This window comes from Phoenix dactylifera, chromosome 14 (assembly GCF_051530095.1).
Source record: "Phoenix dactylifera cultivar Ajwa chromosome 14, Ajwa_hap1_PhDact_Kaust_v1.1, whole genome shotgun sequence".
NCBI classification, from domain to species: Eukaryota; Viridiplantae; Streptophyta; class Magnoliopsida; order Arecales; family Arecaceae; genus Phoenix; species Phoenix dactylifera.
In genome coordinates this window covers 18,369,173-18,513,351 of record NC_143203.1, presented here as the reverse complement: position 1 = coordinate 18,513,351, position 144,179 = coordinate 18,369,173, and the positions used below count along the sequence as shown (strand labels likewise).

The 144,179-nt window shown below is 38.7% G+C and overlaps 5 protein-coding genes and 1 non-coding gene across 26 annotated transcripts; 3 read left to right on the top strand and 3 right to left on the bottom strand.

The window, feature by feature from the left end:
* The first annotated feature begins 28,565 nt into the window (after positions 1-28,565).
* LOC103719698 (sucrose-phosphatase 2-like) lies at positions 28,566-33,631 on the top strand. The gene is made up of 9 exons (XM_008809064.6): positions 28,566-28,923; positions 29,438-29,521; positions 29,610-29,909; positions 30,024-30,125; positions 30,288-30,482; positions 30,587-30,877; positions 31,230-31,416; positions 33,141-33,187; positions 33,304-33,631. Exons 2-9 carry the CDS (start codon positions 29,462-29,464, stop codon positions 33,394-33,396), a joined length of 1,275 nt encoding a protein of 424 aa, XP_008807286.2. The 5' UTR covers positions 28,566-28,923; positions 29,438-29,461; the 3' UTR covers positions 33,397-33,631.
* Positions 33,632-34,608: 977 nt separating this feature from the next.
* LOC103719697 (non-structural protein) lies at positions 34,609-54,181 on the top strand. Of its 7 annotated transcripts, XR_015972981.2 has the most exons (9): positions 34,763-35,036; positions 52,114-52,171; positions 52,244-52,315; positions 52,415-52,552; positions 52,633-52,681; positions 52,764-52,858; positions 52,966-53,090; positions 53,345-53,467; positions 53,800-54,181. XR_015972981.2 is itself a non-coding variant. In XM_088710403.2 (8 exons), exons 1-8 carry the CDS (start codon positions 34,891-34,893, stop codon positions 53,855-53,857), a joined length of 741 nt encoding a protein of 246 aa, XP_088566529.2. In that variant the 5' UTR covers positions 34,763-34,890; the 3' UTR covers positions 53,858-54,181. The 7 variants fall into 7 exon arrangements, 3 of the variants coding, with proteins under 3 accessions (XP_089783263.1, XP_088566529.2, XP_008807285.4); XR_016398291.1 differs by lacking the exon at positions 52,114-52,171 and having other exon boundaries at positions 34,609-35,036; XR_015972980.2 differs by having other exon boundaries at positions 34,645-35,036; positions 52,244-52,552.
* A 2,376-nt stretch (positions 54,182-56,557) lies between these two features.
* Positions 56,558-56,631, bottom strand: TRNAN-GUU (transfer RNA asparagine (anticodon GUU)). Its single transcript has one exon. It is a non-coding gene; the product is annotated as a tRNA-Asn (tRNA).
* Positions 56,632-57,460: 829 nt separating this feature from the next.
* LOC103719696 (nodulin homeobox-like) lies at positions 57,461-87,952 on the top strand. Of its 10 annotated transcripts, XM_008809057.6 has the most exons (19): positions 57,461-57,807; positions 65,377-65,502; positions 65,578-65,733; positions 76,485-76,568; positions 76,655-76,724; positions 76,828-76,883; positions 81,525-81,749; positions 82,144-82,275; positions 82,373-82,468; positions 82,564-82,725; positions 82,810-83,125; positions 83,227-83,349; positions 83,454-83,523; positions 85,489-85,549; positions 85,716-85,775; positions 85,863-86,049; positions 86,121-86,323; positions 86,411-86,445; positions 87,084-87,952. In XM_008809057.6, the coding sequence occupies exons 1-19, from the start codon at positions 57,766-57,768 to the stop codon at positions 87,661-87,663; spliced, it is 2,784 nt and encodes a 927-aa protein (XP_008807279.4). In that variant the 5' UTR covers positions 57,461-57,765; the 3' UTR covers positions 87,664-87,952. The 10 variants fall into 10 exon arrangements, with proteins under 10 accessions (XP_008807279.4, XP_026665268.4, XP_008807280.4 ...); XM_026809467.4 differs by lacking the exon at positions 76,828-76,883 and having other exon boundaries at positions 76,655-76,780; positions 86,124-86,323; XM_008809058.6 differs by lacking the exon at positions 76,828-76,883 and having other exon boundaries at positions 76,655-76,780.
* Positions 87,953-89,049: 1,097 nt separating this feature from the next.
* Positions 89,050-107,854, bottom strand: LOC103719695 (uncharacterized). 5 transcript variants are annotated; one of them, XR_016398277.1, is made up of 14 exons: positions 107,703-107,854; positions 107,527-107,626; positions 107,285-107,393; positions 104,728-104,816; positions 100,763-100,819; positions 100,523-100,631; positions 100,338-100,439; positions 100,196-100,260; positions 97,132-97,235; positions 96,968-97,032; positions 95,694-95,748; positions 94,834-94,961; positions 90,108-91,748; positions 89,050-90,029 (listed from the first exon to the last, which is right to left on the bottom strand). XR_016398277.1 is itself a non-coding variant. In XM_088710787.2 (13 exons), the coding sequence occupies exons 1-13, from the start codon at positions 107,619-107,621 to the stop codon at positions 91,578-91,580; spliced, it is 1,062 nt and encodes a 353-aa protein (XP_088566913.1). In that variant the 5' UTR covers positions 107,622-107,645; the 3' UTR covers positions 91,402-91,577. The 5 variants fall into 5 exon arrangements, 3 of the variants coding, with proteins under 3 accessions (XP_088566913.1, XP_088566914.1, XP_089783225.1); XR_016398276.1 differs by lacking the exon at positions 107,703-107,854 and having other exon boundaries at positions 107,527-107,645; XM_088710787.2 differs by lacking the exons at positions 89,050-90,029; positions 107,703-107,854 and having other exon boundaries at positions 91,402-91,637; positions 91,725-91,748; positions 107,527-107,645.
* A 2,627-nt stretch (positions 107,855-110,481) lies between these two features.
* LOC103719694 (putative ATP-dependent DNA helicase CHR12) lies at positions 110,482-136,989 on the bottom strand. 2 transcript variants are annotated; one of them, XM_008809054.5, is made up of 12 exons: positions 136,499-136,988; positions 131,586-131,739; positions 126,250-126,314; positions 122,403-122,597; positions 122,148-122,297; positions 121,398-121,796; positions 118,450-118,709; positions 118,120-118,338; positions 115,806-116,013; positions 115,568-115,721; positions 111,678-112,277; positions 110,482-111,555 (listed from the first exon to the last, which is right to left on the bottom strand). In XM_008809054.5, the coding sequence occupies exons 1-12, from the start codon at positions 136,724-136,726 to the stop codon at positions 110,864-110,866; spliced, it is 3,324 nt and encodes a 1,107-aa protein (XP_008807276.4). In that variant the 5' UTR covers positions 136,727-136,988; the 3' UTR covers positions 110,482-110,863. The 2 variants fall into 2 exon arrangements, with proteins under 2 accessions (XP_008807276.4, XP_026665267.4); XM_026809466.4 differs by having other exon boundaries at positions 122,148-122,597; positions 136,499-136,989.
* Positions 136,990-144,179: the final 7,190 nt, after the last annotated feature.

Sequence of the window (144,179 nt, the reverse complement as noted above, 5' to 3'; positions counted from 1 at the left end):
ACTTATGAGCCCAAAAACATGTGATTTTTGAACCATTCAGAAAATTTTAACATATGTACCTTAAAAAAAAAAGAAACATGTCCTATAGTTCTAATTCTAGTCATTAAGACATTGTTGTCTCTAGATTTGTTTCAGAGTGAGAATAGGCTGTTTTATTTATTGGAGTCATGAAGCAACAATTTAAATTTTTCATCAGAATTTTGCAAGAAAAATACTATAATTTTTTTTTTTTTATGGATTCAATATTATTTTATAGATTCCATATAGTCTTTTCTTTAGTGGGTCAAAATTGCTTCTGACCCTTCCATGTTGGCTCACTAGCCCATGCTATGTCAGCTTGGGTTGCATAAGTTTTGGGCGAAATATGCGCAAAATGGTGATAAAAGATAGTTAGCATAATGGAAAACTTGCATTGATTTTGTATAAGTTTGTCAACATATTATCTTTATGCTCATTGCAATGCCTTAACAACTTGTAGTATTAGTTGTTTATTCTTTATATTCATGATTGACCAATTCTACAAATTAGTCATCATGTTAGGTATCTTTCTGAATTTTATCTTTCATAATTCTATGTAGATCTAATTCACAAGTTTTCATATATACCTAGTCTACTCTAAATTTAGGACCTTGGTAAGTTCAACCCTTCCCATGAAGGGGGCAAAAAAATAAAAATAAAATAAAATAATAAAAAATAAATAAAAAAGTAGCAAGTGGCCTAAGCTTATGTACAAGGTTTGAGTGAACCCTGCACAAACTTGTAAAAGACATGATTCCTAAAAAAACATAAAAGATAAAATAATTACAAAATTAACTAATAATAAGAAAGTAGAGTAAATATGTTGTACTCATTTATTATATCACAATAAATGACCACAAACTTAGCATGTTGATGGACTTAATTAAAACTTATGCAGCTTTATGCAATACTAATGACACTCTGAAATCAACTTACCAAAAAATTGTGTATAATTTACTAAAAACTTGTTTATAGTGTGAATTCACAAAAAGAACATTAAAAGTTTCTGTAGCTAAAGTTGTGCATGGAGCATTTAAAACTTATATAAGCTCATTATTATACAGGAAACCAAAATTGTTCGAGTGATATGGGTAATTTGTCTCAATATCAAAATAACTGTGTGGAATATAAAACATTGAATCTGTAAAATGAAAAAACAAAATAGTTTTTTTTTTCACAAAATTCGCCCTTTTCATATATACTAGATGTTAAATTATATGTGCATTGGTCCTTAAACTAATTCAAGTAACAAAACAAGGATATAGGCCCTGCCTAGTACTCCTTTTTTCCCTTCTTGTAAGTAATGGATTGAATGTAAGTAATGGATTGAAATGCCATGAATATGTTACAACTTATAGGAATCGGCGCGTTAGGAATAGAAAATTACAAGAGCAATGAGATAATGTGGGAAATTTGAGTCTCATCACAAGAACTCCATAGCAGAAGTGCAAAAATTAGTGACCTTGTGAGGACTCGTGCGAACGTATATTTAGTCCCACATTCGTTATTCAATGGGTAGATCTTGGATCTTATATAGAACCAAAAAATTCAAATAATACCTTCCAGCTAGCCATTTTGGGTAAGGTTCTGAATTGTTATAAATAGTATCAAAGCGGACCAAACCTATAGCCTATATAGACTAGGGGACACTGCAGCACAATCTCATTGAGGCAGACTACGGGCCGATCGTGGTGCTTATAATTAGACTTGAATGGATTTGAACCCTTAGCCAGACGAGGACGTCGGGATTTAAACGGGAGGAGAATGTGAGAACTCGTGCGGGCGTATGTTTAGTCACATCTGTTATTCGATAGGTAGATCTTGGATACTTATAAAGGATCAAAGAGCCCAAATAATACCTTTCGACTAGCTATTTTGGATGAGTCCTGGGTTGTTAGAAATGGTATTAGAGCGAATTTGATCTATAGCCTATGTGGACTATGGGACACTGTAGCATAGGCTCATTGAGGCTGACTACGGACTGATCGTAGTATTTGTGAGGACTGATCGTGGTGCTAGTGATTATAGATTTGAATAGATTTGAACTCTTAGCCTGATGAGGATACTAGAGCTTAAACAGAAGGAGTATGTGAGAACTCGTGTGGGCATTTTAATTCCATATTCGTTATTTGCTGGGTAGATCTTAGATACTTATACAGGATCAAAGAAATCAAATAATATCTTTTGACTAGTCATTTTAGATGAGGGCCTCAGTTGTTACAAACCTAGTCAATGAGTTAGTTACCTTCTCGAATATATGGAATATTTGTACCTATTGAAAATGTCATCTGATTCATTAGCCTGGAGTAGAAAAGAATTATATCTGCTAGCATATCTCACATCAACCATGCAATAGCTATATTGGAGTCACCTTCTATATAAACTCTTCTCCCCATCTTCACATCTTTTTCTTCCTCTTTTTCTTATCCTCCTCTCCTCTTCCTCATGAAACTACATCCCTTCCTAGGCTATCATCATTCTATATTGGACCTTCTACCCATGTATGTTGGCCTAGAGTTGGACATTACATTCATTGCATTATGAGCCCTCTACTGCCATCTTCCTTAATTTTTCTTATCTTTTTCTTCATCAGGACACTATCCCCTTCCTTTCATGATATTCCCATCACCTCCAGAGTTTTGGCAACTCCAATTTTTTCCCATGAAGGAGAATAAAAGAAAGAAGACACTAGCTATCGTGGTCTTAGCTCATGCACGTGGAAAGCAACCCTGTCCCATCTAACCATCGCCGAATACCTTTTCTCGAAATCCAAAATATTAAAAAGCAATCATCTCATTGTTTGGAATGTGTTGATTTCATGCACAACGAAGAGCTTATACAACAACTCAAATCTTAATTAGTGTTGTATTTTTGAATAACATTTGCGCAGATTCCTTAAAGTGCGATTTTAGAAGTATATTTGGTATCATGATAAGTTTGCATAGATTTTAAGTAAGCTTGTAAATTTATTAAAGTCTGATTTTTGGATTGTCTACTTAAAAAGGTTACGTAAAGTGACTAACACCATTTAACTAGCATAAAAAAAAAAAAAGCCTACTTGGATTGCAAAGGAAACTTGCAGTCAAATGAAAATGATGGCTTTTTTTTCGTAAAATGTATTTATCTTGTCTATCCTTTTCATTTGTTTCACTAAAACAAATGAAAATGAAACAACCAAAAACTACAATACACTTGTTATCTAATATAAAATAAAAAAATATAACTTTGAAATCACAACTGTTGCTGGAAATTGGACCCGGGGGCCGCCACGGAGCCGAGGAAGGAGGAGCTCCGCTGCTACAGGGGGCGGACGGCGGTGCGCCGGCCGGCCGCGTCCTCCACTGGCGGGGCGCCGGTCCTGCAGGAAAAACCGGTGGCCGGGCTCTCCGGCGCCGGCCCTCCGATGCTTAAGTCAGAGGGGGAATATCTGGAGAGAGCAGGGGGGAGAGAGAGAGTATGTGTGGAGAAGACCGTGAACATGTGGATAAGGTGAAGAGATTTTATGTCATCAATTGTGTCTGTGCTATTTACTTCATGTGTTCTTCCTCCTCTTGGGTCGATCCCCCCTGCTCTCTTTTCGTCATAATTGGGCACGATTTGGCCTATCAATGGCGTAGTGGAAGATAAGGCCGGATCAGACCGGGGTCAGGGAACTGTCACGGTCGATCGGACCTGTTGGAGTGGTTGAACCGCCGGCCGTAGTGGGCCTAGGGTTCATGGATGGTAAGTGCATTAATTGCTGAATGAACCGGCGGTCAGGGAGAGCCATGCGCTCTGATGGTTCAGTGATCCGGAGATCGTCTTGAGCCGTGTTCATTAAATGCCTGAGTGCATCGGAGACTTGGGTAGGTCTCGTGCATTAATGACAGGTCGTGCCGAATGCCTGCGCAGATCTTATGCTTTGATGGCTTGAAGATAGCGGCAGGCTGAATACTTTTGAAGGCGTCGGCTCGGCAGGGGTGCCGAGCCGAGCTGGTTGCCCGATAGGGCGCCCTGTGGCGGGGTTGCTTTTGGGTACTCCTGGTCGGTGCCCTTTGAACGAGCATCCTCTAGCCGAGCGCCTTTACTTGGCGCTGTCTCTAGAAAGCGCCTTCTATTCGAGCGCTTTTCTGGTCGGTGTCCTCTGGTCGGCTCTTTTTAGCCGAGCAGCTTTACTTTGGTGATTCTAATCGGGCGCCTCTCCCTGGCGCTCTTTCTGGTTGGCGCTCCTTAGTCGGACGCTCTCGGTCGGCACTTTCTAGCCGAACGTCCGTCGGGTCGGCGCCCTTCGGCCGAGCGCCTCCCTGGTCGGCGCTCTTCGGCCGAGCACCTTCGTAGCAGTATGATTTGGGGTTTTTCCCCCAACACTACCCCCCGACTTCCGAGCTCCAGTTGGCTACCAGCTGGAGCGCGGGAAGTAGCCTTGTTAGGTCATTTCGGTTTCCAAAAAAAACCTTTAATTTACTGCGCATTTTGAATTATCGGAAGCTTCGAGGTGCCTTTAATAGGCGGCGTCTCTTGTTTCCCGAAAAAGCCTCATTATTGGGACACTTTTTGCGAAGCGTCCTCGCGTCGTGGGCTTATGATGGGGCCGCACGATCTTCAATTGCGGACGCCTTTCCGCACGATCCGATGGGGCGCTTCGTCGTTCGAAGCGCTAGCCTTAATTGAATGCGTCGTTCTGTCTTTTGAACCGACACGCGTCACCATCCTAAACAGGATACAGCGTCTTTCGCTGATCCAGGCCGTTGGGGAGGTCTATATAAACCCTCCCCTGGCCTTCTGTCCTCTTTCTATTGCTTTCTGCTTCCAGCTTTCTATTCTCCCAGCTTTCCTCAGACCGAAGTCTCTTTTTTCGGCATCTTCCCCAGGTTGTCCTTTTTTCTTCTTTTTTAATCCCTTTCTTCTTCTACGATGGGTTCTCTCCCCAGTGAAGTTGTATCCACCATGAGTACCCTGGAGGTCGAGGTGGCCGAAGAGTGGTTTTTTCCTCTTCACGGGTTCCGTTTGGAACCCGCCAGGCGAAGGGATCGGGTAACCGATCCTCCGATAGGCCGGATCGGAGTGCACTCGGAGTCACTCTGGGCCGGCCTCCGATTTTCTCTACACGGCTTCGTGAATGAGTTGCTGATGGTATGCCGGTTGGTTCCGGCGCAACTCACTCCGAACGCCTGGAGGACAGTGATGGGTTTCCTGTCACTGTGTTTACTGCAGGGGATTCTGGCCTCTGTCAACGTCTTCCGGCGACTTTTCATTTTTAAGTCGAATCCGGGAGACGGAGAGTGGCTTTACATCGCCCTTCGGGCGGGTCGGCCACTCTTTCATGGTGCCCCCTCGTCCATTCATGGCTGGAAGGAGAAATTCTTCTTCCTGGGCTCTGAACGATCCTGGGGGTTTGACCCCAGGTGGAGGCCGGCCCAGCTTAAGTCTATCAACAGGCCCCCCCAGCTTTCTCAACGTGAGCAGGGGATCCTTGACGCTATCCGCGACCTCGGGGACGGGATCTTGCTGAACGGCCTCATTAGCGAGGACGCTCTGGTGAACGTGGGCCTAAGCTCGGCACGTCCTCAGGGTAAGGATAGTTATAAAGTTTTTTATTTCCTTATTGTTCTAATGTTCAAATTTTGCTCGCCTTTGCAGACATCGCAAAGATGGTGACCAAGAGCGAGGTCCTCTACGCCCGCTACCAGAAGAGGGCAGCCGAGCTCTCGGGCGAGCCCGCTGAGCCGAGGAAGAAGCAAAAGGTCTCGGCGACCTTGACTCCCTCGGCAGCAGTGGTGGCCGAGGCGGGTCCTTCCCGCCCTGCGCATCCCGAGGCGGGCCCTTCTCATCCCGCTCACTCCGAGGCGGGTCCTTCTCAGCCTGCGCGCCCCGAAGCTGATCGGAGGGAGGGCGCGGATTCCGGGGGCTCAGGCTCTAGGGCAGCCTTGGTGCCCTCATGCCCGGCGCCCTTGGCGCAGAGTCCTGGTCGGCGGGACGCTTCAGTCGCCGACCAGGGGAGGAGTCCCGCGGGTGCCGTGCTTGCACGCCCCGCGATAGTTGTGCGGCGGTCAGATCGACCGCTCGCCCGACCCCAACCCCTTAGCTCCCAGCCGGGGAGCAGTCAAGGAGCCTCGGGGTCGGCTCCACCTAGGCCAGATGACGCTGGCCTCCCGGGCCCATTGAGCTCGGAAGAACGGGTGCCCTTTGCACCCAACTGGTCGGTGTTCGAGGGCGATTCAGCCCTCGAAAACCCTCAAGTGGCGCGCGAAGTATTTCAGCTCGCGCTGCTCCCGGCCGACCGGGCCATGATGCGGTCCATGAGCTACAATGCTTTCATGGACGCTACCCGCTGCAACGCCGTCCGGGTAAGTAAAATTTCCTGCTTATGTATTCTGTATAGATCCTTCATTAGCGTCTTATATTTCTCTGTTCGTCTCTTTCACAGTATTTGCACGAGACGGAGATGCTGATGCACCTGATCCAAGAATACCGAGAGAAGGCCAGGAGGTGCCAGCGCAGCTTTGAGGCGGCCCAGGGGAGGTACTTAGCCGCCGAGGCGAAGTACCAAGCCGCTGAGGCCGAACATCAGGTGCTCCAGGCAAAGGCTGGAGCATCCGAGGAGAGGGTTCGGGCTCTTACCGCAGAGCTCGACGAAGAAAAGGGCGCGCATGCATTGGCGAGATCCGAGCTGCGCGCCGCGGAGGCTCGGCTGGCCAAGGCCGAGGAAGCGCTGGCCGCCCGCGAGCAGGAGGTGGAGAGCGCCCACGGCCGCCACCTAGAGCTTGAGCGGGAGCTCAGGGACCTTGAGCGGAAGGCCTCCTATCACGAGGCTCGGGAGCTCGAGGCTCGGGAGAACGCCCAAAACGCGGTGAGGCTCTTCCGCGAGTCGGAAGAGTTTCGCGACCTCCTAGAAGAGGAGGGCGTGAACGGGCTAATTCAAGGCTTCCGGGATTTCTGCAACCAACTGCGGCGGCTCCTTCCGGATTTTGACGTGAACTTGCTCCAACCAGGAGCAGGGGTTGAGAGGCCGGAGGTGGAGGCGGAGGCAGAAGCTCCGGAGGCGGAGGCAGAAACTCCGGCGGCCGAGGCGGCCGAAGCCGTCCCCGAAGCTGCTCCTACTGCTGCCGAGGCTACCGAAGCCCCGACTATCGAGCCTACCGCTCCTGATGCGGCCGAAGCCGAAGTAGTTGAGCTCGAGTCCTGATGTAATTTTTGCTTTATTTTGTTGAAGTTGGGACGGCTCCCTATACTTATAAGGGCCAAGCCCGAATTATTGTACTTAGCCCACAGGCTCTTTTTTGAAATGAGTATCTTTTCTGGAAATTCGTCTATCGTAGTCCCAAATTTCTCTGCTCGGACCCATTTTAGGTTCCGAGGATATGGGCTCTAGGGCCTCAACTTTACCCGCCACAGGGTCTAAGTTTAGGTTTGGCTTGCCGAGCTTCGTGGCTCGGTTCTTCAACCAGTGGTATAGCCGCGCTTGTGTTTATACCAAGAATTTGAGCTCGGGAAATCTTTCCGAGCTCAGTCCAGGACCCGACCGAGCCCTAAGGCGGTCGCCAGGACTTCGGCGAAGTTAACGAACTTCGATCCTCGTGTTGCCGGGACGGACCTGATTCGTCTCCAACGAATGGGTCGAATGCTCGTCAGTTTGTGACGAGGATTCACCAGACTTAGTGAAATAATATGCTGGTGTCGTGATCATTCTATCGCCGAGGTGATTGAAAACGCTCTTCTGCTCGGAGCCCGTTTTTTAAGGACGTCGGCAGAGTTCCGAGGATAATAGATAATGTGGAAACATTAATGTAGAAACATAGATGGGTACCTTGTACCGTGTGCGTCCATGCGCCGAGGCGACTGAAGACGCTCCTCTGCTCGGAGTCCGTTCTTCGAGGACGTCGGCAGAGAAATTCAAGAATAAAATAATGTAAAGATATTAAATAAATGGGTACCTGGTACCGTGTGCGTCCATGCGCCGAGGCGACTGAAGACGCTCCTCTGCTCGGGGCCCATTCTTGTACCGTGTGCGTCCATGCGCCAAGGCGACTGAAGACGCTCCTCTGCTCGGAGTCCGTTCTTCGAGGACGTCGGCAGAGAAATTCAAGAATAAAATAATGTAAAGATATTAAATAAATGGGTACCTGGTACCGTGTGCGTCCATGCGCCGAGGCGACTGAAGACGCTCCTCTGCTCGGGGCCCATTCTTGTACCGTGTGCGTCCATGCGCCGAGGTGACTGAAGACGCTCCTCTGCTCGGAGTCCGTTCTTCGAGGACGTCGGCAGAGAAATATCCAGCAACAAACGAGCCGAGGTCGTGTGTTGAAGTCGGTGGAGAACGAGCCGAGCTCGTTTGGTCAATGAAGACCACGTCCCAACGTGTTGGGGCATCCCGGTAACCGGGGCTTCCCGACGTCTCGGGGCATCCTGACCGTGGTCAGGGTAGGTGAACGAGCCGAGCTCGTCTGGTCAGAGAGGACCGCGACTCATAGTCGGGGAGCACGAGCCGAGCTCGACGGTGGAAGCCGATGGAGAACGAGCCGAGCTCGTCTGGTCACCTAAGACCGCACCCCGACGTCTCGGGCCATCCCGGTAACCGGGGCATCCCGACGTCTCGGGGCATCCTGACCAGGGTCATCATGGCCGTGGTCAGGGTAGGCGAACGAGCCGAGCTCGTCTGGTCAGAGAGGACCGCAACTCATAGTCGGGGAGCACGAGCCGAGCTCGACGGTGGAAGCCGATGGAGAACGAGCCGAGCTCGTCTGGTCAGAGAGGACCGCAACTCATCTCGACGTCTCGAGCATCCCTTTAGCCGGGGCATCCCGACGTCTCGGGGCATCCCGGTAACCGGGGCATCCCGACGTCTCGGGGCATCCTGACCAGGGTCATCATGGCCGTGGTCAGGGTAGGCGAACGAGCCGAGCTCGTCTGGTCAGAGAGGACCGCAACTCATAGTCGGGGAGCACGAGCCGAGCTCGACGGTGGAAGCCGATGGAGAACGAGCCGAGCTCGTCTGGTCACTTAAGACCGCACCCCGACGTCTCGGGCCATCCCGACGGATCGGGGCATCCCGTTGTGGCAGGGCATCCCGACCGTGGTCAGGGTAGGAAGGCGAGCCGAGCTCGTTGGTCAATGAAGAGCGCACCACGAACTCACGTACATCTTCAGGGAGTCCATGCAGGTACTCTGTCATCCCGAAGCATCGGGGCATCCCAACCGTGGTCGGGGGAGGAGAAACCTGGTACCAAGAGATAATTAGGAAAATAGGTGAGCTCAAAATAGGTTCGTAAACCATAAGTTTATTAAAAGATGAAATCCATAGAATGAAATTCAATAATTGAATAATGAAGAACCCCTTGGGATTTTATTGATGGTAGATGCGGAGATTTTCAGAGCTCCAGCTCCGCGGAATGAGGGTCCCGTCCAGGGACTCTAGCTGATATGTCCCGGGTCGGCGGATACGCGTGACTCGGTATGGTCCTTCCCAATTAGGGGCCAGCTTCCTTTGCTCAGTCGGTCGGGAGGCTTCAGCTCTTCTGAGGACAAGGTCTCCTGGTCTGAAGGATTTGACTTTGACCCTGGCGTTGTAGTACTGGGCTGTCTTTTGCTGGTACCTCGCCATACGAACTCGGGCGGCCTCCCTTGTTTCCTCGATCAAGTCGAGGTTGCTTCTGAGCTGCAAAGAGTTGGAGCTGGCGTCGTGGTGCTCGACTCTTGGAGAGGGAAGCCCGATTTCCAATGGGATGACGGCCTCCGTCCCATATGTCAGGTTGAAGGGAGTCTCGCCGGTTGGGATGCGGAACGTAGTCCGGTAAGCCCACAGGACATTGTATAGGTCTTCGACCCATTGTCCTTTGGATTTGTCGAGCCTGGCTTTGAGGCCCTTCAAAATAGTACGATTTGTTACCTCGGTTTCTCCGTTCATCTGAGGATGTACGACCGAGGTGAAGCGATGGTCAATGCCAAGCTCGGAGCAGAATTCTCTGAAGTGAGTGTTGTCGAACTGGCGGCCGTTGTCAGAGATGAGGATGCGGGGAAGCCCGAATCTGCAGATAATGGACTTCCAGACAAAATTCCGCATCTTCTGCTCGGTGATCCGGATGAGGGGCTCGGCTTCCACCCACTTGGTGAAGTAGTCGATGGAGACGACCAGGAACTTTCTTTGCCCGGTGGCCAGTGGGAACGGCCCCAGAATGTCAATCCCCCACTGGGCAAAAGGCCAAGGAGAGCTGATAGAAGTCAAAGGAGCCGAGGGCCGGCGCTGAACATTGGCGTTCCTTTGGCACCGGTCACATCTTTGGACGAAGTCCATAGCATCCTTCTGGAGTGTCGGCCAATAATATCCTTGTCGCAGAATTTTGTGGGCCAATGCTCGTCCTCCCAGATGATTTCCACAAACTCCTTCGTGGACCTCGCGCAGGGCATAATCAGCTTCCGTCGGGCGGAGGCATCTGAGGAGGGGAGAGGTGAAGGATTTCCGATAGAGCTTTCCCTCGTACAATATGTACCGGGTGGCGAGGCGCTTGACCCGGCGGGCCGCTCGTTCATCAGCGGGGAGGACTTCATCTTGTAGATAGCTGATGAGTTCGTCCATCCAGCTTGGCTCGAACTCGGTGCAGAGGGTCTGCTCGGGCTCGTCTGTACTGGGCTTTTGGAGATACTCCAATACTGCCTCCTTGGGAAGCTCACTCATGCGAGAGGATGCCAGCTTTGATAGCTGGTCGGCCCTGAGATTCTCCGCCCTGGCAACATGTTGGATGTGAAAAGAGTCGAGGGTCGAGGTGAGATCCCGCACCTTTTGGAGATACTTCTGCATGATCGGGTCTCTGGCTTCGAAGTCTCCCATAATTTGGTTGACGACGAGCTGAGAATCACTGAAGGCCTTCAAGTCCTTTACTCCTAGCTCCTTGGCTAGCTTGAGCCCGGCGACAAGTGCTTCATACTCCGCCATATTATTGGAAGCAGGGAATTCAAGGCGCAAGGCTTGCTCGGCGACCACCCCCTCTGGGCTGGTGAGAATGAGCCCTGCTCCGCTACCCCCCGAGTTTGAAGAGCCATCGACATGCAGAGTCCATGTCAAACTCGGGGTCTGCTCCACTGGTGGCTCAAGTTCAGGCTCGACCTCATCCGGTATAGTGCATTCGACTATAAAGTCTGCGAGCGCTTGTGCTTTGATCGCCGGTCTGGGTCGGTACTCGATGTCGAATTCCCCGAGTTCGATAGCCCACTTTGTGATTCGGCCCGCACGGTCTGATCTCTGCAGGATTTGCTTGACCGGCTGGTCGGTCAATACAGCCACTGTGTGGGCTTGGAAGTAGGGCCGGAGCCTCCGAGCCGAGATGACCAGAGCATAGGCGGTCTTCTCCAGCTTGGAGTATCGGGTCTCGGCGTCCCTCAAGACCCGGCTGGCATAATATACTGGCTTCTGGAGCTTGCCCTCCTCTCGGACCAGGACCGAGCTTACTGCAATAGGGGAGACGGCTAGGTACAAACAGAGGATCTCACCCTGTTGAGGCTTTGTGAGCAGGGGAGGGGAAGCCAGTAGATGCTTGAGCTCTTCAAAAGATTGTTGGCACTCGTCCGACCACACAAAGTTCTTCGGCTTCTTGAGGGCTGCAAAAAATGGAAGGCAGCGCTCGGCCGAGCGGGAGATGAATCTCCCGAGGGCTGCCACTCGGCCCGTGAGCCGCTGTACCTCCTTGACCGTCCTGGGAGGCGTCATCTCTTGGAGGGCCCGGATCTTCTCTGGATTGGCCTCAATTCCTCGCTGTGTAATGATGAAGCCGAGGAACTTGCCAGAGGTGACTCCGAATGCACATTTAGCTGGATTGAGCTTCATCCGGTACTTTCGGAGTGTGGAGAATGCTTCATTGAGGTCAGCTATGTGGTCTTGCGCTACCTTGCTTTTCACTAGCATGTCATCCACGTAGACCTCCATGTTTCGGCCTATTTGGTCTTTGAAGATCCGGCTGACCAGCCTGTTGCCCAGATAGACAACCCAAGAGGGGGGGGTGAATTGGGTTTTTAAATTAACTTAGCTAATTAAAACTTTGTGGATGATTAACTAAATACTATAGCCCGTTATTTAATTAAAGCTAAGTGCTGTGAGTAATGTGTGGGGAAGAAGATGAGAGACAATGCACTACAAACACAAAGTTTTATAGTGGTTCGGAGCTAACCCTTGCTCCTACGTCCACTCCCCAAGTCTCACTTGGGAATTTCACTATAACCCCTTTGGATTACAGCCGGTTGTTTTGCAAGCTCACAACCGAACTTGTTGTTTTACGAGCTCACAACGAACTCGGTCGGTTTTCCCAGGCTCACCGACTAGAACCAACCCCGATTGTTTTCCCGGGCTCACAATCAAACCCTTACACTCGTTGGTTTTAAACCGGCTCACCAACCAACCTTAATCCCCTTGATTCAATCCCCCGATTGAATCAAGTAAATACACGAGATAGAAGAAAACAGAAGATAGCTTCTCAAAAAGCAGATTTAAAACAATATAATCGTAAAGGAGTTAGAAGCCCTCAAACGCTTTTAAGATGGTGAAGAGGTGTGGCTTCTGGAACTCCGGTCTCCTCTTGAAAGAGTGATCGACTTGAAAGCAGGAGGAGGAAGCTTTGAATGCTGGGAAGATGTTGGTGGAGCAGTAAATGCAGATCTTCCCTTTTTCTCGTTGAAGAGTACTTAGAGAGCTTGAAGACTTGAATGCTAGGAGTGGAATGTGTGTTCTCTACATTGCTACAGTCTTCTGTGGCTATTTAAGCCAACCCCCACGGAAACTAGCCGTTACTCTGCTTTTTCTGGCCGTTCTGCACACTCTGCGCAGCCTGACAATGTGACCGTTGGTGGGTTGGAGTCGACTCGCGCGATCAGGAGTCGACTCGGCTGTAGCAGGAGTCGACTCGAGCTTTTCCGGAGTCGACTCGGCAACTGTTCCCAGTTTGAATTAAAGTAGCCGTCTTGACTGGGAGTCGACTCGTCTTGACCCGGAGTCGACTCGCCAACTTCTGGCGCTGACCTGGCAATTTTGGAGTCGGCTCATCCTCTGTAGTCCGTGGATCCAAATTTGAATTTTGTCCACTCGAGTCGACTCGACTGTCCTGGGAGTCGACTCGAATCTCAGAGCCCGAACTCCCGATTCTCTGTCTTTTGGCTCATCCAGTCTTGGAGTCGACTCGAACTTCCTTGGAGTCGACTCGGCTCTCAGTTTCCGAAAGTTGGTCTTCTGCCTTTTGACGTGAAGCTTGTCTTGGAGTCGACTCGAGCTGTCTGGGAGTCGACTCGAATCTCAGAGGCAGTAACATGGTCTTCTGTCTGTCGATGGTCGCACAGTCTCGGAGTCGACTCGCGTACTGCGGGAGTCGACTCGAATCTCAGAGTCCATAAAACGCTCTCTGACTTTTTCTTTGTGTACCGCTGGGAGTCGACTCGCGTTCCACTGGAGTCGACTCGAATCTCAGAGTCCATAAAACGCTCTCTGACTTTTTCTGTGTGTACCGCTGGGAGTCGACTCGCGTTCCACTGGAGTCGACTCGAATCTCAGAGTCCATAAAACGCTCTCTGACTTTTTCTGTGTGTACCGCTGGGAGTCGACTCGCATTCCACTGGAGTCGACTCGGCTCTTAGACCTGAAAAACTGCTCTTCTGTCCTTCTGTCTGTTTTCAGTCAGAGTCGACTCGTACTGATCAGGAGTCGACTCGAGCTCGTGCCAGTGACCTTGATACGCTTGGAGTCGACTCGTGATACTCGGGAGTCGACTCGAGTCTCAGACATTGGTTCATGCAGACTTCTTAACTTATCCAAAATACTATGAACCAAGTCTAGAAACACTTGGACAGGATTTTCACTGAAACACTCAATTGAATTCATTAGTAATCACAAGATATACTCAATTGCTTTGAGCTCATCAAAATCAAATGGGGTTTTAATCAATCACTCCACAATCTCCCCCTTTTTGATGATGACAAAACTTTGAGTATATGTAAAATGAATTGCTCATAAAACAATGAAGTAAAATCCATAAATGAATTCAAATATCTGATAATTTAATTTATCCAAGTTTGAAGGGAGTGAAACATTAAATTTCGGAGTTAAAGCTCCCCCTTTCATTTGGAATTATATAAGCCTTCATATTCTGCAATCAATTGTTTGGCTTATATGACATTAATGTTTTAGCTTGATTAAAATTCAGATTCTCCCCCTCAACATATGCATTCAACTATATTTTGATTTTCTGAATTTCCTCTTCATGCTTTGAAGTTTTTTTTTGAACTGAATTTTATCTTTAGAGGGAAAATCTGTCAATTTGTTCTTGAGTAGGATTCAGCTAATCTCCGAATATCCCTTGAATAGATTCTGGAGATTACTCCATTAGGAGCCCCAAAAGAGAGATAATGAGCCTCGAGGTACCGAATCCACTTAGAACAAATTTATGTGTGTTTTTAAGAGTTTATCATTTTATTTATTTCCATTGATTTCTTTTACATATTTTTTAATATTTCTCCCCTTTTACATATTTTATACTTACACATTTCTCCCCCTTTTTGTCATCATACCAAAAAGGAGGTAATCACACACAATCAATGGCACAAATGGCACAGTCAATCATCAAATGGCACAGAAATGAAGATAAGATGTCTACTCATTGTATTGATATGAAGGTGAATACATTTGAGCATACAATAGGTAAAGCAAGAACAATACAAAAGAAGACAAAACACAACTCAAAATCATCTATGACCTCCTCGAGGATGTGGCTCCCCCTCTCGAGGATACATCTCCTCCTCTGGAGGATGTAGCTCCCCCTCTCGAGGATACATCTCCTCCTCTGGAGGATGTAGCTCCTCCTCTCGAGGATGTGACTCCTCCTCTCAATCGGCTCTGCTCCATGAGGAGGGCGACTGCCTCTGTAACATGGCCCAGCTGCGTGATAATAGACGTGGTGGCTCTGCTATGTGTAGTGGAGAGCTCAGTCACCGACGTCTGAAGCCCAGTCACCGAGGTCTGAAGTGCATCCAGCTTGTCGATGAGCACATTCGACAAGCGCTCGGCCCCCTCGGTGGTGGTGTGCATGTCACGGCGGATGTCATCCCGCATCCTCCTCGTGGTGCTTGTGACCTCGCTCATGCTGTGGAACTGGGCCTGCACCAGGGCCCTAATGTTGTAGATCTCCTGCCGCACCTCAGTCGTCATGTCTGTCACGGCTGTCAAAGATGGGACCAATGCTGAGGATGGAATGGGTGCAGGAGTGGGAGCTGGCACGGAACCTCGGAGCTCCCGGAGCAGCTCGTCCCTCAAATCTTGGACGATCTCCTGCCGCAGCTCCCGGAGCTGCTCTGGATCAATACGGACCTCCATAGATGGTGGAGCTGAGGAGGAAGGTCCGGCAGAGGTGGTAGGAGCAGGAGGAGTGGATGGAAGGTCTGGATGGTCTGGGGACTCTGGGTAGTCAGAATCTGGCTCTGGACTGGGTGATGGTCTGGTGGTCTAAGCGGTGAGAGTGGACTTCCTAACCTAGATCCCTTCTCTCTTCCGAAATCCCATCCTGTGCATGGTCCCCGTACCCAAGCGATCAGTCCATCGCAAGGCACGAGAGGGTTCCTTCTCAGCAATGGAAATTTCGTACTGCCTAAAGAGAAGAGTGAATATCATTCCGTATGGGAGGGAGAGCCTAGGTCTATCCAGGGGCTCACACATATACCTATAAATGAGCTTGGGGAAGTTGACCGGGGTGTCCTGAAGAATGTAAGACATAATAGCTAGGTCCCTCTCATTCACAAAATCAAATCTCCCTGTCTTAGGGAAGATGGACCTGGACAAAATGCTCAAAAGGATTCTCACTTCAATAGGAAGTGAGCTAGCAGATACCTCATCTAGGGGAGACTGAGGTGGATGCCCTAAGACGATCGTAAGGGCCTCAAATCTATCCTCAGGATGTGCAGGAGCCACCCCTACTAATGGAAGGTGGAGGATATAGGCAATGAGGTCCTCTGTGACACGCAATGGGACACCTAATACCGTGCCCTCAATACCTCCATCTCTCCGATGGACGGTACTGTAGAACTCTTGAACTAGGCCAGGATAGGTGGGAAGGTCCAAGGTGAGGAAGTACTCTAGACCCTGGGCTCTAAGCCTATCGCCTATGGTGAATCCTTCCCGGGAGAGATAGTCGAAAGTGACATACCTCCCGGAGGTGACGGCCTTCCCGGCCAACGGCCTAACATGAACCACCCTAGGCGGGGAACGATCCGGAGGAGGTTGCCTCGCGGGATCGTGCCGCGCCTTGGAGCGCCGCTCGGGACCGGCCACGGGACGGGACCTCTTTCTAACAACTCCCTTGCGAGGCATCTTGACCTAAACGAGATGAAAACCTAGAGAACGAAGAAGGATCGATAGAGGAAGCTCGGGACTGACCTGAAAAGACCTAGGAACGGACGGAAACTCAATGTCCGGCGAAGAATCGACGGGAAAAGGGCTTGGAGACGATCGAGGATGACCTAGGAGTCGGCTCTAGGGCTTTGTGAACAGTGGCGGCTTGAGAAAAAGTGTTTGCGAAACGACAAACCTAGGGTTAAAAAGTCGGATCCCGACTGCGAGTCGACTCCCCTGAGTCGCGAGTCGACTCGACCTCGAGTCGACTCCAGAAAATGCGCGAGTCGACTCTCCTTATGCGCCTGTAGACTTCGAGTCGACTCCCGACAATGTGCGAGTCGACTCCCCCTCAGCTGCCAACTTTGCGAGTCGACTCCCCCAAATGCGCGAGTCGACTCCCCCTTAGGAGCCGGCTCTGAAACTTACTCGAGTCGTCTCTAACCTTGGCACGCACTTAAAAATCATGCTATAACCGTGCCAAATGAGGGAAAATCACCTAGTTGGGATCTGATTTGATGATCATTGAATAGAAACTCTATTTTAACCTCATTTTAACCATCAAAATCAATTAATCTAGTGGAAACTCCCACTAGGATGGGTCAATCACTCCTAATCCCCTCCTAAGTACACTGAACCTCTCTTCACTTAGGGGTTTTGTGAAAATATCTGCTAATTGATCATCAGTACAAACAAATTGGAGAGTCACATCACCATTCAATACATGATCTCTTATGAAGTGATGTCTTATCTCAATGTGTTTAGTTCTTGAGTGTTGAATTGGATTTTTAGTTAGGTTTATGGCACTCGTATTATCACAATTAATGGAGATTTTATCTTGTTTAATGCCATAATCTTCTAATTGTTGTTTAATCCACAAGATTTGAGCACAACAACTCCCGGCTGCAACATATTCAGCTTCTGCAGTGGATAATGCAACCGAGTTTTGTTTCTTGCTAAACCATGAGATTAGGTTTTCTCCTAGAAATTGACAAGACCCGCTGGTACTTTTTCTATCAAGCTTACATCCAGCGAAGTCTGAATCTGTGTACCCTATTAAGTTTAGGCTAGATTCTTTAGAGTACCACAGCCCTATGTTCTTAGTTCCTATTAAGTATTTAAAGATTCTCTTAACTGCAGCTAGGTGTGATTCTTTAGGATTAGCCTGATATCTAGCACACATGCACACACTAAACATAATATCAGGCCTACTTGCAGTAAGATACAGTAAAGAACCTATCATACCTCTATAAAGTTTTTGATCTACAGATTTACCTGATTCATCTTGGTCTAACTTACACGATGAGCTCATGGGGGTGCTGATTGACTTGTTTCCCTCCATATCGAACTTCTTGAGCATCTCCTTGATATATTTGGCTTGATTGATGAAGATGCCTCCTTCAGATTGTTTGATTTGAAGCCCGAGGAAGTAGTTCAGCTCTCCCATCATGCTCATCTCAAACTCACTCTGCATCAAATCAGCAAATTCCTCGCAGAGGCGATTGTTAGTAGCACCGAAAATGATATCATCAACATAAATCTGTACTAATAACATATCCTTATTTTTCTTTTTCAGAAATAATGTTGTATCTACATTTCCCCTAGAGAATCCATGTTCTAATAGAAATTTACTAAATCTCTCATACCATGCTCTAGGTGCTTGTTTTAGACCATAAAGTGCTTTGTTCAGTTTATACACATGATTGGGGTATTGATGATTTTCAAAACCAGGAGGTTGTTCCACATATACCTCCTCATTAATAAACCCATTTAGAAAAGCACTTTTTACATCCATTTGATATAGCTTGAAGTCCTTAGAGCATGCATATGCTAATAATAGTCTAATAGCCTCAAGTCTAGCTACGGGAGCAAAGGTTTCATCAAAGTCTATACCTTCTTCTTGATTATAACCCTTTGCTACTAGTCTAGCCTTATTCCTTATAACAATTCCATTTTCATCTAGCTTATTTTTATATATCCATTTTGTACCTATAATTGGATATTCAGAAGGTCTCTCTACTAGATCCCATACTTTATTTCTAGTAAATTGGTTTAGTTCTTCTTGCATTGCATTTATCCAATTTACATCATTTTCGGCTTCTTCTATATGTTTGGGCTCAAAGTGTGAAACAAAAGCTAGATGGTTATTCAAATTTCTAAGGGATGCTCTAGTCCTAACGGGTTGGGATGGATCATCTAGAATTAGTTCCTTAGGATGCCCATGAGCATACCTCCAAGCTTTAGTTAGCCCATGATCCACTATAGGCTTTTGGTTTGATGATTCTCCTTCAATCAACTTTTGATTATCATCTTGTAATCCCATCTCATCTATCTTTTCTTCAAGTATTTCAATATCATCATCAAAATTAACCTTCTTACTAGATGAGATGTCACTAGAGTCATCAAAAACAACATGTATAGATTCTTCTATAACTAGGGTTCTTTTATTAAAGATTCTATAGGCTTTACTAGTTGTAGAATAACCTAGGAATATTCCTTCATCAGATTTTGGATCAAATTTTCCTAGATTATCTTTCCCATTATTATGTACAAAACACCTACATCCGAAAACATGAAAATAGTTAACCTTTGGTTTTCTGTTTTTCCACAGTTCATATGGTGTTTTCTTTATGATGGGTCTTAATAGAACTCTATTTAATACATGGCAAGAGGTATTAATGGCTTCTCCCCAAAAGTACTTAGGGAGGTTACTTTCACATAACATCGTTCTAGCCATTTCCTCTAGGGTTCTATTTTTTCTTTCCACAATTCCATTTTGTTGTGGTGTCCTAGGTGCTGAGAAATTATGGGTTTTCCCCTTTTTACTACAAAATTCATCAAATAATTGATTTTCGAATTCGGTACCATGGTCACTTCTAATAGCTATAACTGAGGACTCTCTAGCATTTGTTACTTCCTTATGGAACTTCTTAAACATAGAAAATGCTTGATCCTTATGCGCTAGAAACATGACCCATGTGTACCTAGAGTAATCATCTACTATAACTAGACCATATTTATTTCCACCTAGGCTTGTTGTTCTAGTTGGACCAAATAGGTCCATGTGTAGTAATTCTAGAGGCCTAGAAGTAGAGACACATTTTATGGATTAAAAGAGTTTCTAGATTGTTTGCCAAATTGACATGCTTCACATATTTTGTTCTTTTCAAATTTTAATTTTGGCAAACCTATCACGGAGTCTCTTTTAACTAGTTTAGTTATTGTGTCCATGCTTGCATGACCTAACTTACGGTGCCATAACCAACTAGCATCATTTTCTTTAGTTTCATTAACAACTAAACATTGGTTATGTTTTGTAAGGTCTTCTAGATCTACCACATATACATTTCCACGTCTCATCCCTTTAAAAACTAAACTATTATCATTAGTATTTGTTATAATGCACAGTGATGGTTTAAACATAACATCATATCCTTTGTCACATAATTGACTAATGCTTAACAAGTTATGCTTAAGACCATCAACATATCTAACATTATCTATAAAAGTAGAAGGGGTGATTTGAACTTTACCAATACCAATGATGTGACCTTGGTTGTTGTCTCCAAACGTCACAGCACCTCCCTTCTTAGCTTCAAGGGTGAAAAATTGATCTTTATCACCCGTCATGTGCCTTGAGCAGCCACTATCCAAATACTAGCAATTTTTGTTGACCTTGGCTGCAAGACACTCCTACACAAGCAAATCATGTCATCTTAGGTACCCAAGTTTTCTTGGGTCCTTCATGGTTAGTCAAGTTTGTTCCTTTTGGAACCCATACCCTTTTAATTTTTCTTTTAGTTTTACTTTTCTTAAAATTACATACATTTGCTTTATGGCCTACTGTACCACAACAAAAGCAGGTTATTTTCTTAGTTTTTGTTTCCCCAGCTTTAACAAAGAAGTTACTAAGAAGTTTTTGCTTATTCCTTGGTTTATATCCTAAACCGGCTTTATTAAACACTGCACGTTGACTATTTAGTATCATGTTTAATTTTTCAGAACTATAGGTAAATCTTTCAACTAAGGGTTTGTATTTGTTAAGTTCTTTAGTTAGTGTCTGATTTTCGGCTTTTAGATCATTAAGTTCTTTAGTAAGATCCTTATCTAAGGTTTGTTTATATTTTTTAAGTTCTGAAAATTCCTTAGTTAGTTTTTCATTTTCTTTAGTTAAGGTGTTGGTCTTTTGAGTTAAAAGTTGGTTGCTTGTTTTAAGTTCTATATTTTCTTTGGTGATTAAATCCTTATCCTTAACTAATTTATCGTATTTATGTAGGTATGATTGATTAGTTATTTTCAGTTCTTTATTCTTAAGATTTATAGCCTTATATTCTACCATTAATTCATTAAATGCATCATAAAGTTCATCAAATGAAAAATCATAGTGCGTATCGGAAGTTACCTCATTTTCGTTGGCCATGAAACAAAAATTGGCCTTCTCTTCTTGTTCTTCATCCGATGATGAAGATGATGCGTCGGAGTCCGATAGGGTGGTGACAAGGGCTTTCTTCTTCTTCTTGTACTTGCTGCTCTTCTTTAGTAAGGGACACTCAGCTCGGATGTGTCCCGGCTTTTTGCACTCATAGCAGCCGGTCCCCTCACTTTCCCTTTCCTTACCTTTGTCCTTGCGGTAGGAATTTGAGGGGCCTCTCCTTTGATGATAGGACTTCTTGTGGTTGATGAATTTCTTGAACTTGCGCACAAGAAGAGCCTCACCACCATCTTCCTCATCTTCTTCTTCTTCACTGCTGCTGCTGCAAGACAAGTCCTTGTTAGAAGAAGTAGATTTTAAAGCTATTACCTTTTTCTTATGGGAGGACTCTTCCTCGTTGTGTTGTTTCATGGTAAGCTCATGCGTCATAAGGGATCCAAGGAGCTCTTCAAGTGGAAGCTTGTTCAAGTCTTTAGCTTCTTGGATTGCCGTCACTTTAGCTTCCCACGACCTTGGTAGACACCGAAGGATTTTCCTGACAAGTTCACTGTTAGTATAGTTCTTGCCAAGGCTTTTTAGGCCATTGACAATATCAGTAAACCTAGTGAACATGCATGTAATTGTTTCGTTAGAGTCCATTTTAAATAGTTCATATTTATGAACCAAAATATTTATTTTGGACTCTTTCACTTGATTCGTGCCCTCATGGGTCACTTCAAGTCTGTCCCAAATCTCTTTTGCGGACTTGCAAGTAGAGACCCTATTGAATTCATTACGGTCTAAGGCACAATAGAAGACATTCATTGCTTTAGAGTTTAATTGTGCCTTCCTCATGTCATGTTCATCCCAGTCCATTTCAAGTTTAGGTACCTTAACACCATCTACGTATATGGATGGGATGTATGGCCCATTTACTACAATGGACCACATCTCATAGTCTTGGGCTTGGATGAATATTCTCATCCTAGCCTTTCAGTATGAGTAGTCAGATCCATTGAAGAAAGGGGGTCTTTGGGTGGACTGACCCTCAATGTGAGAAGATCCAAATGGGGTTGTCATTTTGATCTTTTAACTCTTGAGTGGAAGAGTTTTTGGCTCTGATACCACTTGTTGCCCAGATAGACAACCCAAGAGGGGGGGGTGAATTGGGTTTTTAAATTAACTTAGCTAATTAAAACTTTGTGGATGATTAACTAAATACTATAGCCCGTTATTTAATTAAAGCTAAGTGCTGTGAGTAATGTGTGGGGAAGAAGATGAGAGACAATGCACTACAAACACAAAGTTTTATAGTGGTTCGGAGCTAACCCTTGCTCCTACGTCCACTCCCCAAGTCTCACTTGGGAATTTCACTATAACCCCCTTGGATTACAGCCGGTTGTTTTGCAAGCTCACAACCGAACTTGTTGTTTTACGAGCTCACAACGAACTCGGTCGGTTTTCCCAGGCTCACCGACTAGAACCAACCCCGATTGTTTTTCCGGGCTCACAATCAAACCCTTACACTCGTTGGTTTTAAACCGGCTCACCAACCAACCTTAATCCCCTTGATTCAATCCCCCGATTGAATCAAGTAAATACACGAGATAGAAGAAAACAGAAGATAGCTTCTCAAAAAGCAGATTTAAAACAATATAATCGTAAAGGAGTTAGAAGCCCTCAAACGCTTTTAAGATGGTGAAGAGGTGTGGCTTCTGGAACTCCGGTCTCCTCTTGAAAGAGTGATCGACTTGAAAGCAGGAGGAGGAAGCTTTGAATGCTGGGAAGATGTTGGTGGAGCAGTAAATGCAGATCTTCCCTTTTTCTCGTTGAAGAGCACTTAGAGAGCTTGAAGACTTGAATGCTAGGAGTGGAATGTGTGTTCTCTACATTGCTACAGTCTTCTGTGGCTATTTAAGCCAACCCCCACGGAAACTAGCCGTTACTCTGCTTTTTCTGGCCGTTCTGCACACTCTGCGCAGCCTGACAATGTGACCGTTGGTGGGTTGGAGTCGACTCGCGCGATCAGGAGTCGACTCGGCTGTAGCAGGAGTCGACTCGAGCTTTTCCGGAGTCGACTCGGCAACTGTTCCCAGTTTGAATTAAAGTAGCCGTCTTGACTGGGAGTCGACTCGTCTTGACCCGGAGTCGACTCGCCAACTTCTGGCGCTGACCTGGCAATTTTGGAGTCGGCTCATCCTCTGTAGTCCGTGGATCCAAATTTGAATTTTGTCCACTCGAGTCGACTCGACTGTCCTGGGAGTCGACTCGAATCTCAGAGCCCGAACTCCCGATTCTCTGTCTTTTGGCTCATCCAGTCTTGGAGTCGACTCGAACTTCCTTGGAGTCGACTCGGCTCTCAGTTTCCGAAAGTTGGTCTTCTGCCTTTTGACGTGAAGCTTGTCTTGGAGTCGACTCGAGCTGTCTGGGAGTCGACTCGAATCTCAGAGGCAGTAACATGGTCTTCTGTCTGTCGATGGTCGCACAGTCTCGGAGTCGACTCGCGTACTGCGGGAGTCGACTCGAATCTCAGAGTCCATAAAACGCTCTCTGACTTTTTCTTTGTGTACCGCTGGGAGTCGACTCGCGTTCCACTGGAGTCGACTCGAATCTCAGAGTCCATAAAACGCTCTCTGACTTTTTCTGTGTGTACCGCTGGGAGTCGACTCGCGTTCCACTGGAGTCGACTCGAATCTCAGAGTCCATAAAACGCTCTCTGACTTTTTCTGTGTGTACCGCTGGGAGTCGACTCGCATTCCACTGGAGTCGACTCGGCTCTTAGACCTGAAAAACTGCTCTTCTGTCCTTCTGTCTGTTTTCAGTCGGAGTCGACTCGTACTGATCAGGAGTCGACTCGAGCTCGTGCCAGTGACCTTGATACGCTTGGAGTCGACTCGTGATACTCGGGAGTCGACTCGAGTCTCAGACATTGGTTCATGCAGACTTCTTAACTTATCCAAAATACTATGAACCAAGTCTAGAAACACTTGGACAGGATTTTCACTGAAACACTCAATTGAATTCATTAGTAATCACAAGATATACTCAATTTCTTTGAGCTCATCAAAATCAAATGGGGTTTTAATCAATCACTCCACACAGCCATTGATAAGTTGCCCCGGCATTTTTTAAGCCGAATGGCATCACCTTGTAGCAGTAGGTTCCCCCGTCGGTGATGAAGGCTGTCTTCTCCTCATCTTCTGGCGCCATGCGGATCTAGTTGTATCCGGAGAAGGCGTTCATGAAGGCCAACAGCTCATGACCTGAGGTGGAGTCCACAAGCTGGTCGATGCTGGGAAGTGGGAAACTGTCCTTCGGGCAGGCTTTATTCAGGTCGGTGTAGTCCACGCACATACGCCACTTTCCGCTGGCTTTCTTGACGAGGACCACATTGTCGAGCCACTCCGGGTAGGCTATCTCCCGGATGAAGTCGGCTTCAAGGAGTTTGCTGACCTCCTCGGCTGCTGCTTGCTGTCGTTCAGGGGCTGCGCCTCGCTTCTTCTGCCGCACGGGCTTGCTGGTCGGCTTTACTTGGAGCCGGTGGACCATGATCTCAGGATCTATCCCCGGCATGTCTGCAGGTGACCATGCGAAAACATCCATGTTGTCCCGCAGGAAGTTGACGAGGCGACCCCTCTCGTGCTCGTCGAGGCCAAAGCCAATCAGGCTCTACCCGCTCTTTCCGTGGGTCGTTCCGTGCCTCCATAACCTCAGTCGAGGGTCGGTCAGCTGCTGGGGCTGGTATCTCGGCTGGTCGCCTTGCCTCATGGGTCGCCAGGTAGCATCGCCTCGCCACCATTTGGTCCCCTCTAACTTCGCCGACTCCCTGACTGGTGGGGAATCGCATGAGCAGATGGTGGGTGGAGACTACTGCTCGGAGGGCGTTGAGTCCTGGCCTTCCAAGGATGGCATTGTAAACCGAGGGCAAGCGTATCACAAGGAAGCTCATACCCACGGTGCTCTCTCGAGGGGCGAGCCCGGCTGTGACCAGAAGGTCAATCTCGCCCTCTACTGGGACTGAATCCCCAGTAAATCCAACTAACGGAGCGTTCATCCTCCGTAGCTGTTCTTTGGTCATCCCCATCTTACAATACGCACCAAAGTACAAAACATTTGCCGAGCTTCCGTTATCAACTAAGATGCGTTTTACATCAAATTTGTTTATGATCATGGAGATGACCACGGCATCATCATGGGGAGTTTCAACTCCCTCGAGGTCGTCATCTGAGAAGGAGATGGCTTCAGAGGTGCGCAGGCGCTTCGAGGTTTCTCCTTCTGAAGCTTCTCCAGCCGAGGGCCTGCCTCGGATGGTGTTGATGACGCCGGCGATAGGCCTGTTGGCATTCGATCCTTCAGGCTGCGCCGCTCCTTCGGCCGGCTTCTTCCCTTCACGCCGGCCTTGTACAAACCGATCGAGCACCCCTCGGCGGATGAGTGCCTCGATCTCATTCCGGAGCTGGTGGCACTCCTCGGTATCATGGCCGTGGTCCCGATGGAAACGACAATACTTCCGGGGATCACGCCGGATTCTGGTGTCTGGCTTCGGAGGTGAGAGCCGAATGTGATCCCGGCTCTCGATCTCCATGAGGATTTCGGCCCGAGGAGCATTGAGAGGAGTGTAACTTTCGTACCTCCTTTCGGGCGCGCCGGCCTGTAGTGGGTACCTCGGGCGGATTGGCGACCTTTGCTGTGGCGGTCCCCTCAACCGGGGTGGACTCTTCGGGTGGGGTGAATTCTTAGCTCGTCGCGGAGACGGGCTTCTAGGCAGGCCGCGCTCCTCGCGGTGTCTCTTTTTGGGGTTCTGCTCGGCTCCGCCCCGCCTAGCTGCCACGGCCTCTTCCGCCTTGGCGTACTTCCGCGCCCGGGCGAACATTTCGGTGAGGTCCATGGGGAAACTCTTCTCGATCGAGAAGAGGAATCTGTAGGACCGGGCTCCAGTCTTCAGTGCTGACATGGCGATGGACTGGTCAAGCTCCCGGACCTCCCACGTTGCGGCGGTAAACCGGTCCAAATACTCCTTGAAAGACTCCCCCTCCTTCTGCTTGAGGTCCAGGAGGGAGTCGGATGTCCGCCGCTGGGGCTGGCTGGCGGCAAAATTGCCAGCAAACTGTCTGCCGAGCTGCTCAAAGGAAGAGACAGTACTCGGCTTCAGCCCGGTGAACCAAAGCCGGGCCGGTCCTCGGAGTGTCGCCGGAAAGGCCTTGCACATCATGGCCTCCGAGGCTCCTTGCAGGGCCATTAGGACCCGGTAACTTTCCAGGTGGTCCAGAGGATCAGTCTTGCCGTTGTAAGGCTCCACCTGGGGCATCTTGAACCGTAGCGGGACCGGTTCATCTTCAATCTCCTGGGAGAAGGGTGACTTCGTATTGAACTCGAAGTCGCCGGTATGCCCCGACTTCCTCCCGTGGAGTGCCTGAATTTGGCGCTCCAACTTCTCGACTTTCCGGTCGAGTTCATGGTTCTGGAGGACCGCCGCCGCGGTTTGCTCGGGTGCTGGTTGTCTTGGAACCGACTCAGCTTCTGAAGGTTGGGGCCAGCCTTCGTAACCTCTGGCCAGGTGCTCTCTCCAGAGGGAGGCCTGGACTCGAGAGTCCTGACCTCGAATGGAAAGCCCGCTTGTAGGAGGCTCCGGTTGGACTGGAGCCGGAGGAGGCGGTGCTGCTGGAATGCCCCTGGGTTGCAAGCTTTGGACGGCGGTAGCCAACGCCTGCACTTGCTGCACCAGGGCATCAAATTGTTCCGGTCGAACTTGAGGTGCTGGCTCGACCGGAGGTGGTGAGTTCCGAACGGAACATTCTGGACTTGGTGGAGGACGTCGAGAGGCGTTAGAAGCCCCTTTGCTTCTTAGCTTCATGGCAGCGAACTCGGGCCCTTCCTCTAGCGCCAACTGTTGCTGGAAATTGGACCCGGGGGCCGCCACGGAGCCGGGGAAGGAGGAGCTCCGCTGCTACAGGGGGCGGACGGCGGTGCGCCGGCCGGCCGCGTCCTCCACTGGCGGGGCGCCGGTCCTGCAGGAAAAACCGGTGGCCGGGCTCTCCAGCGCCGGCCCTCCGATGCTTAAGTCAGAGGGGAAATATCTGGAGAGAGCAGGGGGGAGAGAGAGAGTATGTGTGGAGAAGACCGTGAACATGTGGATAAGGTGAAGAGATTTTATGTCATCAATTGTGTCTGTGCTATTTACTTCATGTGTTCTTCCTCCTCTTGGGTCGATCCCCCCCTGCTCTCTTTTCGTCATAATTGGGCACGATTTGCCCTATCAATGGCGTAGTGGAAGATAAGGCCGGATCAGACCGGGGTCAGGGAACTGTCACGGTCGATCGGACCTGTTGGAGTGGTTGAACCGCCGGCCGTAGTGGGCCTAGGGTTCATGGATGGTAAGTGCATTAATTGCTGAATGAACCGGCGGTCAGGGAGAGCCATGCGCTCTGATGGTTCAGTGATCCGGAGATCGTCTTGAGCCGTGTTCATTAAATGCCTGAGTGCATCGGAGACTTGGGTAGGTCTCGTGCATTAATGACAGGTCGTGCCGAATGCCTGCGGAGATCTTATGCTTTGATGGCTTGAAGATAGCGGCAGGCTGAATACTTTTGAAGGCGTCGGCTCGGCAGGGGTGCCGAGCCGAGCTGGTTGCCCGATAGGGCGCCCTGTGGCGGGGTTGCTTTTGGGTACTCCTGGTCGGTGCCCTTTGAACGAGCATCCTCTAGCCGAGCGCCTTTACTTGGCGCTGTCTCTAGAAAGCGCCTTCTATTCGAGCGCTTTTCTGGTCGGTGTCCTCTGGTCGGCTCTTTTTAGCCGAGCAGCTTTACTTTGGTGATTCTAATCGGGCGCCTCTCCCTGGCGCTCTTTCTGGTTGGCGCTCCTTAGTCGGACGCTCTCGGTCGGCACTTTCTAGCCGAGCGTCCGTCGGGTCGGCGCCCTTCGGCCGAGCGCCTCCCTGGTCGGCGCTCTTCGGCCGAGCACCTTCGTAGCAGTATGACTTGGGGTTTTTCCCCCAACAACAACCATTCATGCTACTTCTTTTACATGATTGGCATGCACTCAATTGTTGGAATTTGTAATGATGGCTGTCTAACAGGCCAATTGTTCCTCATGGACACTGTAAGCTAATGTAACACACTTTCAGAGTAATGCTAGTTAAAAAACATAAATAAATTCATCACCAAAAAAAATAAATAAATTATCTCAAAAATTAAAACATCAACATAGCTTACTCATAGCATACTAAACTTGCATTTGCCAGGAATGGCCTCTATTTTTCCCTTGCTCATCCGGTCAAGAAAAAAATAATAATCAAAAAGTAGAATTTTTATCTCTCCTTCATCCACTATAATGGAGAAAGAAATTGCAAATGCTATCAAAGTCTTAAATTCTATGGAGCAGACCTATTCTATTTTTTCATAGAATTGGATGCGTTGTCATCCAAATAGAACTCGATGCGTTGTCATTCCATTGTGCTCCGGGACAGAAGATATCTTAAGATGTGTCTACCAAGATATTGGGATAATAATAGAATAACTCTATTCACGACGAGATGATATCTAGTTTGGATGCTTTGAAAGGTGCCTTGTCGAGACTTGAATCTTTGATTAGAAGTATTTGGGGGCTGTTGGGGGCATATATTCAACGCCAACGTGGAAGCCTACATTCTATTATTATGCCACGAAGATGCCACATCATCGTATGGTTTTTTATTTGCGCCATGTCACTTTTTAGGTTTTTTTTTTTTTTTAGCCAGCTCGAGCATGCCATATTGTACGAGTATGAATACATCCAATAAAATTTGAAAATAAAATATCATAAAATGTCTTAGGCAATTTTGTCCGCTGAGAAAGATTTCGTCGCTCCTCTTCGTACCCGAGATATCTCGAATCCCGTCCCACTCGGGCTTCTATATCCAACCTATCACCGTTGCTTGGTCACCTTCAAAAATCATAAAGCTGTTTGTTCTCGACCGTCCCATGTGGTAATCTTTACGAAGGAACCGCCCCCATCGAATTTTGGATCGAGAATATAGCTTCATTTCCTCTCCGTCGCCATCTCCTCATCTATCGGCATCGGGAGGCGGAAACTCACCTGCAAAGCCCGACCTTTAGCTCCCAGCGATCAAAATTCCGAGCCCTAATCTCCTGGAGCCGCAGCGAATCGATCAATCCACCCGTTGGTAATCTCTCCACTCCATCTTATCTCCCATCGGCCTTCACTTTGGCTTCTACTTTTGCTATTAATTTGCTCGTTTTCCCCCGTTTCCTCAAAAATTAAAGGCTGTTTTCTCAGTTTCTTTTTTGGCTAAATGAACTTAATAAACCGATAATATATTATTTTTTTGATCGAAAGATTGGGGGGAGTTGCTTAGTTTGAAGCTAATTCCATTTATGTTCTATTGTTGTTTTTTTTTTCCCGGATATCTGTATGATTTCTCAATTTCTAGAGTGCTTTGCCCTTGCTGATACTCAAAAAAGAAAAAAAAATAATAATTTTAAAAGCAAATCGATGTGCCCCATTGATAATCAGGTTTTCAGAAAATTTGATAGGTTGTTGCTGATACTTGAAAACCCAAATTTCATGATGAAAAATCCAAATCTTCGTGTCGACACTCGAGAAACAAATTATGAGGGAAAAAAAGGACATTATTGCACTCTCTTGACACTAAACAATCTAATTGCTGTTCTCTGCAGGGTTTTGTGTAGTCTTCCAAGAAAATGAATAGGCTCAATGGTCCTGCCCGTCTCATGATTGTTTCGGATCTTGATCATACGATGGTGAGGTCTAGATTCAGCCTCATCCATTGCATGGATTCAATTGTAACGATGTCCCTTTGATGTTACCGAAGTTCTTTTCTCTTTGCAGGTTGATCATCATGATCCTGAGAATCTCTCCCTGCTAAGGTTCAATGCATTGTGGGAGTCCCTTTACCGCCACGATTCTCTGCTGGTTTTCTCGACCGGCCGATCACCTACTCTTTACAAGCAGCTAAGGAAAGAGAAGCCCATGCTGACACCAGACATAACAATCATGTCGGTTGGTACGGAGATAACATATGGTGAATCAATGGTGCCCGATGATGGCTGGCAGAATGTTTTGAATCAGAAATGGGATCGGAACATTGTTATTGAGGAAACATCAAAGTTTCCGCAGCTGTCATTTCAGGTAAAATCATGTAACTTTTAGTCTTTTTATGTTGTTCTTTTGCATTATATTGTCGATGAGCTTCTGATCATATTAGAATTTGGAGGTTGATTTATTTGAAAAATGCATGTGCAGTCAGAAACAGAGCAGCGACCCCACAAGGTTAGCTTTTATGTTGACAAGGGGCATGCTCAAGAAGTGATAAAGTCTCTTTCACAACGTCTGGAGAAACGTGGGGTAATACTACTTGAGACTGGAGGATGGCAATCTCATTTTATAGCATAAACATTTTCCTCGGACCAAAGATTTTTTTTTTTCCTTTGAAATGCTGCAAAATTCCTCTAACTTGACACCTACCTTTTCTTTTGCTTTTTATTTTTCATTTTTATTGTCAATCAGTTGGATGTGAAAATAATTTACAGTGGTGGAATGGATCTTGACATATTACCTCAAGGTGCTGGCAAAGGACAGGCTCTTGCTTATTTGCTTAAAAAGTTCAAGTCAGATGGCAAACCTCCTGTTAATACTCTTGTTTGTGGTGACTCTGGCAATGATGCTGAATTGTTCAGTATTCCAGATGTTTATGGTGTCATGGTGGGTCGTTTGAAAGAAATTTGCTAGATTCTTCAATAGTGTAGAGTTTGCTGCATGAACGGATGTTATATCAATTTTACAATATTTACCCTCTTAAATTTTAGGTCAAAAATGCCCAAGAGGAATTGTTGCAATGGTACGTGGAAAATGCCAAAAACAACCCTAAGATAATTCACGCAACTGAAAGATGTGCGGCTGGTATTATCCAAGCTGTTGGCCACTTTAAGCTAGGTCCCAATACATCCCCGAGAGATGTTACAGACTTGTCGTGTTGCAAGCCAGACAATGTCAGCCCTGCTTGTGAAGTAGTCAAGTTTTACTTGTTGTATGAAAGGTGGTGTCGGGCAGAAGTTGAAAAGTCGGAAGAGCATATCCAAAATTTGAAGACTGTTTGTGTAAGTATGATAATTATCAAATTTTCTCTCCTTTCTTCTTTTCTCACTGTACTTGTAGTGTATGCCTTTCAAGGATTGTCATTTTGTGTTTTCATAAGAAGAATCTTCTCAGATACATCTTTTGATCACCTACTGACCATTTGAGGATTTGCCATTTTGACTCTTTGATAGCTTTATAAAGTTATAAGTTCATTTTTACAACATCCAATGGTTATGGCTGTCATTTCTGGCCGTTAAAACAAAATGCAATTATAGGTTTCTCCAGTGCTTTAAAGTTGTGATCTTTCTGGGTATCCCATCTGCCTATCGGATAACTTGTATAAACTAACCACTGCCTATATGGGTTTGACAGCATCCAACGGCAATGGTTATTCATCCCTCTGGAGTTGAGCATTCTCTTCAACAATTCATCAATGCATTTGGACCATGCTATGGTGATAAACAAGGAAAACAGTTCCGAGTGTGGGTTGATAAAGTTTTCACTTCACAGATCAGTTCAGATGCTTGGCTGGTGAAGTTTGATAAGTGGGAGTTGGCTGGTGAGTTTTAGAAATTTAACCATCATTAATTAATTTTGTGTTACTTGATCTTTATTTTTGACAGATGACTTTTATGTAATTCTCATTTTCCATTTGAAACTATGAAGCTATATGTTTCAATTTTGTGCATAAACTATTCTTAAGCCTTTACTAAATATTTAGCATCATGAGTAGGGGTAGATGGAATTGTTGAACCTATTTGGGAAAAGGTACTTATGTTTTGCAAGTACACACAACCGTATGCTTTCCCTTAAGATCGGCCTTTCACTGCTGAGTTGTATATTTGTGCTTTAGAAGAGGCTTATTCAATTTTTAATTCCTATTGGGAGATAGTCACCTTTTTCTGTCACATATGATAGGAATAAAACAAAATAATGCATAATGTATGTAGTAAGCAAAGGAGATATCATATTATAAAAGATAAAACTAGAAATAATAGTCAGGTTTGCTCATGGAAATTTTTCTAGTATAAAATCAAATTCCCTGAGACTGGCTCAATATAATTGATGGATCACTCTAAACCAAAGCCCATCCAATATATGCAAGACAAAATTAAAGAAATAAAAGTAATAAATAATATAAAATTTAACTACAACTAAGATACGTATTTGTTAGAGACATTTATAGGAGTAGGGAAGGCAGTGAGGGACTTGTAGTAGGTGGATGGAGACCATGTCTTGGTGTTGAAGGAAGGGAATTGTGGTGAGTTTGCACAGAATTTGGCACCTGCTGTGTCTTGGTGTTGAAGGAAGGGAATTGTGGTGAGTTTGCACAGAATTTGGCGCCTGCTGTACTTTAGTGTTGATGGAAGAGAAAAAGTCCATGTGGAGTGATCCAACAACTTCTATGATAGTTGTGCCATGGATTTTTTTAGGACACATGGGATGATGTGTATTTTTTGGCTTTATGAGTTGAGTGCTGATAACAATCCAATGACTTGGCAAACAATTATCATTTGAATGAGCGTGAACAGGCAGACATTTTTTTGGTAAGGAGGAGATCAATGACAATATTGGAAAAATGTTTCATGGAAATGATCTAAAGAGTCCTAGTATCAAGTCACCAGCTTGATAATATGACTTAATCAGCTACAAGTATTTATGCTGTTTCTCTTTTCATTCTTCGGGCACTCTAGTAATCCTCATGTACCTATCGTATATATGCATGCATGTATGTGTTTGTATGTGTGTGTGTGTGTACATGTCGCTGTATGCAAGCATGTCAGCATGCATGCGCATGTGCATTAATACATGCTTTGGCATGCTCCATACAAACATAAATGATTGCGGCCTACATAGTTGAATAAATGATTGGTCATCATTTGAAATCGACCGCTGAAAGATACTGCAACCATACAAACATAATGCAAGGAACTATTAAACAAGCACATTTACTGGATTGCGGCCTACAGAGTTGAATTTGAAAGAAATAGTAGGAGCTTTAGAAAAATTGCATGAGATCAGTTAAAAGCTAAAGGGAAAAATTTTAGGTGTTATATGACTCACCAACACAAACATACTGTATTGCACAGTTTTGCAATTAGAACCCAAATTGGTAGTAGCCATTGCCAATCTAAGCCGACTTTTAACACTGGTGCCTTTTTATGGCTGTGCTAAAAGGGTTATTGGAGAATACTGCTGTTCCATCTGTTCTATTTTCTCCTTTTTTCCCCCTTTTTTTTTTCATGTAACCATGCCTCATCAGTACTGGTCCTCTTGTCGCAGATGAAGGGCCGCAATGTTGTTTGACTAGTGTTCTTCTGAAATCAAAGGTAAGTGAATTGCAAGAATGACTTTTTACTTTATATACTGTGTTTTATAATGTGTCTTTTCACTTTGACATATTGTGCTTCTATATCTGAGATGTCTGATTTGCATTATTTGTCAGCCTGAAAACCCAGGTGGCTTTGTCTGGCTGCATGTCCATCAGACATGGCTTGAAGGATATGAGGCGAAGGATCAACATGCCTGGGTGTTGTAGGTTATGCATTTTTCCCACTAACTGCGGGAGAATTTTATCTGATTAACATATAATAATTATGGACTAGAATAATGCTCTATTTTGGAGTCATTTTTTCCAGTTATGCTGTGTTGGAGCTGTTCAGAGAACTTTCTAATATTTCTTCAATTTGTGGATGTAAAGTTGCTCTTGGAATCTTATATTTTCTGAGGAATTCTGTGAGAATGGTATTAACAATACCATCTCGATTGTTTTACATCACTGTTTGAGAAGGCTTATTTTAAGAACACATTATTGTGTGCCGTTTTTAGTTAGCAATCTAAAATGTTCAAATATCAGAAATTTGATGGGGATTCTGAATCCTAGAAGGACCAAACTTTTCATTGCTTACTGTGATGGTGCTTTGTATCTTTTAACTGCACAATGGACCTAAAGCTACGCACCTGCTAAAATCTCATTTAAATCTAAATTGGTTCTGCTTGTTGGCCTAAATCCCAGCCTGTTTTTTGCCATAGGATTCAAGCTAGGGTGCTGTTGGGTTAATATGGCGCATGCTTAAATGAACTTTCTAATCTATAAATCTAATAGAAAATTCAGCTATAATAGAAAATTCAGCTCAATTTCTGTTAGGTTCTTTGGACAAACCTTAATTTTCCCCCGCCTTTGTCTTCCTTCGGGACGATCCTACTGAATCAATTTTTCACTTCTACATAGAATTGAGAGTTGAGCAAAGAAAAAGCATTGATTGTTTGATGGCTGCTTGCACTCTTTTGAGAGTTCACCAAGTAAGTATCCTTTCTAACTTGAGCAATGTAGGCCGTAACCAAAAATAGGAGAGAAACTAGGAGACAATTTGGATAGCAATTTTATCAAAAAGCGGTTTTTTATGGCTTTGTTTGGACAATCCAACGGGATTTGAGCTAAATTTGTTGTTGAATTAGTCGATTGCAGAGTCCATTTAAGCATGGTCTGTATCAACCCAACTCTTCTCCCTTCTCCTTTTCGCCCAAGTTGGAATCCTATAAGAAGATAAAAAGATCTCCATAGGTCCTATAACATAAGCGCTAACTATGAAGAAATTATTAGATAGGCCCAGTCCTATGGATCGAGCCAATAGTCACTCGGCACATCAATCCTTCATTGTATCTAAACCCTTCAAAATAGGGGTGGGAAGTCCATGTAAGTCTGGTCCATGTCAACCCTTCCTTCATGGGTTTTGTTTTTCTCGTAGACCAACACACCCATAAGTTAGAATTTAGTTTGGGACTTGGGTGGATCTTTAGAGGATGGCCGGCTAGACGAAGATGATCGGGCCAAACAAGCCCTAAATGTTCATTTTCCTTCTAATTTTAGGATAGAACTTCATGTGGACTCGGGCGTCGTTCACAGTACAAGGCTCACGTCGTGTCCTGAGAATCACGTGCGTTTCACGTGTCCATCCTCGGACGCGGAATTTCGTCCGCCGCGGATATTCAAATTTGAGACGACGTCCCTGCCACGGTTCCGAGGGGCGAAATGGAATCGAGCGGGGAAGGTGGCGGAGTCGGGTTAAGGTTTACAGAGATCGAGACAGCTGCCGATGGCTTGGGAAGATCGGAAATCTTTCACATCGTCAAGGAGATCCTCGGTTTCGTCCTCTACATGCACCAACAGATCCCTTCGTAAGCCCTTCAGAACCCTAACCCCACACCCCCCCCACCCCCCCCCCCCCCCCCCCCCCCCCCCCCCTCTCTCTCTCTCTCAATCGAGGCCCCTTTTCGTCTGATTTTGGCTCATTCTTTGTTGGATTGCTGGATCGTGGGTTTTGGAAGTCTTAATCGTTTTGACTGACGTTAGGGAAAAAAGAAATAAAAAAGAGAGTTTTTGTCGATCAATTGATGCCGAAAGCATGTTCGGTGAAAACGTTTCCATACATTCCGCTTAGTCAAAATTGTGCATTGTACGCCATTGCTGGTATGAATGTTGAGACCAGCATGCCTTATCTCTTATCATTGATTGTTTTGGATAGACGAGAATTTCGCTTTATGTGTTTATGTGGGATCTTGGAATCTGTTCTCTGACTTCTCCACTACTTGAGATGTATCTTTCTTTGAGCGTTTTCTGCAGTTTACAGGAAAGTCCTGGATTCTTTATCTTATTGAGATATTCGGTGGTTCATTGCACCTGAAAAGAAAAAAAAAGTTTTAAAGCAAGAAGAAGGAACTTTCAAAGGCCTTCTGAAGATTAAATCCTCAGGAACAATGCAAGAAGCAATCTAAGACACTAAATTAGAGCGATATCTCCACATGCTAATGGATGTCCTCATCAACATAATGAAGGAAATTTTATATCTAAACCCCTACATAAACTATTGTTAAAGGAGAACTTGAGGAATAAGTAAATACACATTCTCTAAATTTAGTAGTAGTCCCCTTCTTGCATACTGTGCTGAGATGGGAATCAGATACATTATGATCACGTAAAACTCGATATGGCTTAGGTTTGTTCCCATCTATAAATCAAATTAGTAACTAAGCTGTTAAGATGCAAAATTCTTAATGTTACCCTTGTTGATGATGTCTTTAAACGTTGTAAAACCTAGTGGACTAGGCCTGGTTCGCTTGACCGGCCCAGTTATTATTGGCCCAAGGCTTCACGTGCGACGCACATGAGGGAGGATCGGGAGGAATACTCCGGCTGGGAGTCTTCTTCCTCCCCGATCGCAATGGTGATCGGAATCCCATTGTAATCCAAAGACCGGCCGAAAAAGGCTGGAGTTGCCTATTTAAAGACCTCCTTCGAGTTCACCTGAGATCCAGTCGGCAATTCCAAGCTCCTCTTCCGGATCTTCTTTCCTAATTTGTCACCGAAAGGAGCCGCTGGACTACCTTGCCAGATCGAGGTAAGTATTCCTCGTCTTCTTCTCTCCCTCTCTTGATATTTTAGCAGTGATTTGCCGTAGATTTGGACTGGTGAATTGCCGGAACTTCAATCCGAAACAAGGTGCTCTGTTTCGGCCCTTTTTTCTTCCAGGTTTCGCTGCCGTCGGGTTTGGCCGGGTTTTGGCGCTTGTTGAGACCCCTGAGATTATGCAACTGTTGGCCTAGGTGATCGACTGTGATCTTGGCCGAGATTCATGTGGATTGATCTTCCTCTCTTCTTTTTCTTTTTCTTTACATCGGCCGGCCACTGTTGTCAGTGTGATGATTGCAGCTGACAGCTATCGTGGCCACCATCGCCCGAGGCTAAGCCACCATGGGTTGCCACCCTCTTTGACCGAAAAGGAAAGGGAGAGACAAACTCTCCCCTCTTTTGGAAAAAAAGAAGATGGTCTTTCTCTTCTTTCTCTCTCCTCCTCTTTCTTTCTCTTTTCTCTCTCTTTCTTTAGTTTCTTTCTCTTTCTACTAGACTTTCTTTCTGTACTCTTTCTCTAGAGATGATAGATCCAGTAAGATACTTTTCTTCGTGATTTTGGATCAACCCTGGTGAAGAGTCTTGATCCATAATCGACGGGCAACACGCAAACCCCCATCTTGACATTTTCTAGACACTATTAGATTTGCTCACTTTCGATCTCTATTGAACATCTGTACCCTAGTTTGAATATGATTAGATGAGTTTTGTCTTGATTAGACCAGCCGGAGTGTTGGGCACTTCCGCTTGGTCTGCCCTATGAGAGTATTGAAATTAAGATTTTTATTTTTGGAATGATTATGATAAATTTTGTTAAAAATATAATTTTTAAATACCAGAATTTTAGAAAAAAATTTGAAATTGATTGGACTGATACTTTGGATTCGCTCGCAAAATAAGTAATATTTTACTTTTTCTAAATTTATCAGCAATTATTAACTTATTGTATTCATGATTTTTGAGTGGTATTATTTATGATGCATGAATTTGATGAATAGTATATTATTACGGAATATGTTATTTTGGAATATTATAACGATATATGATCATAGTATGGATATGATTGATTAATTTTGACACTACATGATTTTAGAACTGAAATATAAAATCTAGAACTATTTGAATTTCGATCAGGCTATGTTGAGGACCCCGCCAATGAGGGCTAATACGTTGGCACATGTATTGTCCTGAGGTTGTCTCTAAGATGATGAGTGACATGCTGCAAGCAGATACACGATCCTAAAGAACTTTGCCGCAAGATGATGTGCTCCAAGATGATGCGCAACTCGCCGCAAGAAAATTAGCCAGTGTTACGACCCTGCCACAGAGAAGATGTGGTCATAGCTTAGGATTGATAAGATGAATTGAATATTTGAAATAATTTGAGTCTATGAACAAAAATTTAATATTTTAAGAAAGATTTGAGTTGTATATTTGTACTGTATATATGCTTATTTTTTATAAATTATTATTCAATTGTTTGATTTGTCTAGCTAAAGTGATCATTGCTTACTGAGTTATCTAGCTCATCATATGATTTCTTATTATTTTATAGATTCAGAGAACTAGCCTGATCGGGGTTTTCAATATGGGAGAGCGATTAGCAGAATTTTGGCACAGATTATCTTAGATTAAAGTTCATTTAAATTGATATATTACCTTAGAATCAAGGTTCGCTGTACCGATACCGAACTCCGTACCGGTGCCGCATTAGTATAGGCGTACTGAGTGTTGGTACGGTACGGTACGCAATACGCCAAGCGTACCGACATTGGCGTGCCGATACCGGTACCCATCGGTACGGGTACGGTACGCCCGGTACCGACCGGTACAGCATACCATGCTTAGAATAATATTAGAATTGTGTGATATTTAAATGTTGAGTTAGTTATTGAAATAAAAGTTTGCATATTTTCATTTAAGGTTGTTCTGCTGTACGTTCGTGATATCATATTGAGATGTCCTGCATGCTTGTAGGGAAGGTTCCCTATGAGTATGTGACGGTTGACACAACCCTCAGTTCGTGAATTCGGATTGGGGCGTGACAAACGTGCTTCCATATTAGTTCATTGCAGTATCATAACCACTTTGTCCACCACCAGTTTTATCGGAGTCTCAACCTATATAACTACCAGGCACTGTTGATACTCTATTTCGTCTTATCCTCCAGGAGTTTCTTGAGGCTTTCCTTATTCATGTTATATGTATTTTACTTCTTGTAAAGTTTCTAGTAAGGAAAGCCACAATTGTATTGCTCCATCATTCTTAAAAAACATGTGGCTTGGTTGGTCTTCTTTGCCGAAGCACCATGGAGGCACTCTTCTGACTATACTTAAATTCTGATGATTAAATTACTTTGACTGATGCCTTAGCTGGTCACACTGGGCATCATCATATTGCATGTCTTGCATAGTGTGCTTGATTATATGTGAGAGTATCAAATTTGTATATATATCTGAGGATGATTTGGTAGGAACAGGTGCTTGCATTAGTGTTGGACGGTTAGAACTTAGGAAAAAGGAGAGGAAGACCTAAACTATAACACATGGATGTTATGAGACTTGTTATACCAGGGCCCTTAACATTAGAGGAGTTAAATGCAAAGAAGGATTCATATAACAAAACCCAAAAAATTAGGACAGAGCTTCTTGTTGCAGATTGATGGTTGTTATATGGTGCTTATTGGTTCAACTGATATAATGTGTGTAGTAGTTTGCTTCTGGAACATATATTTCAGACTAAAGATAAATATGCAATATGGCATTTCTAATTTCAGATTGAAGAAGGGAGTAATTTGAACAAAGTCATTTAAATTTAGCATATCTAATTACTTACATATCTAGCCTTTGATAACTCAAATGGGATAGGGTTTCTTTTTTATAGTTACTGATATACTAAAGTTTATGTAGTCAAAAATAGTTATGGTAAGCACCAATATGGCATATGCAATAATGGGGAACCAAAAAATTTTCCTTGCTGGTTTCCCAAACCTATATAAGCAAGTAAGCCATAAATGCCTGATCTTCTCAACTAAGATTTATGCGAGAGGTTGGTTCTTGAATGCTTGCTGAGTTTTTGGAGAATTCTGTACCCTATATTTTTGTAACTTGATTATAAGGCGAGGACTATTTTCAAAATCAAGAAGTTTGATGTAGTTTCTTGAGCAGGGATACTTGGGAGTATGTTAGAAACTTGGAAATTGGAAATATAATATACATACTAAGGCTTCGATGTAAAGCATCTGAGTAAAGATTCATGTATTAAGTTTTTTTTTTTAGTCCCCCTCTTACTCTTTTTTTTTTTTTTTTAAAAAAACATCCTTCCATAACTTGGGTGTGATTTGTTTAAGTTTTCCTGCTTCATTTTGAAGAACATGTTCATCTCAATTTTAGGCTGCTTTTGAAGGCTTTCAGGATTCGATCTTTTTTCTTGATTTAAAACTTTTGATTATATTGGATATTTTATATGAGTCAAGGGTTATAGAGGGAAGCTCTTGGCACAAGGATAAGGGTGCTCCATCATGATCTGGGTGACACAAGTTGAAACATGGAAACAACTTCTCTGTGCATGGGGGTAAGGCTGCATATATCAAACTCTCTGTTGCCCAGTAGATACAACCCAAGAGGGGGGGGTGAATTGGGTCTTTTAAAACTTTTATGCTACTTCTAAAACTTTATGATTAACTATGCTAAGTTGTATAGATGCACAGTGAAAGTTAAACTTAGCAAGGGTTTGATGTATAGACTTCGACTTGATTAAATATGCTTGCAACTAAAGGATGTGCGGATAAGAATTAAGCAAGCAATTTATCTAAGTAAGTAAGTGTGTTAGTTAGACAATAACTAGAGGCATTACAAACACAAAGGACATATAGTGGTTCGGTGCACCCCAGCACCTACATCCACTCCCCAAGACCTCTTAGGAATTTCACTATAATCCTACCGATTACAGCCGGTTGTTTTACAAGCTCACAACCCAACTTGTTGTTTTACGAGCGCACAACGAACTCGGTCGGTTTTTCCAGGCTCACCGACTAGAACCAACCCCGATTGTTTTTCCGGGCTCACAATCAAACCCTTACACGTTGGTTTTACCCTCGGCTCACCAACAAACCTAAACCCCCGTTGGTTTTCCCTTTGGCTCACCAACAAACCTTAATCCCGTTGGTTTTCCCTTTGGCTCACCAACAAACCTTACACCGTTGGTTTTCCCTTTGGCTCACCAACAAACCTTTAACCCCTTGATTCAATCCCTTGATTGAATCAAGTTACAAGATATTAAAACAAAGAATAAAAACAAATCAAAGCTTCTTAAACAAGCAGATATGACAATATAAACAAATAGAGTAAAGAGAAGCCCTCAAACGAGTTTTGAAGATGGAGGAGCTCGGCTTCTTCTTTACTTGATCCTCCTCTGATTTGGCATGAAGTAGAGGATCCCCGAGGCAGCACACGGATGGAGAGGAAGCTTTCGGATTCACTTGGATGCTCTTCTTCTCTCTATTTCGTTTTGGATGGCCCTTTTGTGCTTGTGGGAGATTTCCTTTGTAATCTCTTTGAGATCTCTTTCCTAGATGATCTCTCCCACTTCCATGATTTCTCCCCTAGCTCTCTTCTTGTTTTTATAGCTTTAGATGGCGTGGAAACAAGAATATAGCCGTTAGAGACAAAAATAGAGCCGTTGGACACAGTCTGCACTTACTGACAATATTACCGTTGGGATCGGAGTCGACTCGCGCGATCAGGAGTCGACTCGCCTGTTGCAGGAGTCGGCTCGTGCTTTACTGGAGACGACTCGGCCACTGTTCCAAATTTGAATTAAAGTGCATGCCTTGACTGGGAGTCGACTCGGCTTAACCTGGAGTCGACTCGCCAACTTCTGGAGCTGACCTGACAATTTCGGAGTCGGCTCATCCACTGAAGTCCGTGGATCCAATTTTGAATTTTGTCCTCTCGAGTCGACTCGACTGTCCTGGGAGTCGACTCGAATCTCAGAGCCCGAACTCCCGATCCTCTGTCTTTTGGCTCGTCCAGTCTTGGAGTCGACTCGAACTTCCTTGGAGTCGACTCGGCTCTCAGTTTGCAAAACACAGCCTTCTGCCATCTTGGTGTAGCGCTGCCTTGGAGTCGACTCGAGCTGTCTGGGAGTCGACTCGAATCTCAGAGGCAGTAACTTGGTTTTCTGTCTGTTGATGGTCGCGGAGTCTCGGAGTCGACTCGTGCAATGCGGGAGTCGACTCGAATCTCAGAGTCCCAAAAATGCTCTCTGACTTTTTTCTTGTGTTCCGCTGAGAGTCGACTCTTGCTTTCTTTGGAGTCGACCTACCAACCATCGGAGTCGACTCGCGTTCCACTGGAGTCGACTCGAATCTCAGACCCGAAAACTGCTCTCTGACTTTTCTGCCTGTGACTCCTAGGAGTCGACTCATACTTCCCCGGAGTCGACTCGGTAAACATTGGAGTCGACTCGAATTCCTCAGGAGTCGACTCGAAGACTATTCTTTTGAATTTTTTTCTTTGATTTTACTCCTCCAATTTGAATCCTTTGAACTTTAAGCTTGGGCCAATAAATTGTAGCTTTCTTCCAACTTGAGAGCTTTGGAGGCCTTCTTGTGTTCTCCCAACTTGCTATGTTCCTTGCAAAATAAATATCTTTCTCCTTGCAACATAAACATTAGTATCTATACTTCAAGGTTTTGTGATCATCAAAATCAATCTATGAATCAATCTTTGGGTCATCAATCTCCCCCTTTTTGATGATGACAAAACTTGGAGTATATGCAATATAAAAGATATTGATTTCTAGAAGTAATACATAGCTAAGTTGCATGAAGTAGAAAACATATATATGTAAAAACATACTTCATGATAATGCTTTAGATTTAATCAGCTTAACACAATTAACATATTTAAATTTTAAGCTGATTTGTATTCAATTCAAAGTAATAAAGCATTATGAGTATATATAGCATATACTTAGATATTTCTCCCCCTTTTTGACAACATCAAAAAGATAGTGAAACATTAAGCACAAAGATCAGAGCAGAACACATCGAGTGTGAATTCAAGAGGTTTTCTAATTTGATACCACAGATAGTTTTCTAATCAAGTGTAGGTGGAATCTTCCTTAGGTTAATTCAAGAAGTACTACAAATGATATTCAAGGAAAAACATGAGTGGAAATCTAACCTCTCTTCACTGAGTATGAAAGCTTGTTCGTTTAAGACCTTTTGCCCAATCTATTAAGTATTTTATCAACCATGAGAGCAATTTAATTAATTTTCTTAATGACTTCAAAGTTCTTTTATGATAATAGGAGCATTGGGGCACAAATATCAAAATATACATTCATGCAATTTTTGATACATCTTAGAGCTCTTTTAAAGACTTTCTTTTATTTCTTTAGAAAATAAGCACAATTTGATACATAAAATAATTAATTTGCACAAAATTGAAGTTCCAAAAAGCAAGCCAATTAGAGCTCATTAGTGAAGTTCCAAAAATAGATTTTCTAAGAGATACTCAAGAAAATTTAACACATTATTCTCCCCCTTTTTCATTAAATTAGAGGCTCTTAAGATTTGCAATTTGGTTCAAGAGTGATGCATGAGATATACTAACCAAATAACACGCCTCAAGGTGTATCATACAGATTTTCAGATTTAAATTTCAGATGATACATATTGGAGAGTATTAGAATCACTTTTCATTTAGTGTTCTTTCTCTCTCCTTTAGTTATAGATTTATGCGATTAAGTTCCATAAGACCTTTCCTTCTGAAATTTTCTTTCTCCCCCTCAATTGATCATTCCATTTAAGAGTTTAGAATCCTAAGATAATGTTCAATAAGATTGTCAATCTCAAAAATATATTTCAGCTTATTTTCATAAGACTCAAGGTTTGAGATAAGACAACCTTTATAGAACTCATCTCAAGGAAATTAAAGCATGTCTTGCAATATAAGGAGGTTCATCAAAATCAATCCATAAAATTCAAAGTATGCATCAAAATAAAGTGTCTTTGGGATAGGATACTGAATATCTAAAGCTCCCCCTCAAAAGATGCATTCTTCTTTAATCATTTTAAATTGTTGAATTTCAGATTTTAGTGATAAACGTGAATAACACTGAAATTCTGTAATATCGAGAATGTAGAGTAATCTAGTATTATTCCAAAATTTGTAGTAATTACTCTTTCTAATCCTTTACGAACAAGTTATGCTTTCTCTTAATCTTAGAGAAAATGTATAGAAATATTAATCAGAAAATGATTCATTTGAAGCTCAATTTCTTTCAAAAGCATTTACATTTTCTTTCTTTTAGAGTCATTTGAGTGAACTGAAATATTTCTAGTTTTAAGATCATTCACTCTATTGATGGAAGTCTTTAATAATGTAGGAGAGAAAAACATATAGATGATCATTGAAGTATATCTATTTATAGAACTCAATTTCTTAATTATAGTTTTTCTGCAATGGATACATGAAGCACAATAAATCTTTTTAATATCAAAATAAGATCATATATTTAGAAATTTTTGTTTGCAATCAAGATCTTCGAAAGACACATCATTTGGACCAATATTAGTACACTTTGAAGATAAGAAATGATATGTTTCGGATGCGTATCGGAGCAATCAACCAAAGGCATCAGAATTAATTCTGTTTTTCTTACATTAAGATTTTATTTAGAAATCATATTGAGTCTAAGCTTGTATACAAAATCAGATTCTGAATTACATAGGATTTTCAATTGAGGCTTTCAAAATCATAATTTGAGATATGTATCTTCCACATTATAGCTCATCTTAAATCATTAAGATTGAAAACGCATATTTCAATAACATTAGAGCACTTTCAGAATCTTTGTATTTAATTTTGAGTTTTGATACAAAATGGAGGATATTTTAACAAGTATTAGGATATTATGTATCAAAGTTAGGCAAGTAGAAAGATAGATCAAGATTAATTCATTCTGCCTAAATAGAGATATCTTTCTCTTCTCCTTTTTACAAATTTATTTAACTTTCAGATTTTAAAGATGATTGTGAACGACAAATCTGAAATTTCTTTTCAATAATACCAAAAATTTATGCAGTATTTCAAACATTCAATTAAATTATCTAAGCATGGAGCATTACAAAATATTGAGAACCCATAATTCAAAACATCATACCATATGCACACTATATTAAGTGTTAAGTCATACATTAAAATAATAAGAACAAGCATGTCAAGGATCAAAATCAATTCTTTTCAAATAAACTCCTCCTATTTAAATATTATCTTGCATTGATTTCATCCTTAAATTATGTTTTCAAGTGATAAAAAAGACTTGATTCTTCTTATATACTTTCATTTACTTTGTCTTTCATTTTTACTTTCTTATGCTCTATACTCTATTTGCTCCCTATCCGGTGGAGTTGGGAAGGGGCACGAGGTACTACCACTAGCCTCCCTCTTGTGCCGTCCCTAATATGCCCTACACCGAATAGTTGGGTCAAATAGTGCCGGGTACTACCACTAGCCTCCCCATTGGCACCATCCCTATGATGAGCAATATAGAAAGGTTAAAATGTTTACTTCAAACTCTCCCTGTTTGAGTGTAATTAATTATAGATTTTATCCCTTCCAAATGTGCCGAATATATTATGCTTGTTTTGCTTTTCCTTAAGATTGAAGTACCTGCCTTTGCTCAGATTTTTCATCTCTTGAACAATGTCCATTTTCTTTTCTTTATCTCTCTCTTTTTGCTATTCTCAAGTAATCTACATGAAAGAGCAGAATAAAGAAATAATGAAATGTATCGTATAGAGGTATATCATGCAAACACTATTTTCATTATGCCCAAGAATTCGTAGCTTCTCACAAGTCATTCTAAATCAGAGTTTTAATCATATACTTGTGTATTTCATGGTCATGATACAGCCATAGAAATATTTTAGATTGAGCAAACCATGAAACAATTTCTAAAAGTATAAGTCAGTCAATACACATATAGACATGATATCAAAAATTAATAATTAAAGAATTTAATCATGCCATAATAGGATTTAAGTTATTGACTTTGCTCAATTAATTTGTGAGAAAGGTATCTAAAATTACCTATTCATTATATGTTCTTCAAGCCAAACTAGATTTCTTATGTGGGAACTTTTGGCTGAAGAAGATCCTCTCTCTTGTTTGCATGTGAATGTTTAGTGTATCTTACATGAAGATATCCTTCAAGTTGAAATTTCTCATTTTTCTTTCTTGAAGGAAGGTCATTAGTTTCTTTAAGATACAAAGCATTCATCCAACATATATATATTTTTTAATTAGGTGACTCAATATAAGATATGACAATAGTTGCATGTTGAGTCACTTTACTCAAGAGATTGCCTAAATATTAGCAAGCACATATCACTTGAACTAAAGAGATAGAAAGATAGTTCAAGCATGTGAGGCAATAGATAGATTTATCAAGATCAAATCAATTTAGTTTAGATTCTATTTGCTTAAGATAATTATCAGTAAGATATGTTAACTAAGTTTTAATCAATTTATCTTAACCGTTTGTTTCTATCAAAATTCAGATTATGATTTATTGGTTATTAATAAAATATGATTCATTAAAATTAGATTGAAGTCTTGCACACGGTCACATAATGAGCGTACAATCTGGTCTACTAGCTGTATGATAAAATAATTATTCTATCATGCTTCAATACAGCTTTAACACAATAGATCTACTTTTCTCATCTTTTTCGAATTCTACAAGATGGGGTCATAGATATACCTTCTTCATGCCAATCTTCTATAAGAGTTTTCTTGTGGACTAACGTTGGTCAATGAAGATCCCCTTTCCTGTTTGTCTTAATTTGGAGTTTGAGAGAAGATGTTAATTCATTCATCATATTTCAAACTCACCTTGCAATATAACTATTCATATAAATTTTCATTGGTAGAACAAAAATGATGCCATCAATGTGTGCTATGAGCAAGCAAGATATCATAGATTCTTCTTTTTGATGCATAGATTTATCACTATTACTTTCTATCAACAAGGTTACCTAAGCTTTTATATATCTAGCTTTTGATGCTTGTTTTAAATCACATATTGCTTTATTATATATGTAATGTGTAATTTTTAAATATGGTGGTTATTTAACATAGATCTACTTTTTAATGAAATAACCACATAGGAGTGAATTCTACACATTCATTTGACAGAATATAAAGCTCATGAGTCAAGCAAATGATAGTGGTGATCTTTACTTTTAATCATGCAAGAATCAAGATCTATTTCATCTTTTCTTGATTCAGTCTTTTAGTAGTTATCAATTTTTCTTCATTAAGTGCATTTCTGAAAAACTCAATTTTGTTATAATTATTAACAAGTTTTCAGATTGTTATATGTAAAAGATTAACCATATATAATTTGATCTTAGTATCTTGACAGTAAATCATTAGTCTCACAGAGAATAAGACGACTTGATATTTTTGCAACTAAAATCTTTTCATTGAATATTCTATATGCATTGCTTGATGAATGATATCCAAGGATAGACATATCTCTATCAGATTTGGCATTATTTTTCATAAGAACATATCAAGCATAATATGTACGACTGAAAAATATGAAAGATATGCAATGGTTCATTTTCCATTTTTCAGAAGATCAAAAGGAGTTTTCATCTAAAATAGATCTAATAGAAATCATATGTATGACAAGCAGTGATGATAGCTTTTTAATAGATGACTATCATACATAATTGTCTTTTTCATTTCTTCAAGAATTCTATTACCCCTATTTTACTTAATATGTCCTTGGTGCTGAAATAGTTAATTTCTGCATAAACTTTATCAGGATTTTGGTTTTCAACACTGTGCCATGACACTCTTTATCTTCACAGTTAGGAAACCTTTATCATTTGAAACACTTTTACAAGATTCAGCAAATACAGAAAATATTTTCAAGTTTATTTTCCAAAAACAAATCCAATGTAAGCTTTTGAAAACTTAGAGATGGAAACAACATCTTTAGATTTAGAAATGATTTTTGGTTGTTTCCTTAGTTAGCATGCATAGCAAAATTTTGACCTTTAAGAAGATAATTTAAGTAAGCCAATGGCAAGGTCTTTTGAGATTAAGTATATACTAGCATGAGTTGATTTTGTATGCTAAAGATGGTTTCTTTAATCTTGGTATTCATAGTGCATATATTTAAAAACATACCAAGTACACATTATCATATCTATGATCAATAAACAATAATGCCATGGATAAAAACTCTCAATCAAGCATATAGAGAATTCATAGAATTATTCTTAATAAATTAATCATTTTGCAACTTATCCAATAGTGAGTAAAGTATACTATGAAGTGATTTGATCATATTTCCAAAAGTATTTTCTATATCACAAAATTGATCACTACTAGCAATTCATATCAAATACTAAGCAAAAATAATGATGAGATGCAAGGATTACTGATTTTTGTTAATAACTTTTCATAAGTATATTTTAAGTTTCTTTTGTTCCATGGGTATCTTGGTACACCTATGTGTACATCCTCATTTTCTCATTTTGGGTACCCAAGCTTGCTTGAGTCCTTGAGAGTTAGGACATATGGTTCCTTTTGGAACCCATATCTGTTTAATAGTAATAACTTTACCATTTGATTTAATTATACTAGAACGATAGGTAAAGTTGTTATTTCCATCCTTTTCATTTTTGAAATAACTTATCTTATTTAATGGTTTGCTTGATGAATTGATAACCTTTTTCTCTAGAGATTTATTGTTAAGTAAAGGAATCAAGCCAAGTTTTGATTTATCACAAGCAACATATTGGCTTTCAAGCATCATTTTTAATCGTTCTGAACTTACGGTGAATTTGTTAATAAAAGATTTTAATTGATTAATTTCTTTACTTAAGTTGTGATTTTCTTTAATTAAGCTATGATTTTTCTGAATCAATTCTTCTGAAAATGACCTTAAACTTTTATTTTCAGAATTTAGTTTGTCTTGTATTTCAGTAATAGAATTTCTTTCTTTTGAAATTTCCAAATTTAGCTTTTTAAGATTTTTATTTTTCCTAGCTAATTTTCTACATTCACTATACAAATCATGAAAAGCATTTAAAAGTTCTTCATAAGAATATTTTTCATGAAAGTCATTTGGTGTAAGATTAGATTCAGATTCTACTTTATCTTCTTGTACCATAAGACATAAGTTAGTTACCTCTTGTAGTTCATTGTTGCTCCTAACTTTCAATTCCTTGTCTGACTTTCTCTTGGTCAAGGCTTTCTTGCGCTTTACCTCTTTCTTCCTTTCTTCTTGCTTCCTCTTCTTCTTTGTCTTTAGGAAGCTGATTTGCCTCGGAGTCGACTCAGACCTTATTGGAGTCGACTCGACTAACTTGGGAGTCGACTCTGAGCTACTTGGAGTCGACTCGACTGAGGGAGATTCATCACCCTTTTCTGCAGTCTCATTGTTAGTATATAATTGAAGCATATGAGAGCTAATCTGAGATTTATCATAAATATTTTCTAAAGTATCCCAGATCTCCTTTGCAGATAAGCATGCAGAAATTTCATTAAACTTTGTTTCTTGAATAGCACAATATAATATGTTCATAGCATTAGCATTTAATTGTGCTAAGTCCTTCTCATTAATATGAGAGAGTGTGTGAAGGTCATTTATTATGATTTTCCATAGATAATAGTTTTGTGATTGAATGAAAATGCGCATGCGTATTTTCCAATGTGGGTAGTTTATACCATTAAACAGTGGAGGTGTATCAATTGATTGTCCTTCTCCTAGAAAACTATCTATTTGAGTTGTCATGATCTTTGGCTCTAGTCGGTTAAGACTACAAATAATATTTGAGCACCTGCTATGATACCACTTGTTGCCCAGTAGATACAACCCAAGAGGGGGGGTGAATTGGGTCTTTTAAAACTTTTATGCTACTTCTAAAACTTTATGATTAACTATGCTAAGTTGTATAGATGCACAGTGAAAGTTAAACTTAGCAAGGGTTTGATGTATAGACTTCGACTTGATTAAATATGCTTGCAACTAAAGGATGTGCGGATAAGAATTAAGCAAGCAATTTATCTAAGTAAGTAAGTGTGTTAGTTAGACAATAACTAGAGGCATTACAAACACAAAGGACATATAGTGGTTCGGTGCACCCCAGCACCTACATCCACTCCCCAAGACCTCTTGGGAATTTCACTATAATCCTACCGATTACAGCCGGTTGTTTTACAAGCTCACAACCCAACTTGTTGTTTTACGAGCGCACAACGAACTCGGTCGGTTTTCCCAGGCTCACCGACTAGAACCAACCCCGATTGTTTTTCCGGGCTCACAATCAAACCCTTACACGTTGGTTTTACCCTCGGCTCACCAACAAACCTAAACCCCCGTTGGTTTTCCCTTTGGCTCACCAACAAACCTTAATCCCGTTGGTTTTCCCTTTGGCTCACCAACAAACCTTACACCGTTGGTTTTCCCTTTGGCTCACCAACAAGCCTTTAACCCCTTGATTCAATCCCTTGATTGAATCAAGTTACAAGATATTAAAACAAAGAATAAAAACAAATCAAAGCTTCTTAAACAAGCAGATATGACAATATAAACAAATAGAGTAAAGAGAAGCCCTCAAACGAGTTTTGAAGATGGAGGAGCTCGGCTTTTTCTTTACTTGATCCTCCTCTGATTTGGCATGAAGTAGAGGATCCCCGAGGCAGCACACGGATGGAGAGGAAGCTTTCGGATTCACTTGGATGCTCTTCTTCTCTCTATTTCGTTTTGGATGGCCCTTTTGTGCTTGTGGGAGATTTCCTTTGTAATCTCTTTGAGATCTCTTTCCTAGATGATCTCTCCCACTTCCATGATTTCTCTCCTAGCTCTCTTCTTGTTTTTATAGCTTTAGATGGCGTGGAAACAAGAATATAGCCGTTAGAGACAAAAATAGAGCCGTTGGACACAGTCTGCACTTCCTGACAATATTACCGTTGGGATCGGAGTCGACTCGCGCGATCAGGAGTCGACTCGCCTGTTGCAGGAGTCGGCTCGTGCTTTACTGGAGATGACTCGGCCACTGTTCCAAATTTGAATTAAAGTGCATGCCTTGACTGGGAGTCGACTCGGCTTAACCTGGAGTCGACTCGCCAACTTCTGGAGCTGACCTGACAATTTCGGAGTCGGCTCATCCACTGAAGTCTGTGGATCCAATTTTGAATTTTGTCCTCTCGAGTCGACTCGACTGTCCTGGGAGTCGACTCGAATCTCAGAGCCCGAACTCCCGATCCTCTGTCTTTTGGCTCGTCCAGTCTTGGAGTCGACTCGAACTTCCTTGGAGTCGACTCGGCTCTCAGTTTGTGAAACACAGCCTTCTGCCATCTTGGTGTAGCGCTGCCTTGGAGTCGACTCGAGCTGTCTGGGAGTCGACTCGAATCTCAGAGGCAGTAACTTGGTTTTCTGTCTGTTGATGGTCGCGGAGTCTCGGAGTCGACTCGTGCAATGCGGGAGTCGACTCGAATCTCAGAGTCCCAAAAATGCTCTCTGACTTTTTCCTTGTGTTCCGCTGAGAGTCGACTCTTGCTTTCTTTGGAGTCGACCTACCAACCATCGGAGTCGACTCGCGTTCCACTGGAGTCGACTCGAATCTCAGACCCGAAAACTGCTCTCTGACTTTTCTGCCTGTGACTCCTAGGAGTCGACTCATACTTCCCCGGAGTCGACTCGGTAAACATTGGAGTCGACTCGAATTCCTCAGGAGTCGACTCGAAGACTATTCTTTTGAATTTTTTTCTTTGATTTTACTCCTCCAATTTGAATCCTTTGAACTTTAAGCTTGGGCCAATAAATTGTAGCTTTCTTCCAACTTGAGAGCTTTGGAGGCCTTCTTGTGTTCTCCCAACTTGCTATGTTCCTTGCAAAATAAATATCTTTCTCCTTGCAACATAAACATTAGTATCTATACTTCAAGGTTTTGTGATCATCAAAATCAATCTATGAATCAATCTTTGGGTCATCACTCTCTCCAGACCCTGTAGTGGCGGTAGCCTTGTGCATTGGGACACCCTTCATTTTTTATATGAGACAAGGGTTGAAGTGCTGGTTTGTACCAGTCCTCACTAGCTGTATCATTGAAAACTGGTATTTGGTATGCCCCTGGGTACCATTTCATATCGACATATGATAGTTGGTGTAGCCTTTTATTTTGCTGGCATCTAGTACCTTGTTGGTAACCCAACAGATACAGGTACCAGTACCATACCAGTACTCGAGCACTTGATATGAGGCGTATGTTCGTTAGACGAAAAATGATCAAAATTGGAAACATAGAGGATGATAAGCCGAGAGGAAATTCTGTAGGAGTAGAACCTCTAATTATATGATATCAGAGAACTTTTGGATTAGCACCACATAACCAAACATATAAATCTGTAAAAGCATAATTTGTTATTTCAAATTTAAAAAGCACGTAACTTTATGAATTGTTATGATCTTTAATTATGTCCAAACACGCTTATCGTTTCTAACATATAAAAGTTGTTATTTAAATAAAACTTTGCAATTTTTGAAAGAATAGTAAAAGTTTTATTAATCTGCAAGCTTTGGATATCATCAGCAAATCAGCAACCAGAGTATAAAAGTTCCTTGATAGCCTCATTTATGCTCTCCAAGATGGTTAAAGAGCTTTTTAATGTTAACAAGCATGAAATTCTGCATCTATTTGAATATGCGTTTGTCATAATTATTCTTGTTGCCTTTCACAGATTTGCAAATGCAATAGTTAAATTTGAATATGAGTTGAAATATTTTATAATGTTCCTGCTGTCAACTTTCCAGGATTTTGCAGCACCTTGAAAATGAATATGATACTCTAAAGGAAGATCATAAAAGCTTGGTATGTTAACCATCTCTCAGTATTAAAATGTTTGGGATGTAATATTCGGATCATGATAGCGTCTGGTTTCAGGAGGAGACAGTTTTAGCACCTACAGAATCCAAGGCATCTTTTCAGAGGAAGCATAACTTGAGAAAAAGAGAGGTGAAACAGGGAATCAAGAGGCTGGAAAAATTGATGAATTCCATTTCTAGTTTACTTTGTGCTCTTCAAGAGGCACTTGATGAAATGCCTAACATCCAGGGAGTTACCATGGTTCTTGGAGCAAGTCCTCTACGACCTCAACATGTTTACCAGATGTTATTTTTCCATGGGCAATTTGATTCTGGAAGTGCAAAGGACAGCACCAAAAGTAAAGTTGCTGACGCTCTTGCAAGGAAGGTTGATTTCTCTTACTGCGATGTTCTCTGTTCCATCATGGAAAATGGTTTCCCCTTATGTTAACTTTGAACTATGAACAGGCTATTCGGGCCCTAATAACAAGTGGTGCAGGAAGTTCTTCCTATGCAGGTTTTTTTTGGTGACATGTCATTTTTATTTCAATGCAAAATATTAATCAAACTCTGTTTTGAAAAGTTTTTATTATTTGTAGGCCCATCTAAATTGTTCTTGCTGGTCAAAAGTTCGAGTACCTTCAACTTACCCCTGTATTTCCTGCCCAAGCGTGATTTTCGATACAGCAAGAAGGTATTATTGTTTACCAGACAATTTCTTGTGTTCTAGCATTTCTATACTCACGTTCTCTCATAGTTGTGCATCCATAGAAGTTTCCTCATTCTGTAGCAACATTACAGATTGCACCTTTCAACTTGAATATAAAGTGTAAGATTCCAGATCGAGTCATCAATGATTCACAACATACTTCAAAGGTTGCTAGTTCCACTTGCCTCTCAGATTCCACTCTGAATGATGCCATCTGGTATTTATCTCACTTGTGACTTTCAATTATTGTTGCATGATCTAAATGTGTTCTGTGTAGTTTGAGAATTCTTTTCCTTCCAGCAACTTGGCCCAAAACAGAGGGGATGCGCCTTTTTGTACTTTGGAAGCATTGCGACATCTTTTATTTATGATAATAGATCGAATTTACATAATCTTAGGATACCAAAGACAAAAGAAATTTGATGTCTTTTGGGTATAACTTTCTCATCAGATGTGGGTGCATCTTTGCAGTTTTAAACTCAGGTTGAAGTTTAGGCTCTCAAATCACAGGAAACAAGGATGCTATAACTTCTTATGGTAGAAACCAACTAACCTGTCTTTGCCGGCAATCCTATCTGGATCCATCTATTGCAGGTTAGGATGAGATGATTTTTGAATGGAGGCAAAATCTAATTTCAAAAAGTTAGAATCTAGGCATAATACAAGTTGGATGATAAGTTCTATCTTACAGTTGTCATGTTGTCTAGTTAGACTAGTTTATCATTACCTTGTTGCTCTAAAGAATAAATATAAATAATTTCAACCATTGATGTTTGGATGTTGAACAAGAACTTACTTCATTAGTCAGGTGTATATATATATATATACATATTTTGTTCAACAGTCCACCGACAGGGCTTACATCACCTGCTCCATTCAAATATTATTTAAGCATAAATATTAACTTGTTTTGATTCTTATCCTAGGTTCCAGTGCAGACATATAATTAAGGGTTTGGCTTGTAAGACCCCAATAGAATGCTGAGAAGCTGGAATCGGCATGTCATATCAGATTGCTGGCGTGTTGCTTCTGTTCCTTTCCAGTTTTCCTCTTAACTAGTTCTGGATGAGCTGAAGGAAACAACTACAAAACGCTTGCTTGATTGAATTCTCCAAATAGAGGTTTGTGCTTCTGTACATGTTCTTCTGGGGTAAAAAGGATTTGATGCAGCATATTGTAGTGATCGAGAATTTCATTCTCTGGTGTATCGTCGCCTTACATATGTAGGATTGAGGCATTAAAGCATTGTCATAAATCCCTGGGACTTTGTAATTACTTGTTTTGAAGTAGGGACAGCATACCACATAAGCTTCTTATCATGTTAGTTGCTATATAGCTTGATTCATCTCTTATCCTTATTAGTACAAGCACCATCGAAAGGAGTTCAGATCCTCTCCGAAGAGGAGAGCATGCGATCAGGTTAAGAAAGGAAAAATAAAACTAATTAGCTGTACCAGCGAATATTTATGAGGTGAATTTATGAATTAGGGGTGTGCAAATCAGGTGGAAGGTTATTCAAGGCATAGGTAAGTTGCAGGTCTTGCTCCTTTTCTATAAGTTGCTGTCAAGTATTTGATTCCATTTTGTAACTAATCAGTAGTTACCATGGATTTCATTGAAGTTTTCTCCTCTCCATACGTTACTCGTATTGAATGTGATGATGTGTTTTACTTCTCAAGCTGTAAAGGAAGGAATGCCAGCTTCTGCTTGGGCTTTTCTTCTGACATTAGTTTGCGGTCTGGTGTCAATGCTCCATAGATTCTCTGCTTGTCTTCTAAAGAGTGCTCCAAGGCTCACATTGTCTTATTTAATGCTCTATTTAGGTGAGATCACATTAATCTATATCGAACTAGATTGAGGTAAAAAGCCATCCATTGTGCATCTTCTCATGTCCTGATAAGCATGCCTGAGGTCAGGTGGTCCAAGACTTAGAAGTACGAGAACAATTTTGGTCTCAAATGATGCACCGTACCTATCAGCACAGTAAGTATGCAAGGAAGCACTTGAAGCCATAAGATGAATGATTCCAATGTAGTTTCTAGCTTCAGCTAATTGATGATATTTTCAATGAACCTATCAGCTGGAAGATTGACCATGTTCTATAGCATTCTAGTTCTCTCTCTCAAACCCAATCTTCATAATCTCAACTCCATTCTTAGGTCATTTCCATCTATTGTTATCCAGACTGCGACCATATGCTTTGGGATTGAAATCCCACCCAAGGACGGACCTAAATTTGGGTCCAAGCTGCATCCTAATCAGGTGAAATCCAAACTCATATCCTCCACCTCTTTTTTCGATGCTGCCCTGCTATCTCCTCTGATGTGAATTGTCTCAGTTCTGTGTGTTTTAGTGTCTTTGCATTTGTACTGATGCTGGTTTCTCTTTTTTTTTTTTTTTGGTAAAAATGCTGGTTTCTCATTGGAGTCGTATGTTATCAATGATACTATGTTATTCAATCTGCATTAATGTTTTTGCTTTGATAAGGTTAGCTAAATTATACTAGTCATTTTAGAAGGGGCAGTCTTCCTGTCCTTGCTTTGACTAGTCTTCCTCGTCTAACTTTACTAGGCAACTATTTTAGCTAACCAGAGAGAGTGGGGCATTAAAAGGGAGAAAATAGTGGACAGAAGACTGCCTCCATAGAGAGGGGAAAGAGAGAGAGGTGGGGGGAAGGAGAAGGGATTCGGTGGCCAGCTGAAGCCAACTGATCTCTAAAGAGGGTGAGCTGCCATGAAAGCCTTCTCGAGAGGATCCTAGGATGTTGGTTCCTTTCAAAGTGAAATTTTCGATCTTTTTCTCTATTTCACCATCGTATTTGTATTAGGCATGTAATAGTTGGTATCGAAAGTGAAGGTTTGCGTGTCATGGATAACTAATTTTATGAAAGAAAGAGTTTGATCACTTTATTATAGGTCGTATGTTTATTAAAGCTCATGATAATGGTAATAATACAATAAGTTATTTTTATTATTTGAGTTTCAAATTTTAATGCAAATATGTAAAATATTTAAAATCAATATTCTTTCCCACCACCATCTTCTCCAAAATATGTATTTTAGAGAGACAAGGAGTTTTTTTTTTTCTTTTTCTAGAAAATTTTTCTTCTTGGGATTACATGATTAGTGGAGAATATAGGCTAACCAATAATACGATGCAATATAATTTAGGAAGATAATAATATTTAGTATTTAACATACATTTCAAAAGAACTAAAACAAAAATATAATATCTGTTTTATTTATTATTTAAAGTTATTTTTATTTTAAGCAACTATTTTGTTTTAATTTTTGTAAGGAGAATGGACTTAATTTTTGTGATGTGATAAGTGCAGAACAGCTAAACTCATAATTAAGACCAAGTACAATACATGAAGATAACAATATTTGATATTTAAAATACAACAAAATTAGGCAAAACGAAATATAGTTTTTGTTTTTATGTCATAGTATAAGTAAGGACATCAAAAAGATAAGGACATTTATTGTTAAATATAATAAAATAACTTAAAATATATTTTTATTTGATACTATCTCCAAATTTTTAAGAAAAATGTTGATTATTTTGTTTGTTTTTATTTTTTGATTATTTTATTTTTCAAGTTTTTAAATTGTTTATTTTGTTTCAGATAAGAGTATTGTATTTTAAAAGATAGTTTAAAAACAAAGTAGAAGAAACATAAATCGCTAGAGGAAGGGCTTGAACCTTCGACCTTGTGGTTAACAGCCACACGCTCTAACCAACTGAGCTACTCCAGCAGCTGATTTTGATGCTTTCCTACTTATAATTGTGAGTTCAGTATCTCTCTATTCTTGTCCTTGGTTGAGTATCTCCATATACCAACTGGTGAAAGAATTGGATTTATACAATTCTAGGTTCGCAAAGAGGGCAATTGACCTCTGGTGTTTAAATTAGAGTAGAATGAGGAAGGAGGTGGTAAAACGGAATTAGGTTGGAGTCTTTTAATTCTTCCCCAAAACAAATCCGCTTAGAGGAATAAGGGTAGTTTCATCTTTTGAGCTGTTCCTTAAAATGATGTTACAGCCAGATAGATAGCCAGTCTATGTTGATACAGAAATTTTTTTGTTAAGGAACTAATAGGAAATTTTAAAGTTTTGGGGCCAAATATTTCTCAAAATAAATTCGGTAGGATCTACTTAATTTTCCTAACCATTAGTATTGATGATTTAACAGGGAAGATTTAGGTCAGATCCAATGACTTGTGCCTTTCAACATCATTTTCTGTTGCAGGTGAGAAAAAAAGTTTTCTTATGTAAAATTTATTGTCGGATGATACACTGCCTTAACAGTACGTATCTGGTAACAAATTCTTACTTTAACTATGTTTGCGCCATGAGCGAATCCTCTACAAGCCTTGCTAAAGGAAAATTCTACAACAAAACTTGGGGCAAACATCGTATTAGAGACAGGTGCAAAACCTTTATAACTCAATTTTAATCTATTTCTATCTTGTTTGCTGAAATGAATCAAAAGAGGAGGTTAATTTGTTATTAAAAAAAAAAGAAAATCATCAAAAAAATCACGTATTGACTATTAAAATTTTTGTAAAGGATTCAAGTCAAGCTCGTAATCACTTGTCCTTAGAGACGCAGGAAACTGTTCGATTGCATCCCTCCCACCCCCAAGCCAATGTGGTTTTTGTCCGTAGCCCGCCCACCGACCCCAATACCCCCTTTTCTCTCCCCTATTCGACCCAAAAGCTCATCTCGCCGTGACGTCTCCGCCGTCCGTTCCGGAATACGCGGCGAGCGACACCGCCTATCTCATCCTCGTCGGTCCTTCTCGCGGAGGCTCGAGGCTCCTCGGTAGCAATCCGGCTCTCGGGGTCGGTGGGCCTTTCGGAATCCCTCCTGTCGATTTAGTTTCCTGAGATGAGGCATGGCAAGGAGGAATCCTCGTCGAGCAAGGATCAGGTTCGTTCCGGGTCGTGACTCTATTCTTCATTCAATCTGGTCATGAATCCTCCATTTTTTTTTCTTTTTTTGGTAGAGATTATTGGTATTATGAAAAGAACCGTTTTTTCTTTTTTTTGGCGATGTTAGAAGTTGGAAAATAAAACCAGATTAGACTGTCTTTTAAAAAAAGTTGCCGAAATTGTTTGCAGCACGTTCTGGTTTTGATATTATGAGTTGATAGGTTTAGTTTCCTTTGCATGAAACTTGGTGCGAACTGGAAATCTTCACCATTTGAAACATGAGGAGACAAGCTTTGCACAAGTGCAAGATACTCAGAACTCGAAGAAGTAGATGTACTAAATTCTATTAGGTTCTTCCCTGAGTAGGTAATTTAAATCATCAATTATTGGTGTTTACTAGCCTCGTGACAGCAGTTGCCCATGTAACATTTGAATTTGACGACCTTAATGATGCAAAATGAGCTTCACAGACATGGATTTTTTCCTTATTTTTTTTAAACAAAAATTACGGTTAAAATTGGGGGTACAAGAACCTATTTTGCGGGAACAACGACATACAACAAATTTTTAACATATCTAAAAATTCTTTGTATGCATGAATGGACCCATTCATATGATACAATGAGCCATTGGAAAATGGATCCAGGTTGGTTGGAAATAAGAAAAGCATTCTCCTTTTTGTCTCAGAGGATGGGTTAAAGTCCATCCCAATTTGTGACCCATAAAGCACCTGCTTTTCACAAAGTGGCAATTCAGCACAGGAGCTAGGCTGCATAAACTAGGAAAAATGTACTGGGGTTTGGCACATGATCTACCAGATTAGCATCATTAGTTTTCAGACAACTTGGAACTATTAATTGCATTTTAACTAGGTAAATTAAATTAATCATGTGATTCACATAATTGAATCATCTGAGCCATTCATTTACACATCATTCTCATTCTTCATTAAAGAAATGCAAACAGCTTATGGATGCCCTGATTTGCATTAAGTTGATTTTTAAACCACTTGTTGCTCAGAATGAGACATGTAATGAACCTAATCTAATAGGAACCCCTTTCTTCCTGTATACTGACCAATCATATCACTCACACTTTTCCTTAACTTTGTCCTAACCATGATAAACTGCTAGGATCCATCAATTTGGCCATTTTACCTCTCTACCTTACATAACCTATCCAACTTGAATAAGCTGTTAGGGTTGATCAAATGGGCCCGTCACTTTCCCCTTACATGGCATTCCTAAGTGTTTTTCCCTTTAAAGTAAAATGGATATGTGAATAAGAACTATAATTGGATCTTGCTCCAACTGCATCCTAATTGTCTTCCATTGACTTAGAATAAACCAACTCACCATGCAACATCCCTTGGCTCAATTTCTTCTTCAATTTGCAGATTGTGTTTGAAAAATTTTGGGCGGAACCACCACGTTTCAACATTCATGCATATTCTTGTGAGCCTAAATTACCTCTTTGTGTTCACATTAAGCCAATTGACTAATTTTAATGGAAATAGTCGATTTTTTGTGAAACCAAGACTGTTGTGATGCTTGTCAGTATAGGAGGTTGTCTAGGCATCTTGGCAACCACCTGCATGATAGACATGCCTATGGATGTCTTGCAACTGTTGCTTGGTGCAGCACCTATAAGTACATCAGACATATATGCGAAAATACAAAAACAAATACATAAATGAGAAAATATGCATGCATATGGACATGTAAGTTTACAATGCGATTATTTATGTAAGTTTATATCAATATATGCTGATACACCTGTATAATATTTAGAAAAATATATATTTTTTGAATTTATGTATACATATATGTGCGTGTACATATAAGATATTTTGTAGTAATATCTTTTTATTCATAACGCATTGATGCTAACAAGGCAGTGAGATGATAAGCAAAAGTTTTATTATATTAAAAAACTAAAATAAAAATAAAAACCATGTATAAGTATTAAACAAGTGATAGTGGAAGATCTTTCATTCAGAATGTAGACCCGAACTCCAACCTCCTAGAAAGATGGATGAAACTCAGCATTTTTTGTCACTTGAGCTAATACAACAGTATGTTTTGATTTCTTTGGCGCTCAGTTGGATGATCTTATTAAAATTTCGCAAACTGTGGTAAATCCTGAAGAGGTTCATAAATTTTAGGATCGCCATCTATTTCTCAAGGTATTTTCAGATTGCTATCTTATCACAATATTATGAAAATTTGATGACAAATGTTAGTAGGACACGTGACATGGGTGTCAAGTGTCCAAAAGAAATTAACATGGGAATCTTCTAAATCTCGGACATGGGGACATGTCTATTTCTATTGGTATATGCATATGATAAATAATGAGCTTCATCCATGCTCCTTATGTTCATAAAATTTGATAAAATGATTGCCCTGATCAAGATCCGCATACCGGTACCGGTCGGCATACCGGTGGCGGCCCGGACCGGTATGAAACCGGTGGCGGCCCGGACCGGTATGAAACCGGTGGCGTACCGGTGGCGTACCGGTCCGAACCGGTCCCGTACCGGTCCGAACCGGTCCCGTACCGGTCCGTACCGGTCCCGTACCGGTTCTTCAACAGTAAACTACCGGTACCGGATTCCACGCTGATCCGGTACCGGTCCCAGGCCGGACCGGTACGTACCGGCCCGTACCGGCCGGTACGGACCGGTACGGCAGACCATGGCCCTGATAATATAAATGAAGATGCTGAATCAAATAATGGTATATTTTTGTACCTACCCCCTACATTACTCTCCAAACCTTGTCATTGAGTAACCATGGATACATCCAAGCCGCCGCATATGTTTAACCCATTAATTGGTATCTGTACTTAGAGTCTAAGTTTGTTGTATTTGCTTCTAGCCTATGGATGCCTACTTCATGGATACATTCTAAGTTTTGTTTTGAAAATCAACTGCTATATATAGGAGCCGAGAGGATTTCATTAGTACGTAGGTGGAATCCTAGATGGATTTTAAAGTTCATAACTATGTAAAAGTAACTAGAAAATTTGAAGTAAATTAGAAAAGGAAGAAAGGCACATCGAGGAAGCACTCACATTTAAAAAAGGACTTTTTTTGTTAGTTAACAAGGACCTAGTTTTAGTTGACATAACACATCAACTAGTAAAATTTAGGCTTTTTCAACAACTTAAGCAATAATGCTAATTTTAAATTCAAGGAAAAATGCTTAATGATTCAAATAAATTTAAGGGCGTCAATGAGTCATGCTTAAGCTGGACAATAGTTGGCATGGGCCCTAAATGGACCTAGGGGTACAAAAGAGCCGAACAGCTTGCGAGCTGCCCGAGTTTGACTCGGGTCCAAGCTCGACTCGACTCCACTGTTACCGAGCTCGAGTCGAGCTAGAGTAGCAAAATACTCAGCTCGAAGGCTCGCGAGCCTAGTTTAGTATATATATATTTTAACAATATTGTATTTTATTTATAATATATATTATTAATTTAATATTTAAAAATATAATATTATGTTATATTTTGTTTTAACTATATTTTTTAATTATGACCAAGGTTCGAGTTTGAGCTTAAACTCGAGTTTGAGTACGGCTCGATCGATATCGAGTCGAGCCGAGTCGATCTCTGAATATATTTTTTTTTTGATCAAGTCAAGCTTGAGCTTGGATATTAAGGCTCGATCGATATCGAGTCGAGTTTCGAGCCTGGGTATTAGAGTCGAGTCGATCTCGAGCCCTCGATCTCGAGTCTCTAGCTACTCAACTCGGCTCGGCTCGATTGCGCCCCTAAACTGATCTCATTATTAAGGATCAAGCCTAACTTAGGATCATAAATAATCATTGAAGCTAGGTCTCGCACCCCATGAACTGCCAACTTATGCATGTGCTCCACTTTTTGTGTGAGCACTTCCACTGTTTCATTATTCTGCCATAACTTTTTGGTAGATATATGGTTGCAGAAATCAGTTTAGGAGGTGTATACGTAAGGCCAATTTATATGTTATAATTATTTAAATGCTTAATATTTTTTATTTATAAGCTCATGGCCCAAGGGGCCGAGAAAAAAGTCAGCACCTGGTTTATGGATTATTATACCCTGTCAAAGCCCCTATAGAGGGCAATCTGTCCTTCATAAGTTACTAGGCCGGCTCAACTTATTGACACCCATACGTTAATGCAACAAGTGTCTTTGACCAATGAAGAATAATGCATACAAGTCTTTAAATTTGGAAATGGACAATTAATCTAAAATTAATATCACTTGCAAGTTGTAACTATGGCATTCATCTTGATGCCCAACCTTTTCTGAAAAAGTTCAACACCTAACCTACCGGGCTGCCAAGGCCTAGACAAGCTGCTTGTGCACCTGATATTCAGGTAGCTCTTCTAGCTGGGTTTCCTTAGGAGGATGGCCCTACGCAGGGCAGCTGGAGGACTGTCTAATGGGTTTAGATGATCTCTTTTAAAACAATGATTCCAAGTTTCCAACTCATAAATACAAAGACACCCTTACAAAATTACCATGAAAAAATAATATGCCATCCATAAGCTACTGATACATCACGGAACATGGTAATGAAATCTATCTCCTCAAACATGTACTTCATTACATAAAACTTCATGTGTTCTAGCCTAACTCACTACCAACCCAATTTAGGGGACAAGAAAATATCTTATCATAATATCACCATAGATGGTCCCAGTGTTTTGGAAAGGCCGCAGTGGCTGCCATGGTACTTTAGAGCCTCCACGGCCATGCCATGGCTCTTGGCTGCCGGACATGACATCCACATCCATGGTGCTGGCATGTGCTCCAAACATGTCATGGCAGCTGCCATAAGCCCATGGTGGGCTGGCCTATTTGTTTAGAAAGGATAGGCGATTTTGTTCAAGTCAAGGGTGCTGCTACTTCATAAGACCACTTTGGTCTTTTGATAATTATTCAACTACTTAATATTATTCTATGTTCTTGTTTTTTTCTAAAGCTTTTTGTTGCCTCTTTCTGTTTACTCCTCTTTTGGTTACTGAAGGAGAAGAGAGGCATTGATATCTATTGGAGAAGGCTAGTTCTCTTTTCCCCTTTTTCCTATTTTTTAGTTTTCCTCCCTCTTCTAAGCTTATGTTCCCTCTTTCATCACTCCTCTCTTGGCAGCTAAAGGAAGCCCACTTTCCTGCTACCACTGTGGTTCTGCTCTTTGTTTCTTGGTAGTAGTTATATGTTGCAATGCTCTTTATTCTCTATTCTTGTATAATTATTTTTTTTTTCAACATTACAAGGAAAAAACAACTGATGAAGCAATTAATTTATGGTTATGCACAGTTAAACTCTAATGATTATTGATTTATTGATTATTGACAATTTGACATTGTCATTGAATAGGTTACTTTGACAAAAAACTAATATAATTTAAAGGCCTGCCTTTGGCTTATGTCACCTGCCATGGTGCGCATCATCCGCTGCGTGCCATGAACTTCCTTAACCACTATGTACTTGCTGAGCGGTTTTTGAAAAAACTTGGCTGCTCCTTTGTTCAATTCTGCTCTTATCTTCTGAAATCTACTTCTACTCATAGCAAACATCATGACCAACACTTTGTCCACAGGTTCAAAGCAAAAAACTAAATATTCCCCTAGCTAACTAGATTCTCTTGTCTCTCATCTTTTGTCGCCTAATTCTAACACTCGGAAAAGACTGTACACAACCCCAACTATATCATATCCTACATAACTTTTATAATGCTTTCTCTATCTCCGGATTGCCTTCCTACTTGTTTACACATTTCCCTAATGAAGCACTTGTAATAAGCTTTTAGTCTGCATCTAGCTTGAGAAGTCTCTCACCCAACCCCCCATCAATGCATGTGAAATCTTACTGCTAAATTTCATTTCTTTAAAAAAACATAAAATAATGACAAACTCGTCATTACAAGCACCATCCACAACTGTTCACCCTAGTGTATCACATACCATTGCCTAACTGCACATAGGCCAGAATTAGAACCTTAACCTTTGTGTCTGCATTTAAGATGAAACACATACTATCATTCACAAGCACAATCTTCCAACTCTATTTTAGTTAATCTTAGTTGCTCCTTGACAACCATCATGCCTTGGTAGCTCCATTCTATTAATGAACTATATTAACTTCTGACAATTAGCTAGTAAGTGTTTGTAAATTTGGAGATATATTGTGGAATATCCGAGAGTTGAAGTTTTTATCATGCACGTCAGTTTTGATTTAACAATTCGCCCCAAAAATTCTTTTTAAGTTTTTGGCATCTTGGGCTTTTATAAACATGCACTCTATTTTGGATGCTAAGGATTGTCTTCTGTGTCAGATTCTCGTATGAAGTGTCCAACTATCTACAGTCTGAAAACCCTGAAGAAATATAAGCTACATGGAATTTGACAAACTCCACTATGCCCTTATTATGCTCAATTAGTCTCTTATGACTTAACATTCCAATTCGTGAAAAAAGATTGGTTTTAGAAACTGCAAGTTTTTATGGAATTCAATTATTGCATAGTCCCATAAAGGCGTACCTCCACTTTACAAGCTTAGTTTTAGACCTCTTTATGTCATTTTTTTGTTTTCTTTTGTCCTTTTTGTACAATGTAATTGAGGCAGCAAAAGCAATCAGTTACGAAATTACTTGTTACTCACTCCATCTGCTTGCTAGGAATAAGCAAACCACAAAAGCTGCATTCCACTTGCTTATTTTAGTTCAACTAATTTGTTGATTGAAAATAGGTCAGAAGTGATTTTTGAGAATATATGTTTATAGTTTTGAATGATCATATTGGATCATGTGATGTATAGGGTTTACAAATTTCCAAATGGTTGTTAGATCCGCTATTATGTATATGTCCGAATAGTTTTTATGAGTTCCTAAGAGAGCATGATTCTATACCTTGACATCCACTCTTTGATTTTCTTATTAACAGTATAATCTGCTACTAATTTGCACTGAAGAGCCTAATTTATGTAATGGCAGCTAACACAAAATGTGAAAAATTTAACTTGTTGAAGGTTATCTAACTAATTGGAGGAATCACTGTGAAATCAAATCTGAAATTTGTACTCGAGCTCAAGTTCCTTTCTCATGTAGTTTGCTTTGAACTTTGTTTACCAAATGGGCTGCAAAATGGTCACTCACCTGCAAGATTGTCTTATAACAAAAATAATTTGCAAGATACCCAGCTTATTATTGAAAACCATTGGCCAACCTTTCATGTTTTGGAGCTCATTGCTGCTGGGATATAAGATCTTTTTAGTACCTCAAAATTTATATATATGAGTTCTCTTTCTTCTCCCCTTTTTTCTTTGGCATCAAAGTAATTATATACGAATTCTTGTTATAAACAATGAAATATTTCTGAAACTGTGAAGGCAGGCCACTTATTTTATCATTTGGTAGTGAGTACAGTTTTTGATCATTTCACTTGAAATATAAAGGGAATATATTTATGCTTGTTGCAAAAATGCTATTACTCTGTCTCTGATAGACCTTCGTGATGGTCTAGTTAGCTGCCTGGAACAATTATTAACCTGACAACCCTCACTATTTTCTGGACAGATCTTTGACTTAATCGCAGCTGTTAGAGAGTTAAATGGACTTGCTTCTAGAGAACTCAATAAGTCGTTGAAAGAATCTGAGAATTTCACCATACAATTCAAGACAGTAAAGGGATCTCTGAGGCAGGTAAATTTCTCCTCACTTTATTTCATGAAAATTTTATATTCAAACTTTTCTTCCTGACATTGTTTTTGGTTTCAGATTGATATGGAAAGACTTGCGTCTTCTCTCCCTCTGCACCTAATTGCTGTACTTTTGTCACCTGATAGGGATATGCACATGGGACATGTGCTTCGTGGTGTCAGGCTTTTGCATACATTGTCTGATCTGGCAATTCGCCATGCTAGACTTGAGCAGGTTTTCATCCTTGCATAATCTCATCCTTTCTTAAGAATTCTTACGAAAACAGATCAAACATAAGAAGTACCGTGTATATTTATTGCATGATCTGTTTATAATTTGGTTTCTTTTTGTCCGTTTATTTTGTTTTTTGAGAACAATTGTGCTTGAGAGTAATTAATTGATGTATTGCAGTCTGTTTATGCAGATGATTGTATATGTTTTACTATATGTTTTTCTTAAAGATGGATGTCATGCCTAATATGTTAAGCTCTGGATTATAAAGAACTTACTATATGGTTAAGCATTGCTAACAAATCCTACATGTCGGGAATTTTAGTATAGTACCTAACTGCATCTGTCATTGTAATTATTGGTAACTAATCACATCATAAATCTCTTTGACTGGACTTCCATTTTGATGCTTAGGATCTTCTAGGAGACATTCTCTGTATATTTTTGGGTGGTTTAGCAGTAGCCAGCATGCTATTGGACATATAAACTAGTCCAATTTTTTCCTATAATGAGGGTGGGAGTATTGTTGAAGGATGGTGTCTTCTGCTCTTTTCTTTTCCTTTCTTTTTCAGCGCTAGGAAAAGGCCCATAGGTATTTATAACTAATGGTTCAAAAATTTTACAACACAGTCAGCTCTAGTGAGTCTGTTAAGCTTAAGCCTTAAAGGAAGCGGATCAAAAGGATATTGTACACATTGCCATCTCTTCTCTCTTGCTGCATTTGCCAACCAATTAGCTGGTTCGTGGTTACATCTTCTGATGTGGCAAGCTTTAGAGTCTGCAAGCTGTCCCAGTAGTAGTGTTATATTGAAGAGTAGAGTCTCCAAATGCATTGGTGGTGTCTGCATTCAGTTAATTTGAAAGAGATGATCCTGCAGAAAAAGGCTTTTTGGAATACCATTTAGTAATACTCCTATAAATACAAATGGTTTTAATAGATGGTGAGCATTTGTGGAAAGCATGGGGAACAATATTGGAGTCAACCATCAGATTAGAATCATATAGTAATTGTCTAGATAACTGGTTTCCCATGTTCTTTAGCTGGTTTGCTAATTCTTACATATTAATAAATTAATATGGAGAGACAAACCAGTTTAGCAACTCTCATCAGAAGATGGAGAACCAAACTTAGATAAGTTTGAAACCCAATTATCAGAAATTAATCCAATTAGGTATGAAGAAATTAACCCAACTCTCACCATTAGATATTTTGGATGAAGAAAAGGAACCATTTCAGAACTCTTATTCTGGAAAACACATCTATGAATGGAACATAGATGGAATGAGTGATAAACAAATTTTGGATATAATACATAGAATAATGATGTATTCAACCATATGCCGTCAAAATGGTAATACGGACCATGAAATTGCCAAATTTATTGTAACAGGATTTATAGGGCAAATACAAGGATGGTGGCAAAAATATCTTACTGAGGACCAAAGAAATGAAATCTTAGGTCATATAAAAACAATAAAAATAGAGATAGATCGACCAACTTCCAGAGTTGTTTCAGGAACAGAGCAAGATGCAGTATATACACTGTGTGTGCAATTATAAAACACTTTGTAGGAATAAAATTAAAAGATGGAGAAGGAATAAAAACTCTCCTATTAAATTTAAGGTGTCAAACTTTGACACATTTTAGATGGTGTAAAGATACCTTCTTAACCAGGGTAATGCAAATACCAAACCCTAGTAGTGAAATATGGAAATCTAAATTCATAGATGGATTACCATATTTATTTGTTGAAAAAGTTAGGAAGGTCCTAAGAGATAGAGAAGATGGAATCTCTATCAAATATGATAAACTCACATATGGAGAAATAATAGCCACGTGTCCAAGAAGGATTAAATCTATATAATGATTTAAAATTAAACAAAAGAACTCTTAATGAAGAGTTCTAGTCTGAAGGAAATAAACCTTTTAGACTTTGGTATTTTGAGAAATTTTCTCCATTAGAAATAATGTATTATAAAAATAAATATTATGAAGAATTAGAAGCCTATCAAAAGATAGAATATTTTACTCCTTGGTTTTTAGAATTTTATGCAAAAGAGAAAGACCAAGAAATAGCAGTTATCCAAAGAACATGGAAAACTACTCAAAATGAGGAAATAAATTCACCTTTTCCTCCACAAGAATTGTTTAAGCTTCAGCAAACCGAAGCAATGGCTTACTCTAATCTGAGTAAGATGGAAAATGCTCATATAACAATTAGAGAACTTAATACTCTAATTAGAGCACAAAACTATACAAATGCATATCTATATTGCATAGGAACAAACTTAATTCAATTAGAATTAAAATTATCAGAAATGCAAAAGGACCTAAAAAAAGAAATTCAGACTCTATCAAACATTAGAGAAAAATCTGAGGAAAAGAATAAGGAAGTAATAGCTCCTGTTATTCAGCCTCCACCAGAAGTAAAAAACTTCAAATTAGAAAAACCCAATGAAGAAGAGTTCATAAAAATATTAGAAGAAAAATTAAAAAGAATGCATATCGGAGTAGTCAGTGGAAATTCTAGGACTAACCCTGATAGCGAAGAATCTAAGGAAAGTACCCCAGAAGACATATATAATATAGTCAAAATGCTTGGTGAAATGGTAATACGGACCATAAAATTGCCAAATTTATTGTAACAGGATTTATAGGGCAATTACAAGGATGGTGGCAAAAATATCTTACCGAGGACCAAAGAAATGAAATCTTAGGTCATATAAAAACAATAAAAATAGAGATAGATTGACCAACTTCCAGTGTTGTTTCAAGAACAGATACTGAGCAAGATGCAGTATATACACTGTGTGTGCAATTATAAAACACTTTGTAGGAATAAAATTAAAAGATGGAGAAGGAATAAAAACTCTCCTATTAAATTTAAGGTGTCAAACTTTGACACATTTTAGATGGTGTAAAGATACCTTCTTAACCAGGGTAATGCAAATACCAAACCCTAGTAGTGAAATATGGAAATCTAAATTCATAGATGGATTACCATATTTATTTGTTGAAAAAGTTAGGAAAGTCCTAAGAGATAGAGAAGATGGAATCTTTATCAAATATGATAAACTCACATATGGAGAAATAATAGCCACATGTGTCCAAGAAGGATTAAACCTATGTAATGATTTAAAATTAGAAAAACAATAAAAAAAGTAAAAGTAACAGAAAAACAGCAACTAGGTGAATTCTGTCATCAGTTTGCATATGACATGCATGATAAACCAGAAGGTTTAGCAAAAAAGAAGAGAAGGTACAAAAAATATGTACACAAAACACCTCGTAAAGAGTATAAAAAATATAAACAAAGAAGATATCTTAAAAGAAGACAACAACAAGAAAAATATGCTGTTAAAAAGAAGAAAAAGAAAAGAATAATAAGAGAAGATCCAAAATGTTACAGATGTGTAGGTTTGGGCACTATGCGAATAGATGCTCAATGAGAAGAAAGATCAACGAATTACAAGTTGATTATCAGTTGAAAGAACAACTGATGAAGTTAATGTTGACTTCATCTTCGGAAGAAGAATCTGAATACCCAGATTCATCAGAGGAAGAAATAAATGAAATCATTTCTTCAACTTCATCTGAATCCGAAGCAGATTCAGATCAGTATTAATGTAACACTGTACAAGGTAACAAAGATTACTGGAAATCTTTAGTTAAAATGAAATCATTAAATGTCTTGACGAACAGTCAAGAAGAAATATTAAAAATCTTAGATAATATTACAGATTAACATACTAAAAAACAATTGTTAGAGTTTCTTACTAGAAAAGAACCCAAATAACATTGAGTCACCTAGACTAGTACTACCTAGTCCAGGATATCAATTTAGTGAAGTAATAAATAGGGTTCACAATTCTCAAATAAAAGAGAAACCAACTTCACTAACAGACCTGAAGTATGAAATAAATCAATTAAAGATAGAAATATCTATGTTAAAACAAGAGAATAGAAAATTTAGTGCTAGAATAACCAGCCTAGAAACTAGTCAAAAAGAGTCTAAGGATTTTCCTATAGACCAGAAAGACAAAGAAAAAATCATAATTCAGAAAACAGATGGTCTTCCTGAATACCTAAATATATTAAACCAAGTAACATACCAAAAGTGGTATATAAAAATCACCCTAGTAATAAACAAAACTTTTGTACGAGAAAATGCAATAGCATTGATAGATAGCGGTGCTGATTTAAATTGCATTCAAGAGGGAATGATCCCTACAACATATTTTGAGAAAACAGTGCAGACATTAACTGCAGCTGGAGGTAATAAACTTGCAATCAAGTATAAAATACCTGAAGCATATATATGCAACCAAGATGTTTGCATTAAAACATCTTTTATCTTAGTTAAAAATTTAACACAAAATATCATTTTAGGAACTCCATTCCTTAATGATATAATGCTAAGATAGATAGCTCTGGAATCTATACAGAGAAACAAGGAAAACAATTAGTATTCCTATTTATAACAGATCTGCAAACCAAGCTGATCAATGAGATCAAAGATATCCTTATAAAAAAGAAAAATCAATTAAACTTCTTAAAGAAAGAAGTAAATATCTATGATATTGAGGAAAAAAAAACTAGAAGAACCTCATAATCTAGAAAAAATAAAAAGCTTAGAAAAATAATGTAAAGAAGAAGTTTGTGATGACCTCCCCAATGCTTTTTGGAATAGAAAAAGCATCAGCTTAGCCTACCATACGAAGAGTCGTTTGATGAGAAAAATATTCCCACTAAGGCTAGACCAACACAAATGAATCAAAAGTATCTTAAACTCTGCAAAAATGAAATAGAAACACTCCTGAATAGAGGATTGATAAGAAAATCTTATTCTCCCTGGAGTTGTACTGCTTTTTATGTTAACAAAAATGCAGAAAAAGAAAGAGGAAATCCAAGGTTAGTAATCAACTATAAACCTTTGAATAAAGTATTAAAATGGATAAGATATCCATTACCAAATAAAAAAGATTTGTTAGATAGACTAAATGAAACAACAATCTTTTTAAAATTTGATTTAAAGTCAGGATACTGGCAAATTCAGATTAAAGAATCTGGTAGATATAAGACTGCTTTCACAGTACCATTTGGACATTACGAATGGAATGTAATACTTTTTGGACTTAAAAATGCACCCTCTGAATTTCAGAAAATAATGAATGAAATTTTCAATGACACAGAAAACATAATTGTTGATATAGATGATGTTTTAGTATTTTCTAAAACAATAGATGACCATATAAAACAGCTTAAGCATTTTAAGATGCTAGCACATAAAAATGGATTGGTTATCTCAGCCAAGAAAATGAGTTTGTTTCAAACCAAAATAAGGTTTTTGGGACACTACATATCCCAAGAAAAAATAATCCCAATGGAAAGAAGCATAGAATTTGCATCCAAATTTCCGGATGAAATAACAGATACTAAACAACTTCAAAGTTTTTTTGGAAAGTTTAAATTATGTATCTGACTATTATAAAAATTTAGCAGAAGATACTGCAATATTGTATGAGAGACTGAATAAAATTCCAGCTCCGTGGAGTAATCTACACACCAATCAGGTGAAGAAAATCAAATCAAAGGTAAGGTGTTTGCCTTGTTTAGCATTAGCTAACCCTAATTGGTTTAAAATAGTCGAAATCGATGAATCTGACATTGGATTCGGTGGTATTTTAAAGCAATTAGACCTAAATCTCAATAAAGAGATTTTGGTAAGATACACTTCTAGGAAATGGAATCCCACACAGAGTAAGTACTCAACAATAAAGAAGAAAATGCTTTCAATAGTTAAATGCATTTTAAAGTTTCAGAGTCATTTGTTGAATCAGCGATTTTTGCTGAGGATAGACTGCACAGCAGCAAAACAAATCATCGAAAAAGATATTAAAAATTTAGTATCCAAGCAAATATTTGCAAGATGGCAGGCACAATTGTCTGTATTTGATTTTGATATTGAATATCTTAAATCTGAAGAAAATTCTTTTTCAGACTTTCTAACACGAGAATTTTTGCAGGGATGATTCCTCTCCGAGGAACATATGCTCGAGGGAGAAATTCTTCTCGAGGAATCAAGGGACGCGGTCCCAATGCACTTCCTATGAATACAGCGAATTTGCTGTTTGATACACAAAAGGAAAGGGTACCACAAATAGTGGACCTAGCAACCTACCTCAATCAGCAAAAACAAAAGGAGGTTGAACAGCAAATTGCTGCAAGAGAAAATCTCTCTTCCATATTATCGTCGAAACCGACAATGAAAAAAGTGCTTCAAGAAAATACTATTGACACTTCGTTCTTGCAAAATAGTTGCGAGCAAATTATTATGCACCTGGGTCAAAGTGATATACAGCAAATGGACGACCCATGGTTCATACGTCAAAAATATTTTGACGAAGAAGGATATCCTTTCATGGATGGAAAGAACAAACAGATGATGGAGAAATTATTGCTCCTCACTGATTCTGTAGAAATTAATCATAATTTTCATAATAATAATATGAATAATTATATAAATTATAGTAAATGTATTATTTGCAGGATTATTTAACCGTAGGAGTGGGGACTTGACCCCAACAAGCCAACAATGATAAAAAAATATGGCCATGTAGTCACACCAACATACTGGGACTACGTGAGCGTATTTACTAACATGTTTTATTATGAAAATTCCAAGAGAAAACACTCTTGGTTTTTGCAGGTACATCCTGATGTCTTGGCCAATCCTATTCCAGGCTGGTTCAACCAATGGTGGACGTTCTTCGGCCCCGACATAAAAATACTACCTAAAGAATTAATTAATCTATTTGAAGAATGGGTGGATAACCATCCAACCATCAACAAAATGACAGATGACCAAATCTGTTCTGGCACTTGCCCAATGCTCTACTTTATCGAGAATAGAATTTCATGGATATGGAAATGGACTCTCTCCACTGGATTTGACAGGAACAATATTCTTGTATTGAAAAGAAATCCTCTCTACAAATGGTGGGTTGGTATGCCTAAAGAGAAATTAGATGGTATAATTACTACCATAAAAGACAATCTTACTATTTATAAAGAGAAAAAAGTGTTTGGTTCTCCTCAACAATCAAGCACCAATGATGACAATTTCTTTATGTCAATTAAACATAAATTGAGCAGGAGATATCTGAACATCTTTAAAGAAGAAGTCAAGGCAAAATGCCTAGAAAAAATTAAGAATGAGTTCTTTGAAGCTTTTGAAGATCAATCCATAAAATCAACCTCATCAAGACATTCGTCTTCTGATACTCCTGAAGATGCAAGCAACACTTATGTATGCCCAGCAGGAGAATTACAGGATCCATATGAAGAAGAGGTCCAGAATACTCCAACTCCAATGGAAGAAATGTTGTAGACAGTTCTTGCCACCAAATCTCGAAAAGGTACAGTACAAACTGTCCCTGGTAAAGACAAAGAACCAGCAACATCAGAGTAAAGAATCTTACTGGTACTGACAAGATAATCCACTTGCCAGACGAAAAGACATCCCCATGAAGGAAATGTCACTTCATAGACAGAAGGAATCTACTTTTCAAAAGTGACCCAATCAGCAGAAGGAATCTCCTTTAAGTTACTTTCAGCTTTTATAAAGCAGCTTTAGTCACTTTCAGCTTTTGTAAAGTTACTTTAGTCATTTTCAGCTTTTTGTAAAGTAGCTTTAGCTTTATGTCATGTTATGTCTAAAGTAGCTTTGTGTCAGATCATGCTATGTCTGCCATGATCGACTGATATTTTCGGACTCCACAATAGATTGGAATCCACTTCTTTGTGTTGTGTCTATAAAAGGGAAGCCCCTCACCCTTGTTGAGGGATGCTTTTGAAAACCGAAAAATAAGTAGTTTCCATGGGTGTGGCTTGGATGATGACTTAGGTATATGAACTTATAATGTTATCGATCTTAGATGTTTTCATTTTATAATTTTCCATCAACTATTAGACTCTAAATATTTATCCTATTACAGGACTCTGTCTTACGATCCTATCTATCTTGCCAGACTCTATACTATTTCTGAGCTTTAATCTATAAGTCCCTCACGGATGTAGCCTAAATGCCCTTTCTCGCCCTCCCGACATTAACGGGCAAACACGGCCTTCCTACGGACCATGGCTCAGCCATAGTATATTATCGACATGAGATTAGATTCTCAAGACATTGTAAATATCTGAAGTCTAATAATTGAAAGGAAAATATAAAATAAGAACTTCTAAGGTCTAAACATTATACCTCCATATACTTCCGTCACCAGCAGCTTAGCTAGCCATTCTGGCTATGCTCAGTTCCCTACTACTGTAAGGTTGGCTTACCAAGGCTTTTCCTCGGCGCTTATGCTTTGGCCTAATACCCTTACAGATAGTAGTTGCGTACAAACTGGCCTAGGAGTGGGAGAGAGAGAGGAGAGGATCTTGAGCGGAAAGTATGAACAAGAGAGAATGGGAGAAACAAAGGATTTTATTTCTCGGTTTTCAAAAGCATGCCTCAACAAGGGTGAGGGCCTTTCCTTTTATAGACAGAACACAAAGAAGTGGATTCCAATCTATGTTGGAGTCCGAAAATATTAGTCGATCATGGCAGACATAGCATGATCGGACACAAAGCTACTTTAGACATGACATCACATAAAGCTAAAACTACTTTATAAAAAGCTGAAAGTGACTAAAGTAACTTTACAAAAGCTGAAAGTGACTAAAGCTGCTTTATAAAAGTTGAAAGTGACTTAAAAGAGATTCCTTCTGCTGATTGGGTCACTTTTGAAAAGTAGATTCCTTCTGTCTGTGAAGTGACATTTCCTTCATGGGGATGTCTCTTCTTCTGGCAAGTGGATTATCTTGTCAGTACCAGTAAGATTCTTTACTCTGATGTTGCTGGTTCTTTGTCTTTACCAGGGACAGTTTGTACTGTACCTTTTCGAGATTTGGTGGCAAGAACTGTCTACAACATTTCTTCCATTGGAGTTGGAGTATTCTGGACCTCTTCTTCATATGGATCCTATAATTCTCCTGCTGGGCATACATAAGTGTTGCTTGCATCTTCAGGAGTATCAGAAGACGAATGTCTTGATGAGGTTGATTTTATGGATTGATCTTCAAAAGTTTCAAAGAACTCATTCTTAATTTTTTCTAGGCATTTTGCCTTGACTTCTTCAGAGATGTTCGGATATCTTCTACTCAATTTATGTTTAATTGACATAAAGAAATTGTCATCATTGGTGCTTGATTGTTGAGGAGAACTAAACACTTTTTTCTCCTTGTAAACAGTAAGATTGTCTTTTATGGTAGTAATTATACCATCTATTTTTTCTTTAGGCATACCAATCCACCATTTGTAGAGGGCATTTCTTTTCAATACAGGAATATTGTTCCTGCCAAATCCAGTGGAGAGAGTCCATTTCCATATCCATGGAATTCTGTTCTCGATGGAGTAGAGCATTGGGCAAGTGCCAGAACATATTTGGTCATCTGTCATTTTGTTGATGGTTGGATGGTTATTTACCCATTCTTCAAATAGATTAATTAATTCTTTAGGTAGTATTTTTATGTCGGGGCCGAAGAACGTCCACCATTGGTTGAACCAGCCTGAAATAGGCTTGGCCAAGACATCAGGATGTACCTCTAAAAACCAAGAGTGTTTTCTCTTGGATTTTCATAATAAAACATGTTAGAAAATGCGCTCATATATTCCCAGTATCTTGCTGTGACTACATGGCTATATTTTTTGATCATTGTTGGCTTGTTGTGGTTAAGTCCCCACTCCTGTGGTTGGATGATCCTGCAAATAGTACATTTACTATAATTTATATAATTATTCATGTTATTGTTATGGAAATTATGATTAATTTCTACAGAATCAGTCAGGAGCAATAATTTCTCCATCATCTGTCTGTTTTTTCCATCCATGGAAGGATATCCTTCTTCGTCAAAATATTTTTGACGTATGAACCATGGGTCGTCCATTTGCTGAATATCACTTTGACCCAGGTGCATAATAATTTGCTCGCAACTATTTTGCAAGAATGAAGTGTCAATAGTATTTTCTTGAAGCACTTCTTTCATTGTCGGTTTCGACGATGATGTGGAAGAGAGATTTTCTCTTGCAGCAATTTGCTGTTCAACCTTCTTTTGTTTTTGTTGATTGAGGTAGGTTGCTAGGTCCACCATTTGTGGTACCCTTTCTTTTTATGTATGAAATAGCAAATTCGCTGTATTCATGGGAAGTGCAACATTTTCCATGATTATTCTGTTGCTCCCAATCCTTGAACAAGGGTTTTGCGCTGTTTGATTGTCATATTGTTAAAAATAGGTTTCCTTGGTCCGGCATTATCCACAATCCAAAAATATTCTCTGTTACTACCAGCTGAATAGAAGGTCTACTGATTAGACATTTTTGTTTGATGATTCTGCAAGAGATGGGCCATAGCAGAGCACACTAAGCTTACTATATATATATATATATAATCACCAGAACTGAAGTTGTTATAATTATTGTATGACCTACATGTTTATCTCTAAATATAGGTCAAAATTATGAGCTTTGTGTTTTACTTTTAGCAATTTGGATATTCTGCAGCCATCTAATGGGTTCCTGCTGCTGTGGAGTGGGGCTACTAGATGTTTTGCAATCTAACGCTTATATTGGTGTTTACATTTCCTTTAATTAATTTTATCATGCTTAAATAAAATTCTTGGAAAAATGATCTTTTCTAATATCTGATCTTCCAGATTCTACTTGATGATGTAAAGCTGTCTGAACAAATACTGGATCTGGTATTCTATATCTTAATTGTTCTTGCTCATCGCAAGGAGGTTCAGCTTTCTCCACTTGCCTCCTCACCACTACTGCCAATTGCAGGGGTTTTTTTGTAACTTTTTTCTGTGATTTTTTGAACTAGGACAAACATATCGGAAGTTCCCCTGTTCTGCATTCCGCGCTTGTTGCCTGTAGTCTTCATCTTTTGACAGGTTATTTTTTCATCCAGTGGCGTGAACTTGTGTTTATTCTGAATGCACATCCCAAGGTACGACATCTTCCCACAATTCATGAATTATAGTTTCTTTTTGACAGGTTATTTTTCATCCCAGTGGCATGAACTTGTGCTTATTCTGAATGCACATCCCAAGGTTCAAGATCTTCCCATAACTTGTGGTTCTTACTTTATTATTCATTAGCAATTTCCATACTCTTTGAGTTTGAGTGCTTATAACATATTCTTACGCAGTTCCTCTCATTGTTTCGAGCTTATTTTGCAATCACCAATAGGCTACTTCCTTGATGAGCCACATTACCAGTACCGAAAACTGTATCAGTATATGCTACGGATTCAGTACGGGACGGTCATACGATATGATATGCATCTTGTACCGAGTCAGACTTTCAACACTTCTTTTACTCCTAGTTATGGTACTTCTCGAAACTAGGCAGTATGGGTTGGTTCTGTTAGGTTCGGAGTGGTATGAACTGGTTCGACTTATATATTGAACCAAACCTCAATACCATGCTGGTACCTTACTAATACGATGTGGTTCAGTCGGTATAGCAGACCTTGTAAATCCATAGGCATTCATAATAACAATAACCTTTTAAATGCGCACATTGAATCATATCTCCTCGTTGCTAATATTTTTTTGGATCTATTTCATGAGTTAGGAGATGCATAAGTCGATGTGATCTTTTGTGCATTTACCTTTTTTTTCTCGCTCAATCGTTTTCATCATCTATAAGCTTCTTTCAACAATGGGCTCACGTTCGCCCTATAGGTATTGTAATTGACCTTGTAGTTAGGAATTTGTATGCAACCTGAATTTTTTTCAGGCATGCTGCATATTTCATTTCAGAGCTAAAGCAAAACTTGAGATTAATTGGATTTGGAAACTAGAAACTGTTTGATATTACCTTGTTGTAATAGCATCATGGTCAGGTTCAGGATAACTAGATCCATGTTCTGTGATATGGCAATAAATATGTACTATGATGTTTCAACATGTTGCAGAACTGGTCGAAGATTGCAATTTGATGAGGAAACAAAGTGCATAGACGACCTACTGGAAAGGTTTGATGATCTCATCACTTATTTAAAGGAAAAGGACAACAAAAAATTAAATTTTGACTTTTTCTGATTTTGAGAAAGAAAAGTGGCTTCAATTCATTTTGGGAGTTGGACGAGCGGCCTATTCCTACCTTTTTGGAAAACATACTGATTTTTCAGACAAAGGAGTGCAGTTTTCTGATATGTAAAAGCATATGTTGCAACTTGATGATGGCACATTCTGTGGAGTTGGTAGGCAATTAAGTGCTGATTTTCTTGTCCATGGGGTGTCAATATGTAAAACGTTCATGCCCTGGACAACATAACAGTGGTTTGATGAAGAGGACAGCAACCAAGAGGATTAATGTCCATGGAGAGTGAGGCAGTGGATTTAAAGGGCACTGATAGCGATCTGCATCCTTCCAAAAATTTTGGACAGCAAACAGGTCTTTTGGGGCGAATCCTTTTGTTGCAGATTTTTCATTAAAATAGTAGTTTGCAACTGAAAAGAATGTGGATTTAATGGGGCCAAAGTTCAATGGTGAGATAAACTTGGAATTTCCTTTATTTGGTTTTCCATTTTTCCTAACTATTTCTTCTCTTGTCATTAGTTATCAGAATAACAAATTGTGCAGTCTTCAATTACTAACTTGAAGAAGACTGCACATTTGGTGGAATTATATGAAGGCCTTACAAACTGGGAGGCTCTTCACATGGTTACTCGCAGATCCTATTTACAAGATTCGATCAGCTTTATCAGGGAAATGATGACATGGAGGGGTAACTCGGGAAAAAAAGCTTTTATGAATTATCTAGGAGACTTGGTGGGTTTATGAAGTGGATGACATGTTAGTTAACCAAAATATGAAGTTGGGTTCAAGGCCCCATTCAGGGTGCTAAAGGAACAGGCAAAGCTAGATCGAATATACCAATTCAAGAGATGGCAAGCTTTAGGCTAGGATAATTGAGGAGTTTTTATAGGTTGATCCACATTTCAAGAAGTTAAAGAGATGTGCATGGCCTGCTGGCATTTGTAATGCACCTCTTGAAATTAATTCACTGCATAAGCCTATGGGACAGCTGGAACGTATCAATTGGGAAGATGGCAAATATCGGTCCAGGGGTAGTTAAGGAATTTTGTTAGGCATCTCTATGTATTGGGAACCTCAAGGGATGTGCTAGCATTTGTAAGGCACCTACGAAGTTTCTAATTTGCTGCATACTCCTCTGGGGAAATGACGTGACCATCTAGATGCTGACAATTTTTGGGGCATGTGGCAGATCTCAAGTTTCATATCCGTTCTGAAATATTTAACAAAGCTGATTGCAGCAATAAGGGAAACTGTGGAGAAGAAGTAGAATTTTGAGGATAAGAAGGAAAGTGCAGAATATATTGGTGGCTGCAATATTTTTTAAAAAAATTCTGCTTCTATTCTAAAGCAAGGAGTTGAAGACTACTGTTATTTGTTTAAAATTTGGTCTGATTTTGACCAAAAAATTTAGTGGTGCCAGCTTTAAAGAATTTGATGTCAAGTTAATTATGATAAATATCTCCAAACCAACTGGAGGGAGATTTTTATAAGTGGTTTCATCCAATATAATGGACCACTCATCGTGCAAAGACTGATTTATAATTCTTTTATAAACTTTTTACTATTAAACTGCCAGCCACATTTATCTGATATAAGCAAATACTACTGCAAGATTAATCATTCCCAACAGAGTTTCTTTCTCTCCTTTCTTTTCTATTATTTCTTCACTTACTTTTAGTTAGAATTTTGTTTCAAGTTTGGTTTTATTTGGGTAGAATAGAATTTTCTTTAGTAATTACTGTGGGGATCTTGGTCTAGGTTGGGCTGAAAAGCAGTGTTAACTTCTTAATTAAATATATAACCATATTCATCAGGCTTTTTCCTAACTAATTGGTGTCAGCTTTCCGAATGCCCATTTCCCAATCATTCTTATTAAGTGCTACCTTTATTGGTATTGCAAACTTCTCCAAATCCTTTCTCATAAGTTCCATCCATGTTACCTTGATTCTTCCCATCTTATTAACTCTTCAACAAAGATTCTGAATACCTCTCCTATTCAAGCCTCCTCAGATTTTTATTGTATGCGTCTATACAGTCTTCATCAAATTAAAAGAATACTAAGAAAAGGAAAAGAACAAGTCAATCAAAGTATACTGTACAGATTATGACCTTTGGTAGTATTTTTTTTTCTGATTTCAGGTTGAAGCTATAAGAATATTATAAAAATCAAGAAACAGATTTTTTTTAATTAATGATTCGCATCATGTTAAGAATGCATTACATCATTCTATAGTTTGTGACAATTTAACTCCTATAGTTCCAATTTTCTATGATCTTAACTCAACCTTTGCAAACTGACCACAAATCTTGCAAATATAGGCTCTGAGAAGCTCAATTTAATCCATAAATCTTTCTTCTTTTGCTTTTCCAAAAGTCCCCTTACAAATCCCAAAGAGTCAGTCACATTGTGAAAATTTACCTTTTTCTTGAACTTCTTGGAACTAAGGCTGCTAACAGGCTTGTTTTAGTTCAAGTCAAACCAATTTTTTGTAAAAGCCTGGACCTGTAATAATAAAACTAGAGCTGCAGACTAGCCCATAGTTAGGGTTACTGGGACAGAATACTCAAATACAACCATATACCCATATATTTCCACTTCTTAGAACTTGCAAAATCCAAGCTTAATCTTATGAATATATTCTTGGAGGTTCGATTATCATTTGTAAATAATTTCCTCCTCTTTTTCCATAGATATCAATCTTATTTAAGATGGTAGTGTGTTAATGATTCAGTTGTCATCCCAGGCGATTATTTGAAGTCTCGTAGCACGTACTTTGGAGTTTGGGTATGATTTTTTTATATAATTTGAAGAGCAATCGATCTACAATGGCTCAAAATACTACTTTTTGGAGATTTAAGTTTGTCAGACAGGAAAGTATTTTGATGCTTGGATTGTGAATCATATTAGGTTATGCTCCAATATTGTTTACTTGAAAAAGGGACAAGGTGAGGGTCAATGTCAACTGTTGAAATAAGAATTCGCATATTTCACTATAGTATTTTTATTGAGAAGGCGTACACTTTATTTCAATATTTAGATAACTTATTGTCTTACTGTATATTCATGGGTATTTGATGTCTTGGAGAGAAAAATGTTTTCCTTGGTTCAATAGGTAAAAATATTTTAAAATATTGCTATTAAATGTAATTGAAAAAAGAAAAAAGAAAAGGAAAAATTGCTAAGGGGGAAGGTTGGACTTGTTGAGCTTGTAGTGGTGTAATATTGCAAGCGTAACAAACATGTGCTTTGGCAAGCATTAGGTGTAGTAGTTGACTTTCTAATACCTATAGGATTTGCATTTGACTTCTAAGATGATATGAAGAATGGCGGCTAACATTCTACCTCTACTAAGACTTAATGATTCATCTTATAATGTAATTCCTTGATAAAGAGCATGCTTCTAAAAGACTAACTGGCTTAAGCCATTGCTTATGTTTCAATGATCTTACATTGAGAAGGAATTCTTTTGCAACTCTTAAAATGTATCTTTTTCAGTTTATAAGTTTGCATGCAGGTATACAAATCTATGTTTACAAAATATTTGCCTCTACTGTTATTCAAAGATCTGCTTCAACTCCAATGCATCTCTCTGTGTCATGTATTGCAACAGTGTTGTTTCACTACCATTGCTTTATAATTTCAGGTTGATATATTCATGGATGTAGTTTTTGATGCCATGCAAGAAGACATTAGGATATTATGTAACAAGCTATCTGAATTAAACAATGAAGTCCTATGCGAAAAATTCAGTCTCCGTGCCGCTGAAAGAACTGCCCACTATATTAGCCAACAGTGTGAGGCTTCTTTGCAGTTCCTTTTATCCTTGTGCCAGCAAAAGGTGATCCGGGATCGTGTGCTTAAACACAAGGTGGAATATCTTAACAGAATGCATATTTCTTATAAGAATGCAACTCCATTACTCCACTCATGAGCTGGTATGTATAACATATATCTACTCGGGCTGCATGGCTGTCCATGTTGCAAATGGTGGCACCATCATTTCCACCAATATATTGCTTGTCGCAGAATGCTAGTGGCAAGGGTAGGCCCTACCGCCCTAGAATTCCATGATCACCTGGTGGCACACTGCTAATGAAGTGTGTGCTACATGCACTAGATGAGATCTTACTCATTGGATCAAGTTCAGAGAGTAACATCTGATCCTTTTCATCATATGCAGCCCTTTAAGTGTTGCTTGGACTCTTGTAATATTTATTGACCAATTCCTTAACCAACTACTGAAGTCTCTAAACTTATGACAGGAACTGTGTAAAAATGGGGGCATTCTTTTACTGGCTTGTATGATTCTAAAGTTAAATGTTCCAGATTGTTTTAAGGAGTCTTTTGACATTGTGGCTACTGTGTCTAGGTTGAAGGCAAAAATTCTGTCTATTGTAAGTCCAGAACCACCACATTACTTTAACTCTCTTTAACACCTTGCCATATTTTGGAGTCAGAATTGATGTCAATCATCAATGTTTCTATATGCAGTTGCTGCAGTTATGTGAGGCAGAGAGTATTTCTTACCTTGATGAGGTAGCTGGATCCCAAAAGACCATGCATCTGGCAAATTCTGTTGCATTAGAGGTAGGTTCCCTGGAAGGGAGAGCAGGTGCCATATTTTGTTGTGTTTATTTTTAACTTTGAGCTGTTATTCATCAGTTTATATGTCACTATTGCAGTTCCTTGATTCACTGAAGAATGCATTCAGACAAGAAGCCAAACAACTTGGTGATTCTCATGACAAGAGTAGCCGGATGGGCCTCGTGCTTCTTAATGCATTGCGCCTAGCTGATATATTTTCTGATGATTCAAATTTCCGGTCTTTCTTTATGACCAATACAGTATGCTATCTGAAATTCAATATCTTAGTCCTTAACTGATATATTATATGCTTTATGTCACAAATCCATCTTCTTTTTTACCAGATTCCAGTCCTGGCCGAAATTTTAGCAACTCCCCATGATGAGTTCCTATCAAGTTGGTGCTCTGTCAATATACCAATGATAGAGGAAGATGCTAATCTTGAGTATGACCCATTTACTGCAGCTGGTGTGGCATTGTGTACTCTAAGCGATGGCTGTGAGAGTGCTCAATCAACGCCTGTTTTTCTGACTGAAACTAATTATGCATGCCCAAGCAGTTTCAGTGGCATACCTTCAGTTGTATATGCACAGCAAAGAACATCATATTTGGTTAAAATAATAGCAAATTTGCACGTTTTTGTTCCTAATATATGTGAAGGTGACATCTTTTATCCATTATTTTCATGTATGTCAACTGGAATTTTATTAATTGTGAAAATATCTAGTCCCTCTAATTGAGTTCTATGCTGTAACCAACAGAAGAAGAAAAGGATTTATTCCTCAACAAATTTCACAAGTATATGCTTATGGAGATCCTTCAATTATCCAGATACCCCTCGAGTTCTGGTATACAGAAGGCTACCACAATTTGTAAAAACTTAAGTATATTTCTTCTCCTGATGCTTTGGTTATGTTTGTGGAATTTGAGATTCCTAGGTAAGAGAATAATTTCTGAACCCTTGGAAAACATTGACACGGATGTGCAGGTTCGTTAGCTGAGTATGCGAGATCTTTGACTGCCAACCTATTAAATGATGAGGATGTGCATCTTTTAAGGTGATTGAACGCACTTCCTTTGAGAAGTAATAGTAGTTATCTGCAAGTATCTTCATACTTTAACTCGCTAAAAAACCAGGACTCATATGGAAGGCAACACACAAAAACATTCATAGTTGTGATTAGATTGCAAATTCAGTTTAAAGTTTTCAAATGCATCAGAGTAAATAAGTTGGAACTAGAGTGGCCAAATGTGCTTGCTAATGTCCAGTAGCATGCATGAATATGACAAGTTGTAGATTTATTTATGTTTTGTCAGACTTGTTGGAAGGTCAGTGTCATAGCTTCTTGTATCATACATTATAGCCTATTGATTCATGATTGCACTTTTTCTAGGAATTTGTACATGGACTGTACATTTTGCAAACTATGCTTATTTTGTACTTGTAGCCCTTGATATATTCCGAGTACCTTTTGAGACCACTGGGATGCATGATTTGGTTGGATGGAACAACAAAAGATGACACTTCTTCATTATGAAAACATGAAAAATAATCTGGATTAATGTTTGAATAGTTTTCTACAAGCTTAGTTGTGTGCATTCTTTGTCTAAATGTTGTGTATCAACCTGTACCAATGTGAGTACTTGGCATGGCTTGGTGTGATGCATTAGCTATTTACTGGCCCAGAAATTGGAATGACGGCCAATACTTTGTTCTCATCGCCAAGATAATTTCTACCTTCCAGATAGAAGGTACCACATACGTTATCTTCCTCATCCATCCAACTCTTAAATAAAAGCATGGTGCTATAACGTGAATTTGTTCCTTTATTGCATTTTTATGATACAGTGTATATGAGTCTCCAAGCATATAATTGGCCTTATGTTTATCCTAATACCAGGCCAACTTATGTTATCTGTATCTGCCTCAAGGGCTTTCTTTGTCATCGAGTGACTGGAAAGGGAATGCACTAGCACAATTAAAGAAAGGAGGCGTAATGGTAAAGTAGTCCATGCGCCTCTGCATCGTCTCTCTTCTTTGTGTCATCTCTCTTCTATCTTCTTCTCTTGTATCTTCTATCTTCAGTCTTCTTATTTCAGTTTATCATCAATGCATCTTTGTGTAATTGGCTGCTAGATGGGATCTACATCATAGTGGTTGGCCTTCATTATTCTGATTTGAGTTCTAGAAATCCTTTATAGTGATAAACAATGAAATTCAGATTTACATTTCTAAATCCAGGTTATTGACTACTTGCATTGCTAGCTTTCCCATAGAAAGTTTTCTTTTCTAGTTCCATATTTTGATTCACCAGAAATTTAATTCACAAGGAATCCTATTGTTTTGTAGGGAGCCAAAAAATAGAAATAATTTGGCTTTTATACACCATTTTGATAGTTGCTCTTTGGCTCATTATGTTATTACCATTGTTCCATCTCTTTCCCGCTAAATAAGGGTCAATTATGGAGCCACTTGTACTCGGACAGACGTAGTACTTTAAGACAAACTGTCAACTTGATATCAATGCTCTAAGAACTGCTTTGAAATTCATATCTAAGGAAATTTAGGCAAGTGATAGGCCTGCCATGAAACTTAGGAGGCTAGATAGTTTGTAGGTAAACCAACCTTGTTGCTTGCAGTTAGTTCTCATGCAAATGGGGAGCAACCTGTTAAAATATCAGTAGATCTGGAAAGGGTGTAGACAAGGCGGGGTGGATGATTAAGGTTTTGTATGGTGGAATTTGGTATATTCCTCAGGCACAAAATGTAAGCCAAGAATCAAATTGAAATCTAAATCTCATCGCAGAAACTGTTGTGTGTGTGTGTGTGTGTACATGCATGCGTATATCTATAGATATATGCACAGATAGGAATTCAGATGAACATGTACCTTTTATTAGGAGAAGGATATTTAGTGAAAGTATTCTGGGCTAGTTAGATTTATTGCATTTTCTTCCTATTATATTTTGTTTGTTAAAAATGACTTGTCAGTGTGTTTTCATTGCTTAAATTTTCTTTGCAGTGTATTCTCTGATCAACTGAAAAAATTAGCTGAACCACAAATTGGAAACAATTTGGTTCAGGTAGGTAATAACACCCACCCTCGCCCTTATATATACAAATTTGTAACATAATAACACTCAATTAACCATATTATGAAATTATTTTATTGTTTAGATTAATGTTTTTGTTTCATTTTGTCAGTTCATTTGATTTTTCACATCTGTCCCTATTTGAATGATGGGTTAGGCACTGCTTGTCAAAGATGAAGGTACATCAGACAACAAGGATGGATATGTCATGCAGCAGGTAATCTTTCAAACTTCATTTGCAAAATAATCAGATAAGATCGATATTGTTCCCTAATAATGTAAATTGAAAATCAATTGTTAACAGGATACTCAAAATAACGGGAGGACTGCACCATCTTTACCGAGAAAACTAGATGCAAATGCTCAAGATGAGGCTCCAATCTTCAATACTAATGATGTTGATGCAAAAGGGAGAACTCCAGAAGGTTCACTGCAAGAGCTGGACCAGCTCAAAGTTACAAGTGATCCTACTGAGAACTTTGAAACAAGAGGTATATAGAATTGAATTCCAGCAAAATCAATCTTGACCTGTTATCTGATAATGGGGAGTTTTCTAAATCAGCAGAGCATGCGAAAGAAAGTGGCTTCCAAGAAGATGAGAAAGCAGAGAGTGCTCAGGGTGAAGAAAAGCAACCAAGAAAGAGAAAGCGAAATATTATGAATGAGAGACAGATCTTTTTAATTGAGAAGGCCCTCCTTGAGGAACCTGAAATGCAGAGAAATGCAGCTTCATTGCAGTCATGGGCAGATAAGCTGAGTTGTCAGGTGTTCATTATTGTTTAGGATTTTGTTTCATCTTTTTTTTTTGACACTACCTTTTAGTGTTAGTTCTGAGCTGTTATGTTTTTCCAGGGCTCAGAAATTACATCCTCTCAACTAAAGAACTGGTAAGAGAGCACCCTGCTTATGTTAGTATTTTCTTAAAAGCACACCAGCATTATTGTGGTAATTTAACAAGTCATTTTCCTCCTTGGCTCTGAGCTCTTAGTAGGAATCTCTCTCTCTCTCTCTCTCTCTCTCTCTCTCTCTCATGGATGCTTGGTTTTTACTCTACCTATTCCTCTTGCAACCATTTTCATTGTGCTGCAATGTTTCTTTGTATTTTGTTGTCTAGCAACATCAAGGAGAGCTCTCTGATATCAAGGCCTACTTTTTCTTTTTCTTTTCCTACCAATTACTAATTAATAGTTACATTAAGCAAATTCATGAAGTTTTCTTGCAGTATCATGAAAGAACTTGAATACAGCAATCTTGAGTAAATGATTTTCATGGATCATGATGTCTTCCATAGTCACTTGCATTAAGATCTTTTCCCCCTAAAAAAGAGATAGTTAATGGTTTCTACAAAGTCATCTGTTAGTATAATTCTCTGGCTATTATTTCTTTTTTAATAACTGATGCACGTGCCTTCCATTAAATATTGCCATAAGTTAGCATTTTATCTCAGTTTCTTTTCCCCCTTTTATTTTGTTGTTCTTCAGCAATTCCTCTGATGCATGTGTAACATAATTCATCGGAATTGCAGGCTAAACAATAGGAAAGCGAGGCTTGCTCGTGCTGCCAGGGAAGCCCGAGCTCCATCTGAAGGAGAAAATGTCTATCCTGACAAATCCGGTGGCACGAGCGTATCCCATTTCTATGATTCCCCAGAGAGTGCTGGCGAAGAATTCTATGTTCCACCTACCAGAGGAAGCACTCACCAAGCCATTACCAGATCTGGTAGCATGATGACAAGGGCATCAAGCAATGAGGATAATGAGATGATGATCCCTCCGTCTGATTTTGTTCATGGGATGCAGCTAAACCGCCCCTCTGCAAGATCTGTTTCATTTGAACCAGGCCAGTTTGTTATGCTAGTAGATGTAGAAGGAAAGGAAGTTGGGAAGGGTAAGGTGTTTCAGGTAGAAGGTAGATGGCATGGGAAGAACTTGGATGATAGCAGCTTGTGCATTGTTGAGGTCACAGAGCTCAAAACTGATAAGTGGAAAGAGGTTCAACACCCTTCAGAAGCTGCTGGAAGGACATTTGAGGAGGCTGCTGCAAGGAATGGTGGTGTTATGAGGGTAGCATGGGACGTCATCAGAATCGTCTTGTTGTCTCGATAAACCATCTTTTCAAATGCGAGGCTTCTGACTTCTGATGGTGGAGGAAGCTAGCTGATGCACCGTGATCCTCAGGATTGAGTTGTGTTTACCTAGAGGTCCTGATGTGGTTTGAGAGCAGCAGAAATTTCAGTAGATAGATTTTGAACTTTGTGACACAGCTGTATCAGTATAAAGTCATTGTGAGAAGTAGTTGTCATCGTTGTTTTCTCTCTCTTTTTTCTTTTTTCGAATTGACATTCTAAATTATATGCACTTAAGCTCTCCTTGTTAATGATGGAATTTCAAGTAATCTGCAGTATGGAGAAACTCAGAAAAGCCACTCTTTTTTCACCAGTGAACAAAGAGATGGATAGAAGATTTGGGATTTTGTTAAATTTCTTGTGACATCAAAGTATGCAATACTTTGTGAGTTTCTTTAAAGAAATTCAGGTTGGTGTATACTCTCTAGTTCATAGAATAACTGGAGACTTCGGTTGGTACAAATGGGATCGTACCTGCATGGCAAGTTGGCAACTTATTCACCCGCATGCAAATTTTAAAGTTCCAAAACATAATGAGCCGTTTTTTGTAGTTATTTTGTTTTCCCAAATAACATAGTTTTATTTAAACAAATTTCAAATTTTGAACAAATCTTCCCTCAAAAAAAAAGTTTGTACCATCTAAAAAACAATGTTTGTTTAGTAAAAATATCATTATTTTTCTGTTACTGTTTGTTATTCTTATTATACTACTGTGACAATAGCTATTATAATATTTTAATTTTAACACTTAAAAATTGAAATAGTATATTTTGGGTGAGAGAATAGCTGTTAACCAAGACAAGGGTTAATGATGATGGTCTTGCGAGAGGTCATCAAAGAATAAATTTATAGAGACCGTCCACTAACTCATTTTATAGAGACTTCTCTTACTAAATGCCATGTAAGTGATTGTACGACTCTCGAGGCACAACACAAGCGCGGTGGCGAGGAGCTAACGGAGCCACGATGGGCATAAGTCAAGTCGTCACCCTCCTTTCCTTCTTCTCTTGAAGCCGGCAACCGCCCGACCAACGCCGGAGTGACCTCCGGCCACCGGCGTCAATCGCCTCGGCCTTTTTGATGGTCCGTCCTCCTCTGTACAACAAATTTTAAATATGCCGGCATTGAGGTGTATTTAAACACTATTTTTAAGATAATGGTTGCTCCCACTGGAATGAGTTTGTTACCATAGAGGAGAGAAGGCTTTGAAAATTCTCTCTCCCTTCCTTCGTCTTTTTCTCTCTGCTACCCTCTCCTTCCCTCCTCCCTCTCTCTCCCTACTCCTTTTTTTTTTTTTTTTTTTTGCTTAGATAAGTAATTCATACAATATGTGTACGAATACATCCAATAAAATCAAAAAACAGAATATCACGAAGCTCCCGAGGCAACTTTCCATTCTCAGTCCACAAGGTGCTACCGGCATGGTTAGCCACAAAGATGGCCACCCAGTCTGCAGCCCCGTTGGCTTCTCTAAATACATGCTTAGCCTGGACGACTCCTTCATCTGTCATCATCATCCAGATATCTTTCCCTCCTTCCTTACCAGTTTCTACCATACCGATTTGATCTGCCTCCAGCATAGCTCAGTAAGTTCCAATCAAACGGTTCGAGATGGTATAACCGAACAGTTTGAGACAGTACCATTAACCTTGGTTGAGTCAATGCATTTCCCAAACCAATCCAACAAATATCTTATGCTTCATAAGCAGCTGCAATCAATGCCCATGATTTTATTACACTTTCTTTGGCAAGGGGCAAAGATTTTGCTGGATTGATACAAAACGTAAGTCCGCAGATCATGCTTCTGTCTCATGGCTTCTCACATTGTCTCCCATTTCTATCCTCCATTTTGGACCTACGCTGTTGCTGGAAATTGGACCCGGAGGCGGCCGTCAGCTGAGGAGGGGGAGCTCCGGGAGGGCTTGGCGAACGGCGGTGATCCAGCGATGTGCGGCGTCCTCCGGGGGACCTGCAAAAAGCCGGTGGCCGGGCTGTCCGGCGCCGGCCCTCCGACGCTCAAGTCAGTGAGGGCAAGTGTATGAACGGAGATAGAAGTAGTTAGGATTTTTCTTCCTCCCTCTCAAAATGGAGAAATTCCCCTTTTATAGAGGGGGCTGGGTTACCTGTGATGTGATGGGGCAAACAACCTTTCGTACAATTGGGCATGCGGTAGAAATTAATACTCGATCGTGTGAGTCAATGCTGTTACTGTAGGAGATTAGGCCAAAGCTCTCAAGCCCTTGTGGAGTCATGCCATCATTCGTAGCCAAGCGGGCTTGCCGTAAGAGGCTTGATGTCCGTAGGCAACCGAAGCCATATGCTTTAATTGTTGAGTGAGTTGAGTGCCTGCAGGGGCCATACACATTAATTGTTGATGAGGACAAAGTGTGGTCTTTCGGTCGCGCCGCAGGGGAAGAATGTGACCTCAGCGCGTAAGTCGGGCGTCTTCGGGTTAGTGGAACCGTTCGGCTTCTTCCGGGTCGCTCGGAGGGGGTCTGCTCGGTCGGCCCCCGCTCGGAGGGGGTCTGCTCGGTTGGGCGTAGCGACATTTCCCCCCAACATACGCCAATATGACAAGAAACCACCATCTTCAAAATAACTCAAGCCAGAGAAGGCCAGCTTTTCATACGGAGAATGTAGAGGTCACATACAAGGTCTGATAGGGCATCGATATCAAGTCAGCGAGCACTAAAAATTTCTACGCAAATGTAATCCGCAAAGAATATATTATGCGGACTATACGAGTCCCGCATAGAATTACTATGAAGTTTTACCAGCATAGAACTTAATATGCGACATTAAAGAACAAGCGCATAAATTTTCTATGCAGATGAATGCCCGCATAGATGTTTTATGTGCAAACCCATAAAATTTCTATGCGGATTTGATCCGCACAGAAAATATTTGCGGTCATCTGCGGGTAAACACATAACTTTACCATAAGGATACGACTCGCATAAAAATTAATATGCGGACAGCACAAACATATGCATAGAATATCTGTGCAAATGCACTCCCTCATACAAGTTATATGCGGACACATAGGTGTGATTGCATATAATTTCCATGCTACATACAGTCGCATGAAAATTTACATGCTGACACAACTCAATCATCGGCAGGAACACATAAAATTCTATGCAGATTTAATTTCCATTTTAAGAAAAGGTTCAATATGCGCATAAAACTTTTACTATTTTTTATAAAGATTCAAAATTTTAAAAACTCAGACTTAGTAGTTCCTTATTGGATTTTAAATTTTATGTACATTTGCATTTACCGACATCCAATAATTCCAAGCCCAGTTGGACTTTATGGGTGATGGTAGCTGACCACATGCGCGCTTTTGCTCGACTCGGCTTGGCTCAGCTTGGCCGTATTCCATGCACATACATGCATGCCTAGAGTGTAGGTGCATGATGCATATGCGCACATAGCGAGCATGTTTTGCCATATGCTCCAACCAGATTAAATTTGAAAATTGATTTCATATATATAACGTAAGCATTATAGAGCAAGATTAAACTCATATTTGATTTTTCATTTTACAAATTTCAAAACCATTGGATTTAAATTGATTTAATTTAAATTTTGAATTTTGAATTTTGAATTTTGAATTTTGAATCGGACTGACTCACGATTGACCTACACACCGTAACATAAGCACTAGGGATCTTAATGCATACACAATATGAGCCATTATGAGACACCAGTGCTATTAGGGCATTATAACTTTTATTGAGAGACCCATTGAGATCTTTATAGGTCTCTTTTACCTGGACCGAGCCAATAAAAAGGTTCCAAGTCCTGGGTCTTAAACAATACAATTCTGAAATAGACCAGGCCTTATTATATTAATGAGAGAGAGAGAGAGAGAGAGAGAGAGACCCCTTTTCAATTTCCACTCAATTTCTTCTTCTCTTTCAATTTTCCAAAGCTTTTCTTACTTTTTACCTGGGCAACTTAAGGAGTTTATCTGGTCAGTCTCCACACAATTATGCTCATAATATGTGACTTGGGACTGAATCGAGTTCTTTGTACCTTGAGGATAATCTCGATATGAACCTGCACAAGGAGGTGAAATCCGTTCTTAGGTCAGCATCTTCACATACCTTGTTCCAGGCACGCATTCCTTCCAAATTATTTTTTCAATTTATCTTGTTATTAAAATTTGAAATTATTTATAAAGCTTGTTTTATGTAATTATTAGCAATTTTTAGGATAACTAAAAATTGACAATGCGATAAAAGAGATATAGAAGTCTGCATGCATGGACCTGGTTATCGTATTGACATGACAATATATCTAAACCTTACAATAGAAAAGATACATGTACATGTAGTGGCCTTTTGAATGCATGTAGAAGGTTTTTTTACCTTTTTTTTTTTTCTCGATACAAATGCATGTAGAAGAAGCTGCGGAGAGGTTTCTTATTTGTCATTTTCGCCACCTCTATAACAATGGCATCAGAACAACCAAGTATGACACTATTTTATGAGTTGATAATTGAGTGTATTTTGAACTTTCGATGACAAAGGAGAGATCTAACAAGCAAGCACCAAGATAGAAATTCTACAACCTGTTCAACAGTTGGTGTTGCCATCTTCATCGTCATTGTATTTATCTTCTCTCATTATCCTTGTTGATAGAAAGGCTAAAGGACAGTAGTGTTGCTTCTCTTTTTTTCTTCTTATATATATATATATATATATATATATATATATAGAGAGAGAGAGAGAGAGAGAGAGAGAGAGAGAGAGAGAGAGAGAGATTGATTTTGTATAGCCTCTCATGGGCCAAAGGTTAAAAGGAATAAGGTATAGGAAGCTCCCACAAATATTCAAAAACCCCACAGCTGAGATACCAAGATGTGCATAATTGTGATTCCTTTGATAATTGATTTTGCTTACCAAAATACAAAATAAATAAATAAATAAATAATAAAGAAAGAAATTGGGTTTAGGATGCATGTGAATCATCAACTTCTGTAATTTGAACATAGAACAGGTTTCCTAAGCTATGGCAGGGCTGCAAGAGCTAAAAAGTACCAATGTTTTATTCCTTTGTTGCATTGCTTGATATAAGATCCTCCCACATTGACAGTGTTAGAAAGATTTTTGATTGTTATACCTGACCCATGACCTACATAGATTAGGAGATACAAGTAGATCAATTATAGTGCCTATGATTGAATTTAGAACTTTAGCCTTGTGAGAATATTAGAACTTTCGTGAAACGAGTATGTGAGGATTAGCATGGATTTGCAGGCATGCATTTAGTCCAAAAAATTCAAATAGCACTTTCTGCTAATCTTTTGAGGTGAAGTCCTGAGTCGGTTGACTTGTCAACTCCATACCACCTAAAGTCTTCAGAACTTTTCCTTTCAAGCAGGCCCAAGATCCATAAAAACCCCATTATTGTTCTTTTTTCATTCTCTCTCTCTTTTTTTTTTTTTTTTGCTAGATTTTTCATTCTTTCCCTGATGATGAAAGAACTATGTACCTTACTCCTCAACCATTGAAATGATCATTGATGGACCAGACCAAGGAAGATACAGAAAATGTAATATATGACACCTTTCTAAACCATTTTTTTTCATATTTCATTGAATCAGAATACTAAATTTTGCTCATAAGCTAATTTTACCATGCTTTTTTTTGGTGGTTATTTCTAGGTTAATCTTGGAAGTGGTAGGTCTAAAACCATCGCTTAAATGTAATCACATGACTGGGAACAACCTTATAAGCGGAGGTTGTGTTAGTTCAAAGGGATTTGGAAGCATGTCAACTATGCAGTTCACATGAGGGACAAGCTTTATAGTGCTACCAAGGCAAAATTGCACACAAATTCAAGTAACGTGATTGAGCCCAGTTTGTAGGTTGGTCAAAAGGCCCAGTGGGGCCCACCTATAGTAGCTACATGGTTCCAAATAAGAGTGCAAATTGGTTGGATCAGATTAAGTTGGGTCATATTCATGAGTGACCCAGACCCGACCCGATTTTTTATTCAGGTCTAAATTTTAGACCCAGACCCAACCCAATAGAAAATCGGGTCAGGTCGGATCGAGTCCATGGTTACAATTTTTAACCCAATAAATCATTTAGATCAGAACACTTCTCCGTCAAGTTTACTTGTCGCTTGTAATATTGGCTAAAAGTTATGTTTTTTCAGAATACGGTGGCTAAAAGTCATGTTCAGATGCTCTTTGGATGACTAGAAAATTTAATTGATATGATAAGACTCATCAGCTTAGCATGTCTACAAGTGGGAGTTAGATTTATACTTAGACTCGAGGCTTTCAGACATTTCGAAATCAAGAAATCTCTACAAAAACAGATGCTATTAGAGAATCCCCTCCCAAAAAAAAAGAACCGAGGAGGAAAAAACTACATGAGCAGAGGCCCCTGCCATTCCAACAGTATGGAGATGAATTGACATATGATATGTTTAATTCAATATAAACAGATGAAGAATATGCAGAGGTTATAGCATCCAAGGCATTGCTGTCGCAAAAGCATATAAAAGAGATTGCATACAAAGAATAGAACAACAGTCTTAAACAAGACCTATCTTAATCAATAATATAACATGTAACACAATCTCATATTTCTCTATATTCTTTAACATTGATTCAAAACATTTCTCTTGAGATGGAATTTAGTCATCATACTGCTGAGGTTAGTTTAAGCCCTTCTGTTTTTATCTATTAGATGATGATCAAAGACATCTAGTTTTCAAGGCAAAAACTAAAATTCATCTCAGTACAAAAAAAGTAAAACAAAATCATAGAGCACAAAAAGAATTGTGATGGTTGCCATCTCTTAAATCATTAAAAAGGAAAAAAAAAAAAGACAGTCCATTTCAATTCTCTCTCTACTTGTGGTTTACATGTCAATGACCAACTCACTAGCAAGTTTTCTTACGTGCTGTAGAATTATTTCAATGACAACATACCATTCACTAGACCTACCATGCTATAGATGAATGAAAGGAAAAAGAATGGTGTATAAATCTGAACTAGGCTTTCTCACAATCAAAATCTGCAGTGCTGAAGAATAATTATGAAACTCCTAGAGATGGGAAGGAAAAGGAAAGGAGGAAAAAAACTGCAATCTGATTAAGGGCAAGGATTGGGATATCTTGCATGAACCTTGTTGATCTCAGCAATTATTTCCATTGGGAGACGGATCTTAGAAGCTTGAAGAACTTCCCTTAGCTGCCATTCTTTAGTCGCCCCAAAAACAGCACTTGCAACAAGAGGGTGCTTCAAGACAAATGCTGCCAAAGAGGACACAAATGGGAACCCAAGTGAGAATAAAATTTAAATTAATGCTGGCTATCTGCGAACACAGTTCATACAGCATTTGACTGCTAACAGACACAACTAGGGCACAAATTGAATTATGTACTCTCATATGACCCTTCTTACAGGCTGAAATTAAGATTCTTTGACCACTTTGCATTTTTCTTGTGCATTCTGCAGTCTAATCATATGTTGGGTTCCTGATAAAATTCCAAGTTGAGATGCTCTATTCATTCCAACAAAGCTGGATTATTCATATGATATGAAAACTAGTAGTAGAAATGGGGGAAGGAGAGGGGATCCTTACATCAGAATACACGGGTCATGGATGAGATGGTGGCCTAGTTACGCTACAAATTTAATTGTCTTGAGCAGGATTTTCTTGTCTTGCATTCGATCAAATATAAATTTTGAAGCTCAATTTCTACAGTTCAACTATTGAGCCTTTTCTATAGGTGCATAGGATAATTATTCTCCTTTGATGCAACTGTCTTTTCCAACTGCTTATGATCAAAAAGCTAGGTTATCACGAATTTTTGCAATATTAGTCTCCAAAGTTGTCATGTGAATAAGGGATAAGATTGTTTCAAAACTCTTAAGGAAAGCCATGTCAACAAACAAGAAGAAGGAACATAAAATATAGAGATATTGCATTTAACCATTGACCATCAATCTATCATCCAGCAAGCAATAGTCACTGGTCATACCAATTGCAAGAGATGCAGGAGAAAGACCATACTTCACGCCAATATCCACATATTCCTGCAAATTTACATGGGCAATTCATGAAAACAAGAATTGTGAAAGCATATGCTGAAGATATTACGAAAAGACAGTTTGAAGATAGGCAGGTTTACCAATATGCTACTTTTGTTACAAGTGAAACCTAATTAAGCATAAAAAAAAACCAAATAGGTTAACTTTACTTAGTGTGAGGGAGGGAGATCCGCCCGCACTATGATAACCCAAGTCTGAATACTTTGAATGTATCATTGAAGGCTCGAACCCAAGACCTCTGGTTGCAAAGCAAAAAGGTGTGACCATTGGGATAAGCTTAAATTCCATTGGGATAAGCTTCAATTCACTAAAGAGGTTAACTGATTAGGGTCAAGCCCAGCTATCCTGTTAAGACCAATAGAAACCTTTGTTGCATACATGACTTAACAAATACCTGATATTCAAAGTGACCAGCATGTACAATGATACAGCAATTGTTTTCAGATAAACCATACCAGCATTAAGTCAGGAGCTAGTCTGCTTTAAAGGCAGTCTATTGGACATAGTAGGGATGTGAATCCAGGTTGTACGAATGTACATAAAAGGAAACTTTATGATTCAACAGACATGTGAACCATAAAGAAAAGGGTATAGTGGAATCTTAAAGATTTTGAATACTTTTAACTAACATCAGAACTCGACACTGATATCAAGCCTATACGCATGGAAATTGAAGAATTATAATAATGTATTAGAAAGAACTTTTAATAGTGAATCCATTTCAGTATTGCTTATGTTGATAACTAAGATTATAACTTGAATAATCAGCTCAGTACGTTACTAGTATAGTTCAAATCTTCTAGACCATAAGTCTGCAAGGTTTCTGGCGTTAACTCTTTCTTCCGGTGATTTTTGTCCCCTGTGACCCATCAAATTAATATCATCACCACAGTCTTAACATTGTCTGCGGATAGCGTGATATATACTAATATGTAATAAACTAAGAGATATTTAATCTTGTGTGCTGATGAGGAGACTTCAGAGCAGATAAAGTTGTTCGGGCAATAAAGGAGCTAAAGAAGCAAGGATCAACTACATTAACTATGAAACAGATCCATTAGAAAGACAGAAGAGAAAATCAACATTTTTTAAATCCACCAATAAAGAAGTAAGTTGGTTTCCATTCTTCATACTTTCTTTAACAAGTTATCTTTTAGCGATCTTGAAAAATTCAGAACTCAATCGATGCACATAACATGATTACCTGAACAGCTGATTTTAATATGGGATTGGAAAGGTTATATCTAGATTCACCTTCAGAATATCTTCCTACAAGGAAAAAAGAAGAAAAATCAACCAGAGTGAAAATTAATGAACCAGAAAATTTCCAATATCAGCTATTAAAAATTTACAGATCATGGCTTCAACCTCGGAATAGATTCATTCGTGCATCTGATGGACCCCCACTAGGAGAGAAATACTTCCCAGAAAGTATGCCCATTGCCATTGGGCTGTAAGCCAACAAGCTAATTCTGAAAAGTTTTTATTCAAATGAGATGTTTGGCCAAGTTTGTATGCATAATTAGGTAACATTCAATATCATTAGACAACATGTAATGCCAGTACATAAGCCTAGATAAGTATATGACATGAAAGAAATGCAGGTGTAAAAGAAAGTGAGAGTTGTGTGATATATTCATCGATTCCCATGCTCAATTTGAAGAAGAAGATGATGATTATTAGAGCCGTATCTTATTTCTAAGGAAACAAGCTTTGCCACCTAGGTTTTTGGATTTGTAGATTAATATTATTAAGTACAGCTAAACAACAATATTTTGATACCATGTTACATGTCACCTGCTTGACTCTCTTAACGTTGCTTCTCATATGTTTTGAAATTTAGCATAGTGCTGTGTTTATTCCACATCTTTACATTAGTCAAAATCTTAATATGTTAAAATATATTTTTCATATTTCTTCTGATTAATTTTTTTCATATCACAAAGATCTTCATGTTTATTAAACTAAATGGTGACATATTCATTTATTAATTAAATAAGGAAACAAAATAACCTATTACTGTACATGTTAAAAGATTTCTATCATGCAATTTTTTTACTTTTACAGCCATAGTGTCTCACGAGGAGTCTTCTTGGAATCCTAACCAAGAAGGCTAATATCAGCCAATCACAACCACTATGATCAGAATCTGATCTCTTACATAGCCAACTCCTGCTCTTTGGGCATTGAAATCTCACCAGACACGTAAAGTTGCAACATCCACAAATTTTCTCAACTCACCACCCCCCCCCCCCTCCAACCCCCACCCCACCCCAAAAAAAAGTTCCCTGACTGAATACAGTGATAAATGACTGATAAGAATATAAAGAGCATTTTGGATGGAGATGTTGGATGACAATCCCTCAAAGTCATGATCCCATAGCGTGAAAGGATAACAGGTAATCAGCTTCATTGGTCTACCTGTTGGTATCATGGTTTAGTGAATGACACAAGGCATGTGTTTGAAGAAATTTTCATAAAGCAAAAATATCCAGTTACATCTTTACTTTTACATAGTATAGCAGAACTCCTTGGCCCAAAGAGATGATCGAAGGAGAGTGAGCCGCTGGGCTCGATGACGCGGCAACAGTCAGTTGAGGATTCCATATGATTTGGGAGGTTCTAGATATTTCACAAGATGAGTTGTGTAACACTTTGGCCCCAATATACACATAAGGTTGAGAATAAATTTGATTGCATCTCTCTCCAAGCATGCATAAAACTACAAAAGGTGAAATACGGTAAATAACAATTCATGCTATATGATAGGGAAATTATTGGCACGAATGACGAACCCTAGATGAACAACCAAAATTTTGGTTGCATTGTTGCAAATTGAATGTTGCATCCAGACAAAAAATATAGATTCAATACAAATATTGGACCTAAGGTGACATAAGTTACTGAGTAACTGGATCATGTTTTGGACCAAGTCCTTAACAAAGAAGTGGTTCAGATCAGTCAGGCCACCTAGATTACCTCCAAACTTGCTCCTTACTCGTGTGGAGATCAGATGACCTATTAAGAGATAAAAATATCACATTACATTCTTTTCTCTTCCATCACCTCTACATGTTTAAATATTGCTTTTAATGGCCTCTAAAGTCATAATGATGAAAAAAAATCAAGCCACATTTCTGTTAAGCTCTCCATAACTCCAACCCCGAGCAGCCTCCGCTTTGATCATATTTTTATAATTGTCACTACTTTTCCACGGGCTGACCACATGCATTGCACATGCGACTGCTAGTGCTAAATAATGATTTCAAAAGTAGGTGATTATCCAAGAATGCTTGGACATTTGGAGAGAGCTGCCCCCCCCCCCCCCCCCGAGGTTCGTTGCGGAGAGAGCCCGATGCCAGGCAGCTGACATCCTTCAGGCACATCTAACGAACATACCCTTGACAACTCGAGATACTTGGGGCTCCCCTTCTGCTCGTGGAACGTCTCGCACGGTGTTATTCATCTGGGATCCCTCACCTCCGAGTTTCCTTAAGATAAATTTCGACGGATGTGTACTGGATAGCGGGAGCAGGAGAGCAGCCGGCTTCATCATCAAAGGTCTGGACTCTAGGGTGATTGCAACTGAGGGCTGCCAGATCTTCAACATCTCAGTTTCCGGAGCAGAACTGCGAGCAGCTTGGACTGGCGTGTGCTATGCGTGCCGCGAACTATGAGCCTGTGCTATCATGCTCGAGCGAGATTCGGCTACAGTTATTGATTGGATTCAGCAGGGTGTGGATGAGGTGGACGAGCACCACCCGCTGCTCAGGGATATCCAGGCTATGATCAGTGGTGGGATGGCACCGCAAGCAAAGCACGTGTATCATGAGGTCAACGGGGCAGTAGATTGGGTAGTCTCGTATATGGCTAACCATTTTGGGAAGACTCTATGGCTAGGGGAGAGGGGATTACCTGGTGCACTTCGGGACTTGTTATTTTTTAACTTTTTTGGGTGTATTTGTATCCGATTTGTATGAGACATCCACTTCAACAAAAGAAAAGTAGGTGATTAAAATGGAATATCTAATTATGCAACGTGGCTTCCTCCTCACTATGGAAATGTAATATTTCATTTATGATCTTTAACTTGGCAAAGATAATGGACCCCAAAAAAGATGCTTATAAAAACCATTTGGACAATTAGATTCGCTACACATAAAACAACTTAATGTGATGAATATCATTCTCTACGGTCCAAGTCCATTATAAGCCTAGAAGGCATAAGATCAAACTCAAATCATCTCATGATCATCAAAACGAAATAAGCTAAAATCATTACCCAAATCAAAATGCAAGAAATCTATCTCTTGCATTATGTTAAAATGTAAAGGCAAAGACTACACAAGCTTATAAATTTCAAAGAAAACATAATCTGGATTTCAGCGATAGATAGCTATACAGTACCTAAGTGAACCGAATAACAGATTACCTCTCATGGTGGCAGCATTCAGCTAACGCAGCATCAAAATTTCGGCAAAGTAAGTTGTAAGAGTTCTGGCCAAAAGGTTGGCAATTATTATCCCAAAAATAACAGGAAGTAGTCCATAGCTACAACAAGAATGGGCTCATACCTGCAGGGAAACTAACTTACTGTTGAGCTGAATTTTCCCAGCAAGTTGAAGGAATTTCATCACCCCATATGGTGTTTCATTACTAAGACCAATATATCTGATCTACAAGCGTGATTTCTTGTCAAATAAAACTAGATGTATTCTTAAAATAATCTGGCAACCAATGTCCAACCATGCTTGCACACCTTACCAGCATCAACAGCTTTTCCAAGAGCACCAAGCTGCTCCTCTATACCCACAGATGCATACTGTCGACTTGGATCATATTCAGTTTCTCCAAACATTGGAACATAACTGGAAATACAGTGGAAAGCCTCAGAAACAAGATAACAGAAAGAAGTTCCCTATTGGATAAATTATATTCATCTGAATCAGCAATTACTCTGCAGATTTGCCAAATAGGAAAAGAACTTATTCATGCATACCGGTCAGGCCAATGTATCTGATACAGGTCAATGTAATCTGTGCTCAGTCTCAACAAACTGCATCAAGTCAAAAGAAAAGAAGAACAATAACTTTTGGGTTAAATCTTGTACAGAAATTAATCTCTCAGCATCTGACAGTAGATCTTTCTTCAGATACACTTTTATATCCATATACAAACAATTTCTGTACACAACAGTTATGTTGGGAATAGTAGAAATATACTACTGAAACCTGTGCCATGAAAGATTTATCAATATCTAAACAATCAAACAACAAGCAAGAAACTAATTGATTTCATTCTGATGTAGCAATTACTTATACAATTCCATAGCAAAGACTTGGACTTTTTCTATTATAGCATCCAGTTGCAGTAGACCCGCACTACATTTTTTCATTTCATGTTTGTTCGCAGTGAACTACTTCAGTTTTTTTTGTTAATTTTTTAAACCAAAATCTTGTTATTTTGGGGCTTTGTGCTTCAATTTTTCACTATGGTTCATAACCGTGCTTTAGAGATGACTAAAAGAGCATCAAGGCTCTGTCGCTGCGGTGTCTGGGGAGGGTCAGATGTATGCAGCTTTAATCCCTTGTGCGGAGAGGCTATTTTCATATTTTAAACCCATGACACCCAGGTCACCATGTCTTCGTGCTTGAAAGATAGATACATTCCCAAAAACCAAATTGAGTTCTTCCCTCCTTGCCTAGACTCATCACTGAAATAGGGAACTTTGGAAGGGTTGCTTTTTCTGTCAGCTGAGCTAAAAGTTTGCCATCAATAAAAGACATCTCCTTGCCACCTACCAGCTTTCCAAATTTCAAGCTAAGCCCCTCTTGCCCGTAGTTTCCTTAATCAAGGATTTAGCGTTAATTCGGAGGATATATGTCAAGCAGAGATCCAGCACAAAACAGTATTAAATTTGAATCAATCAAAATTCAGAAAAAAAGGAGCAGTTTTACGTTGATGTATAATAGCCAATAACATGTATTTGGGACAAGGTTTGTTAAATGGCTAGTATTAGCAAACTACTTGAAGATTTGATGGGTGAGGTTGCCCAGTAAATGTTAAAGACTAAAGGTTTAGACATTTAGTGCTGGTTTGGAATAGAAACTGAAATGACCACCTGACTCTAGAGAGGAAAGGAAACAAAAAAAAGGTTGAACTGAATAAACAGAATTTAGTCTTGAGTCGAAATTGATGATTGAGAGATGTTTATTTCAATTTTAGTATCGAAGCTTCATAATACAAAAATGAAGGCAGACAGGCAAGGAACTCCAAATAACATTGTGATAAAGTTTTGACAATGATGCTTCTGCTTTGTTGCCAGTGAATCTCTATTTCATAGGATATATCATCAGAAAGGCAAAAACTGACATACAAATAAAAAATGTAAGATTCCAATTATATCATGTGTAAAATCTTCAGCAAAAATATATACTTCGAACATGTAATAAACAAAATTTTCTTACTAGATGTATGCCCTGGAATATATAACTATACTACCAGCCCTGGTCCAGAAATGTCAATGCTAGCCACTCATATTGGAAAGAATGACTGAAGGCACATAAGACTACAGCGTCAGTCAATTATTAAATGAAAAAACCTTGATTTATTGATGCTTAAGGAAGGATCCTAGAAAAACATTTCATCAATTAGGATTGTAGAAATATTATTACCAAAAGTGGGCATGGAACATGGCCACAAAAAAAATACAAACCCAACAATGTTTATGCAGACTTTACAGATAAGTCATCATGCTGATTTTTACAGGAGACTTTACAATCATGTAGCCAAGAAAAGTTTAACGGGAATAGGAGGCCACTCATAGCCCTTTATGAAAAGGCCCAAGGATTCGCAGGTGAAACTAAATTATCTTGTTCCAAATAATAAGTTAAGCATTGGTGTTAATTTACATGTTGTGCTGATGACCTTAACTAGCACCTAGTATATTTCCATAGCTATGAGGTCAATGTAAACAAACAGAATGCACAACTTCAACATCCAATACAGCATAAAAGGGGAGGTTCAATTTATTCGACCCTTAACTTACATTTCAAAAGCCAGCATATGCAAATTATCAAGTCTAGCTGACGGTAAAGGTATAGGAAGGTGATATAAGTACCACTAATAGCCTAGGACAACCTATCTCTTCTATAATTTTAATGGTGATTCAACAATCAAAATGGCTGAGCAACAGAGTAGAAATGTTTTCACATATGATTAATAATTAATGCCATCACCAAAAGGAAAACCTCCACTAAAGAGCATCGACTCTTGTCTCCCTGTATCACCTTTAAGAGTCCCTCAGACTTATCATATACTTGACAACTGATGCAGTTATAGAGCTCACACGGCAACATGAATACAGATGCCAAAAATAGTAAGATCCTGAAATCTTAAACAAAGTGATGCTAATGTGTATTTCTGTGTATCCTTAGCATTGTGTTTTGGGATGGTATCTTTATTAGGTTCATCTTACAATATGTGCTGCGAAGATAATCACAAATCTTTATTTATCCAAGAGAATCTTCTCTCTTTGTCTAGATTCTTTCCTTATCCAAGAGAATCTTCAATAGTTGCTCTATGGTTGAATAACCCTAAACTACATAACCTCTCAATTAGATTTCTCCTTGCACTGATTGGTATTTCAAATTTGGATAGGTGGTTCGTGCATCATTTGATACTTTGATAAGAAACTGGCAACCAATTCACAGAGGGCCAACTTCAGGTAGAGAAATGGTCCTAAAACTGTTCCCCAAATTTAGACTGCACCTTGTTCATCTTGATAAACCCATACAGAGGGGATAAGGCTTGCAAGTTAAGGTATCTATGATATGTATACGAGTGTAGCTTGAAGGTTAACATAGTAATTAACAAACTGTTTTCTAGTTTAACCAACTTGCCAAAAGGAAGACAAAAACTTGGCCATAAAATCATTAAGTGTTAATTTAAGAGGTTCGGGCATGTCAAACACAGCTAAATCAATTTGCCCAATTGAATGGCATCCTGTTTAACTATCACCTCTCCAAGACAATAATCATATGTCAAATATTGTTGTCAAACATCCACTTTAGACTCTGTAATATGGTTGGAACTATTTGTTGAATCATAGTACTGAGGAATCCTTCAAGTCGAGCAGGCTATAAGCCAACGAAGGTTAAGGCACAACAGGTTGGACCTCATTCAGGTCGTCTGGCTAGGTCCAATCTGCCAGGCTCAAGATTATTCTAGACAATATAGGTCAGTATGTCCCAACCTTGGCTTGTCTAGGGCCATAACCAACCTAAAAAAATAATGAGGTGCACATACGTATAAGCTTTACAAAGTGCATGCATGCATCCATACACCCACAAAAACATGAATTGGTTAGTTATGGGCTCGGTCATTTAAAATAGCATCAGGTATGGCTTGGGCTGGTTTTGAGTTCCATGGCCAACGAGTATCGAACCTAGCCTTGGGTAGCTAGACCAGGCTTGCCCACTGAGATCCCTTATAGGAATGTCAGCTTGCAAGATGATAGTTATTTCAATTCCTCTACTGGTCAAAAAGGTCAGTGAAAGGATCTCTTCAAGGGTGGGAGAAGATTTCTTTTGATGCTCTCAATTTAAAAACAAAAGGTAAAAAAAAAAAAAAAAATTAGTATTGATATAAATCCAAGTATTGGTAGTAGCAAGTTAAACTACACCTTTCCAGCAATCTAGTGACCAATTCTCAAAAACATACATGCACGTATGCATACATTCACGCACCAATCCAACGAATCAAATCACTGTAAAATTGTAACCTACTCTTCCGCTCCCAACCATATGATTTGGCATTTGTAGATAAATAAAAGCAGGTGTCCAATCATAGATATACTTCTTGTGACTACAGAAGGTGCTCAAATATAAAAATGTCAGAAATCATTTAATGATTCCAATATACACTTCTAATAAACAGAGTTGGACCTAATGATAAATCTCGAACCTGTTATTAATGGCCTCTAAAATATTATTAGCATCCAAAGATTTAGGCCCCCCTCTAATCCAAGTCATCTGGCCAGATGGTCCAGTAACCTGTGGGCAGAGCAATATAGTTACTTCAATAAATGTTGCATCTGGCATAAAAAATATGTAAGAAAACTACAGGGATATTTAGAAAGTAATAGCATATATTGTATACATCTTGCATTTTAAATGTATAATTTTCTTAGGTAGCATCGTGAATAATGGACTGAAATGGAAAACAAGCCATAATTAAACCAAACCACAAGACTTTTTGGGGGACATTTATATGAATAGTCAAGAAATATATTCTTTGTATCTGGAGTGGTACATCATCAGAGCAAACTCTACTTCTCTTTCATCTTGTCTAATCCGTTTCATATTCCTGCATTCCTGTATACTATTCCTTCATTTTCTATTAAGATGGATGGGTCCATGTTCATGATGACTCGATACAACAATTGTTTGGGGAAAAGAGATGGCCACATCATGTTAACAGTCAATGCCTTTGAATAAGGCATACATGATGATCTCAAAGTAACAAACTCCGATCGAAATTATACAAAATACATAATCCTAGATACCTGTGATTTTTAAATAGGACAAGTCAATGATATCCACAAACACACAACATAATCCCAGATGGAGGCAATATTCTTGGACTTAGAACTACTTGTCAGGTGATCCTAAAAGAAATATGAACGTAGCATGTAAAAAATGTTTCTACTTACTGAAGGCATGATAAAGCACTAATGCTTAAAGATTACACTATGCAAGAAGTTCAGGAGGGAAATTAATCCATAAAACATAAACACAAAAACAAGCCTTATCTATTTGGGCAAGCTTTATGAATTTTCCCTAATGAGGTTGTCTATGTCCTATGCTGCTCATGGCCAAGCCACTTCAAATGGTGATCACCAATTTGTCCATTTTAGGTTACTCTAAGGTTTCTCTTACACACTCATTTTTAAATCTAGAATTTCTAGCATGTGAAATGGTGATCACCAATTTGTCCATTTTAGGTTACTCTAAGGTTTCTCTTACACACTCATTTTTAAATCTAGAATTTTTAGCATTACAACTTACCTGCCTCGACATCTTCTTTTCTGCACAACCTATTAATTATCTTAAACATAAGCAAGAAACAAAAAAGATAAAGTCTCCAAATACACGTTATAATGCAGATAGCAGCAAAGACGCAAAGCAACATAAATACAAAAAGGAGAGCTAAAAAAAACAGGCACCTCTTCTTTATGAACAAACATCCAATGAGAAGGCACAAATAAAAATCTCTTCGGTGTCAAAAGATAGGATTTAGTTCACAAACTTGGAGAATTATTATTTCTCTATATTGTTGTATAACTTTTCTTACAGTATATTTCTATCTACAGCTTTTTTTAGAAAATATTCTGTGCGTATCAAAAAAAAATTTATCTATTATATGAAACCAACTATAACAGATTACAGTCATCTGCCATCCATCAATCACCCAGACATATACATCAGTATGCCCAAATTCTTGTATGCTATGACGCATCACATGTGTCAGAAAAATGAAACACGCAACAAGCTGCATAGCTTGCAGACCAGTTTGTAACTGGCACAACTTTTAGAGTTATCCAAATGCTAAAAAATTGTGTCCCAATAGTTATTACCAACTGAGAGAGCAGTGGTTATTGGTGTCAAGACTACTATCTTCTGTGGAAAATAAAAGGTCGAAAATAAGTCACATAGCCTGCTCAAAATGTTGATGGCATACATAGATAAGATTAGCTACCAAAAAGTATGCAGAATCATGTCTGTTATCGGATGAGGATCAGCTAAGAACCTATCCGCCAAATCATAAACAATTGACATCTAATATAGCATGGCTAGCACATAAATGTTGATGGATAACTACCAATCTGGACCTATCTCTATTTCTTTACTGATAATTTAAAGAAATACACAATACCATGTACCAGAATTTGGTTCTCTCAAATCCATTATAGTAGAAGGCATACTGGTAAGCTGACCATTTTAGGTATACCTCCAGAAAGAGCAGAAACTTGAACTTTTCCCTCTTAAAACCAATCCTTGTATAGAAAATTTGCAACCAATGGCCCTAGAATAAGGGGAATCGCAAGGTCATATTTGTCCATTTCATCAAATATTTCCTTTTTCCCCTCATTCACACCTAACGACAAACAGTACAGCGTCGATTCAAGTAATAACTACAGAGTACACCAGTTCCGATGCAAAAAAAAAAAAAAAATCTATGTCACTTGCAGAAGAACGGGTCTAAAAATAGGAATCTCTCTCCGTGTGTGTCGGTCTATCTCTCCAAACAAGTTTCCAAATTGGGCCTATAACAGCATTCATTTTCTCTTGTACATCAATTGCATATTTGCATCTTTGTTTCCTTTTCTTAATAATCGCCAAGCAAATAATTTTGAAAAGCCAACAGCAACTAGTATAAGCATCCACATAAATCATCTCCATCTATCCGCTCATAAAACAAAAGGGAAAACACAGTAAGATAAAGGCAAACAAGAAAGGACCTTAGTAGCCACAACGACACGGTCGCGCGGTATCTTCCGCTCTCTCATCCAACGACCAAGGTACTTCTCACTCCACCCCTGAGTAGCTCTTCGCTGAGGCACCGGATACCTTTTCCATAAAAAAAAAAGGATTTTTTTTTACACAGAGAAAAGATCGAAAGCATCCAAGTTAATAAGAATTAAAACAATAAACCAAGAACAGGAAATGTGGGTGAGAGAGTGTGTGAGAGAGAGAGATCAACATCTCAGCGCTGTCGACGAAGTTCACGCCGGCTTCGAAGGCCTGATCAAGAAGTCGAAAGGACTGCGGTAGTGAGTTCTGCTCCCCAAACGTCATGGTTCCTAAATAAACGAAGAATATTTGTTAGAAGCCAAAATCACAGAGGATTTAGAGAGAGAGAGAGAGAGAGAGAGAAACCGAAGCATAGCCTGGAGACGCTGAGATCGGGAGCGAGGTGGAAGAGAGGGATGGACATTCTCTCTCCTCTTCTTCTTGTGCAGCAAAAATCGGACATAGATTTGGTCGGGTCTCGACTCTCGAGTTCCGGCTCTGGCTATAGCGATGGGTGGGGGGTGGGGTTGCGGGCGAGTGAACTCGTCGGGGGTCATTTTTAATTTGACAGGTCCACCGCTGAGTTGGTGGACCAGTCCAATCGGAAAGCAACACGCCTTCTTTTCCTCCACCCTCAAAAATTTTATCCTATGTATTACATCATATGATTTACTAAAGGAAGTCCACGGAAGTGAATGGTTGTGATATGCAAGACAATATTATGCATATCATGTAGGATATTTCATGTTCGATGGTGTTGCTTTCCGATTGGATTGGTCTAGCAACTCAGCAATGGACCTAGTTCATCCAATAATTTTTCAAACGAACTCTATATAAAATCTCTATAAAGGTGCTTGTTCGATGCTCTTTTTGAAGTCCCTCATAATTCGTGCAAGATCAACGTATCATTGTTCTTTGGTAACATGAAATTAATTTATTCTTTTGTAATACTACATGGTTACAGCTTGTAGTAATGTTATAACGATCATTATAGAGCAAGAAATATTAATTAACATTTACGTTGGTCATTCGAATAAATAATTTTTAATAAAAAAATACGCAATACCAAGTGTCATAATTAGATCCTATCAAATGCAAGAGGGACAGCAAATCTATTATAAGAAAAGAGAAAAAAAAAAAGTAAAAAAGAGGACGAAGAGGAAAAGAAGACAGAAAGATTTATTCTTTCTCCATTATCGTTCTCTTGGCAATATAGGAGATACAAGATCTAGCAATCTATTTCATGTTCTCCTCAATAGGCAATAGAAGCTTGATCTAGAATATAGATGGTTGCATATCAATATCCAAAAAGATGAAAGACAAGTTAGCAAGGTGTAAAACCTTATCGCTATCTCTTACAAGGGTTTTGGGCAATGGTCATGATTGCAAGCTGTACCAATGGTCATGGCCGGCATGATATGCCAGTGGTGGTCAATAAGGTGGTCAATCATTGAGGAAGAATAGGGAGAGAGATGAAAAGGGGTAATGGATTTCTCTTATTAGGATTTTAAGGTTTTAATGGCCTTACTAGGAATTGTATTTTAAAGCTAGATATTAACAAAATGTGATAGAAATTTCTTTGGTTTATTATAGTAAGCTAACATTGTGACAAAAACTCTTTTAATATGCCCAATATTATTAAGCTTGAACAAGAATTTCTTGTGCACTCAATGATGAGTTAAGATGAATGTCAAGTTTATTTATAGACAAACATTAACCTAGATAATGAGCTTATTTTGACATCAAATATGATTTCTTTATATCGAATGGTTGATACCTATGTTGGAATTTTCAATGGTCATATAGGTTGGTAAAATAGGTCTAGGCTTTGAAATGTGAGTGAGAGGACTCAAGTCTGAAAGCAAAAGTGATAAATTTCTATTGTGTAAAAATTGGCTGAAATTATTCTGCAAAAAAATCATGTTGACAAGTTTCTAACATATGACACAAGATAAGAAATCAAAAATGAGAGATAGTAAATTAATCAAGTAAACTACAAGCACTTCACTTTAATGACCTAGGGAATTATAGAACCTGCCAAATCCTAAATTTTAGCCAAGTTCATTTTACAGCTTCCAATCAAATAGTATATAAAATAGAGAAAAAAAGATTAAGGTTAACTAATGGTGCAACATGATATCCCATATATAGAAAATTATTGCTGAATTAGAATACAGAAGCATTAGTCACTAACCATAAAATCTAAAACAAAGCGCAAAACAGGTATCCGAGAAGTTAGTAGCATCTCTTGATTACGTTTTTATCAAGGTTGCTTAACAATTAGTAGCATCCTTAAAGAAAAAGTAATCATTGCTATTAAACCACTCCATCTTTTAACTATAATTTTTTCTAGAATAAATCAATGATTGTATAATTGTGTGTTTGAGTCATCATAATGAAAAGTGAATAATAGTAACATTTTTTTGATACTAGAACTACCCATACTTATAGTATAATTTTTAGATTAGTTTGCCTAAATACTGATAAAAAATATCAATATGATAAAAAATAATTTATCGTATAAATAGTTGAAAAGTCAAATAATCATCAGTAGTCATACAATATACGAATGGTCATGATTGTGAGACTATTGTAGGATTAGATCTCCTCAGTTCTACCTCAAATTGGAAAGTCCTCAAATCCATGTTTAATGTCATATATCATCCATATAAACTTCATAAAGACTATTATATATTAGTTGGGTTAGTTTTTAAGTTTAAATATATAATAGCTATTGCTCATATTTAAAAAATCCTTTTTGGGTTATCCACATGAGAAGTATATGGAAAAATACTAGTTTCCATAAGTAAAAGCATGACGGTGATGCAGAAGAAACTTTTTGCACCCATAAAACTTGACAAGGGCAACATTGGCATCTGGTGAATTTTACGCAATGGGCAATATTCAGGCTGCATTGGCACAGGCATAAGGACAGAAAATATCCTGCCATAATCAAGGCTTCAATGTTAATGCTGATAGATTTCTATAATACAAAATTGAGCTATATCATCCGATCCTAAAATGTAAGATGTTCAAACTAAATAGAATCAAATATGCAAAGTTCCTATATATTCACATAAAGAACTTGGTATGTAAAGCTTAAAAGTTTAAGCAGATCGTGAAACACAAAAAAAGAAGAGATAAATTGAATGCAACTTCAAGTCAATCACTTTTATTGCAAATAATTAAGGATAGCTAAAAGGGTGGTTTCAGAACTTTGTGGGTGAGCTTAAATTATAAAATGAAAAATTACAAAGCATTCTTATGGTTCTGAATGATATTTCGCCAGTTTCATGTTTGTGTCCTAAAGTAAATGACTTACATCACAGCAGCCACCGGTTCCCACCATGGAGTAAATCAAATCAATAATCTTTATTTATATAGATGAAACTGGGTGCAGTGCCTCTCTCAGATGGAGGGGGAAAATTGCTATTTAAGCAATAGACCAAGCAATGCACATTCACTTCTAAATGGTTGCCTCATTCAACACCTGGCAAGCAACCAAATTCTGGTTTATGTTAGAAACCCTATGGTCCCTTTACATCTGATGTTGAGTTGGAGAAGCCATGGCTCGAGCGCTTTTTCTTGTGGGTCCTCCAGGTAACAATGTTTTCTTTCCAGCTGCTGGTATCACCTTCACCTTCACCCTCATCTTCATCTTTGTTAGGCAGCACAAATCCAGTCTTGAATTTTTTGGTTGTTCTGCTCAACACATCATCACTGCCATCTTCACTCATCGTAGACCTGCTTATGTTCCTTTGCTCAGACATACTCTGCCCGCCCGCATCATCAGAGGCAGATTCATATGCATCAGAGGGATGTTCCCTCCTCTTTCCTCTTGCAGCAATCTTGGACAAGTCTTCTCCATCCTCCACAGCCTTCATCCACTGGACATCACTAAGTAAATCAGCATAAATAACCTCTTTACGGCGTCTCTTCCCAGTGACCTGATTGCTCTTACTATCTAGGCCTTGGTTCCCTTTAGATTTGTGTTCACTAGTTTTAGGAAAGACCCAATCAGGCACCTCATTTTCCTCCATCAACCTTGACCTGTATCTCTCTCTTTGCCGTCTCTCTTCATCCATCTTCTCAAACAGCCAGAACTCCTCTTCAGTTCGGGCTGCAAGGCGGTTTATCTCTCTCTCGCTTGGCACATCTGTTCCAAGAGAATTTGTGCCTCTCCGCATGATCTCTTGCAACATTTCTCTCCTGTCTTGTGCTGCACGAGAAAACAACAAAATATGATGTCAAACAGCTTCATGAATTGATTTGGTACGATCTATTAAACAACCAGAAATGATATAATAATTAGATGTCCCAGGATCATATACAAATACTAACCAGTGGAGGTAGTATTGAATAATCCTGCCTGGATGACCTTTGCATCGATGCCCATCTTCTGCTTTGCACGTTCCAAGATTTCCTCTTCAATCGATCCAACGCTAACCAACACAAAGACACGAACTTCCTTCTTTTGCCCAATACGATGGGCACGATCCTCTGCCTGTTGGTCCATTTGAGGGTTCCAATCACTGTCAAAGATGATCACAGTATCTGCAGTCTGCAAGTTTAATCCAAGACCACCAGCTCGAGTGCTCAAGAGAAACATGAAGTAGGGAGAGTCAGGTGCATTGAACTGTCTGAGTAATGTCCCTCGTTCTTCAGTCTTGGTTGACCCGTCAAGCCTAAGGTACTTAAAATCATATAGTTGCAAGTAGATCTCTAGAATATCAATTAGACGTGTCATCTGGGAGAAAAGCAGAACTCTGTGACCAGTTCTCTGCAGTTTTGGAAGCAAGCGATCAAGCAATTCAAACTTTCCTGATGCTCTAACAATTTGATCCTTTTGCCACATGTTATATTCTGGTACAAACAGGAATGGATGATTGCAACACTTCCTGAGCTGCATCGACAAATTCTGAAGGCTCTTTGATTTTATGCCTGCATATAATAATGCTTCCGCATCAGCACTAGATAATACTTCTTGTACAAAATAAAAACTTAAATCTTTTGTATAAACAACATATACAAGAATAACTGCAATAGACAGAAAAACATGGGTTTCATATGAAGGAGACGATGAACAACAGCGGAAGAGTATGTCTTGTTTCTATATTTACACATATTTTGTTCTGGATGAACATTGTATTCACTGCCAAAGAGAGGACACAAACAGAACCTTCTGTTATATGAAACTCTGCACTCACAAATACAGGCAACTCTATATCACCTTTTACAAATCACACTCAGGGAATATTACTCGAAAAAGAAATACAGATAGCACTTCAGGCATAAGTCTAACTTAAATTAGTTTATATGTATATGTTGAAATTTATCTTGGAAGATTTATTGCCCATGCTACTCTATATTTAAGTCAGTTTCAATTTATTTCGATATTTTTTTTCCACTTTTTTTCTTCAAATCAAAAAATTCCTATTTTTTTAACTATATTTAGCCGATAATTGTGAAAATAAAATATGCTAAGGGCCTGAAATCTTGACAAAGATGCTATAACTATTAGAGCCCACTCTCTCACCTAACTATTGGTCAATCCATGTTAATCTGTAATCAACACAGATGAGAAATTGAATAACTATAGATGATTTTCCCTACAGTCAAAACACTTTGTTGCTTCAATGCGATAAGGTCACTCATCTGAAAGAAAGAAAGATAGAGAACAAAAAGAATAAAAGCAAAAAAGGAACAACATCAAGGCAATTTGTCATCCATTCCCTGGTGAAAGCATGAGATCATGAGCCCCGTCAAAACATGAGAAGGAAGTTATGCCATATGGTGCCAAAGAGTGATCCAAATTCTCATTAATTTCCGAGCAGTATACAAGCAAAAGGCATCCCTAGATAAAGATGACCTTTACAATGTCCCTATGGAGTCCATAAGAGGTGAAATGAGGAATACTTTAACACCATCTCTTTGTTAATGAAGTGGCCAGATTCCCAAAAGAGCTATCTTTAAAGCGGAGATGTATCAACAACGGAGGGGTCATTAAGATAATAAAGGGTTCGCCAAATTTCAAACAATGATAAAAAGATTCAACTTAGGCACCACACAAGTCCAGAATAAAAGTATGCTTCCTTGTGCCTTACGAGGTCCAAATGATAATACTCTTCCTCAAACCATAACAAGTTATCAAAGAGAGCAACTTTGGTTGTCAACCCTATTATAACTACTCCCCTTGCAAGGAACTATAAAAGATATATTTTGACAGAATAAAAGTATGCTTCCCTGTACCTTACGGGTTACAAATGATAATATTCTTCCTCAACCCAGAACAAGCTATCAAAGAGAGCATCTTTGGTTGTCAACAATATTATGACTACTCCCCTTGCAAGGAACTATAAAAGATATATTTTGACAGAGAGCTAAAATATAGTCAACTAAACCAAAAAATCTATCTTGTCAAAGCCAGTCAGGAGCACGAAGGAAATGGGTGGATTGTGGAGGTTTGATGCAATGTTGACAACCAGTTGCAAAAAACAAGTCAAACTACGAGTAGTACAATGAAGATTTGAGAACTCCAATAAGAAGGGTAGTTTAATTTTACCCAAAAAAGGGGTACTTTAATTCTTGTTGAAGGGTGTAGAAGGTAGGGCTGCAAATGAGCAAGTCAACCTATGACAAGACCTAGTGCCGACCCGATTAGACCCAATCCAATCTGTTTTGAATGACCCATGGGCAGGATTGGGGCTAAAAAATGGAACCTCTGCAAACCGGGGCCAGGTCTAGTTTTGTAATTTCTAAACCGACCCAGCATGACTTGTATATCCTCCAAATCTAACTCAGGCCGACAAAAATATGCTCAACCCAATCGTTATGCTTAAAGTGAATGCTCAAAGACAAATTGCTAGAACAAAATTTCTTGTAAGATAATATTCTACCATCTTATGAATGCTTAAAGTGAAGAATAGATGGAGAGCATAGTCGGTGAAACCGTCCCGAACCGTCCGGTTCGAGGCGTCTCAAGCTGTACCGGCGGCGGACCGGGACGGTTCCGGCAACGAAAACAAGAACCGGCAAAGGAGGGGGAGAAGGAGACAAAAAAAGAGGAAAAGAGAGAGCGAGAGCGGGGGAGGGAGGGAGAGGGAGAGGGAGAGGGAGAGAGAGGAAGAGAGAAAAATGTGGAGGCCAACCGACGGAGGCCGGGGAGCCGCCGCGCGGAGGCGGAGGCTGGGGAGCCCCTGTTTCAAACGAAACAGGGGACCGGAGGCAGAGCCCCTTCTCCACTTCCTTCGTGCGGCGGCCGAAGGCTCTCCGGCGATCTCATCCTCTCTCTTTTTCTCTCTCCCATTCTTCCTTTCACCCGCCTCTTCTACCGTGTCGTTACAGGCCCGACATGGCACGGGGCTGTACTGACTCGTGCCGCTGGACAACCAGTTCGGGGACCAGTACTGGCATAACAGTCCTTGATGGCGATACTCTTTTAGGTCTACCCCTGATGTCACTGGAAGCTTTTCCAAATCCTTTCACACTAATCCCACCCTTATTAGTTTAGGGATCCCCTGCCTCTAGCTAGCCTGAAACAGAAATTTAAGCACCTCTCCATACCAAGGCCTACTAAAATCTTGATGAATATGTGCAAAACATCTCAATTAGTTCTCTACCACTTCCCATATTCGGACGCGATGAACCCAAGACTCTAATAAATTCTTTCCTACCTCTGTCCTTCCTAGTTATTACCAAACAATCTCAACATTTTCATCTATGTTCATCTGTTGCTTAGATGATTGTTTATTTCCTAACATTATGAACCACACATTGTAGGCCTTATCAAAATTTCCCGTCATCAAGAAATTCATCAATTACATTATACTCTAGAAGAACCACTACATTTCATCCACCTAGCCCTAATTCTAATAGATACATCTTCATTTATCACTCGATTCTTTTGTATAAAAGATGAGAAAATTGAACCAGTCACACCATCACATCTCCCATCCAACAATCTTGACTCAGGAGTTATTATCATTTCAATTGAAAGTTTGAAACAGCACATTCCATGCACTCTTTCTACTAATTCTTGATATCCCCTTTAAGGCTTTCCTCCATAAATTCCAATTTGATCTTAATTCAATATTTTGTTGGCTTGAAATGACACATAAACAGTGCAATTTTTTCGAATATTAGCAGATAGCTCATTTATTACCAGTGTAAAGAAACGGACAAAATGATTTCAAGAAAGTAAAACAAAGACAACATTCACCAGTTTAACATACCAGATTCCAGACCAACACGTCCTATGTCAGTGACCTGTTGATAATAAGCTTTCTGCCAAGCAGACAAATCACATTTTAGTATGACTTGTGTTTTCCCTGGAAGATATTTCTCCACCTCATCCTTCTTTCTTCTCAACAAAAATGGTCTGATAACCTGAAAATTAGAGAATATCATCACTAAAAGTGGCATCATTAAATTAAAATATAAACAGATAGCAGTGCAAGTATTAGTAATCACTTGATGCAAACGACGAATAATTAATAGCTCTTCCTCATCTGTAAGAGATACTTCACATCGATCTGCAAAGGGTGCATTAAACCAATCTTCGAAGTTCTGTACCGAATTAAAAATGCTGGGTAGAAGAAAATTAAGCAGTGCCCACAACTCTTGCAGACTATTCTGTATCGGGGTACCAGTCAATAGTAGCCTACGTCGAATACGATAACTGCATCCACAATAAGAAATTTTCATCAGAAAAAAGGAACATTCATAAAATTTAACATTATAATCCAATCATATATTAAAACTGGAAGGAACAGACTGAAAAGGCTACAAATAGATCCATACAACATGAAAGCAACAAGGCTCCTTTCAAAGTAGTAAAGTCGTAGGTACATGTGTAGATTATAGGGATAGGAACCATTCATGAGGATGGTCTGCTGAATTATTCCACATCAGATATATCCTAGGGAAATCTCTCAGATATATAAAAATATTTTAGCATGTTTATCATACATGTATGGTCTAACATTTCAGTTATTAAACAATGACTGACAGTAATAATGGGAATATGGAATTCTAATGTTTAAGCAAGCAATGATCATGTAGTGATAGCTGATAAGCCCAAACAGAGCCAATAACATGGAACATCATCGGTTAACTTAAAAAACAAGACGAACCCGTTTATTTTTTACATTCACTCACATAATAAGTTCTTAAAAGAACAGAGTTCAGAAGTTTATATCAGTCACATTTCCCGTGAGAACAAAATAAGCCAGTGAATGTTCATATAAAGTGAAAATAATTGGAAAATCAAAATAAATAATGTATAGTCAAGAAGAAGAAGAAACAACTTTCAGTCAACGAACAGGCAAATTTAAAGAATGACTTTCAGTAGGAGAATAACACCTAATGGAAGTCAGAATGGTAACTTGCACTTAATATGGAGTACAAACAGTAATTTGTATGGCATATGTACGACAATTCACTTTCATAAAACTAAGAACATAAGACTCATCCAGTATAAATTATGATGACGATATCTTGATTTCACTGTTTGAGTACAAAATTCTTGTTTGCCATTTGCAAAGTTTTTCTAATATTTGTTTACTCGTTTTTTCTCCGTTTTGTATTGGGGTCAAGCTTTTAATAACAGCAATATAACCAGACAATGGACGCCCTCCTAAACTGTCATATATCTTTATAACCGAAATAAAGACCATTATTTGCCAGTTCAATCATTTACTCTGTAAATTTGCAAATAATATAATTACTCTCATAATGGCTGCTATTTGCCATTATAATAGGAAATAATGCATTGTAATGGAAATTTGCTGTTATATGCTCAAAACACTGCCCGTAAAATAATAAGATATTTTTCAGCTGGCATAGAAAACTGAACATTAAAATGTTTTTATTTATACAAATAGCAACAATGCCAAACAATGGTGGTTGTTCCATTCATACATTGGCTGTTAAACTAGGAATGCAAATTGGCTGGACGACGGTCCAACTTTTACACTGTTTGAGCCTGGTCTTTGGGCTTTTCCTATTGAAAATTTTGCATACCCTCAGTCCAGGCCTAGCCCATTTCCATCCCTACTTGTGACTTGTAGACAATGTTATGTGTCAGTTAGATTCCCGCATACAAAATGTAAAAGGAGACCTCCTGAACTTTTATATTGCCATTATCACTATAAAATCTTAGATTGTTGTTATAACATTATAATGTCTGTTATATTTTCATTGTAACATAATAAACTGTTGTTTAGCTTGGCTTCAGCCTAGATGTTTCCAAAGTACTCTTGCAGAAATAGGAGCCCAAACTGATATATCAATACGCAGCTTGTGATAAACTCAAAAAAAGATGCTTTTTGACAAGTAACCTCAACAGGCAATCACTTCTCTAAAATGCCAATTAGCCTGAACAATGCAGATATAGAAATTCAGGCATTTCTTTTTGACCTCAATCACTTCATTAAGCTGTATTATACAAATCCAACCAGCATCTTCCAGGAAACTCAGTGTTTATTGAACAAATTCTAGGAGTATTTTATATTATTGAATCAAAAGCTTGCGTCATCTTTTATTTATATATATAACTAACAGGTGGAAAACATCTGTAGATTTCTAAATTTCTATTTGGTTAATTCCTAGTTATGCTTTTTTATTGTTTAAGTAGCTACGCATTTTAAAATGTCGGTTACAAGATTGAATATATATTATTTACACCACAAAAAAAGATAAATCAGATTAAATAAAAATAATAGTTACAAGATTGAATCAAATATCCAAACCTTAAAAAAATACATAGAATCGAAAAGTAGCATACCCTGAAACAAGTGTCTTGGCAAGAGCACACTCATGGTTTTTCAGACGGTGTCCTTCATCAACAATCATGTAATACCAGTGAATTTTCTTCAAAAAAGCTTTATCTCTCATTATCAGATCATAGTGTGTGATCATCACGTTAAATTTTCCTTCTCCTGAGTACTCCTCCCTCATTGCCTTCCTTTCATCTAGGCGCCCATCATATAGAACCGTCACAATACTAACTCACATAGGAGAAGCAGGATGTTAAAACAAGAAAAAAAAGGTACCAGTGTTAAAACAAGTGGTGCATCAAAATCTTATTTTCCATCTTTGAATATAAAGTATGTACCTCGGTGCCCAAGTTGAAAATTCATTAATCCAATTTGGCAGTACTGCCTTTGGAGCAACAATCAAGTGAGGTCCAGTTACACCCTTGTTTTCCACTAAATATGCAATTAACGCTATGGTCTGAATTGTCTTTCCTAGACCCATTTCATCAGCCAGTATACCATTTAAGTTGTTGTTAAACAAGGAAAGCATCCATTGAAGTCCTTCTAATTGGTAAGGTCTTAGTTCCCCACCCTGAAGCATTGATGGCTGCTCTGTGACCTACAAAATTCAGAAAGTCATTACTTGGATCATCTGTTCGGTATAGGGCAATACATATAAAATGATAGAGATGGTGTATAATTACTAAAGAAAGAAAGGAATAGGAAAAATAATAAACAAATTTTTAAGCTGCATGGAGTCAAATCTAAAGAAGAAACATTTAGACAAGCACTACTCAAACTTATCAAAGAAGCAGTACAAAAAAAAAAGGAAAAAACTAAAGGCAGGAAATGATGGTAGTTATGCTGAAAATAAGAGCTGGATCTGAAACAATATGAATACAATATACAATAACCACCAGAAAGAAAGCATCTTGTTAATATTTCACACTAACAGGAAAAGTAACCCCGGAAAGTTATAGTACTCATGCATGCCCAAAAGTAAAAGAATAACAAATATATATTGGCAATATCATCATTAGTTGCAAGAAAATAAAATTTATAGGTTGTCAAAACAAGGCTCTGCAACTTAACCAAGAAATTCTGATGGAGATCAAAGCCTCCTTTGTTTAGTTCTTCTTCTTTGTAACATAATAAAATATCTCTTAAAAGGTAAGAAAATTTTGAAACAGTCAAAATAATTGTCTGAAAGAAAAAACAAGATTTAGTAATTTGTACCAGGTAGCCATATCTGACAAGGATTAATAAAACTCTTTCTTTGACCTCAAGAAAGGTTGTTTAGGATATTGTCCAGAATTCCTCTAACATCTTAAGCTATTGCATGACTATCCAGATTATTTCCAAAAGTAAAAATAACAGGTCCCTTTTACTTCCTTCCGCTAATATGCACGAGGGGATGAAACTATAATAGTAGCATGCTGCCTTACAATAAATATAATATAGGATAATCTTGATACTTTGTACTATATTTAACTCCGCATTACTCACTACATTTTCCAAATTGTTCTGTGACTTTCTTGCCAAGTAGAAGAAAGTACAGACTCTAGAAAGTCGCTATCTGAATTCTTCTCAGGCATTAATTAATAACAAAGATAATTTCTAAGAAGCCTCTCTGCTGCAAATGATCCATTCTGAAAATTCCAACCATTCAATTTTTCATATGGTACTCCTAAAAGTATATTGTGTACATATTGGAATACCAAATTTCAGTGACACAAGGAATACGTAAATGCTGAGGTTACCATCGACCATGGCCTACTTACTGGTTCTCAACCTCAAATGAATAAACACATGTGTCATGTTTAAACAATCAGAATCCTTGACCCATAAATTTCCAAGTTTGCCCATTATGCAAGAAAAAGTCATAACATTTTGAATCTATTTTATTACCGAAGCATTTCCTTTAGTGTTTTCTCATAATTTAGCTCATATTAGAGTTAGGCATGTGCAATGTACGTGATATGGAGACAAACAAACCCCAAGCAGGGCCTTGCACACCACTCAGGAGTTTGTTTTTAATAATATAGCTCATATATAACTGTATATGACAACCAAATCCATAGCTAAATTCCTAAATTTTCCAAAAGGACAGTTCTCACCCCAGAATTCCCTCATAGAATCAGCATCTAGGTTATCTACAATATAGATTGATCAATATAAACATTCAAAAAAAATGACCATTTCAGAACTCAAACTATCCAACCATTATGAATGATTGCTAAATCATGATAAAATGTAGCGGTACAATCCCGACAAATTTTTACAGATTTTCTTATCAACAAAGAAATTGACATTAATCTACAAATAACCATTTGTATTTATCTTATTTAAAAAAAAACATTATGTTAAGCCCCAACATTTCCTTTCTATAATATCCTGGTTCCAGTCTAGTCCTGGAGGATGTTCATGCCACAATTTATCTGCTTTCTCTAATGAGCAATCATAGGCATATACATAACACCTTGACATGAAGAATCCAACTGGTCAAATATCAGGAAAGACAGAGAAGGGAAAGAAAAAAAGATGGACAGTTTTTGTATAGTGAGAATAAAGAAAGGTAGAAATCGGGAGCGCTAGTGAAAGTTAACAACTTGCAACACTAAAAGATAAGTGAATAGGTATCCTTAAGGTTGTCCAAACACATCTATCAAGGCCAAGAAGCAGCCCATTAAGGTTTAGAGCTCAGACTTGTGTACTGGACTATAAACAACAAGAAAATTGATACATCTAAATAACAGTGAGAAGGAAAACAAAGAAGCCTATCTTGAGTGAGAAAGAACAAATTGAGAGAACCCATAATGTTAAGCTCAAATATAAGGTAGAAAAAATTGCTTCTTATCATTATGCCATGTAGTTAATACCTTGCCAATACAAAACAATGGTTACAATTTCAGACTGGAAATTTAGAAATGTCAATTTGCAATTAACAATATTGGGACAGAAACAGCATCAAAATGATCTTTTTCCAAGAATGTTTAAATTTCACTGACATTGTACTTTGCACCAAAACAACAAAAACAAACGTAATCCATCAATTCTTGGATATACATTTAACTCCCACTGGTGATTTGAAACTTGAGTTTATTTATTAAAAAACAGCACTAATCACTATATAGAGAGTATAGAGAGAGCTTAAGCTTTTGGACATGGGTTTAAATTTATATTAGATCCTACAGAAACCAATTGAAAGTACTCATACTGCTAGAAGTGCCAAAAATAAAGATAGCACTTATTTTCTTTTCTTTTCTTTTTCTTTTCTTTTTTTTTGTGGGGGGGGGGGAGCACTTACCTTTTCCTGAATTGAATGGACAGCAGAATTATACTGTCGTTGTCCTTCAAGCAAATCATTAGCCTTCACATTTGGACCAGAATCTCCATTAACAACTTCTGTATCATCATCTAAAGGCAACTCGCCTGGAGTTTCGCTCTTTGAGATCTGCAAAGGATCATCAGACTCAGAGCTTTTACGAGCTTCAAGCCCATCCAAATGCTCTGCATCCTTTTGCCGCTGAACGGCAGCTCCAAGACCAACAAGAAGGTCATTTGTTTTCCCAAGGAGCATTGTTAAGCGTTCATTCTTGCTCTCTTCTACCATGCGCATATATGCTTCTTGATCATCTGCTTTTAGTGCCTGGAACCTCAATTTTTCTGCACGTGTAGCACGCTGCCTTTGCCTTGCATGCCATGCCTAAATTGCAAAAATCCCAATTAAATCTTTCCACAATTTGACTTACAAAAGAAAATCTTAATAGTCAAAGTGTTTGAAAGCAACGATAGTTTCTTGGGGAACTTAAAATTTCTTTAAAATAAAAGCAAAGATGTTAGGTCATTAGAGGCATAAAACAGATCAAGCTAATATGCCCCCTTTTAAACCAACACACGTCATAATACTGACATACACTCAAAAATTTTGCAGTGATTCATGGCTTTGCCATATCAGACTTGTTAACAGAACAGTAGATGAGTTTCTTAAGTCACAAATAACAGTCTGATGGAACAAAACAATTAAAACGCATCAAAAAAATAAATGCAATCACACCTGAACTCCATCGTTTCTTTGTTTACGTCGTTTCAGAGCAGCTTGTGCTTGCAACTGAAATTCACGAGCAGCATTAAGAATTTCTGCAAAGAATTTCCTCTTCCTGGTCTCTACTCGGTTCTTTTCCTCCTCTTCTAATCTTGACAACCTCTGCCATGAGGAACATTGCAACAAAAAAGTTGTAGTTTTTCTTTCAAATAAAACAGCTGATAGCAGAATTCTAGGATAGTACAAGAGAAAATGGCAACAAATAACCTCTGCATCTCTTTTTTTCCGCTGATGATCGTCAGCTTCCATTGCAAAAGCATCTCCAATACCATACATGTTACAGGGATATCGCAGTCGCATCATTCCCCAGTCAAACAATTGTTTGTCAGGATATGCACATTTCTCATGTAACCAGTACTCTGCACTCACGTCAGATCGCACCTTCCTCTGTAATTCTAATAACTGGAGGGGAAAGAAAAGATAGTCATAAGGAAAACTCCAGTCATTTTCTAAGTGCAAAAGAAGAAAAAAGATTCAGGTACATCAGAGGTAATCAAACTCCTCATCACAAGTTTCAGCAAGAAGGTTTTACTAACAACCTACGTGCTAAAGTCTCAAACAATTACAACATGGGGTATCGAGACCACATTTGTGCCAAGGTTTCAAGTGCCAGGCCTTCCAATACCAGCACTGACCCTAGGTCAGCAGAGCACTCATTGATCTTTTTTTTCTAAATTTTAAACTATAAAAAAAGGCTTGCTTAAATCTTTCCCCTTTTTTTATTTTGAAACTTCCTTCTGATGAGGAATGGTAAGTGATGTGCCATGTAGCACCAGCCACTGATTAGCATTCACATGCCAGTAGCACTTAAATAATTAACTTGGGCCCCATATAAATCAACTACCATACTGTTTCATGTGATAGATAGTGTCACGGCTTCACCAAAACAATGCAAACCTACGTATTAAGATTACATGGTCTCACTACATACTGACCCAGTATGAGACTTTGTACTATCATGCATAAGCCAAATATATGCTACAATTAAAAGCAACATATGTTGGTCGATTAATATTATTTTAGAATCAAACAACTTTTTTTTTAACTTATGCTTCTCCAATGTTTGCTTTTATTAATAATTGTTGATTTTAATGTCAATATTTTGTTTGTAGTTGTAAAAATGTGTTCTTCAATAATGTTCTAGAGAAAAGGCAATTCATATATAACAGAACTAATTCTACAAGTTAATTTTAGAATATTTGAGTATAAAGTGAGATTTTAATTATGTTTGTTAATCACTTCCAAATTTGGGTAAAGCATATCTACATTAGAGTATCCATCAAGGTCAGAGAAACTGTCCTGAATCGGGCGGTTCCGGCCGATTTGAGCCATACCGGTGGCTCACCAATATGGTTCCGGCAACAGAAACGAGACTTGTTGCCGAAGCCGGAGAAGAAGAAGGAAAGAAAGACAGAGCGAGCGAGGGAGGGAGAGGGAGAGGTGGCGGGGGGCGGCGGAGGGCCACGGAGGGCTGGCGGTGGCCGCGGAGGGCGAGGTTGCAGCTGGTTCTCCTGTTTTGAACAAAACAAGGGTCCGGCTGCGGTTAAAAAATTTCATAATGTTTAAGTAAAGCGATTTGCCGACTTCACTTAAAAATTCCGAAATTTTTTAGCCGCAGCCAGACCCCAGTTTCGTTCGAAATAGGAGAACCAACCACGGCCTCGCCCCCTGCAGCCACCGCCGGCCCTCCACTGGCGTCCGCCACTCTCCACCAGCCTCTCTCCCTCTCTCCTCCTTCTCTCTCTCTTTTTCTCTCTCTTACAATACCGATAATCTCTCTCGGTACAGGCCCAGTACGGCCCATACCGAGTCGTCCCGCCGGAGAACCGGTACGGTGCCCGATACCGGTTCCTCCGACCTTGGTATCCATTGATTGGTCTACAAAATTTTGAATGATTTTCTATGTAATGTGTTTCAAGCATGACCCAAGTGTATGGTACACTGTGGATGTAATTTGAGATTTGACCCTAGTGCATATAATTTGCCGACCATTGACCCATACATGCATGATGCAAGATAATCAAAACCTAGCATGCCAATGATCTTTGGCATAAAACGGACTATCCACTTTGGGAGGTATTTATCGACTTAATATCCGTCTTTACTTTATTAGCATATAAATTAAAATGCTAGAATATAAGTATTACTTAATATTACAAAACATAAAAATTAGTATCTCATAGAGGAAAACATATGGAAAACATAACATTTGAAAATTCTTCCCTTAGTCATCTGAACTTTAATCATTTGTGTTTTAGTATTTATCGTGAGGTTATTTCTTTTTCCAGTGAGGTAGATATAACAACACATACCAGAGAATTATATAACGCATGATAGTTATAACCAAAACATCCAGCCCTATTCCAACTCTCTCGGTTCTGCTTCATGAATAAATCTTAAGCAATCATTCATATTATTGATTCCATGCAGTGCTCCAAGCTTTCAAAATCAATTATACATTATATTTTTTTTAATGTGTTTATAAATATCAACATATGTTTTTATCTTTAAAGTTTCATAACATGTTTATACATGTTTACTAAATTATCTTAAATAGTCAATCTGTTTATCTAAGGCCTCATCAAAGAATTATCCATATTGAATGACATTTCAACATCAGAGCTGTATTTTGAAGCTTCAAAACATGTATATTCATCTCTGTAAAGATACCCTAGAAATGTAGAGTGATAGAGAACATTTTAAGGAAAAAGAAGGTTCCCTTAGCACTTATGGTATATCGAATTTATCCATTCATAAAATTTGCAGGCCTCTTGTGCCGTGTTTGATGTATCAAAAACACAAGACATGCATACCATACAAGACAAACAAAGTGATATTTGATACGTAGGTTCATGATGACCAACATCATATGGTACCAATGCAGATAGATCAATAAGATATACAGATGCATGGGTCAATAAAAGTTGTCGGCAAATAGTAACTTTTAAGCCTTACCAAATTAATCCAAGCTCATTTTTTTTGTTTGATTGAGTTTCAAGATGACCTTGAGATTATTTATGCCATTTTTTCATACCAATAGGAAAAAGGTTGAATCAAATTGATTTTTAAGTGGAAAAAACTTTCATTCAAGGATCAAGAAATAAAACAAATAGGCAAGGTTTGCTTTGGCTTTGTATGTTTCTTTAGTAGAATGCAATGATATTTCTTGAATTTCAATTGTTCAAACTAGTCAAATATTATAAATCCTTGGACTTGTAGAAAATCTGGAATATACAGATCAGCATATAAAGATTAAAGAATAGGGAGTCAAAAAAAATCATAAGATCAAAATAAACCGATCCAAAATTGTTGCAAGTTTGACATGTTATAAGAATGCATTAACATACCAATCCCATGGACTAGCCTATCATGTAAAATTTATTTTCGCTATCTTTTGTAATATTTTAGTGACCAACAGGAAATAATAGTTTCTTAAGTGTTTATATTTCAAAAATACAATTATAGCTTTTAATAAACAAGTGTATCAATTCACATACAAATTTTCAGTTTCCTGTTAATCTCATCACTAGATAAATGGATAACATGTTTTATTCAGTTCAAAAGATGCTAGAGTTGTTTTCAAACATGACTTATAAATGTCCAAAGCATGTTGTTTATCACCATAAAGCAGCATTTAGAGGGGTGAAAAAAGAAATCCCTAGCATATATGGTCATCCATCTGTCAGAGCCACAAAAAGCCAAAAGGTTACATGACAAGGCATAGTATATTGGGTTGTCCTGTGCCAAGCTCTGATCAATACAAACGTTACAAGCATTGCAGTGAAAATTGAGATCAGTTAATAACATTAACCTGCATGCAAAACCAAATAACATAATCAAAACAGTTCTTAACAAATTCAGTAGTGAGATTGAAATTTGATCAACAAAGTAACAGCAAAAAATACATATCAAAATAATAAGTGCCTTCTTCCTAGATTTTCAGTACATAAGTGCTCCTGAAAAACCAAAATTTCTGGTTGCTTGATGAATATAAGCTCACTTAACATATACACACAAGCAGCAAGTTTGTTTGATCATTTGATTGTGCAATTACCTTTAAACCATAGAGTTCGAGCAAGCACTTCATTTGCAAGTCTTCACCCTGACTAGACGGCAACCCTGATTCATACACAAGTCATATTAAGAAATGAACTAGTTGGACAGCAACAGTTGCAAGCATGCAATACATATAGTACAAAAGTAAAAGCACAGTTATTTGATAGAAAGAAGATTTAAGGAACTTTGCTTCACTTGTTACATTTTATATTATTTCAGCAAACTTCTTTACCGTACTCACTTCGTACAATTCCATTAATAAGTGGTTGGAACTGTAAACATTTGTGAGTTGGAAAGTCACAGAAATAGATAGCATAAGAAGAACTATAGCATAATTGCAGAGGAAATATGCCTACTCATATGTGAAACTCCAGAAAAGTGAGGATATTTATGGGGATTGAATGATAATTGATGAACAATTTCATATACTCAGTGCAATTGAAACCTTCCAGATGACCCTTGAGAAAAATTCTTTGACATCTGTCAGGGTTTGTCCTGCATACCATAAAAGATGATGCCATTGTTGATGAGCAAACAAGAGGCTCTGCCTCCTCAGATGATCGATTTACATTTCACAATTTGATTCTTGGATCCACTTTGCTACACCCGCCCCTGCACCCACACACTGCTTTCAGAGTTTATCTCCAATCAAATTCTTTCTGAACCCTCCTAATGACCACCCTGCTTTACACCTTTACCCTTTAGTTATTAATTGTTTGTTGTGTTTGCTAAGTTCTAACATTAGGGAAAACAAAGCTTCAACTTGCTAGTAGAAGTTTCATGGTAGATCTTTAGAGTTTAAAGAAAGAGGGTGGGATGTCAACTACATTAATTATAGTCCATTTTGCTTAAGAAATAAGAAATACAGAGATCAAGTGTCTTATTGATTGATGCATGGGAAATAGAGCAAGTAAGATTGGACTTTGTACCAGAAAAGAACTTAGTTGTTGGTTTGAAGAACAGTATGCTGAAAATTGATTTTATGTTTTAAGTTCGTAACTATCTAAAGTTGATAAGGCTCAATATATTCTTTCTTCTTTCTCCTTCTCTTCCATCATAGTATTCATGATCTTCCTCTTGAAATTCAGCTCCTACCGACCAGCAGCAGTCATTACCAAAGCAACAAACAATCATCTTTTATGTATTATCATCAAGAATTAGAAGATATCACTGTTATCGATTCATGATTGCAGCCTACAACCATGATGAAATCATGGTATGCCGTACCGTACAAAACCGGATGGTACCGGGTGTACCATACCGAACCAGTTCGGTGCTGGTACCAATACGGGTAAGTACCGCCACTTGGTATGCCAAAAAAACTCCATACCATACCGTACCAATACTATGCGAGTGTGGCACTGGTACGAGGTCCGGTATCGAGACGGCAAACCTTGAGTTAAATACTTCAACATCATAAGGTTTTATCCCAACATAGCCGGTGTTTAGCTTAATGGGAAGGATGGGTACATGGGGGAGCAAAAACTCTCCATTATCAGTTCAAGCAACATCAACCCACAGTTCCTCAATTCATGGCAAACAGATTTTTTTCTGAAATGATTAACCATCATCCCCTTGTCCACATACATCAAGATAAGCCAATGGCAAATAAAATAAAAAAGAACGGTGAATTTCAAACTTCATGTCAAGGACCTCATGATGTGGTAACATCTCTTCCACACAATTCTCCTCATATAGCTTTTATAAACTCTTTTTAGTTTTCAAAACCCCCATGGTTGAGAGACCTAACAATTTTTGTGGACAAAACAACCCTTTCAATTATAAATCCAGACTTTGATATGGAATAAGAAATTGAGGTTTCAGATTTCTATAGAGAATGGAAACTAAACTTTTTCCTTTTTAATAAGGGCATCACATACATAGAATTTTACCAAAGGGACCACCAATATATTGAGCATCATCTACTAATTTGAAACTTATTTGAATGTCGTACTTCAACACAGAAATTTTCAAAGACGCACCTAATAACCAAGGAATGGCAAGTGCTTTTCTATAGATCACGTATCAATGTGAACTTGATGGGTTGATCCACCTAACCTATTGGTTGGGATGATCAGCTCAGAAGACAGATGCAAAAGATCATCTTGTCCCTGAGTATTGACCTTTGGCTCTCAAACCACTATTTCCTGCCATCCAATGACGCAAGCCTGTGCTATCAAATATGAAAATCATTTGCTACCATTTTAAGAATGCATACCTCTTATTGGAAAGTGGAGAAGTTGTACACTGTGGAATTGCATCATTCACTTCAAGAACAACCCAAATTATTCATATTAAATCACAAGTTCAAGTTAATATGCAGGTGCACATTAAAGACCAGAAATCTCAAGGATGCCCAGGAAGTTGAGGGCAAATTCAAGAAGCCGTAGAATTTGATGAAAGGGAAATAGACTAGCCCAGTTTGGAATAGCACCTGAACCTAGCTTAAATTCAAGAAGTCTAATCAAGCAACAATGATTAAGTAATTATTAGTAGGAAGTATAGATAACAGGTAAAAGGTAGGCTCTAAGATGATTACAGTGGCTCAGACTAAGTATAGAGAATGGGTGAAAGGCACAATCATTGAAGTATTTAGATGGAAATGACTCATCAACAAATCAAACTAGACAAATATAGCTAGATATTCTATCAACAGATTCGAAAGAACTTTCCAGAAGCTTGATAATGAAGATTTATCTTTTGGATGACAAGAAGGATCATTATAATGTGTATGAACATGTCATTGTTCTTTGGATAGTTGGAACTACATGACCGCTGAGGAAACAACTTCCAACAGCTATTCAGATTAAAGATAAAGGGTGCTACAAGATTGTCAAATTGTAATGCACCAAGAAAGAAACAAACAGAGCTCACTCTAAAGAGGCAAACAAATCTAAAACTCATTCTGGACCTGAAGATTTTCACAGCATCAACCTAGCAAAAAGTCTTCAGCTTGTAATGTTTTCTGCATCTGGTACCACTAAATTAATTGGTCCAAAGAGAGGCACTAATAATTCAATCCAAGAAAGGAGGTTGATAGATTTATGAATAAGTGTACTTGGATGCATTGAAAATTCAAATTATGATTTTGAATCATGATTGACATAAATATTTATGAATGAGTGCTCGGTTGCACTGAAAAAATTGATATGATTACTAGAATTATGAATTTGTAACTACCACAAGTGTGTTTTTCCTTCCTAATAGCTTTATTTCACCTTCATATCTTTAACAACCAAAGACCTACTAGAAGTATCTCAAAACTACAAAGTAAAAAAATTATGAATTAGGGAAAACTCGAGATAAATGATTCTGAATTAGAAAAAAAACCTTCAAGGAACAAAGTATGCTAATTTAATGGTCTATGCAGAAAAAGACAATCCATGCACTACAACCACAAAGCCCAAAAAAGACAAAGTATAGGAGTAAGATAATATCCCATTTAGGAAAGATTATGCATTTTATACACAAGCACACATAATAGCTACGTATTAACTATCACACCATTTGTATGTATACATACCATGAAACTCCATACAATTAGTATTTCTAGCATAGCATAACAAAAATTATATCCATCATGGAGTATAAAACACAAAAAGAGTTGATCGAGTACAATTATCCAAAAAGTAACAGATTAATTCTTAAAGACGCGCAAAAGAAACTAATCTATAGTGCAAGTCTAAAGCAAATAAAAGAATACACACGCACACGCACGCACACGCGCATATATATGTATGTATGTATGTTTAGCAGATATAAAAAAAACATTGGAAGTTAAATATGTAATATCAATGTCAAGCAAATAGACCAATAAAGTACCAAAGCATGCAGACATGGCAAACGAAATACTAGGAGGGCAACCATTGTCTAGAAAACATGTTTAAGATGCTAATTAAACTAAGAGGTAATAACACAATGGACTTTAAGAATAGGATTGGAGGAGCGCCTCACAAGACACAACAATAGGAAAATGTTTTAAGTTACTTCCCCGGCCACTTCAAACATAATATCTTGGCCCATATGTTTGAGAAAAAAAAGAAACAATTGCCAAACATGTAGGAATAGTGGTTGGTGAGATGCTATGGCAAGAACAATTTCGAATGGATTAGGCAAAATGGCTAGATAGGAGCACATGTGGGTCTCCTAAAAGTCAATTTGCAGAAAGTGGAATATCAAATCAAATTCAGAAGAAGAGGCTAGTGGATGGAAGTACTAATGTCCGTGCATCAGAACTAGTAGATCTCAATAATCATCAAGTCATTGCTTCATTCAACTTAGTGATAAAGTATGGTTAAGGTAAAAGTCCCTCGTCTCAAGGTTCCTCAAGTGATTGGAAAGGGTGCTAACATCTCTAATAATCCACTCAATGCTGAACAAAATGATGTTAGCTCACAAGTAGAAATCAAAAAGTTCAAACTTATTGCACAAACATCCCAAGAGATAACCTCATTTCCTGCAGGCTATGTGTAAGCAAGAAATCCAATGGCAAAACAGGAAAGTGATAATCTTATTTGTAATTTTATCTGCTAAACAATTCACTAGTAATTGAAATTTATACCAGTCAAAATTCAAGGTAGAAAACACAAATGAAGACCGAAGACATCCAAATTCAAAATCCTAAATGTAGCTAGCGAGGTAGGTGTAGGGTTAAAACATTAAGATGGATCATCTTATCAACATCAAGATGAATGTATGGTGTGAAAAAAGAAACAACATACTCACATAATTAACATACTTCGTCCAATGACAATCATGAATGAAATAGATTAATAGATTGAACATGGAGAGAATGTAAAGAGCAAAGACCAAAGCTGGAAAGGCTAAAGATTGATGAGATGCATAATGGGGCGAAATGAAGATTAAGCATTAAATTTCCAAAAGAAGGGAAAAGAATACAAAAGGCTAAAGGTTGATCCAAGAAATCTCTACAACGGCCAACCAATTGTTAGGAGGATGCAAAAGCTAACGAAGTGAACATGAACCAGAAAAGGAAAAAATGGCATCTACAAGAGCCAAAAACAACAACAATTTATAGCATATAACTCTACAAAATAATAAGTTTTACCACATGGCTATCTGACAAATAATGTAGTTCTATCACTGTGTGATAAACTGATAATAGGTGATAAACTGTTATCCTAGAGCAACAGGAAAGATAGTAAATATAGCACTGCATCATTACTATAAGAGACCAGCTCATGTTGAATCATGAAAAATTAAAATAAACTAAACATTATCCAACAAGACCCAAGCAAACATGCTTAGCATAACCTACTCAACTAAGTGGAGAAGAAAAGGAAACACACATATTCTTAAAGAGGAATATATAACCTTCAAGCTCCATAAGTCGATGCTGAATAAGACCATTATAACGGCTTTCTTTTGTTTTTTCCAATACTGAACAAGACGTGCGACTCGATTGCTGCTTTAGTAATGCATCTTCAAGCTCCTTTACCAAAATATCACTGGTTGAAACCCCATAAATCTGCACGAGAATGATGTATAATTAAAAATTCAAAAAAGGATAAACCACTTCTAATCAAATCTTAGGGTGAATTCGTATACATATGACCAAGACAAGGAGGCCGATCCATAAATACTTGGATGAGACTTGCAATAATAATAACATAGCATTTCAACTTAACACCCTAGTAGCATCAAATATAATATGTATATGTATAATACCTAAGCATTAAATTTTGACAAAGAAGGATGGTGAAACCATCAAGTGCGTTAGGGTTTATCTAAGAGGCTAAGAGCAGAAGCAAATATGGACCATTATGGTTAGAGTTTAACATACAAAATCTGAAACTATATACGGACGACACAAAAAATATTCCAACAAACATAAAACTACTGATGGAAAACTAGTGAAGACTCGGAAAATTCATAATAGATAAGAAAATTATTGAGGCCTCATAGGCATGATGCATAACTGTCTCCCTGTCTATACATGTCAAACCGAAAATTAACTATTGCACCAATATCCTAGTGCATTGTCAAGTGGACCACAACAAACAACCGTATAAAGTTACATGAATAGTTGTAACAAATAGCTACTTTAGAATTCTAAAGTCCAGGAAAAATAAGCAAACCACTAAACGAAGGCACCAATTTACATTGTTTTGCACTATGGTCTATGTAGGGGTGGCAAAAAATGACCGACAAGAAACCCAAGCCGATTGGACCCTCTTTAGTTGGGTTTGGGATAAGGGTTTCTTAGTTAGGGTTAGGTATGGAATTTTCTGACACGAACATTAAATGTGTCAGGTTGGGTTAGGCTTTTACCCTACTTAGGTCATGAGGGTAGAGTTCTATTCAGGTTGGAACAATTTATGTCAGGTTAAGTTATTATCTTGGGCAAGAATTTTTGAGTGGTTTGTCTTTTAATTTAATACTAGTTTTTCAAATCATTTTGAAATGAGTCAATAACTGAAGGATTGGTTTGGTGTGTTAGTGTCCATTAGGGATTGAGTTTTGTAAAATAGACTGGTTCAGGGTCAAATAGGTGACCCAAAATGACCTGTGGGTGGGTATGGGTTGAGGGTACTTGACCTAATGTCAAGTTGGATCAGATATGGGTCAAGGTTTTGTATGTTGTTTTTCCTCCTTGAGCCGATCGGCCCCGACTAGACCCGATGCCCATTAAATCTAAGTCCAAAGGTAGATATAATAAAGGAAACTTAAATGTATGTTGGAGGGTAAAAGATAGTGGGGAACACCAACCAAGGGTCCACCTCAAGAAAATTGCATTTACCATAGACAAAATTGCATATCTGAGGGTATTTATACTTCCTCTTTATTTAATAAGCTTATAAGAATTTGACCAAAAGTAATTCTAATTTTGAGTTGTGCCATCACAAGGAATCACTAATAAATCAAATATCATAATCTTGTCTTAAATTACTCAATTCCTAGATTTCTTGAGATTTATCTCACATCCATCATCCCAAATACAACTATAGTCTTGCAATAATTTCAGATCGTCAAGTTCACTTTTTTTTAATCAAATTCATGGTTTTAATCTCAAAATAAGCACAAATGCAATACCAAATTAATACTTACTAAATGCTGCTCTAATCCTAATAGCAACCTCGCACCCATCACTACAACATTGGATCTCGATATTTTAACCTTAAATGTGGCATAATTATTCAGAATACTTTAAGCGTGCATATAATTAATCTATTAAATGGGGCAAGTTAACCTTCAAAAGAATATTTTAAATGTTCCACGCAGAGCCTTGACCAACATAGACATGACATGTGACACTAAAAATCAAAAGAGAAACAATAGCATACATTAATATCGAATGAAGACTCCATCTTGTATGCAAGAGGCTAAAAGTAAAGTAATAAATACTATCACCAAGATTAAGCAGGCAGCAATAAATACTATTGCAATAACTGTTATTGCAAAGCTGCTAGTAGGACACCTAGGCACTACTCACAAGAATTGAGATAGATTAAAATGAAAAGTTTCCATGATACAACCATATCATACCCGGCCATCATGGTCTTAAAATTCTTTCAGAGTTGAAGTGTCTTGGTTTTGCGACCTCCAAAGATAAAACAACGTAAGAAATAAGGTACCTAGGGTATGTTTCGTTGCTCATAAAACTATGCAAATGAAAGAGAAAAAAGAAAAGTTTTTCCAAAGAAAAGAAAATATCTGGCCGAATTTGGAAAATCCATGTCTATTATTTAAGTTTCCAACCATTCGTACAGTCAGAAAATCATTTTTTCCAAATTTTAGTTTTCCAAAGCCTCGAGCAACCAAACATTTACCTGTCTCAAACCTCTTTCAGCCTATGTCAGACACGACGACTTACTTCATTTGAACACCTGATTTCAGGTGATATCGCTGGATGATAGCTATAAGGATTACTTTCCAAACATATATTCTAAGATCTACCAAATATTACTAAAAATTAATCAAAATTCATGCATCTGACATATTTATATTGTTATTTGATAAAGAAATAATTTAATTTATATTAATCAGAATCATGGAGAAAAAAAGTACAGCTTTGTAGCAAAAAAGATTTCAAATTTCCTAATACATTCTCCATATGGATCATGTTATTTATCAAGCTTCCTAGTTACATATATTTTTTTACCTTAATATATCATTTTAGATATGCAGCCCATTTCGATTCCATGTGTTCATAATGAAGCAAATTGTTAAGATAGCACATACTTAGAGATGAATATCTTAGGATTTATTGGCCAGAATAGCATGCAATGTGCATTTCCTCTGCATACAGCAAAATGTGCATATAATCACATAGAAGCAGGTATATACAACTATATAAATGCAGATAGGTGTAAGTCAGCCAACCTTGAGCAAGCTAGGGCTTAGATAGAGTTCAACTCAATCTCCAAGGTTACCTCGAGCTTGGCTCATGTTTGCAGCAAGGTTTAAGACCCCTGTTCAAGGGTCATGTCTCTCAGAGTTTCAAAAGCTTAAGCAACTTGTTTAGACTTAAAATTTGAGAAAAGTTAAGCCATGTCATGAGTCTAAGTTAATAGCTCAACTTGTTCATGCTTCATTGACAGAGATGGTACCAAGAGGATGGTGATATAAAGAAAGTAAATGAAAACAAAGAAGAAAGAAGAATTTCATATTCAATCCACAACTAAGATGATGCCAAGGACACAAATCAATATTAGGATGGCAATGGAGCATATGCTTTGAGGCACAGCTTATCAGCAAAGCCAGTCCTAGCCAGCTGATAATAGGGGTTTAGGCTTAGCAAATGGGAAGAGGAAAAGAGGGCTAGGGCAGCAACAGATGATAATCAGCATAATTGGGGTTAGGATTGGAAGAGGAGATGAGGAGGATATTGAATTCAAGGGGAGGCAAGCATCAAAAATATGCAATGGATATACAGCAACACGTGAGAATGATAAAGCTTAGAAAGTAACAACATGTGTTGTTCCATACTGCTCATTAATGATTTTAACAAAAGAAGAAATATTGCTCACTGATTAAACTTTGCTTGCAACAAAAACAAGTGTTAATCATGAAATCCTGATTGTTTCCTTTAATGTTTTCCATTAAGACGAATGTCTTGACTAGGGTCGGTCATCGACAAAACCATATAATCTATCTACGTGGCAATCACGTTGGAGCACCATCAAAGCACCTTGGTCTATTTATCCAGTACAGGAGTGCTTTCGGTACAATCATGGGATCTTCACATGTGAAAAATACCATAGAGAGCTCTCATCTAGGCATGGTTTCAAATCGTTCAAGGTCTTTGTGCATCTTATTGGTTGCTTCATTTAAACATCTACACATTGTCAGTCCATGCAAAGGCCAACTCCAAAATCAGACAAGCCTCTGCGTAATTCCGGACCTATGCTCGGCATAAAAGGGAAAATAAAAAAGCGGGCCTAGAGATTTTAAGAGACTTGAGATTAGCTCACCAGGCCCACACTTAATTCCACTTTGGAGGGCGGAACACCAAGAAAGCATTAATTCCACTTCCCACATATGTTCCACCTCTCATGACCATCTTTTCATGTGCATCGCACATACCAAAGAACCAAGTTTTGAAAGGTCACCCGTGCTTGTTCCCACTCAAAATCTATCCCTTCAATATAACAATATAGATCTTTTTCGAGCATCCTTCACAAGACTCTGACAAATAACCACATACGTTCTTTACTAGAATTTAATGAAAACCGCACGACCTCAATTACTGGGAAAGAAAATAGAATAACCCATTTTGGGTGACATACAGAGAAAAGTGAGGTAGCTTGATAAGCCCAGTTCTTCAAATTTCTTACACAAGCACTAGAGGCTGAAGACCAAATTTCTCGCATAAATGGATACACGCACATACAAACACATAAGAAAAAAGTGCAGATCTCTCCAATTCCAATCCTTTCCCAGATTCAAACCTTGCTTAACAAATACAAGACCCGTATTCATCCACATAACTCTCTAGTCAAATCAGCAATACATGAAACCCTAACCGCTTACTCCAGCCAACCTAATTTAAAGAGTAAACTGATCCCATTCCAAAAGCTTTCACACTGCACAATCTCAAAGACATTACCAGAACAAAACAAGAAATTTCCGCCTAAACTCGCACGTACAATGAAATTCTTCAAAACCCTAGTCGATCCTCATCCGAAGAACCACGACTATCATTCTTTCAAAGAAAAGAAAACAAATTCGCAGAAAGATTCATAAAAGAAAGAAAAAGGCCGGGGGGTCGAGGGCGCGTAAATTACCGTATCCTCTTCTGACGGAGGGGCTCCGCCGCCTCCCTCCTCCTCCTCCTCCTCCTCCTCCTCCTCGTTCGCGGCATGGCGGCCGCCGTCGTGGTAGATCGAGGAGACGGCGTCGAAGACGTCAGGGGGGAGGGGGAGATTGCGGGAGAGGAGATTGAGGGCGCCGATGAGGGTCTTCGTCTTCTCGATGTGATCCGAGGAGAAGGGGTTCTCGACGGAGGCCGCCATGACCGAGACAACTCGAGCTCCAAAGAAACCCCCAAGCTTCCAATTCAAAAAATATAAAAAAGAAAGCAACGGTCCCTTTGTTTTAAGAGCTCTCTCGCTCGCTTCTTTCGTTCTTTCTCGCCTGATGCCTTCTCTCTTCCCTGCTGATGCGACTCGCTCCGAAAAAACCTCTCTTTTCTCAAAGCTGATATATAAGTGCGTTGTTCCGATATCCAGAAACTTGGAACGGGTGCGGAGGCCGGGTAACGAGTTCGGGTGGGCTAAGGTATATATGAGCCTATGGGCACGTGAGGCGCGCGTGATGGGGTAATGGATGGCTGAGATCACATGCATGCGAGTAAAGATGGCAACCCAAACTGGGTGCATGGCTTGATAAATTCAGTTCAAAAGAAAGGGAATTATATAGAAGAGTGTGGTTAGATTGTGGTTAAGGGATACTTTCTACGTTGGCCCTCTGCTTGTTTGAGATCCAAAAGCAAGTTCCCTACAAGTTCTGCATATAGGGCTGGAAGTAGGCTTGGGCTGGCCCGAGGCCAATCAAGCTAAGCTAATCTTGAGCCGGACTTTGGATTAGGCCTGAAATTTGGGCTTAAATATAGAGCTTATTTATTTTTTCGAGCCAAGCTTGAGTATGTCAATAGTCCGACCCAAGCCCAAGCCCGAACAAGGCCCGAAATAAAGCTCAAATTCAGGTCCGAATTTAAGCCCAAATCAATTTGTTTTTTTTATATTACTATTAAGAGAGAATAATAAAAAAGTAAAGGATAAATTAAAATGGATTTAGTTGAGAATAATATATCATATATCATTTATTCAGGTTATAGGAGAGAGCCCAATTTTCAGCAAGCTCATTTACTTGTAAGGTAATATTATGAGATATTAAACTTTAATTAGATTCATGCCAGACCTATTTTTGGCCCAAATGGATAATTAGGGCCGGCTCAATCGAATTCGGGTCAAGTCCGAACTTGAGCTTAGGTTGGGCTCAGGCCTGGACTATCCTAAAATTTTTGAGCTTTAGCCCATCTCAGAGCCCCCCCCCCCCCCCCCCCCCCCCAAAAAAAAGGGGGCCGATTTTGGGTAGGCACATGGCCTGGCCCACTTCCAACCTTATCTCCAGACAAACAACCATTTTCTTAGGCAACAGACATAAACCTATCTAAAGAAATAACTCTCGGTCCGATTAGGTCTTAATTGGAAAATGGAGGTTTCACATCGATAATCTGAGTTCTTGGATATAATCTACTATATCTAAACTGCTTCCACACCAAAAATAATGTAATTTTGGAGATCCATAGTCGATGCATCAAGTAGTCAAAAATTGGACAATTTAACTAAAAATAATACATATCTTTTGACTATTTAGTGCATAGGTTAGATAGGGCTCTAAATTACATGATTGTTGTTGCATAAGTAGTTTAGAGATTGTAGATGACATTCGATGGTTCCAATCATCTATAACGGGCCCTCGTCATCCAATCAAAAGCAAATGGATCTAAGTTGAAATCGAGTTAACTAGATTACAGTCCACCGCCAAAAAAAAGTATTTGTTAGCTATACTTATAGCATGTGAAGCACTTATGAATGAAGATCAACTTCAAAAATTACTCAACTAGACTTTATAAGCAATGTGAAACAATAATGGTTGGATATTATGTTCAAAGACCATCTGATCGGACATATTTGCCTAACTTAGTTAATCTTCTTTTGCTTTCTAAACAACAAATTTTGTTTTTTGTTTTATGCACGAAATGACTATTTTGGAACTTGAACTCGTGCCATTACACTTATCAGCTAAAACCTTTTATTAATGCAATAAATAGTGATCACTCATATATTTAAATATTACTTGCAAAAGTTGAAACAAATATCATAATCCAATACAGACAATTTGAAATAAATATATAATATATTTGACAATATTCATTTATCATCCCATAAATTCACTAAAACTTTGTTCTCGATTCTGACCAGCAGTAAAGGCAATTAACATGAGAATACAATAGGTTCTTAAGACACAAGACCAAAATACCAAACTTGTTAAGAGTACCATGTAGCAATTTATCAATCAAACCAAATCAAATCAAATAGACAAGATCTAAGAACATCAACTCAAATGGCCCTAGTCCATTAGTTTTCTAATTCGAGTATCTTTTATGCTCTATAATTTGCATAGAAGCAATTAGATACTCATAAAATATTGATTTGATCCGATATCTCGTAAGCTATTGTCATAATATACAAGTTTAAAATGTAAGATTTTACTTTTTTTTCAAAGAAAATTTGCTTGTAAAATAAGATATCTAAGAAAGATTTTTTTAAAACAAAAATAATCACTGCAGAATTTAATTTTTTCTAATGTTACATCATAGAATTTTTTTTTTGTCAGTAAATTTTATTAATATATAAATCATAAAAGGTCATACTACATTATTGAAGTAGTCATGCTAAATAAATAATTGAAAGCAATGAAAGAGATTATTCTTGCGTAACTAATTTGAAGTTATCCTAATAGCTATTATAAAAATACCAATATTTTGTAACTTTTTAATCCCCCAAAATATTCCTATACCTTGAATAAAATCCTATGTGTTCCCGTCGGATTAGAAAACACACACACACACATGCACATATTGTATTTGAGTTGGACTATACACAAAACATTCAATTCTTGGTAATAAGGTTTATGCTTTAAAATCAATGATGAGGTATCTAAATTGAAGATTTGGACCATTAAACATGATCACCACCATAAGAAATGGGTAGTGATATTACCATAACAATATATACTACTTTTAGAGAAATCAAAATAATTTTATAATTATGAATATTTATTCCCGTAATTTTGAATTTAAAAAAGCAAATCAAGATTCCTCCATTTCTTTAAAAACATGGGATAATTTCTTCTAGCCCTTCAAATCCATCGTCTTCCTCTTGACCTGTCAAACCCATGTTTTTTCTTGAATTTGCCCCAACCTTCAATCATGGTAGTGTCGATTTCTAGGTAATGATCAAGAGGGGTCGCATCAGGGAAAACCTTTACGTCGGTCAAAGTCTTATCTGAAAAGAAAATTTTCGATTTAATCATCCTATTTCAAGCACCAAATGATGAAATTTAGGCTTCATCTTTAGAAGCATCACTCTCTAAAAGGTGGGCCATCGTGTTGTATATCTCAAAAAATTGTTCGATTAAAAAAAAGGATCATCTCAATGGGATGTTGTAGGACCAAGTTTTGACCTTTAAAAGTTGGGTCTGCGACTCGGCTTTCTGATAGGACAGATATCACTCACGGATCCTATTCAACCCTACTTGTAGTATCCAAAGTAGTCCACATCGAGTTTGGAAATCCTTCTGAATTAGATTCAGCCATCTATATCCAAATTACACTTGGCCTTGTGATCAAAACCCTCCAAGAACCAAAATAGAGGGTTTGGGTCAGCTCAATGGACCATATAAGCTGAATTGTGATCCGGTGGCAGTACACATGATGCCAGAACCTATTTGTTAATGAGGTATTTACCGTCAAAAGGCAACTGACGGTATAAGACTTGATAACAGAAGAAAATCAACTGAAATTTATCTTAACTTGATCCAACGACATTGTATTCACTATAAGAAGTAGTCTGATAGTAAGTAGGCCATGGTCATATCTATTTACACGATAGAAAGCCTTCTAGAAGCTTCTCAAAATCTCTTGGTCCAAGACCAACTCCACTTCATCCAATGGTAGGTCGTATACCATGCAAAAATATCTGAGAGCAAAACAGTCACAATCCAAAGAACAAGTAGCCAAGTCTGAGTTATATAAGGTGCCAAGGAAATCTGATGCTAGCTAGGGCACCTTTAGTTCCCTTATGATGATAAACTAACTGCCTTCTAATCCCATTGATGGCAATAAAGTCCAACATCGGATGGAAATTTCTTCTAGAATCACCCTTTTATTAAAAGTAACTTATTTTAGTTGAATTTGTACTTTCTTTTTGAGATTTAGGTTGAATCTAAAGGCACATGGTCATCCCTATCAATGTCAAGGGTCTTAAAGCCAAGAAATACCCTCTATATATTAAAGTTTCTTTTAAGTAGACCCTTGTATCTTTCCTCTATTTTGTGGATGCTGCACACTATGCTTAATTCTAGGGATCGTGATAGATTCTAGGGACAAAAGTAAGGTCAATTACCAGAGTCCTTGTATGCGGCATGCTTTGGAGGAGCTGGGTATATTTCGACAATAACAAAGCCCTCTTGGTAGTGAGGTGAGAAACTACTAAATATCCCTTGAATTAGATGTCTCTTTATCTTACATTAGTTTAGATTTTAAAATCTTGTTTACTTTCTTTAATCCAGGATTTTTTTGATATCTACCTCTCATTTACATAATTATTTAGCTTAGTTTGGTAGTCTTCTGCTTTGTTACTCTCTAAAGCCCGTGCTACGTCTTCTAACCCATATCAACTCAATTGTTATTATAGCTTGTCTTTGTTGACTTTTCTTTTAGACCTTTATTTCTTTTATGATGCATGCATGCTTAGGTTAAGATTTGAGTCCTTGCATGATCTAAGTTGAGTTTCTTTTTTTCTTTTTCTGAAATTCTAGCTATTTTCTAACTCCTAGTTATTTCATGACTATTTTCAAAACTCTTAATTTAGTTTTCATATTAGAGTAGGGTATGCCGCTTGGAGTTGACCTTGGGTCCCTATCGATTGATCTAGTCCACCATTTGAGCTAGGACCTCGAGTGGTCGATTAGGTCTCACCTTCTAGTAGAGTGTATTCCCATCAAGATCAAGTCAGAGGCCATTGCAACCGGTAGATTGATCTTAACAAGACTTTTCTAGCCATTAGAAGAGAGATACTATGCAATTCCTCCTCTAATTTTTACTTTCTACTTGAATGTGCAAGGACTATTAAAACCCTATGTCCCGTCAGAGTGTAAACCTCAGTTATTTAGCGGACAATTAGAACCTATGTCCTATCTAGTATATGCCATCTGTCTTTAGTTTAAGTGGGATTACATTCTAATTGAGGATTCTCTTATTAACTAGATCAAGAAAAGATCCAAGTTTGATTAGAGAAGATATTAGAATAGAGAAATAGCTTGAATACAAGGATCGCGCTAGGTTAGGTTAAGCAAGACCTTTCCTAGACGTATTGGGATAATTTGAGTTGGACTCAAGTAGGAGCTGGCCAACTTGAGCTGATATATCTACCTAATAGATTATCCCTATGGATGATATTTTCTAAGCGAGGGGACCGACCATCTTTATCAAGCCACTACCCACTCCTTTTCCTCTAAGGATGTAGAGTCTTAGAAGGACTCAAGAGATGGAATAGCCAAAATAAGGATGCCACTCCCCCATCCTTATCCCTCTCTTAGTCAAGAGTTTAGGTAGGACTAGAGAAGATGGGGCAGCACTCTCCTCTATATAAGGAAGGGTGTCCCCCTCCTCTTGGGTGTCCCATCCAAAAAAAGAGAGAGGCGTAGGGCTCTTCTTCTCTATTAAGAAGATAGACAGAGAAGGAAAGCTTTTTGGATAATTTTTTTTCCAGCAGCACATTTTTTTGGTTTATTGTTTTTGAAGATTTAGAGCCTTACAAAGCCTTAGAAGATAGGCATGTAGACTAAAGTAACTTCAAATAGTAATTCTTAAAGGGTAATATCCTTTCACAATCTTAGTGTCTTCCAAGAATGTGAAGATTTGTATTATAACTATTACCAAGTGTTTAAAACACATCCATACTGATCATCACGATTCATAAATCAATCAATAGCAAGCCTAGGAAGGTCGCACAATATAAGCCAAGTATTAGTGGGTCCTTAGAAAAGATATCTTGCACAAGGCGACTAATAAGCGGTTCTTGAGGGATATCAATCCTAGATTAAGTACCTCAATAGCCTAGTTATCGATCTATAGATCGAGTACTTGGTCTAATAGTCTAATTTCTTGATCTACAGATTGAAACTTGGTCTATAGACCGAGCTAGTCTCGGTCTATAGGTTGAGTACAAGAGTTGTAGATCGAGTACCAAGTTTTAAATTGAGAATCAGAGGTGCAGGTTGAGTACCAAAGGCGCAATTGATACAAGGATGTTGGTCGACTGCCACGGTACATGCCGAGTAATAGGGTGCAGACTGAGTATCAGAGTGCAAGCTGAGTACCAGAGGTGCAAATCAAGCACCAGAGATGCGGACTGATTACCAAGGCATAGATCAAGTATTAGAGGTGCAGGTCAAGTACCAGATATGTAGATTAAGTATCAAATATCAAAGATACAAACTGAGTATCAAAAGTGTAGATCGAGTACTAGAATATGGGTTGATCCCCAAGGAGACCATTAGGGTATAAAGCGAGGGGATAAGAGCTATGAATCTAGGACGAGATACCTAGAGGAGTGGAACTCAAGAGGAGTAGCCAGCCAGTAATTACCACTACCTAGAATGTGGGAGGAGTGGTAGGACTATTCAAAATATAAAAGTAGTGAGAATCATTAATGATAATTGTCATGCATAACAATAGTGTCTCATGTAGTGCAAACTTGCAAGGACAAATATTGAAACTATTTATGAGACCTATCTTTGCAGCTGATTCAAGATATTTATCAGTATTTGGTTGTAACAATAGTGAAGGATCCTTGTCCAACCAACATAATTAATCAAACTTTTGTCTTTATTTTCTAGTTAAATGTTATATTTATTTTAAATTTCCTGTAGCTTAGTTAGGCATCTAATTTACCACCGTTGCCTTCTGTGAGTGGGCAGTATTCTCATAATAAAAGTCCTTAAAAGTTCAAGATGGTAGAACTCAGAATTTCTCTATCCTTTATCATGAGAACCAGTGGCACGCCGATGTATTCATTTAGCCAATATTTGTTGTTCTCTCATACCCAAAAACGAGGTCAACACCATGGGCATGCATAATTTATTTTAACCTTTATACTTCTTAATGTGTAATATCGTGAATAATGGTCCTACTATTCTTCACTCTGATGATTCTCGAAGCGCCATCAAGTTTATTAGGATTGTTTAGGCTCAATTTTTTATCCTTGTGTGGAAAGAATTGTGAGGCTGTGACAGCAAATATGATCCTTTTAAAGAGCTCATGGAGTACAAATTCCCTGTTTGTTTATTCAACTTTAGGATGAATTGTGTATATTAATGAATTGCTTACAGGTTTATGGCTGATATTAGTGGATTTCTTATAACTTTATGATAAATTATTAGTTATGATTGTATGTTCAGATTGCATTGACACCATGCTTCAATTTAGAGAAAGATTTTCTTCCATGTCACTCAAATACAAGTTCATTCAAGTTTACCCTTGGCAGTTTAAATTTTACAAATACACGATCGCAATTATATTGTGATTATACCAGATTTGTCCTTGGCAATTTAATTTTGAATCTAGAAGCAGAGCTTAGGTGAGAAACATTTGGAATTTTAAGGAATTCGAGCTAG

Bases quoted from the DNA above. Each gene is read 5' to 3' on its own strand.
- LOC103719697 (XM_089927137.1), top strand. From the start codon at position 34,740: ATGTGGACTCGGGCGTCGTTCACAGTACAAGGCTCACGTCGTGTCCTG. The intron at 35,037-52,243 runs GTAAGCCCTTCA...GTCTGGTTTCAG, and splicing joins ATGCACCAACAGATCCCTTC to GAGGAGACAGTTTTAGCACC. The intron at 52,682-52,763 runs GTTTTTTTTGGT...TATTATTTGTAG, and splicing joins AGGAAGTTCTTCCTATGCAG to GCCCATCTAAATTGTTCTTG.
- LOC103719698 (XM_008809064.6), top strand. From the start codon at position 29,462: ATGAATAGGCTCAATGGTCCTGCCCGTCTCATGATTGTTTCGGATCTT. The intron at 30,483-30,586 runs GTGGGTCGTTTG...CTTAAATTTTAG, and splicing joins CAGATGTTTATGGTGTCATG to GTCAAAAATGCCCAAGAGGA. The intron at 31,417-33,140 runs GTGAGTTTTAGA...CTCTTGTCGCAG, and splicing joins TGATAAGTGGGAGTTGGCTG to ATGAAGGGCCGCAATGTTGT.
- LOC103719695 (XM_088710788.2), bottom strand. From the start codon at position 107,799: ATGTCCGATTTTTGCTGCACAAGAAGAAGAGGAGAGAGAATGTCCATC. The intron at 100,261-100,337 runs GTATGAGCCCAT...CCTTTTGGCCAG, and splicing joins GTAAGTTAGTTTCCCTGCAG to AACTCTTACAACTTACTTTG. The intron at 97,236-100,195 runs GTAATCTGTTAT...AAAACTTTTCAG, and splicing joins GAATGCTGCCACCATGAGAG to AATTAGCTTGTTGGCTTACA.
- LOC103719696 (XM_008809057.6), top strand. From the start codon at position 57,766: ATGAGGCATGGCAAGGAGGAATCCTCGTCGAGCAAGGATCAG. The intron at 86,050-86,120 runs GTATATAGAATT...TTTCTAAATCAG, and splicing joins TGAGAACTTTGAAACAAGAG to CAGAGCATGCGAAAGAAAGT. The intron at 86,446-87,083 runs GTAAGAGAGCAC...TCGGAATTGCAG, and splicing joins TCCTCTCAACTAAAGAACTG to GCTAAACAATAGGAAAGCGA.
- LOC103719694 (XM_026809466.4), bottom strand. From the start codon at position 136,726: ATGGCGGCCTCCGTCGAGAACCCCTTCTCCTCGGATCACATCGAGAAG. The intron at 118,710-121,397 runs GTAAGTGCTCCC...TGAATTTTGTAG, and splicing joins TCCATTCAATTCAGGAAAAG to GTCACAGAGCAGCCATCAAT. The intron at 116,014-118,119 runs GTATGCTACTTT...TTGTGGATGCAG, and splicing joins GCCAAGACACTTGTTTCAGG to TTATCGTATTCGACGTAGGC.